Raw genomic sequence first — 144,179 nt, 5'->3', positions numbered from 1 at the left:
ACAGACAAAAGGCAGGCTGAGGACATGGGGCAGCAAGGACCATAGGGTCCTGCTCCATTTCACTAATACATGTGTTATCTTACTCTTTAGAAGCCCCTCTTGACCTCAAGGTTCCCTTCCCTTTCCCCTTTAGAACATGTATCAGGGGACTTTGCACAGTTATACACCACCTTAGGTCAGCCCCAAGCTGCTGAGACCTTAAATCTGATAAGGGATTACACAATGGCAGTAACTTATTCTGCAGCACATCTTCTTATCCCTGACAAGTAAAGTATTGGAAAAATCCTTAGGGAGTCAGCAGTCTTTGAGTGTCATATCAACTATGCCACCTATGAGCAGTTTGACTTTGGGGAAATTACTATACTTGATACAACTTCAGTTTTTTGGGGGGGTTTTTTTGGCTGCTTTGGGTCTTTGTTGCTGCATGTGAGCTTTCTCTAGTTGCAGTGAGTGGGGGCTACTCTTTGTTGTGGTGCGTGGGCTTCTCATTGTGGTGGTTTCTCTTGTTGTGGAGCAGAGGCTCTAGGCATATGGGCTTCAGTAGTTGTGGCACGCGGGCTCAGTAGTTGTGGCTCACGGGCTCTAGAGCGCAGGCTCAGTAGTTGAGGTGCATGGGCTTAGTTGCTCCGCAGCATGTGGGATCTTCCCGGACCAGGGCTCGAACCTGTGTCCCCTGCATTGGCAGGTGGATTCTTAACCACTGCGCCACCAGGGAAGTTTCAACTTCAGCTTTTTGAGTGTTTAATGAGAATAATACTTTGCTCATTTGCTCATTCAGGAAGTATTGGGGTCTACTAAGGCCAGACATGATCTTCAAAGCTGGAGACACTTCTTGAAACCAGACCCCGCCTCTCACCTTGAGAAGTTTATGATTTAAAAGAGGATGCAGAGGACTTCCCTGGTGGTGCAGTGGTTAAGAATCTGCCTGCCAATACAGAGGACACAGGTTCGATCCCTGGTCTGGGAAGATCCCACATGCCGTGGAGCAACTAAGCCCATGCGCCACAACTACTGAGACTGCACTCTAGAGCCCACAAGCAACAACTACTGAGCCTGCATGCCACAACTACTCAGCCCACGTGCCACAACTACTGAAGCCTGCACACCCTAGAGCCTGCTCACCGCAACTACTGAGCCCACGAACCACAACTACTGAAGCCCGCGTGCTCTAGGGCCCACATGCCACAACTACTGAGCCTGCGCTCTAGAGCCCATGTGCCATAGCTACTGAGCCTGCATGCCGCAACTACTGAAGCCCACACGCCTAGAGCCCCTGCTCCGCAATGAGAAGCCACCGCAATAAGAAGCCTGTGCACCGCAAAAAAGATTAGCCCCCGCTTGACATAACCAAAGAAAGCCCGCACACAGCAACAAAAACCCAACGCAGCCAAAAGTAAGATAAAATAAAATAAAAATAAAAATAAATATAACATTTTAAATAATTTATAATAAATATTACTAGTAGAAATAATCAATATAAATATTCTATTCACGGTAAAATGTTTTATAGATTAAAAACTGACTAAAGCGTATCTTATTGATAGAATATATAGCTACAAAAGCAGAGCAAGTAACAACTGTACTTTATACAAATAAACAATAAAAAATTAAAGTTAACAGTAGTTAAGCCTCAATATCTTTTCACTTAAAAATACTTGTACAGCTTCTATAGTTCCAGGCACTACTCTGAGAGCTTTAAAAAAACAGTTTACAGGCACACCTCAGAGATATCACAAGTTCAGTTCCAGACCACTGTGATAAAGTGAATATTGCAATAAAGTGAGTCACACAAATTTTTTGGTTTCCCAGTACATATTATAAAAACTATGTTTACACTATACTATAATCTATTAAGTATGCAACAGCATTATATCTAAAAAATGTACATACCTTAATTTAAAAATACTTTAATGCTAAAAAATGCCAAGACAATTATAATAGTAAGATAGAAGATCACTGATGACAGATCACCATAACAAATATAATAATGAAAACATTTGAAATATTGCAAGAATTAGAAAATGTGACACAGAGACATGAAGTGAGCAAATGCTGTTGGAAAAATGGTTCTGGTAAACTTGATCAACACAGAGTTGCCACAAATCTTCTATTTGTAAAAAATGTATTATCTGTGAAGCGCAATAAAGCAAATGCAATAAAATGAGGTATGCATGTGTTAACTCTCATCATAGGATTAATCACAGACTTATCATGGGACATTATAAAAACATCCTATGAATTAGATGCTAATATTATCCCCATTTTTTAATAGATGAGAGGAGTAAAACAGAGAAAGTTAAGAAACTTATCCCAAGTAACACAGCTGGCAGTGGCAGAGGCAGTTTTGGAATCCATCAATCTAGTCCCCGAGTTTGTTCTATGTACTGCTCCCTTTCTAATAAAATTTTATTATTGATTAGAACATTAAAGAAGACTCACATCTTCGTATCAGAATTTATATCTGCAAATTTTGACACAAGCAAATTGAGCTTGTTAGAAATAATAGCCACAGAAGTCACAATGCAAAAGCTAAAATCAGTGTGACATGTTATGAACAAAACAACTATGAATTAATAATTTCTGGGAATTTACACAAAAAACAGTTGATTGTAAAAATAATTTTTGAAGAAAATAAAATGAACTTTTTAAATGACATAAGTATGCTATACGAAATAGTTATCTACGAGTGAAACAGGTTTTAGCAGTTAGCTTGTCTATATGAGTTGGGATGGGCCAAGTAAAGCTATGGTAACAGATGACAAACACATTCCAATTACTTCAGTGGTTTGAGGCTGAAAAGTGTATTTTTCATTCGTGCTATACGTCTATCACATTTTGGCAGGGGTTTCTGTACCCATTGTTCTCTCTTGGGACTTTCTGGAGTGTCACTGATTGAGGTGACAAGTATCATCTCTCTTATTTCTTTGGCCACGGCAAGTCATCTGGCCATGGTTACCTTCAAGCAGGTGGGGAAATACCATCAGAAACAGAGGGGAACTACTTATTAGTGAGAAGTTTTCAATCAAGATTTATCAGCACACAGCTCCCAGATAAATACACAAAATCAATGCTCAGATTAAAAGGAAGATAGAGAAGCAGGATGTGTCTATAGGTAGGCAGCCAACATTTTCTGCCATCATCAATGCTAGAAATAATCATAAACATGATAACAATAGCCAACATTCATTGAGAACTCACAAAATGCCAGTCACTGTGTTCTGTATGCATTTGTCATTTAATCCCAAAACCCCACCAAGAAAGTGTTTGTCTATTTTCTAGAAAACAAAATTGAAGAACAGAGAAGTAAAATACCTTTCTGGACCTTAGAGCTGGTAACTTGTTGGAGCTAGGACAATAAACTAGACAATCTGATAAATACCCCCTTAGAACTGCTCCCCTAGACTACTTCCCCTATAGTGTTTCTCTTCTGAATTGCATAAGATTCAGAGTTTAGAGCATTTTATTTCTGGATACTGCAGGCTTTGCAACTATATTCATCAGTGGATCTTGACTGCAAAGTAGAAACTGACCCTGGTGGTTTAGCTATAACTGGAAAAGACAACTTCCACAAAATTTTCTCATAAAGCCTGTTGCCAAGATCGTTGAGAACAGCATGTGCTTTTCCAGATTACAGTGCTAAGAAGGTCGACGTTGCTGAGGGTTGCAAGTCCTAACGAAGCAGCACGTCTCCAGGAGAGGGATATTTCCGCTGGCCTCCACAAAAGCCTGTGCAATGGTTTCTTGGGGGAGCAGCTGGCTAAGACTGTTGGGAAAACACACTGAAGAGATTCATGCTGTTGGAAGGGCCATCAACAGGAAATGGTCACTAGATTGCCTTAAATCCACTGAGCTCGCAGAGGGCTGCTGCTGCAACAGGCTGGACATTACCATGCTGTCCATTCACTTGAAGACTAAAGGACCCCTTCTGTTCTAAAGGGGGAGTAATTGAAGAAAAAATGAGCTTCTGCCTAAATAAATTGTATTCAAATTACTCACTTACCCACACCTGGGAATTTACACCAATCATACCAAGGAAAAATCAACTATTACAGTGTCTGGTATCTGCTGAGCTGTAAATCTCTTCAATAGGTGCTTCTCATGGGTTGGCAGGTGCTGATGTTAAATGGCCTCTAGCAAACACATGCAAACACACACACACACACACACACACACACACACATACTCTCTCTCTCTCTCTCTCTCTCTCTCTCTCTCCGTCTCTCTCTCCACATGTCTTCCTTTTATGCCCCAAGTTCTTTCAATTACATTGGATCTCTTTCTGCACCTCCACTGGATCCTTTCTCTCACCCTTGGGGTACACAAAGCTCTGAGGAGATCCTCAGAGCTATTAGATCAGGCGCTTCATCAGGCCATGGCTGGTCTGCTACTCCAGCCCCAAGATAACCAAGGGGCTTCTAACAGTATTCCAGTCTCCCCTGACTACACCTTGGAACCCTGGAACATCATGAACCAATTCCCTTCTGCTTGGGAGGTGGGAGTGAGGGAATACAGGGCAGGATTTGGGTCTCTCTCATTAACTCTTACATCATCATACATTCTTTGATTTTAGCATAATCTCCATGCCTTATTACCTCAGGACTTTGGATTCTGATATCCAAAGCCAAGCACTTGAACTTTAAAGCACCTTATCCATCTCAAACACTTGGCTTCCAAAAATCTCATCTCTGCTCTACGTTTCAAAATACATTCATCAATCCAATTGATGTTCCCTTTCAAAGCTACACATGTCCTCCCTCTGTGGGTGGTGTACAAAGAAAATTATATTATGGAAAAAAGGTAATGGGTTCCAAGCTGCCCTACAGAGGAATAGGAAAGCGGGGTCAAGAACTCTGACAAATGTATCTCAAAATATCATTTGTTGGATATGTGTTCTGGAATGCTGGTGTTTCTCCTATTTTGAGGTTACTCTAATAACTGTAATAGCTACATTTATGTAGCATTTACTATGCGTCAGCACCTTAGATGACTTTACCCTCTAATCCTCACAAAATATTATGAGTTGGAACTTTTATCTCCTTTCACAGATAAGGAAAGGGAGTCTTGGATATGCTTATTAATTTGGCTAAGTTCACACAGGTAGTAGATGGTGGAGCCAGGCACTATGTGCGTCCCTGAGTGTACAAAGATTAATGATATAAAGATGAATAATACAAAGATGAATGCACCAATAAGGTGTAGACATCAGACACTTAAATGGACCCTGATAGCCCATGTGGCTAGGACTGTTACTGAGGTTTACACACATAGGCAGGGCATTTGACTAGGATTATGGCTGACTTCCTAAAGACATTAAGACCTGAGGTGATTCAAGAAGGCTAAGCAGGAAGTTTAGGCAAGTGAAAGAAATGAGAGAGGAAGAAAATAAAGGGTATTTCAGGCCCAAGAAATAGAATCAACAAAAGCATAGAGGCAAACTTAAATGGAATGATTTGCTCCCTATGTAGGCCTATTTCTCCAGTTACCTTCTGCTGTGTAACAAGTCACGTGAAAACTTAGTGTCTTATAACAGCAGTTATTTTGCTTACGAACCTGCAATTTGGACAGGGCTTTGTGGGAACCCCTTATCTCTGCGCTGCCTGGCTTCATCTGGGAGAGCTTAAAGGCTAGAGCTAGAATCAGTGAAGTCTGTCTCATATGTGAGTTGATAACGGCAACAGGCTGAGACCATAGCTGAGTCTGTGGCCTGATCAACCTAGCCCTGGCCTGTCCCTGTGGCTTAAGCTTCTTCACAACATGGTGGCTGGGTTACAAGGGTGAGCATCCTGAGAGAGAGTAAACCAGGTAGAAGCCATATCATGTTTTTTGACTTAGCCTTGTAGTCACGCAGTGTCACTTCTACCACCTTCTCTTTGTCAAGATAGCCACAAAACACCATCCAGTTTCAAACAGAGGAGCAAAGACCTCAACCCTTGAGGGTGTATGGCAAGGTTCTGGAGGACCATGTGGAACTAGAAATATGGTTGTGATCATTTTTTCAATATACAATCTGACATAGCTATAAACATGAAAGAACAATATACAATGCATATAGCCCTCTCCCATAACAATTTTGTCATTCCTGATCTAATCACACTATTAGCTGGATGAGATCACTGATTGACTCATATCTTTCTTGGAGGAGGTTAACAGCATTAAGCCAAGAAAAGAATTTAAGTCATTCACTATCCACACAATAAGTTGGGCACAGGGAGATCCTGTCATCTCTGCACAAAATCCAAAGAACTGTCTGCAACAAGGACTCAGCTAAAAATTGTGTCCAAAGGCTTGAATGTGACTCTTCAGTTAAACCACCATTTGAACCTGTTTGTCCCAGACTGCCATGGGTGCCTCTATTTCTCTAGGCAGTAATCTGTACGTCTTGATCAAGAATCCCTAATGATTCTGCAGTCATTTCAGGAAGGGTTTTATTGTTTGTGGAAATGTCTTCAGAACGGTTTGAACACTTTCAGCTTCATCTCACTTATGGAGTACAACAATCACGGCCCCATGCCATTTAGTCCTAAAGTTGTAAGACGCTGAGGTTTCTATGCCCTACAGGGCTCAGAGTACAAGTGGCTCGGTATTTCATGCCCTGTTAATAAAATGTAAAGTGGCTTTTCTCAGGCAACTTGGAATGAAGCTAAAAAGATAAGAGCCCTCTTATCTAGAAGAATTTCACTCTGAATTTTCAGTTTCTTAACCATGTCCCCTCCCACTCCCATGGAATCATAAGAGACCCAGAGTGGAGCACCAACGTTTTCACCAGGGTCTCCCACAGTGATGAGATTACAAATAATGGTGAGCAAATGCAGACAGGAACCCTGTTACCAAGGAATTTACATTCTAATGGGAGGGACAGAGGTTTACCAAAGTCACACAAATATGGGACGTAATTGAGAAGATAAATGCTAGGAAGGAAAAGCACCTAATGCTATGAAGAAAGCCTACGTGGGGAAGGCTTCCCTGAGGGAAGTGAAGCTGCAGAATGAGTATGAGTTAACCTGGAGTCTGCGGTGAGAAGCGGAAAAAAGGGACGCAAGGGCGTTCCAGACCCAACAAAATGAGCAGGGGCCTCGCAGGCCAGAGCCTGGTGAACCCCAGGGCAGAAGGCACAGCACCCAGGACGCCTGGAACTGTGGGACTAGGGGAGCCTGGAGGGCCTCTGTCCTGAGGACAGTGAGAAGCCACTCACATGCTTTAAGCCGCTAGGTTTGTAAACTCACTGTGTTCGGCATCACGTAATTCTCAACTAGAGAAAGACAAGCGGGAACGGCGCGGGAGCTGGCGTTGAGCGTACACGTCTTCTGCCACAGCCCGCCACTTGGACACCACCGCTGCCGTCCCGCTTTGTTTAACGGCACATGGCCTTCTTACCGTGAACTCCTCTGCCAGGGTCTTCAGTGGTCCACACCGCTGAGTAGGAACCCAGCCACCTCAGGACTGCGACGGCCGCTTCCGGCCGTTCGCTGTGGCGGGAAAGCGGACGCCGGCGGCGGACCCGGATGTTGAGGACTCGCCCTCTGTGAGAGGAGCCCGGGCTCCCGGGGTGACCGCGGCGAGCGTTTGTGGCCCTCTGGGACGTGCTGCTCGTCTTCCCCTGGGGCTTATCCATCATCTTGGTCCTTGGCGACACGTTTCGTGGCTTCTCTGCCTGAGGACAGGATGCCGGAGTGGGCGCCCGCGAAACTGAGGCTTGTGAAAGTCCGAGAGACCAATGGCTCCGCGTCTGCTTCGACCCCAGCAAGGTCCGCCTGCCGGCCGGAAGGAGGTGAGGACCGACCGGTTGCCGCATGGGGCTCAAGAAGCTCCGCCTTCTCCACTCGCTGGCCGCCCTCTGCACTCTCCTCAGAGCACCTAAGTAAAGGAGCTGAAAGTCTGAAAGTTGTTTTGGTTTGGTTTGTTTTTTTCCTTTTTTCCCTCATTTCTCAGATCTTTATTCGGTGACGTTTGGGCAAAAAAGAAAATCCCTGAAACTGTCGCCCACTTGGTTCAGGACAAGTGGAAAAGAGGCGCCTCTGCTTGCAGACGTTTCTCTCACTGAGGTGAAAGCCTAGCTTTGATTTTTTTTTTTTTTTTCCTAAAGGGGAGATGACTGGCTGAATACATCAGAGCACAAATTCAGATTATGTCAGAAATGGTCAAGCAGAGGAAGGCAAGTCTCTGGGGACGAGACAAGCAGAAGCCCCTGCTCTAGAGGAAGACAGACAGGTGACAGTTTTATGTTGGGCGCGGGGAAGGGGGGGAGGGGTTATCTCTGCTCTTTCCAGATCGAGATTTGGCGGGAAGGGAACATGAAAAATGGCGAAAGGACCGGGATAAAGTAATTACACGGGGAAGAAAACTCAAATCACGCAGCTCGAGCAGTCGTGATCCTTCGTTGGTACCTGACCCCGGTACCCAAACAGTTCATCTTCCTACAGTGAAATGTTCGTCACATCATTCTTCTGCTCAGAAACTTTTAGAGGCACATTCAGGAAGGAGAATAAATTCCTCCTCTTTGTTATTTGTTATTTCTGTTTCTATACAATCTGTCTCCTCCACAACCAACTCCCACTCTTCCCCAAAGGAATCTTCCCCTTCACCAGAAGTCAATATTTGTTTCCACCTCCTTGCTTGTGCTCATGTCACTCCTCGTAGGAATCAGCTTGCTCTCTTCCTACCTTGGCCAGCTCTTACTCATCATTAGAACATCATCTTAGTCACACATCTGTGGAAACTTCCACAGCGACTCCAGTTTACATTTATTTCTCTCTCTCAGATCTTACAGCTCCTGTTACCTCTACCCTTCCTATTTGCAATCAGTCACGAATGAATGCACACTCCTTTGCTACTCTGTAACTATTCACATAGGTGTGTCTTGTCTCTTCCAAGAAAAACGCAAGATCCTTGTCAGGAGCCACATGTGTTTCATCTCTTGATGAACAGTAGAGTTCACCTGAGTGGGCAATTCCATTTCGTAAGCAACAGTGACATCTAGTGGTTGAAAGTTTGCATGGATTCTTCTGACTTTTTAATAGTTGCATTTATAAGGAGAACGATATAGATTAAGTAATGAACCCAAATGATTCCTATCAATTACGCTTGCTCGTGAAGGGAGGACTTCAAATGCAAATTTATGATCTCTGCCTTCCCAGTGCTTTCCCCACTCTCCTGTGGTCCAGTGGCCCACAAACTGCTGGTAAGGGGTCCCTGCATGTGCTCCTTGCAAACCACAACTTCCCTTTCCCGTAGGAAGATCACTTGAAGCTTTCATGGTGATTATGCGATTTTTAATTCTGTGCTTCCTGTTGAGATAGAGGTTTATGTGCATAAATATTTATTTTGGAAGTAAAATATGTAATTGAGGAAGAAACTTGAGATGATAAATATGATAGCCAGAGTAGAAACTCATTTCAAAGCCAAATGGGAGAGGCACTGTGGTGTAGAGGAAAGCTTGTGGACTTTGGCTTCTGAGGGACTTGGGATCAAATGCCAGGTCTTTCCGTTAAAGTCATGGGGTAGTTATGACAACTAACATCTCTGGGACTCATCCCAAACAATGAAGATGACATATACCTTGCCAAGCTGCTTTGGAGAGAATTAAATAGAATCATGTACCAAAAAAATCTGGTCCAGAGTAGGTAGTCAATAAATGATAGCTACTATTATTATTATTTACATTTTGCTAAGAATTATTTCCATCATGTTTCCAATTTGATATCTTTTAAAAACAAAATCCTGGTTTTTAAATTTAGGAACATTGGTAACTAATTTTGATTCTGATTAAAATTACCTCATCTCTCTTGGTTTCAGAGGCTTCAGCTACAGAAAAATGAGTCTGGGAAAACTACTTTAAATCTCTGAAAATGAAATAGAAACTCTAATCTACCATAGACATCAAAATTTGAATAGTAATGAAGGGTTTAGACGAACTGAAGCAGATTGAAATTATCTTTATATAAAGAACTTGAAAAACAACCTCTTTAGCTCAAGTTATAAATTGTGAGACAACCTGGATTTCTGGAGGGAGAAAAAAGCACTAGGAATAAATATGTAAACAGGTTTATCACAAGAAGACATTAAGTACTTATATGGAATCTTAAAAAAAAAAAATGGTTCTAGTGAACCTAGGCGCAGGACAGGAATAAAGACTCAGACGTAGAGAATGGACTTGAGGACACGGGGAGGGGGAAGGGTAAGCTGGGATGAAGTGAGAGAGTGGCATGGACATATATACACTACCAAATGTAAAACAGATAGCTAGTGGGAAGCAGCCGCATAGCACAGGGAGATCAGCTGGGTGCTTTGTGACCACCTAGAGGGGTGGGATGGGGGGTGGGAGGGAGGAAGACGCAAGAGGGAAGAGATATGGGAACATATGTATAGCTGATTCACTTTGTTATACAGCAGAAACTAACACAACATTGTAAAGCAATTATATGCCAATAAATATGTAAAAAATAATAATAATAAAATATTAGAAACATTGGAAAAAAAGAAAATATTAAGTACTGACTTGTGTGGCCCCCCTGTGGGCGAAATGTGAATAACAACCTTTTTAAATGTATGTATTTTTTTTTAGAAAATATCATTTGAGCTTTACCTGAACCCTAAGGTAAAGCAAGAACTTGTTTCAAAAGTTTACCCTTTTTGCCTATTATTTGGAACTTGGAAAACTTTTTTCCATATAAGGGATGTTATATATGGTGATTTATTTCCCTGTCAATCCCAGATTAATGCCACAGTTAAGCCTCAACTATACAGCCCCACAAATTATATTAGCCCAAGTAGCAACAATGGACAGTGATGTTTCTTCAGGAGTGTCAAAGAACAATAGAATTTCTGGGCTGGAAGAAATTTGAGATCTCTATTCTAAATTCCAGCTGAGCATACCAAAAACACACCTTCCCCCAGTTGCCGCCCTAGCAAAGGGAGCAAATAATCCCCTCTCCACCTAGATCAGACATAACTCTCTTCTGCTGAGAAGTATAACAGAAACAGCAAGTCATGGACAGAAGACCTGGGCTCAAATTCTCACTCTTTTTTCCGTTATAGGAGAAGGGAGTAGAGAGTGGGGATTATCATCCCAAAATCCTGTAAGGTTAAACAAAGGTCTCTTTTGTGCTCACATTAATGACCACCGCAGGTTGACTGCAACTGCATTCCAAGTCTTTTTCATTCTGTGATCTTGACTGAAATAGCAGCCACTGACAGGGACATGGTAGTCTGGTGGCAGAAGGAAAAAATAAATTGACCAATGAAATGCCTGAAGACTTCTGCTTGGAAGTGGCATGGGCCTCTTGCATTCACATTCCTCAGTCAAAGCAAGTTATAGGGCCAAGCCTGATGTCAATAGAACAGTAAGTATACTCCTCTCATGGGGTAGAGCTCCAGAGAAGGGCAAAGTAGGGAAGGTCAGCAAATATTTTGAACAAATACTGAAATATATTGTCTTTTGTGACTGTAAACAGATCACCTATGGTCTCTTAGTCCTAAGACTCAACCCCAAAATTGCAGGTAACAATCCTCTCCAGCCTAAGCTCAGGATTGTGGTAAAGATCAAGTAAGACTATGGATATATGTTTATGTGTGTGTCTGTTATTTTATCCTTTTCCAGAGATTCTGTACAGGAAGTCTCATGTGGAACCCTACTGTCTCTATTTTTTAAATGTTCCCCGTGCATCTCAGAACCCAGAGCGCTTTTAGAAAATGCATACTTCTGGGCCTTATGCCAAAGATTCTGATTCACCAGGACTGGGATGGAGTTCCAGATATTGTATTTTTAAAAGCTCCTCTAAGATTCTGACTTAAGACCAGGCAGGAAAACCTGAGCTATAGATCCTCTTCAACAACAAAATTCTGCAACCTGTAGTCAATAACTTCCCCTTTTTTTTCAGGGAGCAGAGAATTTTTATTCATTGCTTGTATAACTTTCTGTTAGAAACTTCATTTTTTGTATCTCAATCTAATACAGATTGAGTTGACTAATGTTAACCAGGGAAGAACAGGTATTGATTTGTTCATAAGGAAGTCGTAATGAAAGTTTACTCAGCTGGGGAAAGAGATGGGTGACAGAAAAGTAAAGAGGAAAAGTAAACGGGAGAGATACTTAAAGTGACTCTATAGCACTGAGTGCAGAAATAACAGTAATGACAGCACCCATTTATTCTGTGATCACAGGCTCTGGCTTAACATGAAGCCTCAAGATAGCCTTATGAAGTAGGAAATATTATACCTATATTAATCTGGGTGCCAGAAAAGTTGAGTCACACAGAAGCAGTAAAGCATGATTCACATTCAAGTCTGCCTAACTTCAAAGCACAGGATCTCAGCCACAGTAGTACCCAGATGTCAGTGTCACATACGTCGTCCAGGAAATTCCATCAAAGAGGCCACAAAAGGAGGGGGAGCAAAGAGTAACAAAATCATCAAGGAAGCAGTATTTGCCAGGTGGCAACATCTCAGTGATCTCCCCTCATTGCTGTGTCCCAGAGGCTACCGCTCCACTTCCAGACTTCCCTTTCTGCCACTGTCACTGTGAAGGCAACACTCAGACTGATAACCACAGGTGTTGCCACACTTTGTCATTTACTGTGTGCTTTCACAACTATCTCATTTTCTATCCTCAAAAACAGTATTCAACAAAATGCAGAAGCCAAGATTGAGGTGATTTATCTACATCAGTATATCCAAATGGAAGTATTATTGGTCTGGATCATTTCTGTTGCAGGGCTGTGTCCTATGCATTGCCTGATGTTTAGCAGCAACCATGGATTCTACTAGATGAACTACCACCCCCAATTATTGAAAACAAAATGTTTTCAGATATTGCCAGATGTTCTCTGAAGGAGGAAGGGGCGGGGGGCGGCACAAAATTATCCCCGGTTCAGAACCACTGGCCTAAAGTGATGTAACAAACAGGTAGAAATTACTGTCAAACCCACATCTTCTGTCTACAAACTAATGTATATTCCATTGCATCCCTGAAGCCTCCCTAGATACATAAAATTTTGGAGCCCAGAGTTTTTAGTAACATCCAGGAAACTCCTTTGTTTAGCTGCTGAGCAAGCTAAAGCATAGAGATATGAGGTGACTCTCACAATTTTATGGCTCAAAGTCATTTAAAAATAATTTTAAGCATTCCTAAGGTAGTTGTGAAAAGTCGTGTTACTGATGCCCATCATTTGATAAGGGCACATCTTGTCCTATGGCTACATCTGTTAGCCATCACATCCCTCACAAAAGAGTACATCTGTCATGCCAGTCTTTGGGTCATGACTCTCTTTCACCTTCCACTCCAAACTCCCCACAGGATCCAGCAGTGCTGATTGAGTTACCAAATTAGAATAGTGACTTAATGGCATTGATTCTTATGGGTGAGCTTTCTTAAACTAAGATTTTTTTTTAATCAGCCAATAAACAACATCTGATAGCAAACAAAAAACTAGCTAAGGTATCTTTCTTTACAAAATCCAGGGACCTTTATGAGACTTATAGACACAGGGTGTTTTAACGGTGGAGAAATTTAGGTCATTCCCAGAGAGAAAGTTTCATTGGAACAGCAAACTTGACCAAGAGATGTTATCCTGTTCCCCACTCAGAACATGCCTCCAGTTGGAGGTTATTTCCTCATAATCATTTTTGGCTCTTTGCTGAGATCAAGAAGAACATTTATTCTTATCATTTTAACATCTAATATAGTCTTTACTAGCCTTGGAGCAACTTGAAGACAAAGGCTCTCCTTCGTTTATTATATACTACACCCTCAATAAGCAACACAAACTAGGTGGCCAATAAATATTTATTAGGCAGCTTAGAAAGAAAAATTAGTGCTTCCTGATTGACTTTCATGATCCTAGTATCCATTTTTCTTCTCCAGATGAGATGGACCCAGAGATAGAAGAAGCTTATGAAAAGTTTTGTTTGGAATCAGAGCATAGGTGAAAACAGTAAAATTAAATTTCAGCACATCAATTTTATAAAGCAGTTTAGGTTATGGTGATTTAGCAGAACACAGGAAAGCAAGAAAATGTGTCACACATACCAAATTAAGGATGTTGAGTTATGTTACTAATGTATGCAACTTTAATTTTAACACTCTCTGCCAAAATAAACTTTATTCCCTATAACGTAAAAAAAAAAAAAAAACCTTTCAGAATTCTGCCTCTTTGTTCCCACCCAGGAAAACCTACAGGCAAGATCATCCTAATCCAGTGAGCACCTTGGGGTTTCTAACACAAGTGCTTTGGCCCACCAGACTCATATCTACTCGTAGGGTGAGACTTGGGGAAAATAAACTAGTCCCTAGTCCCAGGAAACCCAAAGACTTTGTTTTTTGCTTAAACTATTTGGCCCTGGATTTCTGTCACTTGTAACCTAGAGTCCTAACTAATATGCTCTAGTCAGGAATATTCAACTTTTAACACATAAAATTTGCAAAGTAAACCAGGTAGGTAACCCTGTTCAGACTACCAGTGCTAAAACAATCCATGCCATGCCATTGTTGCCTTTGATGTTGAGGCCTTTCGGTCACCTACAGAAGTTCCTATGGTACTAGAAGCCAGACTTCTAAGAAACATAAAATCTGTCGTAGGTGTTCCAGAAAGGTAAAAGGAAAACCACCTTTCTGACCAGACGAGGACGTTTGGAAAATGGAGGAATGCCGTGCTCAAAGAGCCTTTCTTCTAAGCTTCTCGGACTCTCCCCTCCTGTCCCTTTTGTCTACATTCTGATATACTCCACGCCTGAGCCCTTTACCCAGTTCCACTTTTCTCAGAGATTTTTTAGATAGCATTAGCTCTGTGTGAGAAAGTATCCCTTTCATCAAGAAACTAACCGAATCTTAGCTCCTCCCCTCACCTTCATGCCTATAGTGGCAGCTGTTGAGATGTAGCCGTTCCTTAGATTTACAAGTTTCTCAAGCAGGTCTTCTCCATCCTTAACTCATTATATTCAATTCTTTGCTGCTCCAATTATTACTTCTTTGGTCACACACAGAATTTCAGAACAGATGGACCTGGATGCCAAATGTTGCTGTAAAGTTTAACGTTTTTCTTGCTCTAAATTTAAAATGTCACTATAATACTCAGTCTATGAAGAATTTAAAGCTATTGTTTTTAAAAAGTGCCCTATAACTCCTGGAGAAGTAGTAGTACATTAACACATTACCTCAGAATAGAGTTAGTATATAGAAAACCACCCACCCACATATGCTACAAGTACATCTAATGTATGAATACAAGAATTTGTCTTGTTTTATAGCAATAGCACAAGAACTTCTGTGTTAGTTAGTCATGTTCTGTGTTAGTCATGTTTTTTTATTTTCTTTATTTTCTGATGCTTTGACATCTTGGGGCCTTATTGACCCTAGAGGGACTACCTCTCCTATGGTTAGCTAATTCCTAGAGATAGCAGACAATTCATCCTGGAGTACTCCTTTTATATGCAAGCCATATAAAATCCAGAGCCCATACCTTTAGCCATCTCTTTTATTAGGCTATCACATGCTGAGCAAGCCAGTATCCTACCCTAATCACCACAAGGAAGGTAAGGTGCCAAGACAACTAGAGACAGCCCCTACACCCCAGAGTCCACTGAAATTATTCACACTAGCCAATTCTAAGCCTGCTTATCCTGCTTTGCCTTGCCTTTTTCACAGAAACTACAGTAAAGGCTCTTGCACACGGTCTCCTCTGCTTCCTCTGCCTGCTTTCCAACCCTGCTGCTTTCTTGGGTGGCACTGATGGAGCAGTATGCTTCATGTTTCTAGGGATCTGTGGGTATGAACTTCTTCCTTCATGAAAGTCATTTCTGTGTCTATATGTCTTACCATATCTGATTAAAATAAATCCTGGGTACATTTAAAAATACGTCCTAGGGGCTTCCCTGGTGGCGCAGTGGTTGAGAATCTGCCTGCCAATGCAGGGGACACGGGTTCGAGCCCTGGTCTGGGAGGATCCCACATGCCGCGGAGCAGCTAAGCCCGCGAGCCACAACTACTGAGCCTGTGCGTCTGGAGCCTGTGCTCCGCAACGAGAGAGGTCGCAACAGTGAGAGGCCCACGCACCGCGATGAAGAGTGGCCCCCGCTTGCCACAACTAGAGAAAGCCCTCGCACAGAAACGAAGACCCAACACAGCCAAAAATAAATAAATAAATAAATTTAAAAAAAAAAAAAAAAAAAAAAAAAAAAATACGTCCTAATTCTATTAACTATTCAGCAAAATAGCTTCTAGTAGTAAATGTATTATTAATCTAATATTTTCTACAATATTCAGAGGTTTCCTTGTGAAACATTTTCTTTTTAAGTAAGACTTCAAGAGAGGAAAATTCAACCCTACTGAGACTATTTTGGAATGAATCACTTCCATATTCTTTAGGAAAAACTCAGTAATAATCCAAGTTTATTGAGTTGGATTAGTGGTCTAATAATCTCTATAATCCCTTTTTGATATGAATAAAATACTGTGCATCACCTAAGGAAAAATAATTTTCCCTTCTGTAGATTAGAAGTGATTTCAGAAATTTTTACAAAACTCAAGGGGAAAGGCATTGCTTCTAATAACTTCCCTAATTGTTCATTCAGAACTGGTGGTTTATCTTGTAATTTATTTAGGAAGGAGCTATTAAGAAGCAAGTGACCCTCACATGTGACTAGCTAGTGTTTCCTCCCCTGGAGGAAATTAATCTTGCAACAAATTATGCATTTTCTTTTAGTTGATGTTTAAATGAGAATGGAGTTCATGGCCTGGATGTGGACAAAATATATTTATAAATGCCTGGCTGCCTGGCTGGGAGATTTTACACACAAGAGCCACATTAATGTAACCTTTCATAATTCATATTATGAAATAAAAACATCATTGTCCCAGAGAAGTTATTTTTCCTCCATTTAGAAGAGGAACTTGAAAAAAATTCTGTGTATAAAAACAACCAGGGGTAGAGCCAGGTGCCCATTACTTTATGCAATGGACCTCAAACTCTAATTTGAATAAAATCATTTGTAGAGCTTGTTAAAAATGTGTATTCATGGGCCATACTCTCCAGAGATTCTAATTCAAAAGTCTGAAGAGAGGATCAAGAATCTGCATTTTTATCAAGAAGTCTGTATCCTGACACAGGTGTTCCAAGAATCACAATATAATAATCACAGGGAAACCACTAGCCTGCTTTGCCTGCTTTGGAAGACTCATTGTTGAGCCATGTATGCAGTCAGCTGCCAGCTTTTGGGTTCTAGTATCTCCTAGTAGCAGCTTCTCTCTAAACATCGGGTTGATAATATTAAGTTCATGTATATAGTATATATACATTTATAGCTAGGTAGATCTAGATACCTAGATATAGATATGTTACTGATACCACCTCATCTGATCCAGACATAAATGGGTAAAATTTCCAGCTCCGTCACTTACTGACTATCCAAGTCAGACCAAGTTAAACCTTTGAATCTGCTTCCTCATTTTTTTAAATGGAATTATAATGCCACTTCACAAAATTGTGATGAGGATTAAAGGAGCATTTGTATATAATGCATTTAACCCAGTACCCAGCAAAGAACAAGGATAGGAGTGGAGACAATACAACCAATTGATGTTTTATACATTTGTAAAGAAATTGTTGTATGGTTTCCAGAGCTCTTTCAAACACATCATTTAATTATATCCTCACAATGTGCATGTGAGGTAGAGGGTACAGATTATTGTTCCAGTTTTAAAATGAGGTTTAATCTTAGTCTACTGCCATGATCATTTGATCATAGGCTCAGTGGGAAAAAATGAGCCTCAAAGTGGTTGAGAGAGTAGGAGTTTCTTTTGCCTTTTGAAGCCAAGGAATTAGTGTGCCCCCGAATGCTTCTTAAAACTTCAGAGCTCAAGGTGAATTTCAAATCTGTAGAATGGCAGAGTAGTAGTGGTTAAGAGCATAGGTTTTGGAGTAGACAAATTTGGCTCTGCCACTTCAGTAGTTGTGTTAACTTGACAATGTTATTTAAGTCTTCTAAGCCTCAATAGCTTCTTATAAAAATGAGACTAATAAAGCAATGATTAAATAAGATAATTTTCATAATAGCAATAATAATATCTAATATTTATTGACACCTCCATAAAATATTTTGTACAGTGTATAACAAAGTAATGCTCAGAATAGAGCTAGTATATAAGAAACCACCCACCCACACATGCTACAGGTACTGCTAATGTATAGGAACTGTTATTACTGTTGCTAACAAAGAGTAAAGCAATAATTTTTTTATTAATGTGAAGAGATAGTTAATGGACGAATTTTTAGTCAGTATTATAACCACTTACTTTATTAGGAAACAGAGTAAACATGAGGAAACTATGTAACTAGGCCCAGATCACAAAATGACTCCATGGCAGGGTCAGATTTCTGCCCTGTCCAAGACCTTGTCTCTTCTCCAGGGATCACTGTGATCCTTTCATTTCACTCAAAAGAAAGACTTACACTTAGAGAATTCCCTCGTAGAGTTCCATGGCTTTATACCAAATGCTTTGGGATCTGGAAAATTACCTTATACTCTGATGTTTAATATTCTGAGTTTCTGTTAAACATGGAGTTTTTGCTGAATTAAAGGCCCACACAGTTCTTACAGGTTCCAGTTTGGAACCAACCCTAAATCTTTTGTGGCTTTGAGTTAGTCTTGGCAAAACACTTCCAGAGTGGGAGGATTTTTTAATGGGTTTCTTTAAAGAGTCACTTTAAAGCATTCATTTAGGCTCAAACCAAAGTAAACTGACCAATCTATTCCCATGGATTTTAGAGGAACAAGGGTTAGAATTCAGAGGAAATGTGGTAAGCAAAGCCTACTGAGAATTTGGTTGATACTGCAGGCCATTAAGTGACCATGGTGTCACTAAAAGGAAATTTCTCACAAAGGAATTTTCTCACAAAAGTTCCTACTGTGTTATGCTCCCATAATATTAGAAGTGTTTTGAATATATATCTGTATATATACACACATAATATTTATACTTTGTACCAATGCCAAAGGTTGTCATAAAGTTGATATTTTGCTGAATATCAAATATCAAACTTCCAGTATAAAAGAATAACTCTAAAAAACTTTTATTGACTATAGCAGTGAAAATATAAAAGTCTAACACGACAGTGAAGAACCATAATTTTCCAAACACTGTCAGCTGCTAACAGCTCCTACACTTATTACAGAGCACATCTGCCTTACTGAGTAGATATTTTTCTAAGTAAAAGACAAAGATATTTTCTCACAATACTTTTTTTTCCTCTTCTCCATAGTTTTTATATTCTTTGTTAGATCTGAAAGTTGTATATGACTTTGGAGCTTTTTCACCCTCAGGAATATTTGAGATGGGAAACTGATATTCTGCTCTTAATTCTTTCTCATAAGTTATGAAGAATTTTAAGTAGGGCTTTTTTTCCTGAAAGAACTCATGGCTCAAATATATTTTAAAAGTTAAAAAATATATCTTATATTGGTGACATTGTTTAGTATTAGGATGAATGTTATTATCCAGTAATTCTATAAAGATTAAAAGAATAATACCATTTTATTTCTATTGTACTCTATCTTTAAAATAATGTTATAATTGTTTTTAATAGTTTTCCTAAATCTATCTAGCTAAAGTACCTTCTCTTCTTTTAACATTCAGTCAAATTTCTTACTTAGTTAACTCTTATCTTTTTTTAATTGAGATATAATTGACATACAATATTGTGTAAGTTTAAGGTGTACAACATGTTGATTTGATACCTTTATATTGCAATATGATTACCACTGTAGCATTACCTAACACCTCTAGCACATCACATAATTATAATTTCATTTTGTGTGAGAACATTTAAGATCTAATCTCTTAGCAACTTTAAAGCATAGAATACATGATTGTTGACTATTGTCACACTACTCTGCATTAGATCTTCAGAACTTATTTATCTTCTAACCACAAATTTGTACCCTTTGGCTGTCATCTCCACCTCCCCATTTCTCCCACTTCCCAGCCCCTGGAAATAGCCATACTACTCTGTTTCTGTGAATTAGCTTTTTTAGATTTCACATACAGCATACCTCAGAGATATTGCAGGTTTGGTTCCAGACCACTGCAATAAAGCAAGTCACACAAATTTTTGGTTTCCCCAAAATTATGAAAGTTATGTTTATACGGTACTACAGTCTATTAAATGTGCTATGGTATTATGTCTTTAAAAACATGTACATACCTTAATTAAATAATACTTTATTACTAAAAATGCTAACCATCATCTGGGCCTTCAGCAAGTTGTAATGTTTTTGCAATACTATGATCAGATGTAACTGATCATAGGTCACCATAACTAAATACAGTAATAATGAAAAAGTTTGAAATATCACAAGAATTATCAAAAGTGAAACACAGATATGAAGAGAGCAAATGCTCTTGGAAAAAAATGTCACTGATAGACTTGCTCAACACAAGATTGCAACAAAACTTCAAGTTGTAAAAAACTCAATATCTGCAAAGTGCAATAAAGCTAAATGCAGTAAAACGAGGCATGCCTATATAAGTAAGATCATGCAGTATTTGTCTTTGTCTGACTTATCTCACTTGGCATAATGGGTCCATCCATGTTGTTAAAAATAGCAAGATTTCCTCCTTTTCCATGGAGGAAAATATTCCATTGTATACATATACCACATCTTGTTTATCCGTTCATCCATTCATGAATGCTTAAGTTGTTTCCATATTTTGGCTATTGTGAGTAATGCTGCAATAAACATGAGGTGCAGATATCTCTTCAACACGCTGTTTTTATTTCCTCTGTATATCTACCCAAAAGTGGGATTGCTGAATCATTATGGCAGTTCTACATTTAATATTTTGAGCAACCTCCATACTGGCTTTAGTATCAGGGTAATGCTGGTTTTGTAAAATGAGTTTGGGTGGGTTCCCTACTCTTCAAATTTTGGAAGAGTATGAGAAGGATTGGCATTAATTCTTCTCTAAGTGCTTGGTAAAATTTACAGGGAAACCATGTGTTCCTGGCCTTTTCTTTCTTGGGAGGTTTTTGATTACTGATTGAATATTCTTACTTATTATTGGTCTGTTCAGATCTTCTACTTCTTCATGATTCTTGATTGGTTGTCATGAATCTTGATAGATTGTATCTTTTTCTAGGAATTTATCCATTTGTTCTAGGTTATCTAGCTTGTTGGTATGTAATTTTTCATAGTAGACTCTTATGATCTTTTGTATTTTGTGTCATTGATTGTAATAACTCCTTTCATTTCTGATTTTATTTATCTGAGTATTTTCTCTCTTTTTCTTAGTCTACCTAATGGTTTGTCAGTTTCATTTATCTTTATTGTTTATTTATTTATTTTTTTGGCCACGCTGCACGGCATGCGGGATCTTAGTTTCCCTGACCGGGGATCAAACCCATGCCCCCTACAGTGGAACTGTGGAGTCTTAACCACTGGACCACCAGGGAAGTCCCAATTTTGTTTATCTTTTTAAAAAATCAGCCCTTAGTTTCTTTTTTTCTGTTGTTTTTCTAGTCTCAATGTCATTTATTTACATTCTGATCTTTCTTACTTCCTTCCTTCTACTAGCTTTAGGCTTAGTTTGTTCTTTTTCTAGTTCCTTGAAGTGTACAGTTAGGTTGTTTATTTGAGATTTTTCATTTTCTTAATGTAAGCATTTATCATTATAATCTTCTCTCTTAGAACTACTTTTGCTGCATCCTATAAATTTTGGTATGTTGTGTTTCCATTTTCATTTCTTTCAAGACTTTAAATTTCCCTTTTGATTTCTTCTTTGATTCAATGTTTGTTCAGGGGTATGTTGTCTTAATTTCCACATATTTGTGAATTTCCCAGTTTTCTTCTGTTATTGATTTCTAGTTTCACACTATTATGGTCCAAAAAGATACTTGGTATTTCAATCTTCTTAAATTTGCTAAGACTTGTTTTGTGAGCTAACATATGATATATCCTGGAGAATATTCCGTGCATGCTTGAGAATAATGTGTATTCTGCTGCTGTCGGATGGAATGTTCTGTATATGTCTGATAGGTTCATTTGGTCTAAAGTAAAATTCTAGTCCAATGTCTCCTTATTAATTTTCTGTCTGGATTATCTATCCACTGTTGAAAGTGAGATACTGAAGTTCCCTACTATTATTATATTGTTCTCTGTTTCTCCCTTTAGATCTGTTAGTATTTGCTTAATATGTTTAGGTGCTCCAATGTCAGGTGTATACATATTTATAATTGTTATATCCTCTTGATGAATTGACCTCTTTATCATTATATAATGATTACCTTCTTTGTCTCTTGTTACAATTTTTACTTAAAGTCCATTTTGTCTGATATAAATGTGGCTACCCCTGTTCTCTCTTGATTTCCATTTGCATGGAATATCTTTTTCCATCCCTTCACTTTGCACCTATGTGTGTCCTTAAAGGTGAAGTGAATCTCTTGTAGGCATATACTTGGGTCTTGGGTTTTTTTTTAATTCTGTCAGCCACTTTATGCCTTTTGATTGGAGAATTTAATCTGTTTACATTTTAGTAATTATTGATAGGTGAGGACTTACTAATGCCATCTTATTGTTTTCTGGCTATTTTGTAGTTCCATTGCTTCTCTCTTCCTCTCTTGCTAGCTTCCTTTGTGAATTCATGATTATCATAGTGGTATGCTTTAATTCCCTTCTCTTTATATATTGTGTATCTACTGTAGGTTTTTACTCTCTGGTTACCATGAGGGTTATTTAAAACATCTTTTGCCAGTTATTTTAAGCTGATAACAACCTAACTTTGATCACATCTAGAAACTCTTCCCTTTTACTCCTTCCCCCCCTTTTATGTTTTAATGTAATAATTTAACTATTTTTATTATATTGCATATCCATTAACTAATTATTGTAGCTATGGTTATTTTAATACTTTTGTCCTTTAACCTTTATACTTAGAGTTAAGTAGTGCCACCATATTACAGTGTTAGACTATTCTGAATTTGACTATATACTTAACTTTACCTGTGTTTTTTATATTTTTATATATTTACATGTTACTAATTAATGTCCTTTTATTTCAACTTTAAGAACTCCTGTCAGCATAGGCAGGTCTTGTGGTGATGAATTCCCTCAGCTTTTGTTTGTCTGGGAGAGTCTTTATCTCTCCTTCATTTATGAATGACAGCTTTGCCAAGGTATTCTTGGTTGGCAGTTTTCTTCTTTCAGTGCTTTGACTATATCATCCCACTTTCTCCTGGCCTACAAGGTTTCTGCTGAAAACTCTGCTGTTAGCCTTATGAGAGGGTTGCCTTATACGTGAGGAATTTCTTTTGTCTTGCTGCTTTAAAAATTCTCTCTTTGTCTTTGATTTTAGACAATTTTTTCATAATATGTCTTGGAGAAGATTATTTTGAGTTGAAATTGCTTGTAAACTTATGTGCCTCATCAACTAGAATGTCCAATCTCTCCCCAGATTCGGGAAGTTCACAGTCATTATTTCTTAAAATAAGCTTTCTACCCCTTTCTCCCTCCTCCTTCTATGACTCTAATAACACATAGATTATTTCTCTTGATAGTATCCTATAGTTCATGTAAGCCTTCTTCACCTTCTTCACTCTTTTTCATTCATTTATCATTTTATTTTCATTTTTTCTTTGTTATCCTCTGGCTGGTAATTTCAAATGACCTGTCTTCTACTTCATAGATTCTTCCTTCTTCTTCATTGATAGGCTGTTGACAGTTTCTATTTCATGTTTTCCATTCATTGCACTCTTCATCTCCAGAATTAGTTTGGTTCTCTTTTTATGATTTTTGTTTCTTTTATACTTCTCATTTGTTCAAGTATTGTATCCCTGATTTTGTTGAATTGTCTTTCTGTTTTCTAGTAGCTCACTGAGCTTCCTTAAAACAGTTATTTTGAATTCTTTATCAGGCAAATCTCAGATCTCCATTTCTTTGGGATCACTTACTGGAAAATTATTGTGTTCCTTTGGTAGTGTCCAGTTTCCTTGATTTTTTATATTTCTTGAAGTCTTACATTGCTGTCTTTGCATTTGAAGAAGCGGCCACCTCTTCTAGTCTTTACTGACTGACTTCAGGAGAGAAATATACTCCATCAGCCCTGTTAGGAATTCTGAGGTTTTCTTAGACCTTTTCTGTCGGTATGTCTACTCCACACTTCTTACTCCCTCTTGGAGGGAAATTCTTAAGACTGTATGCCTTCTCTTGATCCTGCAAAGCCAGACCAGGTTCTGACAGCTTCTCATTTTCTTTATTTTCCTAGGGCATTTCTCAGTTTTGTGTGCTTTTTCCCAGTCCTGTAAACTTGGGTCAGCTTTCTACACATGTGCATACATGCTCACTAGCTATTTGCAAAGCCTTGCTTCCACCATCCTCAGGGGTGTACACAGGGAGCCAGCCACAGGGTTGGGAGGTAGTTGAGTGTGGGTGAGGCATGCAGAATGTTGGGGGTACCCATGGGCCAATTGGGGAGATCTGTAGGCAAGGCATCTCAAGCAGCTTAAGAGCTGGCTTCTTGATGGAGCCTTCCATATGGCTAGTAGGATCTGCATCCCTTCGATATGTTCCATTCTGAGCTCTGACTGCTATTATCCCAGCCACTCCCTGTCCCTTAGTCATGCAGCACACCTCAGTGTTCTAGATGGGGCAAGAAAGGAATTGGTATCTTTAACGGCCTCCTGCATAGCTGAGAAAGTTAAACTATTCCTCTTACCCTCTTCAATCCATTCAATCTCAGATTTTTTCTCCAACAGTGTACTGGAGCTTTTCTGCTGGACTACCCCCAGACATCTCCAAAGGCACTATTGTCTGTGAGTGATTGTCTAAATCAGTGTTTTTTGGATGGAAGATGGTAGAAAGCTCCTACTTCACCATTTTGATATCTAATTCTGCCTTCATCTCTTTTTTTTTAAATCATGATGTTACACTGACATCTTGTGGTAATTGATATGTCTTGTTTGTCCTAAACTGACAAAATTAAGCAAGCAGTGACATAATTCAAAAAGGAAGAGAGGTATTATTGAGTTGTAGACATTGTGCTTACTGCTGTAGTAAGAATTAAATAGCTTGCCCAAAGTTATATGTGTGGGGAATCCAGAATTTGACTTTAGGTAGTTTGACTCTAGCAATGTGCTTTCAAATATGATAGTGACTAGCCATGTGTGGCTTTTTAAATTTAAATTAATTAAATTATATAAAACTAGAAATTCATTTCCCTTAACAGCCACATTACAAGTGCTCAATAGCTACACATGCCTAGTGAGTACCATCTTGCACAATGTAGAGAATATCTCCATTTTTGCAGAAACTTTTGTTGGACAACACTGCCCTAGAAGCAAAACTCTTGACATCTCTACTACACCACTTCACCTGTGCTTTTATATAACACTGTCAGAGTATTAAAGCAAGTTTATTCTCAAAATTTTAATTATTCCTTCTCTGCAGATGACTATTACAAGTATATATCTAGCTTGGCAATTTTCCTAATTATCAGTGCCACATTTCCATCTGTATGGCAGATTTGTTCACTTGGACACTCTAATATAAACCCAAACTTTCATTTTTAAACAGAATGTCACTTTTTCCCCCAAACCAGCTTCCTCTCCTCACTTCCCCATTTCCATCTTTCCTACTCTTTTATTCCCAGTTTCTGAAGTTTAGTCATTGAACTTTTATTTTTGATTCCTTCTTTCTTGTCCTCTGAATCTGCATCTTGTCAACCTTTCCTTAAAAATATCTCTCAAATATGACTTTCTTACTGCTATAAAACTACACTATAATGTGTCTACCTGAATCTTGTCTTTTCCCAAGTCCCTACAGTCAACCCTTGACATCAGATTAAATGTATGAAATATCAATAGCCCTGTCACTCTCATTCTCAGAAAATTATAATAGTTGCCTGAAAAATTGGGCAGTGCCTTCTACAATCTTATCTACCTTATCTCTTTCTTGATTTTGGCATGAACTGTTCATTCTAACCAAACCGGTCTCATGCCTCTATTGTGAAATAATTCACCTTTGCATTCCTGAAATTATGTTCTTGTTCCTCCTCCACAAATCTCCATTTATTGACATCTTAACCACCCTCCAAAGACTAACTTCAGGGCCCTTCTCATCTGTGTGGTAAAACCATTTAGGTCATAATGTTCTTTGTAGATGCTGGAATAGTCACTCTATGTACTATTCATCACATAACTTCCTGTCTTGTTGGGTGTGATAGTCAGGATTCTCCAGAAAAACCTATTTGTTTTGTCTATATCTACATCTATCTGTATCTGCCTATCTAGAGAGAGAGAGATTGGAAATGGGGAGCACTGATTTTTAAAAACTGGCTCACATGAATGTGGTGGCTGGCAAGCCCAAAATCCTCAGGGCAAGCTAGGAGGCTAGAAATTCTAGCAAGAAGTTGATATTTTGAGTCTGAAGACAGTCCTTGAAGTAGAATTATTTCCTTTTTAGAGGACCTCAGTCTTCTCTCTTAGGGCTTTAACAGATTAGATGATGCCCACCCACGTTATGAAGGGTAATCTGCTGTACTCAAAATCTACTAACTTAAATGACAATCACAACTAAAAAAATACCTTCACAACATCCTTTAGATTGGTGTTTAATAAAAAAACTGGGTGCCATTGCCTAGCCAAACTGACACATAAAATAAACCATCACATCAGATATATATAATTTTGGAGCTCTTATATATAATTCTCAACTCTGCAATCTAGGTAGACATGTGGAGGGAAGAAGATAACAGCATTTGAGGATATGCAGTAAGACAAAGTATAAATATTAGAGGATATGTAAACAATTGGAGCTTGTTTTTTTTTCATTTTTATTGGACTATAGTTGCTTTACAATGTTGTGTTAGTTTCTACTGCAGCAAAGTGAATCAGCTATATGTATACATGTATCCCCTCTTTTTTGGATTTCCTTCCCATTTAGGTCACTACAGAGCATCGAGTACAGTCCCCTGTGCTATACAGTAGGTTCTCATTAGTTACCTATTTTATACATAGTATCAGTAGTGTATATATGTCAATCCCAATCTCCCAATTCCTCGCACCCCGCCTTTCCCCCTTGATATCCATATATTTGTTCTCTCCGCCTGTATCTCTACTTCTGCTTTGCAAATAAGATCATCTATACCATTTTTCAAGATTCCACATATATGCATTAATACATGATATTTGCTTTTCTCTTTCTGACTTACTTCACTCTGTAATGACAGTCTCTAGGTCCATCCACGTCTCTACAAATGACCCAATTTCGTTGCTTTTTATGGCTGAGTAATATTCCACTGTATATATCTACCACATCTTCTTTATTCATTGCTCTGTTGATGGATGTTTAGGTTGCTTCCATGTCCTGGCTATTGTAAATAGTGCTTCAATGAACATTGAATGTATTGCATGTATTTTTTTGAATTATGGTTTTCTCTGGATACATGCCCAGGCAAGGGATTGCTGGATCATATGGTAGCTCTATTTTTAGTTTTTTTAAAAAACCACCATACTGTCCTCCATAGTGGCTGTACCAATTTATATTTCCACCAACAGTGAAGGAGGGTTTCTTTTTCTCCATAACCTCTCCAGCATTTTTTATTTGTAGACTTTTTAATGATGGCTATTCTGACTGGTGTGAGGCGATGCCTCATTATAGTGTTCATTTGCATTTCTCTAATAATTAGCAATATTGAGCATCTTTTTGTGTGCATATTGGCCATCTGTATGTCTTCTTTGGAGAAATGTCTATTTATGTCTCCTGCCCACTTTTTGATTGGGTTGTTTGTTTGTTTTTTTATGTTAAGCTGTATGAACTGTATGTTTGTATATTTTGGAAATTAATCCCTTGCCAGTAGCATTGTTTGCAAATATTTTCTCCCAGACCACAGGTTGTATGTTTTGTTTATGGTTTCCTTTGCTGTGCGAAAGCTTTTCCATTTAATTAGGTCCCATTTGTTTATTTTTGTTTTTATTTCCATTACTCTAGGAGAGGAATCCAAGAAAAATATTGCTGCAATTTATGTCAAAGAGTGTTCTGCCTATGTTTTCCTCTAGGAGTGTTAGAGTATCTGGTCTTAACATTTAGGTCTTCAATCCATTTTGAGTTTATTTTTGTATGTGGTGTTAGAGAATGTTCTAATTTCATTCCTTTACATGTAGCTGCCAGTTTTCCCAGCACCACTTATTGAACATACTGTCTTTTTTCCATTGTATGTTCTTGCCTCCTTTGTCATAGATTAATTGACCATAAGTGTGTGGGTTTATTTCTGGGCTTTCTATAAGCATGCCCATTATGGCCACTTTTATTCAACATAGGTTTGGAAGTCCTAGCCACAGCAATCAGAGAAGAAAAAGAAACAAAAGGAATCAAAAATTGGAAAAGAAGAAGTAAAACTGTCCCTGTTCGCAGATGATATGACACCATACATAGAAAATCCTAAAATACTACCAGAAAACTATTGATACTACAGTCATCAACGAATTTGGTAAAGTTTCAGGATACAAAATTAATACACAGAAATCTGTTGCATTTTTATACACAAACAACAAAAGATCAGAAAGAAAAATTAAGTATATCACATCTTATACACTGGAATATTACTCAGCCATAAAAAAGAATGAAATAATGCAATTTGCAGCGACATGGATGGACCTAGGGTTTACCATAGTAAGTGAAGTAAGTCAGACAGAGAAATATATAATTTATATGTGGAATCTTAAAAAATGACACAAATGAACTTATATACAAAACAGAAATAGACCCACAGACAGAAAACAAACTTATGGTTACCAAAGGGAAAGGGTGGGGGAGGGATAAATTAGGAGTTGGGGATTAACATATACACACTACTATATATAAAATAGTTAACCAACAAGGACCTACTGTATAGCAGAGGGAACTCTACTCAATGTTTTGTAATAACCTACAAGGGAAAAGAGTCTAATATATATGTATGTATAACTGTACACACTTTGCTGTACACCTGAAACTAACACAGCATTGTAAATCAACTATACTTCAATTTAAAAAAAGAAAGAAATTAAGAAAACAATCCAATTTGCCATCACATAAAAAAAAAATAAAATACCTAGGAATAAACCTACCTAAGGAAGCAAAAGACCTGAAAACTGTAGATGCTGATGAAAGAAATCAAAGATGACACAAACAGATGAAGGATATTCCGTATTCTTGGATTAGAAGAATCAACATTGTTAAAATGACCATACTGCCGAAAGCAATCTACAGATGCAATGCAACCCCTATCAAATTACTAATGGCATTTTTCACAGTATCAGAAAAAAAGTTTTTGAAATTTCTATGGAAACACAAAAGACCTTGAAGAGCCAAAATAATCTTGAAAAAGAAGAATGGAGCCGGAGAAATCATGCTCCCTGACTTCAGACTATACTACAAAGCTACAGTAATAAAAACATTATGGTACTGGCATAAAAACAGATATTTAAATCAATGGAACAGGATTTACCACAATTTTTTTAATTTAAATTATACAAGGTCCCAGGTGTTGCTGATTCTGCTGGTCTTGGGACCACACTGAGTAGTGAGGCTGTAGTACAGAGAAAAACTGTGTGTGAGTTCCTTAGGAGATGGGAAAATATCTTTTTATTTTTATAAACTAGCAGCCACATCATATAAGCTCAAATTTTGTTTCAATGAATTCATGAAGGAATAGGTAAATAAATATAATCTAATAGGGTAACTATGAATTGTAATACAAGTCAGAATGCTTCAATGAACATAATACAGCTTTGAGCAAAGTTCAGAAGGAAATCAGAGAAGGAGGTGATTATTTAAGGGTAACGACAGTGAGATAATTAAATGAATGCTTTTCATATAGGATTAGTCAATGAATATTTGTTGTGCAAATGTGCCATTGACATTGAAAAGGTTTATTTTACTTATTATAATTACTAACTCAGCTAACTAAAAAACATTATGGGACTAAACAATAGAAAACTGGGTATATAGACACTACACATCTTTAAAAAGAGTGTTTTTTTAGATTCCATATATGTGCATTAGCACATGGTATTTGTTTTTCTCTTTCTGACTTACTTCACTCTGTATGACAGACTCTAGGTCCATCCACCTCATTACAAATGACTCAATTTCATTCCTTTTTATGGCTGAGTAATATTCCATTGTATATATCTGCCACATCTTCTTTATCCATTCATCTCTTGATGGACACATAGGTTGCTTCCATGTCCTGGCAATTGTAAATAGTGCTGCAATGAACATAGTGGTACATGTATCTTTTTGAATTATGGTTTTCTCAGGGTATATGCCCAGTATTGGGATTGCTGGGTCATATGGTAGTTCTATTTTTAGTTTTTTAAGGAATCTCCAGGGCTTCCCTGGTGGCGCAGTGGTCGAGAGTCTGACTGCTAATGCAGGGGACACGGGTTCGTGCCCTGGTCTGGGAGGATCCCACATGCCACGGAGCGGCTGGGCCCGTGCGCCACAACTACTCAGCCTACACGTCTGGAGCCTGTGCTCCCCAACAAGAGAGGCCACAGTAGTGAGAGGCCCGCGCACCGCGATGAAGAGTGGCCCCCGCTTGCCACAACTAGAGAAAGCCCTCGCACGGAAACGAAGACCCAACACAGCAAAAATAAATAAATTTAAAAAATAAAATAAAAAATAAGGAACCTCCATACTGTTCTCCAAGGGTGGCTATATCAATTTACATTCCCACCAACAGTGCAGGAGGGTTCCCTTTTCTCCACACCTTCTCCAGCATTTATTGTTTGTAGATTTTTTAATGATGGCCATTCTGACCAGTGTGAGGGGATATCTCATTGTGGTTTTGATTTGCATTTCTCTAATGATTAGTGATGTTGAGCATCTTTTCATGTGTTTGTTGGCAATCTGTATGTCTTCTTTGGAGAAATGTCCATTTAGGTCTTCCACCCATTTTTGGATTGGGTTGTTTGTTTTTTTGATATTGAGCTGTGTGAGCTGCTTGTATATTTTGCAGATTAATCCTTTGTCAGTTGCTTCATTTGCAAATATTTTCTCCCATTCTGAGGGTTGTCTTTTGGTCTTATTTATGGTTTCCTTTGCTGTGCAAAAGCTTTTAAGTTTCATTAGGTCCCATTTGTTTATTTTTTATTTTATTTCCATTACTCTAGGAGGTAGGTCAAAAAAGATCTAAAAAAAAAACAGTACTGATGAACCTAGTGGCAGGGCAGGAATAAAGACGCAGACGTAGAGAACGGGCTTGAGGACAAGGGGAAGGAGAAGCTGGGACAACGTGAGAGAGTAGCATTGACATATATACACTACCAAATGTAAAATGGTTGGCTAGTGGAAAGCTGCTGCATAGCACAAAGAGATCAGCTAGATGCTTTGTGACGACCTAAAAGGGTGGGATAGGGAGGATGGGAGGGAGGCTCAAGAGGGAGGGGATATGGGGATATATGTATACTTATAGCTTATTCACTTTGTTGTACAACAGAAACTAACAACATTGTAAAGCAATTATACTCCAATAAAGATATAAAAAAATAATGATAAAATTTTTTTTAAAAAAGAAAAGCCATCTGAGAACTAAAAATAAATAAATAAATCTAAATTGTAGCGAACAAAAAAAATTTAAAAATTAAAAAAAAAGAGTGTTTATTTGGCTCAATGAGTTTTCTTTGCTCACTTTGTTTCCCAAGTACAGTATGATAAGAACACAGTGTGCTTTACCTGGAAATTCACCATTGTTGTAATCAGATATTAAGGTGTGATCAGAAAATAAGCTTAGAAAAACACAGTTCTGAAAGAGCAGTTAGTTATTTGTTGAGGGGGGAAATTACACATAATTTTGGTGTAAATGAAGAGATCATGCACTTACCAAGGTAGGCCTAAATTGTTTGGGGTTTTTAATGAATTTATGAGTTTTATTATATAACTTAATTTCTATAAAGTGTAATGATTGATAGAGTTTAATTACTTACTGGATTAAATTAAACTCCATTAAATAACTGGAGATGGTATAACATCAGTACAGCAATTATGAAGATTTCTTGTATGAAGTTATGCCCATTGGTTTCCAAAACAGGAAGCATATGCCAGTGTATTTGTATCATGTCTTCCTTCTCAAGTGCTAAAACCATTTCTGACTCATTGTGATCATTTCTTCATGGAGAAGCACACCTTTGAAAGTGTATTTTACAGGTTTTTACAGAGGCTTAGGAAGTATTTAATTAATTACTAATTTCACTCTAGAGTTTAAATTTGCATTTGTTATAATCATCCTAATATAGGTAATACGTTACATGGTCTAACAAATCAGATTGAGGCAAAAACAACTGAATATTTGCAATGAAATGATAGTTTATATTGATAATTGCAACCTAAGACAAACTAAGATCCTAAAGTATCACCTAAAGGAATAATACATTATACTTAATATAATTTTAATAATAAATGAGGTTTTTTACTATTCTAATTTTTAAGAGTGGTTAATTCATATATGGTAGAAGCTCTAACTTCCTTATATTTGGTGAACTAAAAACCTTAGTCCTTCAAGCTGTTGGCTAACAGAAACTACTGCATCAGTTTTTTTACAGAGAAAACTAAGCAATAGTTAATTTAAAGATTTTCATCAGTAACAATAAAATCAGGGTCAGAGTAGGAATAAAATCTAATGTTCTAGGAAAACATGCATTGTTCATGGAGTCTGGCTTTCCTCCTTTTATTCCATTTCTAGAATTTTATTAGCTCCAAATCTAAGCCCAGAGTTAAGCAAAGAAGTTATAAATTCATAAAAAAACTCTGAGCTGGTGAGTTAGGTAACCAGAAACTTCATTTGGAGTTGGGGGTAGTGGGGGCACGGTGAAACTCAGAAGCATGCTTCTTTAGAAGCTGTTAGGGATGTAAAGAATGCGTTATATCGACTAAGTGATAAAAATTCACATCATCATGATATACTTGTTAATATTTTATTTCAGAAGAGTTACATTGTAAATAAGATGGCAAATTCTGAGTTGAAGAAATGCAAGGAAATTATCAGAGAAATAGGTAAGCTTTGCCTAAATTCTACAAAAACTGTTCTGCAACTTCAAATATACCTTACCCTTTTCTCAGCTGTAGCAAAAATGTTTATAGTTTTTTTCCAAAAATAGCAGGGCTGTTTGCATTTTGCTGGACTTCAACATAATCAGTGTTATAAGTGGTTTAATAGTAAATTTAAGAAGTATAATAGCTACAGGATTTACTGATTTAGTATTTACTTCAGATATTTATTCTTCTGAATTTCTTATAGCTTACCAGCATATAGAGAGAAAATACTTGAATATTTATGTTTTAATTCTCCATGAATCCTTTATTCCATGTGGTACATAACAAAATATTGGATTCTGATTATTTTTTCAGTAAATAGGTGTCTATGTGTGTGTTCGTATGTGTGTTATAAAATGTCCTACACCTATAATTCATTAATTTAGAGATTTAAAATGGAAATGGTTTAAAATCTTTAATTTCCACTTTTACCATAATAATTGTGTTACATTTTGATGTATAAACTGTAAAATGGTAGTGAACCCCTCTAGATCACTAGTTATTTAATATTCCTGAAACAAAATTTTATCAAAACAAGATAACTTACTAGGTCTTAAGCTTTAAAATCCACATTTGGGTAGGGAGAAGGGGTTGTAGCCTTTATAATCTTGAAGGAATATTTTTTTTTGTCATCTATGAATCATCTCAGAGAAAGCTGGCCCAATACATAAGTAAATTATTAACTTCAGATGGAATAAAATTAAGTGACTTGTCATTTATGAAAGCAGCCAGAACAATATGTTATAAAGCTGAAGAAAAGACTTGGAAGTTCATCATTCTGTGATGTCTCTCTTGGAAAATTTAATCTGATCCCCTCCACCCTTCTTTTAAAGTTTCATAATCTTATATGTATGTGTGTGTGTGTGTGTGTGTGTGTGTGTGTGTGTGTGTGTGTATAATTGACAGATTACAGATTTCTCTGAAATCAATGGACAAAATTTACATTCTTCATCTGGAGCTCCTTGAAATGTGAGCTAAGAAATGAAATTTTCAATGGGGGACAAAATTCTCAGTATATTTGTTTAATGTGTATTTAATAGAACTTCTTTCATTTAAACCCCTCAGTTGCTCTTGAGTAATTTGTTACAAAGGGTTTGAAAATTCTAATCTACCACCTCATACCCATTAGGAAGGCTACTATTAAAAAAATAGTAATAATAAAATATAACAAAATATGAAGTGTTGCTGAGGATATAGAGAAATTGGAACACTTGTGCAGGGTTGGTGGGAATGTAAAATGATGCAACTACTATGGAAAACAGTATGATGATTCCTCAAGAAATTAAAAATGGAATTACCACATGATCCAGCTTTTCTACTCTTGGATACAGAAGAATTGAAAACAAGGACTTAGAGAGATATTTGTATACCCATATTCATAGCAGCGTTATTCACAATAGCCAAAAAGTAGAAGAAACCTAAGTGTTCATTGCTGGTGAATGAATGAACAAAGTGTGGGATATATATATATATATATATACACACACACAATGGAATAGTATTCAGCCTTAAAAAGGAGGAAAATTCTGACGTGCTACAACATGGATAAAACTTAAAGACATAATGCTAAGTGAGATAAGCCCTTCAGAAAAAAACAAAATACTGTATGATTCCACTAAAATGAAGTAGCTATAGTAGTCAGATTCCTAGAGACAGAAAGTACAATGGTGATTGCCAGTGGCTACGGGGGAGGAGTTATTTAATGGGTATAGAGTTTCAGTTTGGCAAGATGAGAGTTCTATGGGTGGGTGATGGTGATGGTAGCACAACGGTGTGATTGTACTTAATACCACTGAACTACACACTTAAAAATAGTTAAGATGGTAAGTTCTATGTTATGTGTCTTTTATCACAATAAAAAAAAAATTCTACTCCAGATGTATCTTCAGTTGTTACCTAGATAATGTAGAGACAACCAGTGATGACTTAAACTTTCCCAGTGATTATACTAAAAATCTTTGTACTGTCTATTATTAAGTTTGCTTTTAAAATGTCAGTGTTGATATAAACTGGTTACCAATGAGTGAAATTTGACACTTCAATAAAATTTTAATTAGAAAATTTTGCAAATTATAGTCACATGGTAATCTTTCCATTGTAAACATTTGTCTTCCAGAAAACTGCAAGAACTGCCCAAAGTAAGACAGCAAGTTGTTAGACCTATTGAGATAGTAAGTGAAATTAGTTAGAAAGTATGTCTATGTATCAGAAAATTTTAGAGAATTGTCAGGAGTGCATAGAATGATTGTTTTTGTTTGATAATTTACATCTATTTGGGGAAAAGGGGAATTTTAAGAAAAGAATTCATTAAACTATTATTTCCAATAGGAAAAATATCAATATATATAAAAAACCCATAAGTTCCACAATAAGAGATAAGAAAAATAACACAATATCCATACAATGATCCAATTTTGCCCAAAAAAGCATGTATATGTGTGTATGTGTGTGCAGGCAAGTGTGTATGTGTGTGTGTGTGCTGCATAAATGTTATCAGAGGTTATTTCTCAGTAGTGGGGAATTATGAGTGACTCTTGCTATTGTATGTTTACATTTCAATATTTTCCAATGATAATACATTGAAATGAGTTGCTTTTATTATTTTTAAAATATTATAAATCCTTTTTAAATAAAAAAATTACGTAAATATTTTATAAATCCTATGCATCAAAAAGTGTGGCAGCACAATTCTTTGGGACTATGTTCAAGGAACATTTTCAGACGTGTTCCTAAAACATCACCTCCACCGACCCTAATCTCTATGTCAGCCTGGTTGTCATTGTCATTAGAAATACATAGGCAGCAGTGCCTGTTTTTTCAAAAGTCAAAAATTTAAAAACTTGGAAAGTAGCAGAACATGACAAGCTTTATCAAGTAGATAACACACTATTCTAGGGGAAGGTGGAGGAGCAGATACCTTCTTATCATCTGTAGTACTGAGTACAATGCTATGACAGTTACTCCATAAATATTTATTAGCTATTGCATGAGTGAATGGAAAAACGTGAAATTTTCTCAATATCCATTCATAAAATATGTACTAAGTTCCTTTTGCTGCTATTCAAATCTAATTTTATTTCAATACCTTATACGTTTTATCTTGACCTCTCTCAGTAAGATAAGTAATCCACTTTTTCAAGTTTTGTTCATGTTTTGGTTTTGGAATAGTGCTGTAGGGACCCATTATAGCATAGAATACAAAGCATTCACTATTTGACTTTCAGGCATTCCTTTCTCATTCCAAACAGCCTTAAAATTATCATAGACCCTTACTTACAGGATAGATGTTGTCCTGGATACAAAAAATTTGAGGAATTTAAAATGAGAATGAAAAATATGATTCATTACATTTGGTGAACTAATTTTTACTAGGTAGTTACTGTTCTTTGCACTTAGTTGTGTCATTGCTGTTACGTTGATACACCTAGGGAACTGAAAATTTGAAGATCAACTTTCAGAAGGCAAGATATTTCATTAAGCCAAGATATTGTCATTACAGACTTTTCAAATATCATAATTTATTTCAGAATCAACCAAATGGAAGAAGTTTCTGATTTATATGCACATCTGACCTGACTTGTGTCAGAGATCTACAATTTGTACTGACTTTTCTACCTTATTTTTCAATAGTTTCTCCAAAGTACATTGTAAATCCTTAAGATCAGGGGCTTTTTTTACTTTATATATAAATACTTATCCATGATTTTATACATTTATTTGGCCTCTTAATTTGTAAAATAACATTTACTTGATGGCAAAAACTGTAGGTTGGTTTTTGGTGTTTGTTTTTAACAGCAGTCATGCTACCATGTTTTATTTGTTTTCCTCAGTTTTGCTTTGCTGATGGACTGGACATCATACTCATGATCCTAGGATTACTAGCATCACTAGTAAATGGGGCCTGTCTTCCTGTAATGTCACTGATTTTAGGAGAAATGAGTGACAGCCTTATCAGTGGATGTCTAGTCAAAACCAACACAAGTGAGTACAATATTTACTTTTCTATATTGCTAGGGACTCAAAAGCATTAAATAAAACAAACATTAAACTTATAATACAGATTATTTTCTTGTCAAACAATATCTATATAATATTTAAGTCATTTATTCTTCTGTATTGCCAGGGACCAAAGAACCAAAATCTGTATTTGTCAAAATTCTTCAAAGAAACAGAACCAATACAAAGTGTGTGTGTGTGTGTGTGTGTGTGTGTGTCTGTGTGTGTGTTTGCGTAGAGAGAGAGGGAGAGAGAGAGAGAGAGATTTATTTTAAGAAATTGGTTCACACAATTATGGAAGCTGGCAAGTCCAAAATCTGTAAGGTGAGTTGGCAGGCTGGAGACCATCTGTGCCCTATTTGACTTTAAATACTAATTCATACCCTCTTACTTTCCACCCAAAGCCTAATTTTTCAAATGCCCTAGTCTTGTTTAAGTGAATAAATCCATAGCTTCCATCTTCCATGTGAGGATATCCTGTCTACACAGTTATTAATTTTTTGATATTTTAATGATAGAAGGTAAAGATGCCACTTTGTTTGTTAAACAAATGGAACTGCCAATTCATTGAGCAGATATTTATTGATTGCCAAATATGTCTCTCTCTCTCTCTCTCTCTGAATGAGTGAGTGAAGAAAGGGAAGGGGGGGCGAGGGAAGGAGAGCAGGAGGGAGAAAGAATAAACCTAGCAACCTAAGGCAGTCTGTTTAGGAGTACTCCTTTGGTTAGGTCTGCTCTATAATTGATTGCTTTGTTAGCTTTAGATAGGATAGTCAATACATAACTGACTGATATTACTGAATTTTTTTTTTTTTTGGTACGCGGGCCTCTCACTGTTGTGGCCTCTCCCGTTGCGGAGCACAGGCTCCAGACGTGCAGGCTCAGCGGCCATGGCTCACGGGCCTAGCCGCTCCGCGGCATGTGGGATCTTCCCGGACTGGGGCACGAACCCGTGTCCCCTGCATCGGCAGGCGGACTCTCAACCACTGCGCCACCAGGGAAGCCCCTGAATTTTAATTTTGTTTTTGTTTAAGGCTTCTCCATGTTTCTCGAGTTTCATTGTGTGTTTTTTCAAATGTAATGAACACATAAAAAGGTTGATAAAGATTTAGATAAATGTATGGATATTATTGGTATAACATATTATTAAAGAGAAGTGGAGATATTAAGGCATGTTGTCAACCTTCTAACATTTGTTTTCTAAAGAATAATAGAGGAGGATTTTTTTGCTCCTACAATTGAAAATATGAATAATAACTATCATATTGATCAGAGGCCCATTTTTATGCCAGCACTGAACTTTTGCACATTCTACGTCTATTAATATAATCTCCAAAATGACATTATGCCATTTTTATGTGACTGTAGGAACCACTTTTAGAAACAATATGTATTCTCTTTATTAACTCAGTTAAATTTCATTAAAACTTTCTACGGAGTTTTAATACTTCTATGTCAATTCTGATATTTTTAATAAGCTGCTTTAAAAATGCTTCCTACCACAATTCCAAAAATGGAATAAAGGAAAAATGATTGTTTGCACGTAAATAAAGATCATAGACATCATCATATGTGATGATACTGTGGTTATGTAAGATATGAAGAGGATGTTGTCTGCAATTTATTACAAATGTTTATTATGGCCATTTAAGAAAGAAAATTATGATAGTTGATATCAACCACTGTTTTGTGCTTCTGGTAAAATTACAACCTTGGTATACTAATTAATGTATGATGTAGTTTTTGCTAGAATATATATAGAAAAGTTTACATGGCAAACTGGTAAACCAAGGATTATTTAAATACCATTTTATGATGTTGCTATCCTTGTTATACCCAACAAATTTCAATGAGCTTCTTTTAAATTTTTCCTGTGACTCCTACCTCTACAACTTTCATTTGTGTTCTTGCTTTTCTTGGACTTTCTAAATTACTCCCTGGAGTATCTCAAACTGAATTCTAAATGCATAACTTTGACAGGAAAGGAAAATTCTATTACTATTACTTATGTACCTGTTACCTGAAATCAGAGATGTCCTAAAGAATTCTTTCCACATATGAGCTACATGGTTAATGTTTCCTTATAATTTTTCATGTTGCATGTGTGCTTCTTGAGACCAGAGATAACAATTTCAAATTTTAGGTTAAAGAATAGAAAATAAGATGATCATTAACCAGTGTGTAGTCATTAAGTCCATTTTCTTGAGAAGGGACTATATTTGGTTTGGAGGGCTATGTATAAAAGACATCATGGCCAATTATAAATTTATTAATTTCCTTTATAATTTAAAAAAACTTTTTTACAGCAAATTATCGGAACTGTACTCAGTCTCAAAAGAAGGTGAATGAAGATATGATTGTGTAAGTCCAGATGAAATGTTAATATCATATTCATTGCATGCTGCTTTATTCAATATTTATACGGAAGAAAACTGAAATGTTTGATCATTAATATTGCATATAAATGAGTAATGCAAACATGTCCTCTTCTTTTATTTGGTATAGAAAATATAATTACACAATTATAATTGTGTAACTATAATTTTTTCTCCTACTTGAAAGGTATACAAGTTCATATGCTTTCAGTTTTGACAAAATTGTCATCAATAGAAATGTTGTTTTGGGATTTGCATTTTTATCTAAATTTTGTTTCCTAGAACTGAAGGTACATAACCTAGAGGTTAAATGACTACTTTTTCCTTTTTAAAATTTTTTTCTTACAAAACTTACAGAAAAATGCCACTTCTGCAAAATTTAAAAGCCAAGAAGATGTGTGCAACAAATAGTAAAATAAAAAAATAAATAAAAAGAGTAAAGTTTTATTCAGGCTAATTTCGGAGACTAATTATTCAGACTATTATAGTAAAGTTGTATTCAGATTAAAAATAGTAAAGTCTGAAATAGATAATGTATAGGGACATTTTGTTTTTGTAGGCTTGTGTATTAAGCAATATGCTTTCCTCTGTCACATGTGTTGAGTTTGTTAGAGAAATGCAAACTTACTGAGTATATTCGCTGGATTTCAGTAGTGTCTCACTGAAACTAACAGAGTCTTATCCGACCTAAGTGATCTCTTATTCTTTTCCCCAAAAAATGAAGCCTCCATCCTACACAACCCCAAGAGACATCCATCACATTGTAGTGACACCCTCTGGGCCATAATTCTTGACCTTCCACACTGTTAGCCACAGCCTCATGTGACTACTTAATCTTCAATTAATTAAAATTAGATAAAATTTAAAATTTAGTTTCTCATTCTCAGTCACTTGCCAAGTGCTCAAGTCACATATGGCTGGCTGCCATATTGTACAGCACAAATATGGAATATTTTCTTCATCACAGAACATTCTGTTGGACAGTGCTGCTCTGGACTACAGTGTGAATAATGCTGCCTCAAGTTGTGCTTTGCTGTAGTCTCAACTTTCTTTGAGGGAAAGTTTCTATTTTTTAGCACTTTTTACATAAAGTTTATTTATGTTGCATCTTTTAAAAATTCCTGATTAGAATCCAGGAACTGCCTTCTACTGAATTCTAGTCTTACAATATTAAAGCAGGGTTCTGATGTTACAATCATTAAGTATGAGTTTCTTACAAAAAAGTTTGGAACTTCTAAAAATAGGGGCATCTATCTTAAAAACAGGTAATAAAAGGGAGAATAAGATATGTCTATGTAATCTATGTATGGTTATTAAGAGATTACTAAACTTATAAGGAAACATTCTTAACATTTATAATGTTGTGTTTGTTATGTTATTGTTTCTCAAACCAGTGTACTGTTTTGGAAATATTTGAGGTATATGGTGAAGAAGGGTTCCGTAGTCAAAATGGTTCAGAAAACACTGTATATGACAGCCTCCTTGGATACACTTAGGACAGATAAGCATACTTAAGGCTCAATTTAATCAAAGTTTTCCAAACCTGTTTGACTATGGAAACTAAACATCCTGCTGAGCTAATGTTTTGATGAACACATTTCTGGGAAACCTTGTTTTATATAACTATTTTGGTGGGGATAAGATAATATCTCTTACATCTATAATAATCAAGAACTGAAAATTTTTATTTTACCTACTTTCCAAAGACAATGACTCATGGTTTTATGTAATTTTAATGTTTTAATATTGTCTGTGTCTTTGTCTTACTTATCAGACAATTATTCTGAAAATAAGATTCCTCCTTTACAATCAATCCCCATTTCCACCCCCAGCCCCAAGCAACTTCTTATCTGCTATCTTTAAAGATTTGCATTTTTAGACATTACATGTGCTTGGAAACATACATGTAGGGTTTTGCACCTAGCTTCTTTTATTAAGTGTAATGATTTCGAGGTTCATCCATGTTATGATGTGTATCAGTAGTTTATTCCTTTTTATTGCTTAATAGTAATCCATTGCAAGGATATATCATGTTTTGTTTATCTGTTCACCAAATAATGGACTTCTGGAGTGTTTCCATTTTTTTGCTATTTAAAAATAACGGGGCTTCCCTGGTGGCGCAGTGGTTGGGAGTCTGCCTGCCGATGTGGGGGACGCGGGTTCATGCCCCGGTCCGGGAGGATCCCGCGTGATGTGGAGCGGCTGGGCCCGTGAGCCATGGCCGCTGGGCCTGAGCGTCCGGAGCCTGTGCTCCGCAACGGGAGAGGCCACGGCAGTGAGAGGCCCATGTACCGCAAAAATAAAAATTAATAAATAACGAATCTATGAACACTGATATATAAATCTTTGTGTGGACGTATGTTTTTCTTTTTCTTGGGTAGATACCTAGGAGTAGAATTGCTGGGTCATATGGTAAGTTTATGTTTATCTTTTTAAGAAACTGCCAAACTGTTTTCCAAAGTGGATATATCATTTTACTTTCCCACCACAATGTGTAAGTGTTCCAGTTTCTCCACATCTTCACCAACACTTGTTACTGTCTTTTTTATTATAGCCATTGTGTAGGTATGACATGGTATCATATTGTGACTTTAATTTGCATTTCCCTAATAAGCATTTTTTATTAACTTTTTAAGCATTCATATATTTCTTTGGTGAAGCACATATTCAGATATTTTGCCTATTTTATTGTGTTGCTTGTCTTAATGTTGAATCCTGAAAGTTCTTTGTAAATTCTAGATACAAGTTCTTTGTCAGGTATATGATTGTCATATATTTTCTCCTAATGTGTGGCTAGTCTTTTCATTTTCCTAAAGATTTCTTTTGAAACAGAAAAGTTTTAAATTTTGATTAGGTACAGTTTACCAGGTTTTTCTTTTATGGATTTTCCTTTTGGATTTAAGAATTCTTTGCATAGGATCGTGAAGATTCTCTTCTACATTTTCTTCTAGAAATTTCAACATTTTAGCTCAGACACTTAGGTCTATGATCCATTTTGAGTTCATTTTTGTGACTGTTGTGAGGTAAGGGCCTCATTTCTTCTTTGCACTTCTTTTTCTCAATTGTCCCAAGACTGTTTCTTGAAAAAACTATTTTTTCTACATTGAATTGCCTTGGCACCTTTGCTAAAAATCAAATGCCCATAAATGTAAGGGCTAGCTTCTGTTCTCTCATTTTTGTTCCATTTATTGACAGTCTATCCTTATGCTGGTATCACACTGCCTTTAGTACTACAGTTTTAGAGTTTAAATAAATAAATAAATAAATTTTTAAAAATCAGGAAATGAAAGTCCCCCAACTTCAATCTTGTTTTTAGACATTTCATTTCCACATATATTTCTACACATATTTTGGGATTACTCTTCAAATTCTGCAAAATAGCCTGCTGGGATTTTGACAAGGATTAATGGAATCTATAGGTTAATTTGGGAAGATTGTCATCTTAACAACACTGAGTCTTCCAATTCATTTATTCAGATCTTCTTTCATTTCTGCCAACAATATTTTGTAGTTTTCGGTGTACAAGTCTTTATTTTCTCCTTTGCATTTGATCTTTTAACCCAGTTTTCTCTTACAATATTGCAAACATTTTCCCCACAACATTAAAAAAAAGTTCAATAAGATTTCTATTAAACCTATAGTGTTCTATGTTGCCCTTGAACATTCCCTCTTATTAGAAAACAGTCAATTATCGTTATTGTAATAATTATGTTCTATTAAAGTCATCATGAAAACTGAATGAGCAAATACTGAACCATTGGTTCCTGGTTTCTGTGAACCTCCAGTCACAACATTTTCGTCAATCGATTATCACTGAACTCACGGTCAACAGCACTATAACTCATGTCTGAATGACGCTTAACTAACACATGTATTTTCATGTGCCATAGGGCACATCACAGCTTCCTTGGACTTAGGAACACTAGACAGCACTTCAGCATGCTTCTTGAGAGTCATTTTAAACAGTGAAAACATCAACAAAAGGCACAAAAATTAGAAAAACTTGCCACTACCTAGATCACAAAAATGACACTAGTTTACAGTATGAGGGCACAAACAAAAAAGCAGAGTGTTGCCTTGTTCAGCCTGAGCTGGGAGTACCTGTGTTGGGTGACTCAAAATTTTTGCCACTCTACACATGTCCATAAATAACAATGAAAGCAACAAAAATTGATTTTTGGATTACAAATAAATTTCATTGAGCAGGCACATTTGCCAACACAGAATCTGGGAATAATGAGACTCAAGTGTATGGTCCTCTGTGCTTTTCTTGGTACTTTACTCTCCTGGATTTCCAACTACCTCATTGGCCACTTCTCAGCTTTCCTTACTGGCTCTTGGCCTTCATCTTAAACTCTACCATGTTTGGAGAGTCCCTGAGCTCAGTCCTTTGTCCTCTTTTTTATCTATACTTTATTCTGTGTCTCTGTGGATGATCTCAGCCAATACTTTGTTTTAATTGCCACCTATAAGCTGGTGACTTTCAAATTTCCATCTCCAGCCTATACCCCTCTCCAGCACTTCAGTCTCTCATTTTCAACTTCTTACTTGATATCCACTTTGATGTTTAATATGCATGTCAGACTTATGTCTAAATTAAAACACTTGATATCTCCTGCAAATCTGTCCCTGTCTCAGTCTCCCACATCTGTAAATGGCACCCCATTCACTTAGTTGCTGAAAACAAAATCTAAGGAGTTATCCTTACTTTCTTCCCTTCCTGCATTCCTCACATCCATTACATTGGCAATTCTTGTTTGTTGTTGTATTTCCAAAATATATCTAGAATCTGTCTACTTCTTTGCAATCAGCTTCTACCATCCACATCCAAGCCTCCATCCTTCTCACCCTGACCACTGCAATAACCTCTTAAGTAAACTGTCTGTTTTGTTTTGTTGTAACCTCCATCCATTCTCCGCAGAGGACCCAGACTAATATTTTTAAAAGTTGAATAGATAAGAAAATTCTACGCTTAAATGGTGTTCTGTTTCTCTTGGAAGAAAACCTGTACAACGCACCATAGCTAAGAGCCCTATGATATGCCAAATTCTCCAGCCTCATGATTTCATAACTCTTTGGACTTCTTTTCTTCTGGGAACATGCTAAGCTCTTTCCTGCCTCTGACCTTATTACTTGCTGTTATCTGTCCCTGGAATGCTCTTCTTCTTGCTTTTTTATGGCTGGCTCCATTTCTCCTTTTGGATCCCAGCCATATCATTTCCTCAAAGAAATTTTTCTTAATCATTCTTTTTATCTTCATTATCTCTCCCAACTCACCTTTACCCACCAGTTATTCCATGACCTATCACCCTGTTTACTTTCCTCATAGAACAACCTGAAATTCTTTTTCTTTGTGTGTTGTCTGTCTCTTCCCACAGGAATGTAAACTCTTCATGAATAGGGACTTCTTATCTTGCTCTTGACTGTATTTATTTCTAGAACTTCATACTAGTGGGCACCCAGTACAGGTTTATTAAATGATTACATTTCTTTTTCTTTTTAACTGAAGTAACATTGGTTTATAACATGTTTCATTATAATTATAATGAAACATTATAATTCAACTTCTGTATATACTACAGCATACTCACCACCAAAAGTTTAGTTTCCATTCATCACCACACAGTTGACCCCCTTCACCCATTTCACACTCTTCCCATTCCCTTCCCCTCTGGTAATCACTACTCTGTTCTCTGTATCTATGTGTTAGCTTTTTGTTTTGCTTTGTTTGTTCATTTATTTTGCTTTTTAAAAATATTCCACATATGAGTGAAATCATGCAGTATTTGTCTATCTCCATCTGACTTATTTCACTTAGCATAATATTCTCAAGGTCCATCCATGTTGCTGCAGATGGAAAGATTTTTTTTATGGCTGAGTAGTATTCCACTGTGTATGTGTGTGTGTGTGTGTGTGTGTGTGTGTGTGTGTACCACATCTTCTATAGCCATTCATCCATTGGTGGGCACTTAGATTGTTTTCATATCTTGGCTATTGTAAATAATGCTGTAATGAATGTAGAGGTGCATATGTCTTTTCAAATTAGTGGTTTTGACTTCTTCAGATAAATACCCAGATTGGAATACCTGGATCATATGATAGTTCTATTCTTAATTTTTTGAGGAATCTCCATACTGTTTTCCATAGTGGTTTCACCAATTTAAATTCCTACCAGCAGTGCACAAGGGTTCCCTTTTCTCCACATCCTCGCCAACACTTGTTATTTCTAGTCTTTGTATAATAGCCATTCTGATGGAAGTGAGGTGATATCTCATTGTGGTTTTGATTTACATTTCCCTGATGATTAGTGATGTTGAACATCTTTTCATGTGTCTCTTGGCCATCTCTGGCATTCTCTGGAAAAATGTCTACTCAGATCCTCTGCCTATTTTTTAGTTGGGTTGTTTGTTTTTTTGTTGTTGATTTTTATGAATTCTTTATATATTTTGGATGTTAACCCTTTATTGGATATATGACTTGCAGATTCTTCCTCCATTCAGTAGGACATCTTTTCATTTTGTTGATAATTTCCTTTGTTGTGCAAAACTTTTTAGTTTGGTATAGTCCCATTTGTCTATTTGAAAGGTTGTCTGATTCTAAGAATTTATCCATTTCTTCTAGGTTGTCCAATTTGTTGGCAAATAGCTGTTCGTTATATTCTCTTATAATCCTTTGTATTTCTGTGGTATCTTGTGATTTCTCCTCTTTTGTTTCTGATTTTGTTTATCTGAGCCTTCTCTTTTTTCTTAGTGAGTCTAGATAAAGGTCTGTCAATTTTGTTTATCTTTTCAAAGAACCAGCTCTTAGTTTCATTGATCTTTTGTCTTTTTAGTCTCTATTTCATTTATTTCTGCTCTGATTTTTATTATTTCCTTCCTTCTACTGACTTTGGGCTTCATTTGTTTTCTTTTTCCTTTAGGTGTTAAGCTAGATTGTTTATTTGAGATTTTTCTTGTTTATAGGCCTACTTCCCCTTAGTACCCCTTAGTATCGCATTTGCTGCATCCCATAGATTTTGGTATGAAATGACTACATTTCTTATCTGGTCTCCTACAGGTAGCTATTTAGAATGTTTTCAATTTTATGTATTATAATTAATGCTATAATGAACAATCATTTAGATTAATCTTTGTACATATTTCCTTAGGGTAAATTCCTTAAGTTGAATTTTGGATTTTAAGTATATGTATTTAAAGAGTTTGATAAAATGCTTTTGACTACTATCATTTCTTTACCCTCCTTTTCCACACACAGCTATCACAATTACATCAATGTAACATTTTCAAATGAAAGTATTAAAAATATGGACAGAAACTATAAGTAGCGAATATGTTTTGAAATGCTAATCTTTGCTAATAATATAAGAGAGACATACTCTAAATGTCCTACAAGGGTAACCTAGATTCCTACATCAGCATACTTCAGTCTTTCTCATGGTGGTTTATTTTTAGTTATCTTATAGGCTTTAGCCCAAATTCTCTTAATCAAATATTATGACAGATTTCATTCTTTTGGCAACAAGGGAAAAATGTTGTGCTTCAGTCTCACTAAAATTTACAATAATTTTTTTTCCAGGTTGATCCTGTATTATGTTGGAATAGGAGTTACTGCCTTGGTTTTTGGCTACATACAGATTTCCTTTGGGGTTATAACTACAGCTCGACAGACCAAGAGAATTCGAAAAGAGTTTTTTCATTCAATTTTGTCTCAGGACATCAGCTGGTTTGACAGTTGTGACATCGGTGAACTTAATACTCACATGACTGAGTAAGAGGATGGATGTGCATTTTATCAACTTTATTCTCATATATGATGTATAAATGACTTAACTGCATTTATTTTCTTGTTTCAGTGACATCAACAAAATCATTGATGATATTGGAGACAAGATTGCTCTGTTGTTTCAAAACATGTCTACATTCTCTGTTGGCCTGGCGATTGGTTTGGTGAAGGGCTGGAAACTCACCCTGGTGACTCTGTCCACATCACCTGTTATAATTGCTTCAACAGCCATGTTTTCTAGGGTAGGCAAGATGACTAATGTAGTGTTAACTGGAAGCAGGAATGTGAACTAGATATTTTACTGAGTTTGTATAAAAAAGAAGGCATTTCTATTTTTTTTTCTATGTCCCAAAATAGGAAGGAATATTAACTACCTTTCTATCTTCAAGTTATTTGGCTACAATGAGGTTTGGTTTTAATACCTTACTAACATTCTAAAACATTCCACTTCATTTAGAACCTAATGCAGTTTCAAATAATAGCACGGATAAAGCTTTATGCTGTTATACTTTATGGGGTTTATGCTTTATGCTGTTATACATTGAATGCTGGGAAAGCCTTGTGTTGTCTAAATTCCCAGAAAAATGTTTCAATTCATTTCACTAGAACAGAATGAGAAAATCCTAAAACAGTAAACACCTGAGCTATTAGGTGACTATTTTATGTCAGCCATTTCAAGTTTATATTTTTATAAGGCTCTGAATTAACATTTAAAATGTCTGCTAATGTATATTTTTATGTAGTATGTAAATCTGTTTCAATTTTTTAAAACAAACTTTGTATTTACATTTAAATTATATCTTTAGCCCTGTTATACTGTATTAATCTTAATCTCTTTACAAGATATTAATCTATTTACAGCCTGGTTTTGAAACCAATGCTCTTTGTGCAAGGCAAAATATATATATCTCTGCCAATATAGTTCTACCAATGTGTATACCCATTTTCTAGATTGGAGGCACAGTGCATTCTTAAGAGATGGAGTTTTGTTTTGTTTCAGGGTTTTTTTGGAGTTTAAAATTTTTCAAAGCCAGTTGTTCTTTATGGAAGTCAAAGCCATAAAATTCACTGAGTTTATTTGCTAGCAACATACAAATTCAACCAAACAAGAATTTTCAGCAATAAAAATATTCTGTTTGAATAATTCCTTCAAAATAGACTTGGGTGTATAGACAGCAGATCTTTATTTAGTGTGACTTCTAGTGTTGACCTTGTAACCCTTGTCAAAATCTTCATCCCCAGCTTATTTGAAATGCGGACCCCCTCAGTAGGAAGATTACCCACAGTATGTTACTAAAATCAGAGCCTTAACTGCCCAAGAGGTGAAGTGGACAATGAGTTTTAAAAGAACAGCAGTGGGGAAACTAAGGTCTGCTACTGTTGTTAACTAATTGCAAGTAGGAAGCAAGTAAAGTCAAAATTATCTAAATGACTAAAGAAGCCAGGCTGGATGGTTTCTAGCATCCTTCAATTCAATTTAATTGGGCAAATACATATTGAATACTGGCTATGTACAAGGTTTTTTGCTATGTGCAGCTTCCCCTCCAGTGATAGCTGTCTTTATTAAGTGAATTCAGTAAATAATGAGTATTACTCAGTTTATATTACCTTCTGCTTTAACAAACATCTGTGCATGTCTTACATAAAATTAGTTCCACTTATGTGGAATGTATTTTGAAAATGGATAGATTTGTTATATGAGCAAGCTGTAGTTATAGACTCACAACTCTGAAGACAATTTCCGTTCTTCCTTTCATTGAATTCTTATGCTAATTACTAAATTAAATCCTTTACCAATTAAAGGAATAGTAAGTGGGGTGTATAATAAAGAAAAGCACATTATGATCAAAATTTATGATAGGGGACTTCCGGGTAAGATGGCGGAAGAGTAAGACGCGGAGATCACCTTCCTCCCCACGGATACACCAAAAATACAGCTACACGTGGAACAACTCCTACAGAACACCTACTGAACGCTGGCAGAAGACCCCAGACCTCCCAAAAGGCAAGAAACTCCCCACATACCTGGGTAGGGCAAAGCGGAGAGATCCCCACACAGAGGATCGGTGCCGAGCGGCATTCACCAGCCTGAGAGGCTTGTCTGCTCGCCCGCCGGGGCGCGCAGCGCTGGAAGCTGAGGCTCGGGCTTCGGTCAGAGCGCAGGGAGAGGACTGGGGCTGGCGGCGAGAACTCAGCTAATGTGCCACAGCTAGCCGGGAGGGAGTCCGGGAAAACTCTGGAGCTGCCGAAGAGGCAAGAGACTTTTTCTTCCTTCTTGCTTTCCTGGTGCGCGAGGAGAGGGGACTAAGAGCGCTGCTTAAAGGGGCTCCAGAGACGGGTGCGAGTCGCAACTGAAAGCGCGGAGCCCAGTGACGGGCGTGGGACGCTGGGGCTGCTGCTGCCGCCGCCAAGAAGCCTGTGTGCGAGCGCAGGTCACTGTCCACACCGCCCTTCCGGGAGCCTGTGCAGCCCGCCACTGCCGGGGTCCCGGGATCCAGGGGCGGCTTCCCTGGGAGAACGCACGGCGCACCTCGGGCTGGTGCAACGTCACACCGACCTCTGCCGCTGCAGGCTCGCCCCGCACTCCGTGCCCCTCCCTCCCGCCCGGCCTGAGTGAGCCAGAGTCCCCGAAGAGGCTGCTCCTTTAACCCTGTCCTGTCTGAGCGAGAACAGACGCCCTCCAGCGACCTACACGCAGAGGCGGGGCCAAATCCAAAGCTGAGACCCAGGAGCTGTGAGAACAAAGAAGAGAAAGGGAAACCTCTCCCAGCAGCCTCAGAAGCAGCGGATTAAAGCTCCACAATCAACTTGATGTACCCTGCATCTGTGGAATACATGAACAGACAACACATCATCCCAAAGTGAGGAGCCCGGAGTCAGTGCTGTGCCTCTGAGGTGGGAGAGCCAACTTCAGGACACTGGTCCACAAGAGACCTCCCAGCTCCACATAATATCAAACGGCGAAAATCTTCCAGAGATCTCCATCTCAACACCAGCACCCAGCTTCACTCAACGACCAGCAAGCTACAGTGCTGGACACCCTATGCCAAACAACTAGCAAGACAGGAACACAACGCCACCCATTAGCAGAGAGGTGGCCTAAAATCATAAAAAGTCCGCAGACACCCCAAAACACACCACCAGATGTGGACCTGCCCACCAGAAAGACAAGATCCAGCCTCATCCACCAGAACACAGGCACTAGTCCCCTCCACCAGGAAGCCTACACAACCCACTAAACCAACCTTAGCCACTGGGGACAGACACCAAAAACAACGGGAACTACGAACCTGCAGCCTGCAAAAAGGAGACCCCAAACACAGTAACATAAGCAAAATGAGAAGACAGAAAAACACACAGCAGGAGAAGGAGCAAGATAAAAACCCACCAGATCTAACAAATGAAGACGTAATAGGCAGTCTACCTGAAAAAGAATTCAGAATAATGATGGTAAAGATGATCCAAGATTCTATTTCCAAGATCCAAAATCTTGGAAATAGACAAAATGCAAGAAACAGTTAACAAGGACCTAGAAGAACTAAAGATGAATCAAGCATCGATGAAAAACACAATACATGAAATAAAAAATACTCAAGATGGGATCAATAGCAGAATAACTGAGGCAGAAGAAGGGATAAGTGAGGTGGAAGATAAAATAGTGGAAATAACTGCTGCAGAGCAAAATAAAGAAAAAAGAATGAAAAGAACAGAGGACAGTCTCAGAGACCTCTGGGACAACATTAAACGCACCAATATTCGAATTATAGGGGTTCCAGAAGAAGAAGAGAAAAAGAAAGGGACTGAGAAAATATTTGAAGAGATTATAGTTGAAAACTTCCCTAATATGGGAAAGGAAATAGTTAATCAAGTCCAGGAGGCACAGAGAGTCCCATACAGAATAAATCCAAGGAGAAATATGCCAAGACACATATTAATCAAACTGTCAAAAACTAAACACAAAGAAATCATATTAAAAGCAGCAAGGCAAAAACAACAAATAACACACAAGGGAATCCCCATCAGGATAACAGCTGATCTCTCAGCAGAAACTCTACAAGCCAGAAGGGAGTGGCAGGACATAATTAAAGTGATGAAGGAGAAAAACCTGCAACCAAGATTACTCTACCCAGCAAGGATCTCATTCAGATTTGATGGAGAAATTAAAACGTTTACAGACAAGCAAAAGCTGAGAGAGTTCAGCACCACCAAACCAGCTTTACAACAAATGCTAAAGTAACTTCTCTAGGAAAGAAAAACAACAGAAGTAAAAGACCTACAATAACGAACCCAAAACAATTAAGAAAATGGGAATAGGAACATACATATTGATAATTACCTTAAATGTAAATGGACTAAATGCTCCCACCAAAAGACACAGATTGGCTGAATGGATACAAAAACAAGACCCATATATATGCTGTCTACAAGAGACCCACTTCAGACCTAGAGACACATACAGACTGAAAGTAAGGGGATGGAAAAAGATATTCCATGCAAATGGAAACCAAAAGAAAGCTGGAGTAGCAATTCTCATATCAGACAAAATAGACTTTAAAATAAAGACTACTAGAAGAGACAAAGAAGGACACTACATAATGATCAAGGGATCGATCCAAGAAGAAGATATAACAATTGTAAATATTTATGCACCCAACATAGGAGCACCTCAATACATAAGGCAAATACTAACAACCATAAAAGGAGAAATCGACAGTAACACACTCATAGTAGGGGACTTTAACACCCCACTTTCACCAATGGACAGATCATCCAAAATAAAAATAAATAAGGAAACACAAGCTTTAAATGATACATTAAACAAGATGGACTTAATTGATATTTATAGGACATTCCATCCCAAAACAACAGAATACACATTTTTCTCAAGTGCTCATGGAACATTCTCCAGGATAGATCATATCTTGGGTCACAAATCAAGCCTTGGTAAATTTAAGAAAATTGAAATTGTATCAAGTATCTTTTCCGACCACAATGCTATGAGACTAGATATCAATTACAGGAAAAGAGCTGTAAAAAATACAAACACATGGAGGCTAAACAATACACTACTTAATAACGAAGTGATCACTGAAGAAATCAAAGAGGAAATTAAAAAATACCTAGAAACAAATGACAATGGAGACACGACGACCCAAAACCTATGGGATGCAGCAAAAGCAGTTCTAAGAGGGAAGTTTATAGCAATACAATCCCACCTTAAGAAACAGGAAACATCTCGAATAAACAACCTAACCTTGCACCTAAAGCAATTAGAGAAAGAAGAACAAAAACATCCCGAAGTTAGCAGAAGGAAAGAAATCATAAAAATCAGATCAGAAATAAATGAAAAAGAAATGAAGGAAACGATAGCAAAGATCAATAAAACTAAAAGCTGGTTCTTTGAGAAGATAAACAAAATTGATAAACCATTAGCCAGACTCATCAAGAAAAAAAGGGAGAAGACTCAAATCAATAGAATTAGAAATGAAAAAGGAGAAGTAACAACTGACACTGCAGAAATACAAAAGATCATGAGAGATTACTATAAGCAACTCTATGCCAATAAAATGGACAACCTGGAAGAAATGGACAAATTCTTAGAAATGTACAACCTGCCAAGACTGAATCAGGAAGCAATAGAAAATATGAACAGACCAATCACAAGCACTGAAATTGCAACTGTGATAAAAAATCTTCCAACAACCAAAAGCCCAGGACCAGATGGCTTCACAGGTGAATTCTATCAAGCATTTAGAGAAGAGCTAACACCTATCCTTCTGAAACTCTTCCAAAATATAGCAGAGGGGGGCTTCCCTGGTGGCGCAGTGGTTGAGAGTCCGCCTGCCGATGCAGGGGACACGGGTTCGTGCCCCGGTCTGGGAAGATCCCACATGCCGCAGAGCGGCTAGGCCCGTGAGCCATGGCTGCTGAGCCTGCGCATCCGGAGCCTGTGCTCTGCAAGGGGAGAGGCCACAACAGTGAGAGGCCCGCCTACCGCAAAAAAAAAAATATAGCAGAGGGAGGAACACTCCCAAACTCATTCTACGAGGCCACCATCACCTTGATACCAAAACCAGACAAGGATGTCACTAAGAAAGAGAACTACAGGCCAATATCACTGATGAACATAGATGCAAAAATCCTCAACAAAATACTAGCAAACAGAATCCAACAGCACATTAAAAGGATCATACACCATGATCAAGTGGGGTTTATTCCAGGAATGCAAGGATTCTTCAATATACGCAAATCAATCAACGTGATATACCATATTAACAAATTGAAGGAGAAAAACCATATGATCATGTCAATAGATGCAGAGAAAGCTTTCGACAAAATTCAACACCCATTTATGATAAAAACCCTGCAGAAAGTAGGCATAGAGGGAACTTTCCTCAACATAATAAAGGCCATATATGACAAACCCACAGCCAGCATCGTCCTCAATGGTGAAAAACTGAAACCATTTCCACTAAGATCAGGAACAAGACAAGGTTGCCCACTCTCACCTCTCTTATTCAACCTAGTTTTGGAAGTTTTAGCCACAGCAATCAGAGAAGAAAAGGAAATAAAAGGAATCCAAATTGGAAAAGAAGAAGTAAAGCTGTCACTGTTTGCAGATGACATGATACTATACATAGAGAATCCTAAAGATGCTACCAGAAAACTACTAGAGCTAATCAATGAATTTGGTAAAGTAGCAGGATACAAAATTAATGCACAGAAATCTCTGGCATTCCTATATACTAATGATGAAAAATCTGAAAGTGAAATCAAGGAAACACTCCCATTTAACATTGCAACAAAAAGAATAAAATATCTAGAAATAAACCTACCTAAGGAGACAAAAGACCTGTATGCAGAAAATTATAAGACACTGATGAAAGAAATTAAAGATGATACAAATAGATGGAGAGAGGTACCATGTTCTTGGATTGGAAGAATCAACATTGTGAAAATGACTCTACTACCCAAAGCAATCTACAGATTCAATGCAATCCCTATCAAACTACCACTGGCATTTTTCACAGAACTAGAACAAAAAATTGCACAATTTGTATGGAAACACAAAAGACCCCGAATAGCCAAAGCAATCTTGAGAATGAGAATTGGAGCTGGAGGAATCAGGCTCCCTGACTTCAGACTATACTACAAAGCTACAGTAATCAAGACAGTATGGTACTGGCACAAAAACAGAAAGATAGATCAATGGAACAGGATAGAAAGCCCACAGATAAACCCACGGACATATGGTCACCTTATCTTTGATAAAGGAGGCAGGAATGTACAGTAGAGAAAGGACAGTCTCTTCAATAAGTGGTGCTGGGAAAACTGGATAGGGACATGTAAAAGTATGAGATTAGATCACTCCCTAACACCATACACAAAAATAAGCTCAAAATGGATTAAAGACCTAAATGTAAGGCCAGACACTATCAAACTCTTAGAGGAAAACATAGGCAGAACACTCTATGACATAAATCACAGCAAGATCCTTTGTGACCCACCTCCTAGAGAAATGGAAATAAAGACAAAAATAAACACATGGGACCTAATGAAACTTAAAAGCTTTTGCACAGCAAAGGAAACCATAAACAAGACCAAAAGACAACCCTCAGAATGGGAGAAAATATTTGCAAATGAAGCAACTGACAAAGGTTAATCTCCAAAATTTATAAGCAGCTCATGCAGCTCAATATCAAAAAAACAAACAACCTAATCCAAAAATGGGCAGAAGACCTAAATAGACATTTCTCCACAGAAGATATACAGACTGCCAACAAACACATGAAAGGATGCTCCACATCTTTACTCATTAGAGAAATGCAAATCAAAACTACAATGAGATATCATCTCACACCAGTCAGAATGGCCATCATCAAAAAATCTAGAAACAATAAATGCTGGAGAGGGTGTGGAAAAAAGGGAACACTCTTGCACTGCTGGTGGGAATGTGAATTGGTACAGTCACTATGGAGAACGGTATGGAGGTTCCTTAAAAAACTACAAATAGAACTACCATATGACCCAGCAATCCCACTACTGGGCATATACCCTGAGAAAACCATAATTCAAAAAGAGACATGTACCAAAATGTTCATAGCAGCCCTATTTACAATAGCCCGGAGATGGAAACAACCTAAGTGTCCATCATCAGATGAATGGATAAAGAAGATGTGGCACATATATACAATGGAATATTACTCAGCCATAAAAAGAAATGAAATTGAGCTATTTGTAATGAGGTGGATAGACCTAGAGTCTGTCATACAGAGTGAAGTAAGTCAGAAAGAGAAAGACAAATACTGTATGCTGACACATATATATGGAATTTAAGAAAAAAAAATGTCATGAAGAGCATAGGGGTAAGACAGGAATAAAGACACAGACCTACTAGAGAATGGACTTGAGGATATGGGGAGGGGGAAGGGTAAGCTGTGACAAAGTGAAAGAGCGGCATGGACATATATACACTACCAAAGGTAAGGTAGATAGCTAGTGGGAAGCAGCCGCATAGCACAGGGAGATCAGCTCGGTGCTTTGTGACCGCCTGGAGGGGTGGGATAGGGAGGGTGGGAGGGAGACGCAAAAGGGAGGGGATATGGAAACATATGTATATGTATAACTGATTAAATTTGTTATAAAGCAAAAAAAAAAAAGAATCCACTGTACGACACAGAAGCAGGCTAGAGAAGTTTAATGGCAATTAAGACTATGGAAAAATTGGGATTGGGTTTAGAATTAGAAACCAGTGTACCTCACATTCCATTCTACTTTGGAAAATACTGAACATGACTTTTTGTGTGTTTAAGTAAAATTTATGTGTTTAACCCCCAAAAAAAAAAAAAGAGTCAACTGTATATTATTATTATGTTATACATTATAACAACATTTTGCTGTTTTAAAATACTCTTGTACTGGGGTATATTATTATAGGCCAGTTAATAAAGGCACGTACAAACATTTGCTGGAAAAAAAAATTTATGATAAATCTGGTAAACCTGACTAATATCACCAAGAATGATAGTCTCCTCTCTCACTCTATCTCCCCACCCCCAAATCTCACATTTTACTATGTGGCGATACAGTGTTTACTAGGCAGGCTGCATTATGTAGTATTAGTTTCAGGAGTCATATTCCTCTTCCTGCCACAACTCTGTGACTCATACTCTCTGGAAGTCTTGTTTTTTACATAATAACAAATCAAATCAAGTCACATCAGGCACACTGATTTCCAGGGTGCACATAAGAAGAACTGTGTCCCTAATATCCTTCTCCAAATCAAATTTTTCCAAACTGTATTAATATAGATACTCATTTTCTAAGCTCTTAAAAGCACAGAGAAAAAACAGTGAAGCTCTATTAGAAGGAAAAATAGAGATTTAGACTCTAGGTTACATTAAGCTAAGCTTGTTCACTGCGGTGAGACTTTAAAAAGTCAATATCCGTGACCATTGGTTTCCTCATTTGCAAACTGATGGGGTTAGAATAAGTGATAAGTACCTTTTCAATAGTAAAATTTTGTTATTCTAGATTCTACCTGAATTGAATTCTCTGCACCTTGTTACTACCCCAGGTTATTATTTTTTTTTTCTGATAATCAATCACACTTTAATTTTTTACTGGGGTATAATTTACAATGTTGTGTTAGTTTCATGTGTAAAGCAATGTGAATCTGTTATACATATACATATATCCACTCTTTTTTAGCTTCTTTTCCCATATAGGCCAGTACAGAGTATTGAGTAGTATTCCCTGTGCTATACAGCAGATCCTCATTAGTTATCTATTTTACATATAGTAGTGTGTATGTGTCATTCCCAATCTTCCAATTTATCCCTCCCCTCCCCTTCCCCCTTGGTAACCATAAGTTTATTTTTTATCTGTAACTCTATTTCTGTTTTGTAGATAAGTTCATTTGTTGCCTTTTTTTAGATTCCACATATACGTGATATCATATGATATTTGTCCATCCCAGGTTATTCTTTGGTTAACTGTGGTCTTTGTTTATTACAGATAGTTATCTCATTGTCCAGTAAGGAATTAAATGCTTATTCCAAAGCTGGGGCTGTAGCAGAAGAAGTCTTGTCATCAATCCGAACAGTCATAGCCTTTGGGTCCCAGGAAAAAGAAATTCAAAGGTCTGTTCCTTTAATTATGATAATATCTGCTTGGTTTTATTTTCCCCCAAGGCTATTATATTGTGTTTTGTCTTTTTAACGTACACACAGAATCTAAAAGATGCAAAGAAAGTTGGCATGAAAAAAGCTATAGCTTCGAAACTCTCTCTTGGTGCTGTGTACTTCTTTATAAATGGAACCTATGGACTTGCTTTTTGGTATGGAACCTCCTTGATTCTTAGTGGAGAACCTGATTATACCATCGGAACTCTTCTTGCTGTAAGTCTTATTTGAGAACAAAGGTAACTGGCCTAGATAATCTTTTCTTACCTAGAATTTATTAAATATTTCTCTTTGAATGACTGAATGTTTGAAGATGAGTGTTTTTTTTTTTTTTTTTTTTTTTTTTGCGGTACGCGGGCCTCTCACTGTTGTGGCCTCTCCCGTTGCGGAGCACAGGCTCCGGACGCGCAGGCTCAGCGGCCATGGCTCACGGGCCCAGCCGCTCCGCGGCATGTGGGATCCTCCCGGACCGGGGCACGAACCCGTGTCCCCTGCATCGGCAGGCGCACTCCCAACCACTGCGCCGCCAGGGAAGCCCGAAGATGAGTGTTTTTAATAAACAAATATTTGTTTCCTTCAAACGATTTGTATACACCTTTAAATTATAGTTATATATTGGCAGGATTTACTCATCCTGCATGGTTAGTGTCTTCTAAAAGCATGATGTTTTTAAAAGAATCATAATTGAATTCTCCACTGGGAGATAGAGTTGTCTTAATCCAGAAGTCAAAAAGACCAGCCTCTAGTGAGACTGCTTCCTTTCCATCTTGCTGAGATAAGAGAGCGCTCTACATTCACCTTGCTAAATGTTTTCTTCTGGAAATATTCTGTAGACTGGAATCTCCTGCTCTTCCTCTGTCCTTTCAGCATACAATAATGTTAAAAACAGACTATACACAGCTCTGTCCAATATCACAATTTAGAGTTTTTTAAACTCTTAATGGTTATACATTAAATTGTAATTTTTTCAGTTATGCTCCCAAGTTTCAATAATAAACAGATCAGCTCAGGATTAAGAACCATTTGTCTTGCTGAACTAAATTGATATTGTCTGTATACTTTAGTTCTCATTTGGCCTTCCCATTGTATGTAGATTTCTTTTCTGTCAACTAAAGTCATCTTTTGAACTTGAGACTTTCATTTTTAAGTCTTTAAGCTATTCATTTATTTCTGATAAATGAAACTTGAGCATGAGGAATTTTTAGCACATCTTTTCTCCTCAATTTATGTGTGACTATAGGTGTATGACTTGCTAAGCTTTAGCTTCCTCATCTATAAGACAGGGAAAATAACACTTAGCTTGTGGGGTTCTTCGCTTATTTGACTTTTGGCAGAGATGTGTCTGTCTGAAAATGAACAGGTGTCCACTAATATAAGAATTCAGAAAAGTTTGGGAAAAAATAGTACAGCATCTCTAAGACAATGAAATCTATAATATCCTTTTCTTTAAAGTTAAGGAGTTAACCAGCATGCAGGGAAGTACAGCTCACCTCCTTACCCACCCAGGTTCATGTATGTTCAGCACTCCTCAGTAAGCAGATTTTTCTGCTCATCTTCCCAACAGGTAATAACGACAAGATTAGGGGACAATTAGAAGTCGTTCAACATTAGGAAAAGGCCAACTGCACTTGGATTAACTAATATTTCCTTTATATTCGGCAGCATCTTCCATTCTTTCCTACCTAATTTCTCTAATATACCTCTGAGTCTCAACCAAGTATACACTTCATTCTCTTGTCCCTCTTATATAACTGTAAAGGATAAATATTATTTTTTGTTCCTGTAGGTTTTTATTAGTGTAATCCATAGTAGTTATTGCATTGGAGCAGCAGCCCCTAGCTTTGAAACCTTCACTATATATAGCTAGAGGAGCCACCTTTAATATTTTCCACATTATTGGTAAGGTAAGACTCCTAACTGCCTTGAAAGATAACTATCATTACTGCAAGAAGGAAACCAAAAAACAGGCACTTTCATTTCACTTAAACAAAAAGATGGGCAAAATCCATGTTGCCCAATTGGCTATGGAAAGACAGATTTTTTTTTTTTTTTTGGTAGTACGCGGGCCTCTCACTGTTGTGGCCTCTCCCGTTGTGGAGCACAGGCTCCGGACGCGCAGGCTCAGCGGCCATGGCTCACGGGCCCAGCCACTCCGCGGCATGTGGGATCCTCCCAGACCGGGGCACGAACCCGTGTCCCCTGCATCGGCAGGCGGACTCTCAACCACTGTGCCACCAGGGAAGCCCAAGACAGATTATTTTAACTCTTCAACAAGGAGATTGTATTTTATTGAAACCTTCATATCTAACTCAATGTCCTTCTAAAGCAGAAAGGAGAACACTGTAAAAAAAAAAAACCCATCTTTAAACTACTTTTAGGACATAGAGAGTGTCAGCCTAGTCTCTCTAAGATTTATAATGTCCTCTTTGTTTTTCCAAGAAACCTGCTATAGATAAGTTTTCAACAACAGGCTATAAATTGGAATGCATAGAAGGAAATGTGGAATTTAAAAATGTTTCTTTCAGGGGCTTCCCTGGTGGTGCAGTGGTTGAGAGTGCGCCTGCCGATGCAGGGGACACGGGTTCGTGCCCCGGTCCAGGAAGATACCACATGCCAAGGAGCGGCTGGGCCCGTGAGCCATGGCCGCTGAGCCTGTGCGTCCGGAGCCTGTGCCCCGCAACGGGAGAGGCCACAACAGTGAGAGGCCCGAGTACAGCAAAAAAAAAATGTTTCTTTCAGTTATCCATCAAGACCATCTATAAAAGTAAGTAAAATTTAATTATGAAAATGTACAGTTTTCTAATATTACCTTCCACTGGCTAGGATCTCCTCATATGAGATTGTTTAGGATCACTTTGACCAAGATTTGGCTACTTTGTTTAAAGACTTGAGGGGAGAGAGAGAGAGACAGAGAGAGACAGAGAGAGACAGAGAGAGAGAGGGAGGAAGGAAGAGAGGAAGGAAAGAAGGAAGGATTAGTAATGGACAAATAACTCTAGAAGAGCTAGTTACATTTTGCAGCCTCTTCTCTATATTGAACTGACTAAAGCATTTTTGACTTCCTGGAATTCCTTCACTCTAGATTTGGGAGCACAGCAAAAATGTCTTGGATTGATGCTGCCACATACTGGTGGTCCCTGGATGTTTTCCCACTCAGCATAGATAACTCATTTGAACTTTCTAAAGTTTCTAACCTGGGGGAATTATGCACATATTGTGTCTTTCCATTATCCCTTTCCTAGGACTTTTACTACACTAGCATTTTTGCCTCAGTTTCTTTCTCTCTCACTTTTACACAGGCACACACACACTCAGCATAAAGTGCATCCTTCTCCCTCTATCATTCAGTCTTTGACAAATTCTTGTAAAAATGTGTCTGTCTCTTCTATTGTCTTCATCCTTTCATCTTATTAGTGTATTTATCTAAAAAGGTAGTTACTGTTAAAGATTGCAAAGAGTACTTCCTAATAAAACACCTGCTTTATAGAAAAAGGATGACATGATTTTAAGTGAAATTGGTAAAATTACTGATGCCATCAACCTTCAATGTCTTTTAAAGTGTCCAAATATCTCCTGCATAATTTGCATCAAAAAAATATGTACCTACTCCTATTTCCTTATTTTTCTCTAAGTCTTTGATTGTTCTTTTTTTCAAAGCTCTTTATTTTTAAAATTTTTGTTACTTAATTACCATTATTGGAATAGTGTTGTCTTCTATCATTTTTCTTAACATAAATAGAGCATTTTAATTCCATTTTGCAACTACATTTGGGTTGGCTTCGTGAAGACTTAAGCACCGATTTTGTCGTTTCATTGTATGGGTTTTAAACAAGTATTTTTTAAATGAACATTTGAAACATAGGCTTTTTTGTTAACTTGAAAAATAAATAATTACCCGCCCCAAAAGTCCACCCACTTTAAATAAACAAAACACAGATTCTTCCAAAGAAAGAACAGATGCGAATTCTAGAGTAAAAGTGCAGGTGGGAGAGGAGGTGCTCTCACTGGGGGTCCCTGATTTGTCACCTCCTTTAGAGGATTTTTCTTTGCTTGGCCCTTTGAAGGTTTTACATTTGGTTTGTTTACAGAGTCTCTTTCTTTACAAATGAGGAGATCAAAGTGAAAGAATCCAAGGGGATATTCCCATGTTTTGGGAAAATGTAAGCAAAGATTAGGTGAGAGTTTCTCAACAGGATTACTGTTGTCATTTTGGGAAGGTAATTTTTTGTGAGGTTTCTCTCATATTGCAGGTCCCTGGGACACTAAATGCTGGTAACAACCCCCAGTTATTGAGAAAATTGTAAAAGTACTCCCCCTAAGTTGAAATGTCCCTGTGAGATCCACCGCTAGAAAAAGAGGCTTTCTAGTGGTGAAATCCTATTCGTGGGAGTCGCTAAGAAGTCTGCCAATTGTTTTAGTTTGGAGTCTATTTTGCAACAATGTTACATATATTCTAAGAAAGAACTTCCTTAAATAGCCCACAGGGATATCTGGCAAGATTTCATTCAATTGTTGCAAGTTAGAAGATATAACTTTCACTAACTTGGTAGTCATGAAATTCACATAAATTATTTTGGTTGAAAATATGAAAAAACGGTTCCTATGGCTAGTTAATAATCTTTAAGTACTCAATTTAGATCTCCTCTTTATGTAGAGAGATGTTTAGCGTTTTTCTCCAAAATTTTGTAGGTTATAATACACATACATGAAACAAACGTAATAAGATCTAAATTTGTTTTTAAGTGCCAAAGAATTTTTTCCTGTTTATAATTATACATTATATTTCTGAAGATAGGTAAATCATATTCTTATCCTAGTTTTATGGAATTTTCCCCCCATACTTTCCAATAGATTCTGAAAGGTCTGAATCTCAGAATTAAGTCTGGAGAGACAGTAGCCTTGGTTGGCCCCAACGGCAGTGGGAAGAGTACAGCAGTCCAACTTCTGCAGAGGTTATATGATCCTGATGATGGCTTTGTAAGTGCAACTAGCAAGATCACACGCAGTCCACACGATGAGATTTGGAAATTCCACCTATTACAGAAAGCTTACAGCTGTGTCAACTTTTAATTTTTAACAGTGAAACTGGGAGAGAAACCATATTGTTTTCTTTCCTGCATATTCATTCATTCAACAAATATTTACTGAGAACCTACGAAGTGCCAGACATTCTTCTAGGTGCTGGGAATACATTGGTGAACAAAGCATAAAAACCTCTCTTCCCTCATCAAGTTTACATTCTAATAGTAGAGACAGACAATAAATAAAATAAGTAAGTTATATAATATGTTAGAAGATAATAAATGCTATAGAGAAAAATAAAATAGTAATTTGTATTATGCAGAACTTATCAAGAATTTCAGTTTCTCAAAACATCCCAAAAGAATCATATCTGTAGAAAATATACTGTCTCATTTTTTTCTATCATCCATATGTTGCACTTAACTTTCTCACCCTTGTAAACAGCATAGAGAACAAGACTATGATAGTCACAGAAGCATAATTCTTAATGCTCCTATTCAGTTTTTCAACTGTTATTTTTAAAAGAAAATCTACTCTTCTAAAACTTAAATTTGATTTCTCAAGTCTTCATTTGGAGTATACTAGACTCATGTATCCATGCTAATATTGAATAAATAAATTACTGGATTAGCATTCCTTACATAAAGCAGTTGCACAGAATATCCATGCCCAGACAGAATACCAGTTGGTGTGAAATACCAGAGTTATAATTATCAAACCTTGGCTTCTGTCATTGGAATATGTTGGGATAATAGGTAATGGTACTATCTATGGAGAAGACAATGTTCATTTAATATTATTTATAGCGGTGAATAGAATGCACTTTTACCTTTTGCAGAGGAGTGGGCTGTTGAAGGGAAGGAAGGGTGTTTCCTAGAAAAAAAATGCAAAGTTCACATTAGTCTTAAAATAACAAAACTGCAGTTTTTTACTTGTGTTTACATGATAATATTTGTGGCTCCTAGAGTATATATCCTCATAATACCTAATTTGTGGATCGTAGAGTAAAGATTCAGGTAGTTTGGCCAAATTTTAAGTCATTTTTTTAAGGTTTTATTAATTCCCAACTACCAGAAAAAGTCTATTGGCATTATACATGCTATAAATATTTTATCAAAATATAGTCAGTCATTGTTTCCTGAAATAACCTGCTTCTCAGCTTATGTTCTGCAGTAGTAAAAAGGACTCTAACCCAATGCAGTGAAAGGCATCACAACGTGATTCATTCCTTTGGATTCACAGATCACGGTGGATGGTAACGACATCAGAACTTTAAATGTGCAGCATTATCGAGAACATTTTAGAGTGGTCAGCCAAGAGCCTGTTTTGTTTGGGACCACCATTAATAACAATATTAGATATGGACGAGATGACGTGACTGATGAAGACACTGAGAAAGCAGCAAAGGAAGCAAATGCTTATGATTTTATAATGGAGTTCCCCATGGTAAGTACACTATGTAGCCTATATCCTTAGCTTAAGTGTAAAGCACTGAAATATTCCAAAATAAGTTAAATAACAATAACATCTACAGAGTAGGGAGAGTGTGATTAATTTTTGCATTGTCCTAGGTGACACATCTGAAAATGAGAGAACATGGTAACAACCAAAAGAAGAAATACATCCTTGAAAGGTCCAATTTTTAATCTGTTTAGTTCTTACTTGTTCTCACTGCAAATGGAAAAGGAAAAAATAACGGATATGTTAAAATATAACAAAGAAATATGAAACAAAATCATCAGTGCAAGCTGAGGGATAGCATGTATCTGCAAAAATGTTGGTTTGCAACGCCATCTTGTGGCTAAGTGTGGGAATGTCACACACAGTGTTCAGATCGGTTCTGTGATAAGGCAAAGGAAAAATACCATTGACTTTAGAAGTACATGGAGCTAATATTGGACAAGACATGTGAAATGATAGTTGGAAAGAGATACAGTAAACTATAATTTTGGGTATTAGGACATATAGGATCCTAATGGCTATTTAAAATTGATAGAGAGCTCTAAAAATATTTCTATTTCTCAAAGTATTTGTTCATCAGCATCCTCTGAAATTGTTGTGGGGAGCACCTCGTGAAATATGAAAGGATGAGATTTGAAATTAAAAACACAAATAAAATGCCAACATCCCAGAAGGCAACCATAACAAAAAAAGTTTGTTTCAATGGATATATTTTACAAACTACACTCCATAGGTCATAATAATTTTGTTCTCTTTTATTTATTTCATAAAAACTTATGTTTGCCATTCATTACCACGTATCCCCATTATTTAGGGTCATAATTAGGACAGAAAACATTAAAGGCTTGAGGTCATTCTTTGCTGTGTGGTTTGGGAAAACAAAGACTTCTTTTCTTTGACCTTTTGACACTTGCAGTGACTTCCTTTCCTCAAAACACTAACGATCTTCAGTTTCCCACCTGGAATTAGAAAGTTTTCTGGTGCCTTTTAAGTCATTCCCTATAAGTTATGACTTGCTTTTACTAAAAGTCCAATATTTACACAAAGATGTCCCTTGCTATAAATCTAATAGTAAATTCTAAACGTATAATCCAAAGAACAAATTAAAGATGCTGGGTTATTATGATAGAAACTAAATTCCACAGCCATGGTTAACCAGGGAAATAGAATAAGCATAATAATAAATAAAAGTTACATAAGTGGTTAATTCGTATAGGTGAAAATTTAGGGAAAGCTATACTCAGAAATAAATACCATTACTCCTTCTATGATATACACAAATTTTTGAATTAATATATTAGGATTAACTGATACTTGCTAGCCTTTTCCCATAAACAGCCATAAAACTGGCCAAAATATATGAGACATAGGACAATTGTTGCCAAGCACTGGATAAGAGGTATCACAAAACTGTGATTCCTGAGAGAAAGGAAACTCATTAAGAAAGTCCATGAATTTTCAGCATGCTTCCTGGGAACAAATTTCTGACCATATCTCTGTAAAATGGAATCCAGAGAGAACATGGCAGTCCCACTGAGCTAAAAGGCAGAGATAGAATTTCAGGGCAGCTTAAGCAACTGGAGAGGCAAAATGAGAGAGCTGTGGACATGAGGTAGGGGGCAGAAGTCCATGTAGGCATCCCTTGGGAATCCTTCTCTGAGGATAAGATGACCCGTGGCTTACCAGAGAGCAGCTGCTACAAAGCCAAGAGTAGAGCAGAGATAGTAGAAGTCAAGCAGTATAGTGGAGATGTTGAAAACACAACCCAGCCAGAGTGGAGAGGTCACATTAACACCATTTTTAATAACTCAGGCATATAGCTGAGACACCAAAAATAGTCACACCTTAGGGGTAAAGACTACACCTTAGAGTAAGGCTGACTCTAGACCTGCTCTAACAAATCTGAAAACCAAGCCATGACAAGATCCCTAAATGAGATAGAACTTGGATGTTGGGTCCTGCCAAGTTTTGAGACTTTCTATAGATTAACCCTAACAAAGCATAAAACCAAAATTACATAGTTCAAGATGATCAGTCAATATTTGAATTGCCTATGAGGATAAAAATCAACATTTTCTTCAGAAGAAAACAGAATTCAGAGTCTCTTCAACATTCATGCACAGAATTCAATATATATTCTACAATACCTAGATGTCCAAAGAAATAGGAAACTATGATCCACAGGCAAAAAAAAAAAAAAAAACTAAACTAAATGTTTACGCACTTAAGAAAAACTTCAAAATGAAAGAAAACTGGTACATCTGAAAGGAGAAAGAGACAAATCCACATTTTTAGCTGAAGGCTTTAGTACTTGATAGAACAAGCAGGCAAAAAAATCACTAAGGATATAGATGACCTGAACAATACTATCAACCAATTAGATCTAACTGATATTTATAGAACACTCCACCCAATAACAGCAGAAAACATTTCTCTCAAGTGCACATGGACTGTTCACTGAGCTAAGCAATATTCTTTTTTTTTTTAACATCTTTATTGGAGTATAATTGCTTTACAATGGTGTGTTAGTTTCTGCTTTATAACAAAGTGAATCAAGTGTACATATACATATATCCCCATATCTCCTCCCTCTTGCATCTCTCTCCCACCTGTCTAGGTGGACACAAAGCACGGAGCTGATCTCCCTGTGCTATGCGGCTGCTTCCCACTAGCTATCGATTTTACCATTGGAAGAAAAAACTTATAATTTCAAAGGAAACATGTAAAGTATGTTCTTGGGCCATAATAGAATTAAAATGTAGAAATTGTTAACAGAAATATATCTGGAAAATCCACAAATATTTGAAAATTAAAGAACCTACTTCTACATAACCTATGGCTCAAAGAGGAAGTTTCAAGTAAAATTAAAAACTATTTTGAAGTAAATAAAAATGAAAATGCAAGATATCAGTATTTGTGGAATACAGTTGATCCTTGAACAACATGAGTTTGAACTGTATGTGTTCACTTATACATGGATTCCTTTTCAATAAATACATACTGTAGTACTACACGACCCACAGCTGGTTGAATTCAAGAATGTGGACACAGAGGACCGACTGTAAAGTTATACTTGGTTTTTGACTGCACGGGAGTTGGTGCCCCTAACACCTACATTGTTCAAGCATCAACGTACAGTTAAAGCACTGCTTTAATAGAAACTTACAGCATTATGTGCTTACTTTAGAAAAGAAAAAGATCTAAAATCTGTAAACTAAGTTTCCACCTTGAAAAACTAGAGTAAGAAGAGCAAATCAAACCCAAAGCAAGTACAAGAGAAATAATAAAGACTAGAGCAGAAATCAGTGAAATCAAAACCAGAAAAACATTAGAAACAGTCATTGAAACCAAAAGCTGTTTCCTTAAAAGATCAATAAAATCAGTAAAACTGTAGGAAGCCTGATGAAGAAACAAAAAAAGAGAAGAGAAATTACCAATATCGGGGATCAAAGAAGGTACATCACTATTAATCCCAAAGACATTAAAAGGTTAATACAGGAATACTGTGAACAAAGATATGCCTATAAATTTGCTAACTTAGATGAAGTTCTATTCCTTGAAAGACACAAACTACCAAGACTCACTCAAAGAGAAGTAGATAGATAACGTTAGTAAGACCTATAACTATGAACAAAATAAACTAGATCTCTAAATAGTAGCAACAACTACAAATAAAATTAAAATTAAAAGTGGCATTCACAATAGCATCAAAAAATATAAAGTAGAATAATGAAAGATCTGTAAATCTTCTATGTAAAAAAAGGTAGAACATTGCTGAGAGAAATTAAAGGATACCTAAATAGAGAGGAGCTTCAAGATGGCGGAAGAGTAAGACGTGGAAAGCAACTTCCTCTCCACAAATACATCAGAAATACATCTACATGTGGAACAGCTCCTACAGAACACCTACTGAATGCTGGCAGAAGACCTCAGACCTCCCAAAAGGCAAGAAACTCCCCACGTACCTGGGTAGGGCAAAAGAAAAAAGAAAAAACAGAGACAAAAGAATAGGGACAGAACCTGCACGTGTGGGAGGGAGCTGTGAAGGAGGAAAGGTTTCCACACACTAGAAGCCACTTCATTGGCGGAGACTGTGGGTGGGTGGGGGGAAGCTTTGGAGCCACAGAGGAGAGTGCAGCAACAGGGGTGTGGAGGGCAAAGCGGAGAGATTCCCGCAGAGAGAATTGGCGCCGACCAGCACTCACCAACCTGAGAGGCTTGTCTGCTCACCCGCCGGGGCGGGCGGGGCTGGGAGCTGGGGCTCGGGCTTCGGTCAGAGCGCAGGGAGAGGACTGGCGGCGTGAACACAGCCTGAAGGGGTTAGTGCGCCACAGCAAGCGGGAGGGAGTCTGGGAAGGAGTCTGGAGCTGCCGCAGAGGCAAGAAACTTGTTCTTGCCTCTTTGTTTCCTGGTGCGCGAGGGGAGGGGATTCAGAGCGCCGTTTAAAGGAGCACCAGAGACAGGCGCAAGCCACGGCTATCAGTGCGGACCCCAGAGACGGGCATCAGATGCTAAGGCTGCTGCTGCCACCACCAAGAAGCCTGTGTGCGAGCACAGGTCACTATCCACACCTCCCCTCCCGGGAGCCTGTGCAGCCCGCCTCTGCCAGGGTCCCGGGATCCAGGGACAACTTCCCCGGGAGAACGCACGGCGCGCCTCAAGCTGGTGCAACGTCACGCCAGCCTCTGCCGCCGCAGGCTCGCCCCGCTTCCTTGCTCCTCCCTCCGCCGGCCTGAGTGAGCCAGAGCCCCTGAATCAGCTGCTCCTTTAACCCCGTCCTGTCTGAGCAGGAACAGACGCCCTCCGGTGACCTACACGCAGAGGCGGGGCCAAATCCAAAGCTGAACCCCGGGAGCTGTGCGAAAAAAGAAGAGAAAGGGAAATCTCTCCCAGTAGTCTCAGGAAGAGCGGATTAAATCTCCACAATCAACTTGATGTACCCTGCATCTGTGGAATACCTGAAGAGACGACGAATCATCCCAAATTGAGGAGGTGGACTTTGGGAGCAAAGATATATATTTTTTCCCCTTTTTCTCCTTTTTTAAGTGTGTATGTGTATGCTTCTGTGTGTGATTTTGTCAGTACAGCTTTGCTTTGACCATTGGTCCTAGGGTTCTGTCTGTCCGTTCTTTGGGGGTTTTTTTACTTAAAATTTTTTTTCTTAATAATTATTTTTTCTGCTTTAATTTATTTTATCTTCGTTCCTTCTTTCTTTCTATTTTTTCTCCCTTTTATTCTGAGCTGTGTGGATGAAAGGCTCTTGGTGCTCAAGCCAGGCATCAGGGCTCTGCCTCTGAGGTGGAAGAGCCAAGTTCAGGACACTGGTCCACAAGAGACCTCCCAGCTCCACGTAATATCAAATGGCAAAAATCTCCCAGAGATCTCCATCTCAATGCCAAGACCCAGCTTCACTCAATGACCAGCAAGCTACAGTGCAGGACACCCTATGCCAAACAACTAGCAAGACAGGAACACACCCCATCCATTAGTAGAGAGGCTGCCTAAAATCATAATAAGGCCACAGACACCTCAAAACACACCACCAGACGTGGACCTGCCTACCAGCAAGACAAGATCCAGCCTCATCCACCAGAACACAGGCACTAGTCCCCTCCACCAGGAAGCCTACACAACCCACTGAACCAACCTTAGCCACTGGGGACAGACACCAAAAACAACGGGAACTATGAACCTGCAGCCTGTGAAAAGGAGACCCGAAACACAGTAAGTTAAGCAAAATGAGTAGACAGAAAAACCCACCGCAGATGAAGGAGCAAGGCAAAAACCCACCAGACCTAACAAATGAAGAGGAAATAGGCAGTCTACCTGAAAAAAAATTCAGAATAATGATAGTAAAGATGATCCAAAATCTTGGAAAGAGAATAGAGAAAATACAAGAAACATTTAACAAGGACCTAGAAGAACTAAAGAGCAAACAAACAGTGATGAACAAGACAATAAATGAAATTAAAAATTCTCTAGAAGGGATCAATAGCAGAATGACTGAGGCAGAAGAACAGATAAGTGACCTGGAAGATAAAATAGTGGCAATAACTACTGCAGAGCAGAATAAAGAGAAAAGAATGAAAAGAACTGAGGACAGTCTCAGAGACCTCTGGGACAACATTAAATGCACCAACATTCAAATTATAGGGGACCCAGAAGAAGAAGAGAAAAAGAAAGGGACTGAGAAAATATTTGAAGAGATTATAGTTGAAAACTTCCCTAATATGGGAAAGGAAATAGTCAAGTCCAGGAAGCACAGAGAGTCCCATACAGGATAAGTCCAAGGGGAAACACGCCAAGACACATATTAATCAAACTATCAAAAAATAAATACAAAGAAAAAATATTAAAAGCTGCAAGGGAAGAGCAACAAATAACATACTAGAGAATCCCCATAAGGTTAACAGCTGTTCTTTCAGCAGAAACTCTGCAAGCCAGAAGGGACTGGCAAGACATATTTAAAGTGATGAAAGGGAAAACCTACAACCAAGATTACTCTAGCCAGCAGGGATCTCATTCAGATTCAACGGAGAAATTAAAACCTTTACAGACAAGCAAAAGCTAAGAGAATTCAGCACCACCAAACCAGCTTCACAACAAATGCTAAAGGAACTTCTCTAGGCAGGAAACACGAGAGAAGGAAAAGACGTACAGTAACAAACCCCAAACAATTAAGATAATGGTCATAGCAACATACATATCGATATTTACCTTAAATGTAAATGGATTAAATGGTCCCACCAAAAGACATAGACTGGCTAAATGGATACAAAAACAAGACCCGTATATATGCTGTCTACAGAGACCCACTTCAGACCTAGGGACACATACAGACTGAATATGAGGGGATGGAAAAAAGATATTCCATGCAAATGGAAATCAAAAGAAAGCTAGAGTAGCAATTCTCATACCAGACAAAATAGACTTTAAAATAGACTATTACAAGAGACAAAGAAGAACACTACATAATGATCAAGGGATCAATCCAAGAAGAAGACATAACAATTGTAAATATTTATGCACCCAACATAAGAGTACCTCAATATATAAGGCAAATGTTAACAGCCATAAAAGGGGAAATGGACAGTAACACAATCATAGTAGGGGACTTGAACAACTCCACTTTCACCAATGGACAGATCATCCAAAATGAAAATAAATAAGGAAACACAAGCTTTAAATGATACATTAAACAAGATGGACTTAATTGATATATAGGACATTCCATCCAAAAACAACAGGATACACTCTCTTCTTAAGTGCTCATGGAGCATTCTCCAGGATAGATCATAACTTGGGTCACAAATCAAGCCTTGGTAAAATTAAGAAAATTGAAAGCATATCAAGTATCTTTTCTGACCACAATGCTATGAGACTAGATATCAATTACAGGAAAAAATCTGTAAAAAATACAAACACACGGAGGCTAAACAATACACTACTTAATAAACAAGAGATCCCTGAAGAAATCAAAGAGGAAATCAAAAACTACCTAGAGGGCTTCCCTAGTGGCGCAGTGGTTGAGAGTCCGCCTGCCGATGTAGGGGACACGGGGTCGTGCCCCGGTCCGGGAAGATCCCACATGCCGCGGATCGGCTGGGCCCGTGAGCCATGGCCGCTGAGCCTGTACGTCCGGAGCCTGTGCTCCGCAATGGGAGAGGCCACAACAGTGAGAGGCCTGCGTACCGCAAAAATAAATAAATAAATACTTAAAAAAAAAAAAAAAAAAAACTACCTAGAAACAAATGACAATGAAGACACGATGACCCAAAACCCATGGGATGCAGCAGAGCAGTTCTAAGAGGGAAGTTTATAGCAATACAATCCTACCTCAAGAAACAAGAAACATCTCAAATAAACAAACTAACCTTACACCTAAAGCAATTAGAGAAAGAACAAAAAAACCCCAAAGTTAGGAGAAGGAAAGAAATCATAAAGATCGGATCAGAAATAAATGAAAAAGAAATGAAGGAAACAATATCAAAGATCAATAAAACTAAAAGCTGGTTCTTTGAGAAGATAAACAAAGTTGATAAACCATTAGCCAGACTCATCAAGAAAAAAAGGGAGAAGGAAGAAAAGGAAGAAAAATCTACACACATTAAATGCTGCAGACGGTGTGGAGAAAAGGGAACCCTCTTTCACTGTTGGTGGGAATGTAAATTGGTACAGACACTATGGAGAACAGTATGGAGGTTCCTTAAAAAACTAAAAATAGAACTACCATACGACCCAGCAATCCCACTACTGGGCATATACCCTGAGAAAACCATAATTCAAAAAGAGACATGTACCAAAATGTTCCTTGCAGCTCTATTTACAATAGCCAGGACGTGGAAGCAACCTAAGTGTCCATCGACAGATGAATGGATAAAGAAGATGTGGCACATAATATACAATGGAATATTACTCAGCCATAAAAATAAATGAAATTGAGTTATTTGTAGGGAGGTGGATGGACCTAGAGTCTGTCCTACAGAGTGAAGTAAGTCAGAAAGAGAAAAACAAATACCATACACCCGTATACTAACACATATATATGGAACCAAAAAAAAAAAATGCTCATGAAGAACCTAGGGGCAAGATGGGAATAAAGATGCAGACCTACTAGAGAATGGACTTGAGGATATGGGGAGGGGGAAAGGTAAGCTGTGACAAAGTGAGAGAGTGGCATAGACATATATACACTACCAAACGTAAAATAGATAGCTAGTGGGAAGCAGCCGCATAGCACAGGGAGATCAGCTGGGTGCTTTGTGACCACCTAGAGGGGTGGGATAAGGAGGGTGGGAGGGAGGGAGACGCATGAGGGAAGAGATATGGGAACATATGTATATGTATATCTGATTCACTTTGTTATAAAGCAGAAACTAACACACCATTGTAAAACAATTATACTCCAATAAAGATGTTAAGAAAATAAAAAATAAAGAATACCTAAATAAATAGGATGTACCTTATTCGTTGATTTAGAGATTGAATATTTTTAAAGGTATGGATTCTCCCCAAATCGATCTATAAATTTAATGCTATTTCAATCAAAATCCCAGCAGTCTTCTTGCATGTGCAGAAATCAACATGTTGATTACATTTATTTGAAAATTTAAAGGATCAAGAATAGTCAAAACAATTTTGATAAAAGAGCAACAAAGCTGGAAGACCTACAATAGCTAATTTTAAGAAATCAATTAAGACAGTGGTAAAAAAAAAAAAAGAAAAAGACAGTGGTAATGACATAACAATGGACTTGTAGGTCAGCAGAACACAATAGAGAGTCTAGAAATAGACTTACACATACCTAGTCAATTGATTTTTGACAAGGTCAATGTAAATCAGTGGGAGAAAGGAAAGTCTTTTCAACAAATGGTGTTGGAAAAATTGGATATCCATATGGGAAAAAGAAAAAAAAAAGAAATGTGGCCCTTACCTCATACTATATACACGTATAATTTGCCATGAATCTTAGACCAAATGTAAAAACTTAAGCCATAAAACTTCAGAAATAAAAACTTAGGAGAAAATCTTTGTGACCTTAAGCTAGGCAAAAATTTCTGGGAAAGCACTTACTATTTAAAAAAATGATAAACTGGGCTTTATTGAAATTAAAACCTTTTAAAAGACACCATTTAGAAAATAAAAAGGCAAGACACAGAGTGAAAGAAAATATCCAATACACAGACCTGACAAAGGATATGCACCCAGAATATATAAAGAACTTTGCAAAATGGTAATTAGACCAAAAGCTAAAATAAAATAAAAACTGGGAAAAAGCTTGAACAGACATTTCACCAAAAAATAATCAAATGAGAAAATATACATGAAAAATATTCAACATTATTAGTCACCAGGGAAATCCTAAGTAAAACCACAATGAGATAATTTCACATTCAATAGAATGGCCAGAATTAAAAGGAATAACAATGATAACTTCTGGTTAGGATATAAAGCAATTGGATCTCTCTTTCATTCTGAATAAAGTGAAATTGGTACAATCGTTTTAGAAAGAAATTTGACAGTTTACTATAATGTTAAACATAACACTTTTGACTCAGCATTCTATTCCTACATATTTTTCCAAAAGAAATGAAAATATGACTACAAGAATGTCATGTACATGAATGTTCATAACAGCTTTATTCATAATATTCAAAAAGTGGAAATAACCCAAATGTTCATCAGCAGCTGACTGTATAAACAAATTGCGATTTATATGTTGTTGCCAGATGAAATACAGAATTTTCAGTAAAATTTGAATCTCAGATAAACAATAATTTTTAGTATAAGTATATCCCAAGTATTATATGAAATATACTAAAAAAGTATTCCATTGTTTACCTGAAAATCAAAATTAACTGAGCTCCATGGTTCTTGGTGTGTTTTTGTTTTTGCTAAATCTGGCAACCCAAGATAGATGCACATTGTGGATAAATAGGAGTGAATTACTGATACACACAACATGGATGAATCTCAAAAATATTATGCTAGATAAAAGAAAACAGACCAAAAAAGTACACAATGAAATTATATCAAGGCTGCAGGATACAAGATCAATATACAAAAGTCACTTTTCTATATACCAACAATGAACAAGTAGAATTGGACATTAAAAACACAATACCATTTATATTAGGACTCCAAGAAATGAAATACTTAGGTATAAATCTAACAAGATACATACATGATTTATATAAAGAAAACTACAAAACTCTGACAAATAAAATCAAAGAATTAAATAAATGGAGAGATAGTCCATATTCATGGAAAGGAAGGCTCAATATTGTCAAAACGTCAGTTCTTCCAACTTGATCTATAGATTCTATGCAATCTCAATAGAAATCCCAGCAAGTTATTTTGTGGATATCAACAAACTGATTCTCAAGTTTATGTGGAAAGGCAAAAGACAAAGAATAGCCAACATGGTGTTGAAGAAGAACAAAGTTAAAAGACTACACAGGGCTTCCCTGGTGGCGCAGTGGTTGGGAGTCCGCCTGCCGGTGCGGGGGACGCGGGTTCGTGCCCCGGTCTGGGAGGATCTCACATGCCGCGGAGCGGCTGGGCCCGTGAGCCATGGCTGCTGGGCCTGCGCGTCCGGAGCCTGTGCTCTGCAAGGGGAGAGGCCACAACAGTGAGAGGCCCGCCTACCGCAAAAAAAAAAAAAAAAAAAAGACTACACTATCCAACTTTCCCAGACTTATTATAAAGCTACAGTAATCAAGGCAGTACAGTATTGGTGAAAGAAAAACAATTAGATCAATTCAACAGAGTCCAGATAGTGTTTATTTTAAAGATACCAGTGCATTCTAAAAATGTCTTTAAAACTTTGAAAATCGGTTCAGATTATTATTAATCTTCCTTAAAATCCTTGATTATCCTATGTTCTCATGTCTTTTAGTCCTAGCCAAATTTTTCTTAGGGCTTCTCGTCACTACACTCTTTTAAAATAGTGTTTGTTTTTACAAAGAACAAATCATAAGTCAATACCAGCCAGGCTGAAGTAGAGATTAAGCTGGCATTAAAACACAACTGTGATTGCCATTTCCTGTTCTAATCATCTAACCATGCTGCCTTCCGTTTCTGTTTTCTTTCCTATTTTTCATTAGAAATTTAATACCTTGGTAGGGGAAAAAGGAGCTCGAATGAGTGGAGGACAGAAACAGAGAATCGCAATGGCTCGAGCTTTAGTTCGAAACCCGAAGATTCTGATCTTAGATGAGGCTACTTCTGCCCTAGATACAGAAAGCATATCAGTGGTTCAAGCCGCACTGGAGAAGGTAAGTGAGAAGATTCATTTATTATTTTCATATTCCTGGTTCAGCATTATTTTTAAATACAAGAAAGTATGGCTCCGTAGCAGATTATTTATTAATTTCACAGCCCTCCTTAAGGTACGGATGCAGTGATTTGGAGGAAAGAACAAGATGCTATACTTAGTGTTAAAAATATATATGAGGCTCATATCCAAGCAAGCATCCCATATATACCTCCATTCCAACAGTTCTGCACTTTCCACGTCCCCAGTAATTCCACACCCCTACCACTATCACAACTATAATCGCATCCACCCTTTGTCTCTTCCATATACACCCGTGGGATTTTCTTCTCTGGCCATTTTTTCCTCTTTGGGCAACCCCAGAGTACTCATTTTAACTTAATTTCACTTCAAGTGGAGAAGCATACAGTGTGGTTTGCCTTGACCTTGAACCATCCTCCTTCAACAGCCCTGGGGCCTTCACACTGACTTCCTGCTCATTGCAAGCTGTTGCACATGCTTCATGGCCACAATGCAGAGTTGGCCCTTTACCATATTGCACTGCATCATGGAGGGTAGTTAGTGGTGGTGATATGAAAAGCCACAGAATACTTTTTTCAGTGGCCGAACACTCTTTCAAATCATAACCTTCAAAGTCTTCAGAAGGCTTAATGGAACTTTTTACTTTGTTCTTGTCTGAAAATGGGTTGTGTTTTTCTCTCTAAGAAAATTACAGGCTTTTATTTTTAAACACTGATTTTGTGTGACCAGAAATGGATACTGGCAGCCAGAGTGCCCACTGCTTATTGAAAAATCTATTAGTTACTATTACCAACTTGCAGATCAGATTTTATAAGTTTTTACTGTTGTTTCCATCTCAAATGATGAGAGTGCCACATGTTGCTCATGATATTTCTTATTTTCATAAAATAAGCAAGTGATATGAAAATCCATGTTCATTGTGGACACTTTGCCAATTTGGTTCATTTTGGTGAAGAAGAAACGATGATTCCCTCAAAAGCATGTCTCATACTTTATTCATTTTTTTATACTTAGTAACTAGGACAGGGCTCTATTTATAGAATACACTCAAACTGTGTTTATTAACGGTGATGTTTAGTTACTTAGGGCTTGAATGTACTGAAAAATGATTACACTTAACCATCTCAAATTACAGTTTTTCTAGTTTTATTGAGATATAATTGATATACATAAGATTTTTTTAAAATACTGTAATAGGCTGTGAAGTTGTTTAGAGGTTAAATGTTGTACCCATTGTCTTTTCATCCAATATGTTAATCACTTCAGGCAATCAAAACTTGTTCAGACTTTTAAAATAAACAGTTGCTTAGTGACATGATAAACTAAAAATATTTTTTTCCTACTGGTTGAAATGAAATCTATATCATAAGTGAAAAAAGAAGATTACAAAATGTTTGTAAACTATTATTCCAAGTATATATTTTTAAAATTCAATTATGTTATTGTTTTCCAGTTTTTAAAGGGGGTAATTAAATCAACATTGTAGAGATGTATGGGTGTGAAACTGCTTTAAATAGACTTTGCTGATCTTTTATGGAGTGAGGGTAAATGGTAGCAAATGAGGTGACAAGTAGTGTAGTAAACTCATGAAATACATATGCTTCAGTGTATAATTGACTTGTGGTGAAGAGGAGAGTTAAAATACAGGCAAGTAAATGAACACTCTAGTGCCATGAGAGTCCTGTACACCCACTACACAGATGGTGGCTGCAGAACCAAGTCTTTAAAGAGGTCCCCACCTAAGGAGGGTAGGGCATTCAACAGGTCTTGTTTCTGCTCATCTGTCTAAGAACTCTCAGACTCTGTGGCATGACATGGCCTAACCCACAGCAGTTAACAGATTTTTTTATAGCTCAAAATACCATGTAAACCACTAACCAACAAAGAGGGAACAATAAAATGTATTATTTCTTACTGGTGAATGCTGCATCCGCCTCCCTCCACAGCCAGCCTTCAGTTATCCTCCCAGCCCCTCCTCTCCAATACCTCATTGTCTTCCTTTTATATGAAACTCTAGAACCAGTGGAACTAATCTATAGTGATAAAAAAAAAATCAGATCAATAGTTTACTGGGGCAGGGGGTGGGTTTTGATTGAAAAGGGGCATGAGGGAAATATCACTCTTGTTCTCACTTGGATTATTGCAATAGCTGTCTCTCATGCCCACTTCAATCTGTTCTCAACACCGCAGCCAGACGACGTTATTAAAATGTAAATTTGATCATGTCGTGCTTCTGCTTCAAATCCTTCAATGGCTCTTTAACTCACTTCTTACTCTAAGTAAAAACCAAATTCCTTACAGTAGCTACAAGGCTCTATGGAGTTGAGCACCAAGATCCTCCTGGAACCTGACACCCTACCACTCTACCCCACATTGGCTGCCCCTTAAACATACCATAACACTTTTCATCAGCTAACATACTATATATGTATTTGTTTATTTTGTTATCTCCCTTCCTCCACTGGAATATCTACTCTTTGTTGTCAAAGGCATTAATTGGTTAACTGCAGCATACCCAGCGTTAGAACAATGCCTGGCCACTATTAGACAGCCAATAAATATTTGGTGAATAGTATCTGGATGAGTGTGATACAGAATAGTTCCAAGGCCTGAAGTGCTCTTTTCTGGACTTCTTAGTTTAGGCTTGCTGCAATCTAGTTTTGCTTCACTAATCTTGTTCAAGAGGAGGACTTAGGGGCTTCCCTGGTGGCGCAGTGGTTGAGAGTCCGCCTGCCGATGCAGGGAACGCGGATTCGTGCCCCGGTCCGGGAAGATCCCACATGCCGCGGAGCGGCTGGGCCTGTGAGCCATGGCCGCTGAGCCTGCGCGTCCGGAGCCTGTGCTCCGCAATGGGAGAGGCCACAACGGTGAGGGGCCCGCATACCGCAAAAAAAAAAAAAAAAAAAAAAAAAGGAGGACTTAGGATTAGTGGATAAAGATCTATACTGCAAGCTATGGAGTTCCACTCTGCTACTTGTTTAGACCCAGCATGCCAATGCAGCAGGCTTCCAGGTTATCCTACCATGAGGAGTCATGGCAGTGAACACCTGCAGGCCCCTGGGGAAGCAGAGGAAGCCCACACTGACATTAGGATAAAGCCTGTAAAAGCTCTTTGAAATGTTAAAAGTAGTATGCAAATCTAAGGAATAATTATTATTAAGGGAGCTTCAGCTACACCACATTAATGGAGTACCTTTAAAAAGACCCTTTGCGGGCTTCCCTGGTGGCGCAGTGGTTGAGAGTCCGCCTGCCGATGCAGGGGACACGGGTTCGTGCCTCAGTTGGGGAGGATCCCACATGCCGCGCGGAGCGGCTGGGCCCGTGAGCCATGGCCACTGAGCCTGCGCGTCCGGAGCCTGTGCTCCGCAACGGGAGAGGCCACAACAGTGAGAGGCCCGCGTACTACAAAAAAAAAAAAAAAAAAAAAGACCCTTTGCTAATTATGAAAATGGGTTTCCATCACAGCTTTATTCTTTGAAGAGACTGAGCTGCTTTGTTGCAGCCCTCATAGGCTTTTCTTTATCATCACTTCTCTTTCTCATGTGATGCATTGTTTGTCTTCCTCTGAGGCGCCTTACATTATGTTTATACTACTTGGAGAATTAATAAGTAAATTGGTACATTACATTAAGCTGTGGGTTACCTTATTATATTAAGCCCAAGAAGTGGTTATCCAAAACTGAAGTTAGGTTAATTATTACACATACACACACACACACTCACACATGTTTTGGTGTGTCTGTCAGATATCTTACTTTCTCTTTATATATAGAATTGGGAATTTTTTAGATTTTTTCTTTTTCTTTTCTTTTTTTTTTTAACCATTTGTAGCAATACTATAATAGCTGGGAACAGAAAGGGGATTGCTGCAAGGGGATTTCCTTGGCTGAAATTTAGCCAGGAGAACAAAGGCAACACAGAGAATACCTCATCCCAAAAGCATCATGGGACATTTTACAAGCTTGCTTAATCAAGCTCACATTTACAAGGCTTGGTGTTAAATTATAGGCCACTAACTTCTTTTAGGATAGTGCTTCTCCCCCTTTGATAGATCAGGGTCCCATTGAGAATCTGACTAAGAAAGGGAAAAATAAACCACTGTAACTCTTCTGAAAAATTTAAAAGTGCACTGGTACAGAAAGATTTATATATAATATTGAGGGGTTCACAGACCCCCTGAAGCCATTCATAAGTCATTATTTTAGGTGTAATAAAGGAACAAATGGACAATAATAACTAATCCTTACAAGAACCCAATGCGATTCGTACATTTATTCTCCTATTTTACAGATGTGCAAACTGAAGCACGGAGATTGAGTAGTAGCTAGGAAGCAATGAAGTCAGAACCTGGACCCAGACAGTCAGCCCTCTAGCTCATTCATATAACCACCATGGTATATTGCCTCAAGATTATACACCTGCTAGGGTTTGAAGCTAAATTTGAAACCAGATCGCTCTTAAACTAGCCTCTTATAGACTTACTTATATGATCCAGCAACTCCACTTCTGGACATGTAACCAAAAAAATTGAAAGGAGAGACTCAAACAGATATGTGTATACCAATGTTCACAGTAGCATCATTCACAATAGCTGAAAGGTAGAAACAAGGCAAATGTCCATTGACAGATGAATGGATGAACAAAATGTGGTATGTACATACAATGGAAAAGTACTGTCTTAAAACGGAAGGAAGTTCTGATGCATGCTACAACATGGATGACCCTAGAAGACAATGCTAACTGAAATAAGACAGACACAAAAAGACAAATATTGTATGATTTCACTTATATGAGATACCTAGAATAGTAAGATTCATAGACAGAAAGTAGAATAGAGGTTACCAGGGGCTAAGGGAAGGGAGAATCAGGAGTTATGGTTTAAAGGGTACAGAGTTTCAGTATAGGATGAAGAAAAAGTTCTGGAGATGGAGAGTGGTGATGGTTACACACCAATGTGAATATACTTGAAACCACTAAAGTACACTTAAAAATGTTAAAATTGCTTTAAAATTTTATGTTATGTTATTTTACCACACAAAAAAAGAATGATCTAAGCCTGAGCATAAAAGGATAGTGACACAGAAGGAATTGACCTCTCAGATCCAGGAGGACCCTACCCTTAAAAATTATTAGAATGGGGCTTCCCTGGTGGTGCAGTGGTTGAGAGTCCGCCTGCCGATGCAGGGGACACGGGTTCGTGCCCCAGTCCGGGAAGATCCCACGTGCCGCGGAGCGCCTGGGCCCGTGAGCCATGGCCGCTGAGCCTACGCATCCGGAGCCTGTGCTCCGCAGCGGGAGAGGCCACAACAGTGAGAGGCCTGCGTACCGCAAAAAAAAAAAAAAATGATTAGAATGACAGCACAGCAAATACAGCCAATATTTTGTAATAACCTTATATGGAGTATAATCTATAAAAATATTGAATCACTATGTTGTACTACTGAAACTAATATAATATTGTAAGTCACTTATGTCAATAAAAAATAGTTTTAATGGCTAGAATGGTAAATTTCATGTTATCTATACTTTACCAGCATTTAAAAAAAAAACCTATTTTCTATACAAAACCACACTGCCTTCTTAGAAAAGAAACTCTAACTGTACCCCAAATTGAAGCTGCTATGTAGGACTGTAATAGACTTGGTTTTGTCCCCTTAAGCTGCTTATTTTGACCCTATTGTATATATAGCTAGTAAATTTTTCTTCCACAAATGAATTTAAATCATTATTACTTAGCAGGACATTTCAAAGTCTTTAAAAAACATAGGAAAAAAACTAAAAAATATACAGCAAGGTATTTTCCCATGATATGGATACTTATCTTAGTGATTTCTGTGAATTTAAATTATTCCTAAGCTTTGTCCTCCCCCACAAATAAGGAAAACTCCTATATAAAATATTGATTTTCCTAACTCTTACCAAATAAGACATCTTTAATGTGTTGTTTATTGGTCAGCACTCTGAGCTAGGTAAGACAGTATTGCCTCCTAGAAGAAAGATGAGCTAATTATTGTGGTGTTTTTTTATTCACTGTTTACTTCATCATTTACTTTTTGTTGTAAACTTCTCCACAAATAGTAGCTTGTTAATAAAGAGAAGGAAAATGGTATTAAGTGACTATAAATAATTTTATTATCTTCAGTTGTTTGTTAAGTTATTTAGAAGTGAGAATGAAGAGATTCTAGGCTATAAAAAGAAAACATTGTACTATAGTGTACTATTCCAAGTTCCTAATTAGGTAGTACACATTGCTTCAACTCAGAAAAGAGTTTAGATTTTGCATGTTTTCTTTTCTAAAGGGTCTTAACCTAAGCATGCATACATATTCACATGCAAGTTGAAAGGAAGAGATTGGTGAGGAAGTGAGTCCCTTATTAAATATAGCTTCTAAGTGCCTGAAGTTTTTCTTTTTGTCACCACGTTTTACAAAAGAGAAAGCATTCTCAGACAGGCATAGTGATGTGACAGTAATTCCATATTGTTCAGCTTCGGTACCAATATTGACCCAGAAGAATGCCAAGCCAATTGGCTTTCAACATCATAATGATGTAGTTAAGACACCCAAAATCCTGTATTTCCCATATAGCTACCATAGAGACTTTCTTATAGCAGATGATCAGTTAAAATTTGGTAGCTAAAAGATGTGGAAATTTGTTAAAGAGTAGTGAGAGGTTTGTCAGACTGTATTTTTGGAGTATTGGGTACTAGGGTTTTCCAGGAGCCTCTTGAGGTATGAAAGAAGGTGAAGAGGTGAGGTAGATGAGCAGGTAGGGCTGCACCTCCCCCCACCCCCGCCATCGACAATTCATATAGAGGAGTTACTCATTAACCTGTATGGTTTATTTACATATATCAAGTTTCCACATGTGCTTTCATTTGATGAAAGGATTTTTCATCTTAAAAAAAAAGAGTTTGAAGACCATAGGACTGCATCATGGAGCAAATGTTATCAGTGGGCCCCAAGTCCACCTGAGACAAACTTCTAGGAGGCAGTCAGTGGGAACTTGTGGTCCCATAGGTTTCCCACCTCATACCTTCCGTGAGACACTAGAACTCTGTGTTTCCAGGCTTCTCCAGAGAGTATATTACCCCTGTTAACTGACCCAGCAGTCAAATGCAGGCCCTCTCAAATGCTCACAGCTTTGCATTGTTCTCCTTTCTTTTCCTGTTGCCCACACTTATTCAAGGCCCATGGCCACCAATGGTGAGAAGATAGCTGGTCTCCTCAGGCCCTTATCTCTGCCCTAGCAATTCTGGGAGGAATGTTTTAAAGCACCCTCTATTTCAAAATCCAAGCTAATTACCTGATGATTTATGGTTGTGCATGGAATTGTGAAGTAATCTGAAAATGCCAGCAGTGTCAAGTAGAGATCTTCCTGTTGACCTTTCTTTGGTCATATAACTAATTGCTTGGCTTTTAGCTTTGTATAAACTGTGAAGGAGGAGAGGAGATACTAGGAAATCCTTTCAAATTGGTACTTTCTAGAAGAAATAATAGCAACAAAGACATTGAAAATCTATCACACCTAGGCATCTGAGGAAAACAGTGGAATGGATTGCACTACCTTCCTTATCTTTACAGTAATTCTTGCTGAAAGACAAAGCATATGCTCTAATTTCTTTGATCAGTTTTCTAAGAGGCCTTGGCTTCCAAAATCTCTTCTCTGTTTTAAGTCTGAAATGATTAGTTTGGAAATTATTTTTTTCCCTATGGCTATTATATCAGTTTTAGGTCACACATATGATGTAGTGAAGTTGTATTCTTGTAGTGTACTTTATAGTACTTTAAGTGTGTATCATACTTGTAGGCTCATTTGATAGGCCTTTGGAGCAGTTTTTCCCTTTTAAAGTATTAGGTATTTCTGTAATTTATTTCATATACTCAGACACTAATTCATGATATAACAAATTAAATTGTAACATAATATAGACTTTATTCAAATGTTTGTAGTTTAGACCAGGAGCCTGGCAGCATAAAGATGATACAAATGGGTAAGCTCAGGCCGTTCCCATCTGGGGAACATCAATGCACACTAAGGCACAAATGTAGAAATGGTCATCACTTATTGTCAGTTTTCAGGTGTCAGACAACAGTATGAACTTTCGCAAAATAAGTAAACCTGCACCATGTGTAATGCCTAATAAGTGAAGAAATATGAGAATATATGTGTATAAAAATGCCTGTGAGCCCCTCTTTGAAGACGAGAAGGGCTAGAATAGTACAAACCTGCACCAGAAAACCTTGTGATTCTGATTCTGTCACAAGAGGCTGCACACCGTTCTCGACCTTTTCTAGTTGCAATCTCCTAATTGTTTGATTTTATAGCATTCTCTCTCCCCACATTCTCCTTTGAGTATGATGTGTTATATGTGCCCTTTTATATTTTTAAATTAAACTTCATATACCTTAATTTGTTTTAAGAAATGTTTGCTAGTACTGTGAAAACCATTGAGCTAATTGGTAACATAGCTTCATCAATAAGGTTTGAGCTCTGTTTGCTTTTAGGAAATAATATTTGTAACCTCAAGGAAATGTAATTGAATCAATGGGAGAGATATGGGCCAGGAGCCTGGGTGTCTGGGTGTTTTCACTTTTGCAGTGATAGTTCTTCTAATGCATTCCCACTCAACAACAGTGTTCTTAACATTCTCTTTTAAGGCACTGTAATTAAGTCCTAGGGTCTGCAAGACCCAAAATACAATTCAAACTTCAAGTTTGAATGAGAGAAGGGGAATCAGTATAGGCTGAATGTCTTACCCCTAAAAACTAGGCACATCAGACAAACCCAAACTGAGGGACCTTCTATCAAGTATGTGACAGATATTCCTCAAATCTGTCAAGTACCTCAAAAATAAGAACTATCTAAATAATTGTCCCAGCCAAGAGGAGCCTAAGGAGACATGATGACTAAATGCAATATGATATTCTGGAGAGGATCCTAGAACAGAAAAAGGATAATAGATAAAAATTAAGGATATCTGAATAAAGTTTGGAGTCTAGTTAATAATTAGTTTTATACTATTTTGTTAGTTGTGACAAAAGCACTATAGAAATCTCAGATGTTGACCCTGGAGTATACTATGTGCAGGGTACATGGATATTGTACTATCTTTGCAATTTTTTTATAAGTCTAAAATTATTCTAAAATAAAAATTTTATTTAAAAAAACTAAAATGAAAAAGCTAATTACATTTTTTACTAATTTTTCATAACATTCATAAGAATGTTTCTATATAAGCAAGGCTTAGAATTACCACATAAAAGTAAATAAGAGACTGAGGAAAGCAAAAAGCAAAGAATAAAAACTCATTCCGCAAGTATTATCCACTCATCAGTTCAATAAAATGTCTATGTATTTGGCAACATGAAAAATAAAGGAAGCACTAAGCATTGCAGTACTTAGACCTCTCTTCTATGGCAGAGTATGTTACACATAAATATCATCTATAGAAACTCACACATGTCCATTATCAGATCTTGCTGAAGTTAAGAAAAAGCAATCTTTGTACCTACAATGCAGTTAGTTGCTCCTCAATCCACATTTTCATTATATTTACATAACATTCATTAAAATGTCTCAGTCTCATTGGGGATTCTTGCAGAACTTCAAGAATGGCCAGCTGGGTTGCTGTATACCGATGTTTCTTTTGTTTGACTTTCTTTTTCTTAACAGTTTTTCTGAGGTTTCATTGACTTACAATAAACTGCACATACTAAAGTATACAATTGGAAACGTTTGGGCATATATGTATACCTGTGAAGCCATCACCACAGTCAAGCTTGTCAACCAATCACTCCCAAAAATTTTTACATGCTTTTTGTAATCACTGCATCCCAACCTTCCCAATGTCTCTTCCCTGACTCTTAACAGTCACTGATTTGTTTACTGCCACTATAGACTAGTGTGTATTTTCTAGAGCTTTATGTAAATGGAATCGGACGGTATGTATCCTGTTCTGTCTGGCTTCTTTCACTAAGCATAATTGTTTTGAGACTCGTGCATGTTGTGGAATGTATTAGTAGTTCCTTCCTTTTTTGTTGGTGAATGGTATTCCATTATATGGATATACCACAGTTTGAGCTATTGGTATTGATGCCCACTTGAGTTATTTGGTTTGTTTGCAGGTTTTAAATATTATACGTAAGGCTGCTCTGAACATTCACGTGTAAGTCTTTCTGTGGACATGAGCTTTTATTTCTCTTGGATAAATACCTAGGATTGGAATGGGTGAATCTTATGATAGGAGTATGTTTAACTTTTTAATTAAGTGCAAAACTATTTTCCTTTTACGTTCCTATAATATATGAGAATTCCAGCTACTCCACATACTTGTCAATACTTGATATATCCAGGAATTTTGATTTTAGAAATGTGTAGTGGTGTCTTATTTTTCTTTTAATCTGAGTTATCCCTATGACTAATGATGTTGAGCATTTTTATGTGCTTATTGACCATCCATATCTCTTCTCTGTTAAAGTGTCTGTTCACATGTTATGCTCATACCATTTTTTGATTGGTCATTTGTTTTCTTGTCTTTGAGTTTTGAGAGTTCTTTATATAATCTTTACATTCTGGATATAAGGATTTTATCAGATAACTGATTGGAAAATATTTCTTCTCATCTGGGACTTGTCTTTCCACCCTCTTACGAGGATCTTCCAAAGAACAGAAGTCTTTGATTTTGAAGAAGTTCAATTTATCATTTTTTCTTTTATAAATCAAGCTTTTATTGTTCTACTTGAGAAATCTTTGCCAAATCCAAGATCACAAATATTTTCCCCTATGTTTTCTTCTAGCAGTATTATAGTTTTAGTTTTACATTTAGGTTTATGATAAATTTTGAGTTAATTTCTGTTCATGGTGTTTTGTATGGTGAGAAGTTTGTTTCGTTGTTGTTTTATTTTGTTTGCACATTGCAGTTGTTCCAGAAATATTTGTTGAAAAGACTGTTTTTCTGCATGGAACTGCCTTTATACATTTGTAGAAAATCAGTTTGTCCACATATGTATGGGTCTATCTTTGGACTCTCTGTTATACTGATGTCTCTATGGCTTATTTTCCTTCTTTATATATAATTGATTTCTGCTTGGATCTTTATTATTTCCTTTCTTCTGCTTACTTTAAGTTTAACTTGCTCTTCCCTCTTTGTTTTCTTAGGTTGAATCTGAGGTCATTTACTTGAGAAGTGTTATTTGGTTTCCAAGCATTTGGGGATTTTCCAGAGATGTTTCTATATTGAATTCTAATTTAACGATTTTGTGGTCAGAGAACATACTTTGTATGACTTGAATTTTTAAAAATTTATTAAGACTTGCTTTATGACACAGAATATGGTCTATCTTGGTAAATATTCTATGTAGGCTTGGAAATAATGTGCATTTGCTGTTGTTGGGTGAAGTGTTCTACGAATATCAATTATGTGGAGTCGGTTAATAGTGTTATTCAAGTCTTCCTTATCCTTATAGATTCTCTGTGTACTTGTTCTATAAATTATTGAGAGAGGGATATTGAATTCTCCAACTATTATTGTAGATTGGATTTGTCCTTGCAGTTGTATCCATTTTGGTGTCATGTATTTTGGATCTCTGTTATGATGGGCATAAACATTCAGGATTGTCAGGTCCTCTTGATGAATTGATCCCTCTATCATTATGAAGTAAACTTCTCTACTCTGGTTATGTCCTTTGCTCCTCAGTCTTCTTTTTCTGATACTCATATAGCCCACCCCAGCTCTCTTTTACTTAGAGTTATCATGGTATGTCTTTTTCCATCCTTTTAATGTAGACCTATTTGTGTCTTTATTTTTATTTTTATTTTTTATTTTTATTTTTTTCTTTTTGCGGTATGCAGGCCTCTCACTGTTGTGGCCTCTCCCGTTGCGGAGCACAGGCTCCGGATGCGCAGGCCCAGCGGCCATGGCTCACAGGCCCAGCCGCTCCGCGGCATATGGGATCCTCCCAGACCGGGGCACGAACCCGTATCCCCTGCATCGGCAGGCGGACTCTCAACCACTGCGCCACCAGGGAGGCCCTGTGTCTTTATTTTTTAAATGTGTTTCTTGTAGGTGGCATACAGTTGGTTCTTGGCTTTGTATTCAGTCTGACAATCCTTGACTTAATTGGAGTATTTAGACCATTTACATTTAATGTGATTATTGATATGAATTAATTTAAATAGATCATCTTTGCTATTTTTCTGCTGTTGCTCCTGTTTTCCTCATGTTCTCCCTTCACTTGGATTAACTGAGTACTTTTTATGATTCCTTTTCATCTCTTTTGTAAGTTTTTGTTTTTGTTTTTGTTTTTTTTGCGTTATGCGGGCCTCTCACTGTTGTGGCCTCTCCCGTTGCGGAGCACAGGCTCCGGACGCGCAAGCTCAGCGGCCATGGCTCACGGGCCCAGCTGCTCCGCGGCATGTGGGATCCTCCCAGACCAGGGCACGAACCCGTGTCCCCTGCATCGGCAGGCGGACTCTCAACCACTGCACCACCAGGGAAGCCCTTCTTTTGTAAGTTTATTAGCTATAACTCTTTGTTATTTCAGTGATGGGTTTAGGGTTTATAGTATATACCTTTAACCTATCACCATCTACCTTCAAATGATATTACATCACCTCTCATACAGTAAAAAAAAACTTACATTAGTATACTTCCATTCCTCCATTGCTGGCCTTCAAGCTATTATTATTATAATTATCTAATAGTAATATACATGTGTTATAAACTTATACATGTATTATAAGCCCAATGCTACATTGTTTTCACTGTTGTTGTTTTCTTTTTTTTTTCCTTAAATCATCAATTATTTTTAAAGAGATTTAAATAAGGAAAAAATTATATAATTTCCCATGTATTTACCATTTCCAGTGCTATTTATTTCTTTAATGTCCTTGTCTGCTAAATTTTACATCTGTGTTAGTTCTGGAGCAGTCTCCATTAATTGATTTTTCTCCTTGTTATTAGCTGTATTTTCTAGCTTTTTTGCATGCCTGGCCGTTTTTTATTGGGTGTCAAAAATTGTGAATTGGGCTTCCTTGGTGGTGCAGTGTTTGAGAGTCCGCCTGCTGATGCAGGGGACACAGGTTCAGCCCCGGTCCGGGAAGATCCCACATGCCATGGAGTGGCTAGGCCCGTGAGCCATGGTTGCTGAGCCTGTGTGTCCGGAGCCTGTGCTCCACAACGGGAGAGGCCACAACAGTGAGAGGCCCGCATACCGCAAAAAAAAAAAAAAAAAAAATGAATAACGTAATGAAAAATGTGAAGCAGGATTTTAGAATAGTTAATGGGAGGTTATATTAGTCTGGGTTGAGTCAGGAGACAGAAACCACACAATGATTTGAACAGAGAAAGTTTAGTGTAATGAATCATTAGGGAATTGGAGTAATAGGAATTGGCTAGTGGAAATTAAGAGAACTCTAAAGAATGCAGAGGTCGCAATAAAAAGTACCAACCACCACCCCTGGGGTAAAAAGAGACCCAAGGAAGAGCACTCATTATTACCCGAAACTGAAGAGGAGATACAGGCCTTACTGCAAAGGGCACAGCTTTGGCTCACTGGATAGCAGAGAAGATGCCCAGGTACCTCACTGGTGGAGCTTGCTTGAAATCTGTCCTCCAGGGTGCCAAGGGAGACCTTCCACAGGGAGGTTCTGAGCTTCAGAACCCACTAGGTGCCAGGAGAAGCTACTGGGCACTGCTGAAACCAGGGGCTGGAGAGGTTGCCTTCTGCAGGAGTCAAGTGTAGTTCTGTGTATAAGAGGTGCAGACATCAGCGACCCGGCTGAAACATAAGCCTGTGCTGTCTGGGCCCCATAGTTACACTTCTAATGGGTAAGCCAAGAGCTGGAGAAAGCGCTTGATAGCCAAACACAGAAGAAAATTGCACTCTACAGGCACCCAACTCTGAAAAAACTGTGCAGGCAAAACAGCAGAGAAAAAAGTACATCCTGCAGGAGCTTTCCCAGTAAGCTACCAGTAAGAGCAGGAAGAATAATCCCCTCCTACAATGTCTTTCCAGCAGCCTCTACTGACGGAGCTTGACGTCTTACCAACTGGTAAAAGAGAAAAGTTTATCAGAAAAAACGATGAATTTGGACTTGAGAAGCAAAAAATCAGTAACCAGGACAGAGCTGGTATTATTTTGAACAGGGGAATCAGCAAACATAAGGGCCTGGAATTGGGAGCCACAGTGACTAAGGAGGAGAGAGCTGCGCAGAGAAGTGTATGAGATACTCAGGGACCAGATCATATAGCACCTTGTAGGACATAAAAACAATTTTGGATTCTATTCTTACTCTAACAGAAAGTCATTGGGGGTTTTTAACCAGTGGTTCATGACTCACAGGAATTAACCTGAATGGGCAAAAAAAATCACAACTAGTTTTTCTACCTATACTTGATAGAAATTTAATTTACTTTAATTATGAATATAAACAACAGAGTACATTAGTATTACCAGGGCCTGTGATGTCACCAATGAAAGTCACAGAAATATTTATATCACATTATAGTAATTACAGATATCTTAGAATATCTTTTTTTTTTGGCCATGCCATGCAGTATGTGGGATCTAAGTTCCCCAACCAAGGATCTAACCCATCCTCCCTGAAGTGGAAGCGCAGATCCCTAATCCACCAGAGAATTCCCCAGAATATCTTTATATTCATCACTATTAGATCTTGTTATTTAATGTGCCAAATAATGAAGCACATAACTATATCAGAGCTTCAAATTTTTTGTTAAACATTTTGAATATTATATCTCAATATAATTGGCTTTCTTTGAGATGTGTTATTTGGTACATTGTTATAAATTCTTCTACGAAGGATTCCATAGACTTCATCAGTTTTCTGAAGGGGTCCATGACACAAACAGATTAAGAACTGTAATGACCCATACGGGAAAAGAATCTAAAAAAGAGTAGATATATGTATATGTAGAACTGATTCACTTTGCTGTATACCTGAAACTAACACAACATTGTAAATCAACTATACTTAAATTAAAAAAATTTTTTTAATCTACTTTAAAAAAAAAACTGTTGCATGAGAGGGTCTTATTCAGAAGAGTGCATGAACTGATTTGCTTGATGTGGCTGCTGTGTGGGATCAGGGAGAGCAGAGCAGAGAAGAGATGATAGTGGTGAAAAAAAATGGACTGATATGCCTGACTAAAGAAGTCTAAGGAGAAATAAAGAATAGATGGAGGAGCAACTAGGACAGGAGATTGAGACCCGGGAAACTACAAAATTTAAATTCAGGTAGAAAAGCAGTAGCCAGAACAGGACACATAAAGAATGTCTGGAAAATAAAAGGAAAGCTAAGATTGTGTGGCATCATAGAAGCCAACTAAGAAAAGTACTACAAAAAGAGGAATAGATCATTTATGTCAATTGCTGTGGAAACCAGATGAAATTAGAGATTTCTACTTCCAGCCAAGATAGGTTAACAGGGACGAGATTTACCTTCCCGCTTGACACACCTAATAAACTAGAAAAAAGTATGTGAAACAGTTTTCTAACATTGGACATCAGGCATAACAAGACAGTGATCCCTGAGGAAAGGGAAACAAATGAAATGAATCTTATCATTGACCCAGGTTACTGTCAAGTTATAAGCCTCAGAGCTGGAATGGGAACCTAGGCAGAGCCCAAGAGACCAAAGTAGGCAGTCTTCAGAGCAAAGAAGTAGAGGGAAGAGAGCACCTCAGAGAGAGAGAGAGAGTTCCAGAAATATGCAGAGGTTCTCCCTTGTCTCTTCATCTGAGTACTAATTAGTGCATTTACTGAGAAAACTGACAAAGGCAAAGGAAAGTATAAGAAGGAACAATTCTGGGAGCTCACAAAGGGCCAGGAATAGTTCTTATTAAACCAACCAAAGTGAGGAATCTCTAAATTTATGGGGAATTGAGTTGAATCTTAAGAAAAGTATTAACTCAGAGTGGGAAAATTATTCCCAAACTAAACTCAGCTCTGAGCCCAGAAAACAAAGCCCAACAGCAAATTTCAAAGTATCAAACTGTTTCCAAGTAATTTAAATGTGTTCCAGAACAAGGTTCAATAATATATATAAGAATTCAAAAATAACCAATTAGTAAAATTTACAATGTCTGGCATCTAATCAAAAATCTCCAGGCAAGAAAAACAGCAGGAAAATAGTACCCAAAATGAAGAAAAAAACATCAATCAATAGAAATAGACCCAGAAATGACACACTTGATAGAAATAGTAGGAACATTAAACAACTATTATAACTATATTTTATATGTTCCCAAAGGAGAGAGGGAACCAAAAATCATTTGAACAAATAATGAAAAAATTTTTCCAAATTTGATGAAAACTGAAAACCCACAGATATAAGAAGCTCAATAGATTCCAAGCGCAAGAAACACAAGGAACACTATGCCAAGGCACACCATAGTCAAATTGCTTAAAAACAGTGATAAGGAGAAAAATTATAAAGCATCCAGAGAAAATCATCATAATTTGTATAATGGAAAAAACAAGAAATATCACAGAGTTCTCATTAGAAACAATGCAAACCATAAGACAATAGAGCAATATCTTTAAAGTAATGAAAGGAAAAACACTCAAATTAGAATGCTACCTGCAGAAAAATACCTTTCAAAAATGAAGGCAACATGCAGAATTTTTAGGTAAAAGAATGCTAAAACAATTCATCACCTGTAGATGTAGTGCAGACTACAAGAAATGTTAAAGGAAGTCCTTCAGGCAAAAGAAAATGGTACCAGGTGGAAATCTGAATCTATACAAAGGAATGAAGAGTATCAATAATGTTTTTTAAATAATCTACTTTAAAGAAAAAAAGCATTATAGTGTGGGGTTTATAGTAAAGGTAAAAATGTATAAAAACAATAGCCAAAAGACTGGAAATGGAAGTATTCTATTCAAGGTTCTTAAATGGTATATACTATTATATTACTTGAAGGTAGACTGTGCTGTTAGTGTCAGTCAAAGTATATTTCAGAGCAAAAAAGTTACCCAGGATAAAGAAGGTTATTTGAAAATTATAAAAGGATCAACCTATCAAGAACTGAAAAAAGAAACAGACAAATTCACAATTATATTCACAGATTCTAATACCCTCTCTTAAATATTGATAGAATAGGTAGATAAAAATTCAACTGGGGTATAGATGACCTTAATAGCACTGTCAACTAAATTGGCAACCAAGCTGACAACCAACTAACAGACATTTATGCAAGAAGCCACCTATCAACAGAAAAATACACATTCTTTTCAAATGTACCTGAAACATTTACCAAGATAGATCATAACACAAGCCTCAACAAACTTTAAAAAATTCAAGTAATGCAAAGTATATTACCTGACCAAAATAGAATTAAATCAGAAATCAAGAATAAAAGTGGCCTGGGAAATCTTGAAATATTTGGAAGCTAAATAACTCACTTCTAAATAATATACGATCAAAGAAGATATCAAAAGAGAAATTCAAAAGTATTTTGAACTGAATGAAAATAAAAACCAAACATAATCAAAACATGTGGTATGGGGGCTTCCCTGGTGGCACAGTGGTTGAGAGTCCGCCTGCCGATGCAGGGGATGCGGGTTTGTGCCCCAGTCCAGGAGGATCCCACATGCCGCGGAGCGGCTTGGCCCATGAGCCATGGCCGCTGAGCCTGCGCGTCCGGAGCCTGTGCTCCTCAATGGGAGAGGCCACAACAGTGAGAGGCCCCTGAACTGCAAAAAAACAAAACAAAACAAAAAAAACATGTGGTATGAAGCTTAAAGTGGTACTGAGAAAGAAATTTATACTACTAAACACCTATATTATATTAAAAAGAAAGATCTCAAATGAATAAACTTCCCCTTTAAGAAAGTAGAAGGAAGAAAATAATTATAAAGAAGAAACATCAATGAAATCCAAAGCTACTTCTTTGAGACATCAATAAACTGAAAAGCTCTGGACTGACTGAGCAAATGAAAAGAGAGAAGACACAAATTACCAATATTAAGAATGAGAGTGGTGATATCACTACAGATTCTACAACTATTAAAAGAATAATAAACTAATCTTATGGAAACTAATCCTACAACTCCAATGAAATGGACAAATTCTTTGAAGGACACAAACTACCAAAGCCTACTCAAGAATAAAATAATAGCTTGAATAATCTTATACCAATTAAAAAGAAATTGATTTTGAAGTTAAAACATTTTTCATAAAGAAAACTGAAGGCCCAGGTGGCTTTATTTGTGAATTCTATGAAGTAGAAAATTGAAGAGGAAGAAGATTCCATTCTGAGCACAACATTACTCTGATATCAAAATTAGAGCTATTACAAGAAAAGAAAATTATAGACAAATATCCTTTATGAACACAGATGGAAAAATTGTTAACAAAATTTTAGCAAATCTAACCAACAATATATGAAGAGAATAATACATCATCACCAAGTAGGGTTTATCCAAGGAGTGCAAGTTTGGTTTAAAGTTCAGAAATTAATGTAATTTCCCTTACTAAAAAAATAAAAGAAAAAACTATCTAATCATCTCAATCAAAGCAAAAAGCTCATTTGGCAAAATGCACCATCCATTCCTGATAACTCTCAGGAAACTAGGAATTTAAAGAAATTCCCTCAACCTGATAGAGGGAATCAACCAAAAATCTACAGCTGACAATATACTAAATGGTGAAAGATCAGGAATGAGGCAAGTATGTACACTTTCACCACTTCTACTCAACTGAAAGTTCCAGCCTGTGCAATAGGGCCAGAAAATAAAAGGCATCCAGATAGAAAAGAAAGATATAAAACTGTCTTTATTCACAAACAACATAATTACAACATGATTATCATTCTATGGAATCCACAAGAAAAGGTGCTATGGTATCACACCAAAAAAGGTACTACAACTGACAACTAAGTTTGGCTGACAACTGATCAGAATATGTGATCAATATATAAAAATCAACTCTAATTCTATAATCTAAAAACAAAAAGTAGGAAAATGAAATTCAAAACAGTGTCATGTACAGTAGTATCAAAAATATTAAATACTTAGGGATAAATTTGATAAAGATTATAAGACCCTCACACTGAAATATATAAAATATTACTAAGAAAAATGGAAGCAGACCTAAATAAATTGAGAGAAATACCATGTATATGAATAAAAAGATTCAATGTTATTAAGATGTCAGTTCTCCCCAAATTGGTCTATAGGTTCAAAGCAATCCCAGTAAACATCTTAGCAGGCTTTTTTGTAGAATTTGACAAACTGATTCTAGATGGAAATTCAAAAAGATAAAATGTGTAAAACAACTTTTAAAAAGAACAAAGTTGTAGGATTTATAATTCCTACTTCCAATTTTTAATACAAAGCTATAGTAATCAAAATAATGTGCTATCAGAACAAAAATAGACAAATAGATCAATAGAGCAGAATAAAGTGTCAAGAAATAGACCCACGCACATATGGTCAACTGTTTAGACAAAAGTGGCAAAGGCAGTTCAATAGAGAATGTATAGTCTTTTTAAGAAATGATGCTGAAAGAATTACATATCTATTCAAAAGACTCATCCTCAATCCATACCTCAAAGCACAGATGAAAATTAACTATAAATGGAATGCAGACCTTACTGAAAAACCTAAAGTTAGAAACTTTTCATAAGAAAATACAGTAGAAAATCTTTATTACTTTGAATTAAGTAAAGATTTCCTAGCTATAAACACCAAAAACACAATTCATAAAAGAAAAAAATTGATAAATTAGACTTCACCAAAATCCATAAAATTGCTATTTGTAAAACTTCCTTTTTTTGGCTGCACCACCTGGATCTTAGTTCCCTGACCAGGGATCGAACCTGGACTCCAGCTGTGAAAGCGCTGAGTCCTAACCACTGGACCGCCAGGGAATTCCCTGTAAAACTTTTTAAGAAATGAAAACATAGGCCATAAACTGGAAGAAAATATTTGTAAGTCACATATGTGATAAAGGACTGTGTTCAGAATATACAAAGAACTCCCAAAGCACAGTAATAAAAATACCAATAACCCAACTGAAAAATGGGCAGAAGATTTTAATAGACATTTTGCCAAAGAAGATGTGCATATGGGAAATGAGCACACAAAAAGATGCCTAAAATCATTAGGCATTAGAGAAATGCAAATTAAATCATAACCGAGATGTCATGATACACCTGTTAGAATGGTTAAATCTAAGAAGACTGTACCAAGTATTGGTGATGATGTGGAGCATCTAGAACTCCACATTTTGTTGGTGGGAATAAAAAATTAGTAATCCCACTTCAGAAAATCATTTAGCAGTTTCTTAAAAAGTTAAACATATACCTACTATGATCCAGCCACTCCTTTTCTATGTTTTTACCCAAGAGAAATGAAAGCATATGTCCACACAAAGTCTTGTATGTGGGTATTTATAGTAGCTTTATTTGTAATAGCCCAAAACTTGGAATGACCCAAACTTATGTCAACAGATAAATTGTGGTATATCCATACAATGGAATACTACTCAGCAATGAAAATGAATGAAATATTAATTCATGCAACAGAATGAATAAATCACAAAGTAATTATGTTGAGCAAAAGAATCCAGATGAAAAGAGCACATACTATGTGATTCCATTTATTAAAAGAAAACTCTAGAAATTGCAAAACAATCTATAGTGACAGAAAACACATTAGTAGTTTTAGTAGAAGAGCACTGGCAGCTGAGAGGTATGGAAGAAACAGAATACAAAAGCAGGAGAAAACTTACAGGGGTAATGGATATGTTCACTATGTTGACTGTGGTGAAGGTTTCATGGGTGTGTAGTTATGTCTAAACTTTTCAAATCGTACATTTTAAATATGTACAGCTTATTGCATGACAATTATAATGCAATAAAGCTCTAAAATATATCAGATTAAATTTTTAAATCTTTAAGAGATTTGTTTAGCTTTTTTAAACGTTTTCATATCTCTTTACAAAATGCCTCTAATTTCATATATTTTTATATCAAATTCTGTTAAAACATGCTATAACCTGTAACACAGGTAGCACAGAGTCCTTCATGATTTTACTAAAATTTTTCATTTTGTTTTGATCCTATTTCATTTTATTCTTTTCTATCTTATAACTTTAAGTAATACCCTTTTTTTCCATCTGTTTTATATTTTTAGAGGCAAAAAGGTAGATTATTCTGTAGGAGCAAGACAGCCCTCCTACATTTACTGGCTCTGTAATTTACTGGTGTTGTTCCTAGGACATGCTAAGCCTTAGTTTCCTTACAAAATGAGGTAATTTTATGAAGAATTTGACAAAAAAGAAAATCTGTATTTAGTGCTCCACAAAGAGTTGGAATGGAACTTTTAAAATTTCTGTATATTCTGTTGGACAGTGACCTAACTGAAAAGTAAGGCTCTTTATGAAGTTAATCTTCAGAAAACTTCAGAAAGAATGATAATAGGTAATCAAATTGTTAAGTAACCCCAGGTTTAGCCATCCTGAAAATAGACTTCAAAGGCTTTAGAATTTTAAAAGTTCTTTTGTTCAAACAATGGAGTTTCTATTATAGTTGCCAGACTAAAATTAAAGCAAGAATTATAAACTATTTTATAGTCTTTCCTGACGTCTTTCTCTGGTTATTAGGTTCATAAACGCCATTACTTCAAGAGTGAATGCCGTGAGGAAGTTTTAACATATGAAATGCCTAGTAGTTCGCTGTCTACTTTCCTATTCAAAATAATTACTCACTACAAAATTATTCATAAGATTTTTTAAGTTTCTAAAATAAATCCCCTACATATTCCAGACAAAAATAAGGGGAATTCACCATTGTGTTATTTATCATCTGATTATTGTGACCACTACCTCCCCATAGCACCCTCCATGGATCCCAGGAAAGACTAGCAGATACCAGAGCTACTTGCAGTGTTCTTTCTCTGTATAAGATCTCGGATTTTGCATAATATTATCCTTCCTTTCATAATAACATGAGCAACAGCTAACATTTGTTGGGTACTTACTGTTTGCAAATACTGAGTTAAACTTAATTCTAAAAACATTCCTCAGGCTTCCCTGGTGGCTCAGTGGTTAAGAATCCACCTGCCAATGCAGGGGACACGGGTTCAAACCCTGGTCCAGGAAGATCCCACATGCTGTGGAGCAACTAAGCCCATGCGCCACAACTACTGAGCCTGTGCCCTAGAGCCCACGAGCCACAATCAGTGAAGCCCACGCACCTAGAGCCGTTGCTCTGCAATGAGAGAAGCCACAGCAATGAGAAGCCCGCGCACCGCAATGAAGAGTAGCCCCCACTCACCACAACTAGAGAAAGCCCACGCACAGCAACGAAGACCCAATGCAGCCAAAAATAAATAAATAAATTTAATAAAATTAAATTAAAAAATAAAAACAATCCTCTACTCAGCCATAAAAAGGAATGAAATAATGCCATTTGCAGCAACATGGATGGACCTAGAGATTATTTTACTAAGTGAAGTAAATCAGACAGAGAAAGACAAATATCATATGATATCACTTATATGTGGAATCTAAAAGAATGATACAAATGAACTTATTTACAAAATAGAAACAGACTCACAAACTTAGAAAACAAACTTACAGTTACCAAAGGGGAAAGGTGGGCGGTGAGGGATAAATTAGGAGTTTGGGATCATATACTCATATATTCACTGCTATACATAAAATAAATAGATAATCAACAAGGACCTACTGTATAGCACAGGGAACTCTACTCAATATTCCATAATAACCTATATGGGAAAAGAATCTGAAAAAGAATGGGTATATGCATAACTGAATCACTTTGCTGTACACCTGAAACTAACACAACATTGTAAATCAACTATCCTCCAATATAAAATAATTTTTTTTTAAATCCTGTAAGATAGGAACAGATACCTTCTTCAAAAAGATAAGGAAACAGAGGCTTGGTGACTATAAATAATATGTTCAGATATTGCAGCACTTAACTTATAAATGGGAACCCCAAAACAAGTTTTAACCAAGATATTAGAAAAATGTTTCCATCAATAAGTCACAAAACTAGAAAATCTTCAAGCTTAAAATGCTAGAAAAACTTTTATCTTTTGTCTCTGCTTAGTTCCTATCTAGATTTTGTCCTATGCTAGAGCATGATATTCAATTCAGTTTAACAGGTGTAAAGGAAAATACGGCTGTCATTTCTTTTGTGAGTCTTAGCTCTCAGAACATGTGGGTTACTTTGTACTTTTTTAATGATAGTGACTGAGTGAAATGCCAAAAGGTGATAAGTTGCACAAATAGTCACTTTTGTGTAAAATTTATTTTATGTTTTGAGATCTTTATCAGTAATATGGGCAGTAAAATTTTTCTAAGAAAAATTCTACTTTCTACTCTGTTACCTATTATATTTGACATTTTACATTATAGATTTATTCAAGATTGGCTAACTTCTCTAGGTTCCATTATGCTCTCAAACTGGGGTTATAACCAAGGTATTTTATTTATAGACAAGTCTTCCTGAAGTTTCTCTATTAAAAATTTTTAAATTAAACAAGTCTGAATGGCCTTCTGTGGTTCTGGGGACATTGGCTTCTGTTCTAAATGGAACTGTTCATCCAGTATTTTCCATCATCTCTGCAAAAATTGTAACTGTAAGTAAAATTTATTTGCTAGTATTTTTAACAATTTTAAACAAAGTGTAACCTGAGAGAACAGACCTGGTATACTTTGACCCAGCAAGGGGAAAATTGGGACGTGTAGTAGGTCACCCCTAGTGTGGGATCCATGATAGAAAGGTTAACTAATGTTCTCAGGGGGTAAGCCAGCCTCTATTGTGAAGTGTTTGGCTGGACCTTGTTGACTGGGCAATCAGTAAAGAAATTGCTTTGTTTTCTAATTCTGACTCCAGTGCTGTATCAGCATTCCAAAGCACTGAAGTAATAAAAGAGACAAATACGACCACTCTTTCTTTCAACTGGTCTGAACAATGGCCATTTTTTACTACCAGCCAGCTCAGAGAAAGGAAATAATGAGAGTTTGGGATTGTGCTGGGGAACCCAGGAGAGCTGATGAATTCATGGATCTTATTAGAGCCACCTTAAGTCTTCAGTCTCTTGGACTGTTGCTACACTGTGTCAACATAGATGCCAGTATATGTATAACTACTAATTTTAGGAACAATTTCTAGAGAAATTTATAAAGGTCTCATATTGCAGGTAGTACTCTGAGTAGAGGAATATTAAGAAACCTGAGTTATGAGAAGTTATTAGAAGTAATAACTCAATCAGAAAACTAATTTCAATAGTTTCTTTGAAAATATGTGGTGATATTAATAGCAGATAGAGGACTCATTTGTCTGATCCTATATTTACATTGCTTAAGTGAGAGAATTAAGAGTGAATTTTTTTTTTATTGAAGTAGTGAATTTTTTTTTTGATGTAATGAAAGTAAAGGATAGAATAATGGTGCATTTTTTCCCCAGAAATGTGTGGAAATTACTATGTTGAAATTCATTTTTAAAATCCTGATGAATAGACATTTTAGTTTTTTCTCCTTCTTTTATAATATATTCTCCTTCAATCACCTGATTAAAAAAATCTATTCCTTTTCAGATGTTTGAAAATGATAAAACCACATTAAAGCATGATGCAGAAATTTATTCTATGATATTTGTAATTTTGGGTATTATTTGCTTTGTCAGTTATTTCATTCAGGTAAACTTTTAATGAATTAAACAAATATGTACATGATTACTGTTTTATGTCATCCTATTTGAGTTAAAAATAGTAACTAAATATAATAGCTAAATAAAATACAAATAAGTAAATATAGTAACTAAATGTTCCAAAGAAATAGATAAGACAGTTAAGAATAAATGTTGATTTTTGTTTGTTTGTTTCTCTTCCAGGGATTATTTTATGGCAGAGCAGGGGAAATTTTAACCATGAGATTAAGACACTTGGCATTTAAAGCCATGTTATATCAGGTCAGTGTTTAGTTGGGCTTTTTTCTTATTTTATTTTAAATGTGTTTTAAAATATTCTAGCTTTTAGTTTTTCTTTACATCAATTTCTTGACATAACCTTTCCTTTGATCATTTTAAAGCATCCTTTTTTGTGTACCAAGCAGCAACTGTATTAGAATTATTGTACTGTATTTTCTAACAGAAGCAAGTCCAAAATTGTTATGTTCAAAAATGCAGTTTATAGAAAACAAGATTTAGAGTCCACTCCCTGTTCCTTGCATTTATCTTGACAAATCTCTTTTAATGTATAATGTAGTTGTTCTAGAATCAGAATGGAGGCTAAATTAAAACTGAAAAGGAGTGTTAAGAACTACAATATCCTGGGGAACATGTTTAAAAAGGAGTTAATTTCCATACTTCTCATCCATATGCACAGTTTAAGTTTTTTCATTGCTGACTTCTTAAGGCAGCCATTCTCTGAATTCAGATAACATCAGTCTAGCTGGCAGGTTGGCTTGCCACAGATGATCATTCACACCTGTGAAATAACTAAAACTAGGTGTATCAAATAGTAATCTTGAAAAGTGAGTCTTGGGGGCAAATGGCAGAAATGTCTCAGACTGGCACCTCTAAAATTCTTTCAGAAGGCCAAGGTATATTGGGTTACCCTGAAAGCCAGTAATCATTTGAAGCCCTTTGCCACACTTTCTGTCACCAGAGCTCACCGTGTAGGGGCAAATAGCTTCCTGCCAGGGTCATTTCTTTTCAAAAGTAGAGTTACTGTCACTCCAGCAGAGTCGTCAAAACCAGTTTTTACATCTTGTGACTTTTAGCAGTAGTGCTCAAAGGACTGCTGAGTAACAAAACTCCTCTGCCTTTGTGCACTCTTAGAGGACAGCAAGATATAAAATGAAGCGAGTGGGAGGTTTCCCATAGCAACTTAATGCTCTGAAGCAATTGGTGCCTAACTTCTTCTCTCAAAAAGGTCCTGTCAGAGACAACTGCAGACACTCCTTAATCCAGAAAAACAAAAATCTACTTGAAGGGTCATAAAATGATTTAATGACTGCACATCTTGTCTCGCTCACATTAAGCTTGTACTTTTGGGGGTTTTTTTATGAACAATTTATGTGTTTACCTCAAATCTTTGATGAAATTAGGCAGGATTTTAATTAACTAATACTATGTTTCACACTTGACAATTTTTGCTCATTTTTGTTTTTCTTTGTGTATTTATGTTTTTACACATTCAAAGACATTTATTTTCAATTTTCAGGAACTTTTGAAAATGTTTCCTGAATGTCTGAATGTCTTAAATAAAAGAGTATAAACTTTAACTTTTCCAATCATTACTTTGAACTTTCTTTCTAGAGGATTACAGGATGCTTTTGGTGGAGGAGTCCCAAGGCCACAAGCCAGTTAAACCAGTGGATATTGTTAATCCAATATCCTGATGGTTGATACTGGACCTTACTCTTTTGCCCTAGCATTAGCCATGTGAGCAGGAGGACAGTAACATTCTTGGATTAAGTAGTTTCTGCCCATAAGTATACAGCGATCTGTAAGCCATAAACTCTTCTTCCTCAAAACACATAAAAAGCCAAACAGACAGAAACTCTGTGTTACTCAGCAGATGTTATTAAAATCTCCCATAAATTCACCTGAGCCCCTTTCAGCTTACCATTTGTTTTCCCTCTTCATTCTTTCAGGCTTTTTTTTTTTTTTTTTTTTTTTTTTTTTTTGCGGTACGCGGGCCTCTCACTGCTGTGGCCTCTCCTGTGCGCAGGCTCAGCAGCCATGGCTCACGGGCCCAGCCGCTCCTTGGCATGTGGGATCTTCCCGGACCGGGGCACGAACCCGTGTCCCCTGCAGTGGCAGGCGGACTCTCAACCAGTGCGCCACCAAGGAAGCCCCCTCTTCATTCTTTAGCACTCTTTTTGCTTATGTGCTTTCTTAAATTGAAAGAAAAGAGTAATGTGTTTGGGCTTTTCTCAATAAATGTCTTAACGAATTTCACTTTTGTTTGTAGTAAGGGAAGTTCCTAATGTACAGTTTTGCCCTAACTCCTATTACCTGGTTGTTTTTTTCTTTCCCTAAGATAAGCTATTTTAAGTCTTAGAAATCATGCTGAGACTTGCAGTGCTTTTTATAACCATTTTGAAACCTCAGTTGAAATAGAGGTATTTATGGAATCAGGTGTGGTCTTTTTGTAGGTATAAAATCTCTATTTTATTTGATGACTTGAGATCCCTCCAGTTGAAAAGAATGTTCTAATTGTTGCTGACTTCAGTGGTTATAAATAATCCATTGCTTATTGTGGTTAAAGCTAAATTTATATTTCTTAATAATAAATATTGACCTATAGATCTATTAGGTTTTTTAAAAGATATGAAGGGTTTTTTTGCCTATTTCTCTCTAAATTGGATTGGCTAGGGCTTCTGTGGAGGGTCACTAAATCATAAGATGATGGCATTAGTGGAGATCACTAAGGAATCTCAAAAAGCTACTTCCAAAAGGATTTGAGGTAACAAATCCTGAAGCAGGAAAACATGTCAGGAAACTCGGCTGTAACGTTTCAGTTAGATGAAGGGCAGAACAGGATAGTTGATTAAAAACTCTGGCATCTGGTTGCCTAGGTTTCAATCCTGGCCTCAGTTCTTTCCAGCTATGTGGCCTTGGGCAAGCTGCTTAATCACTCAGTACCTCTGTTTCCTCATATATAAAATATGGATAGTCATAGTATCTATCTCATAGAGTTGTGATGATTAAACGAGAAAAGACATACCACGCACTTATGATAGTGCTACTGTAATTTTTTATTTCTAATAGAATTATTGGCAGGAAAAAAATGGATTTACTAGTATCAGAAAACCTGCTAGCCTAGCTTATAATCATTTTACCATCAGGAAGAGAAGAAGCAAGCTAATTTTTACTCAATACCAGCTGTGTTCCAGAAACTCTGCTAAGTGTTTTACTATATAATGCCTATGCTGGAAAACAATCCCTAGAGTGCATAATTGCTGACTTGTTGAAAAGCAGTTTTGGATATCTTGCTGATTGAACATCAGAGAAAGATGAAGACTAGTCATATATGTATCCTTTGCCTTGCGTATTATAGCAATTACTATACTATAGAATCAGGAATGTAATAGTAAATGATAAATTCTTTTTCTTTTTCTATATTTTTACTTTATATTGTAGCTAGAAATTCTTTGTGTATTCCATGTTATGTTGAAATATAGAAAGAATTAGTATACAATAAAAAACAGGTAATGTCTTCTAGATCAAGAGTGCTGTAGTTACTATCATTGCTGATGTGTGTTCATGGTTATATGTTAGGCTCTTGACTCGGGTTGTATTCTCAAAGTGGCTACTGTGTAGTGAATATCATGATCTCTATAAGATGCCCTTTGGGTGTCTAGGACCCTAAACTCTTTGGGACACCTTCCCAATCCAGGGGTTTAAAGAGTAGTGATGTCATGCCAGGGTTGTAATCCCCCTGGATGCTGCCATATTCCTCCACGGGGGCTTTCTTCTCACCCAACAGCATGATTAATGCACAGCCTTCTATCTCTCTTGCTTTTGTTTCCTTAGTTGGCAAAAATGTGTAACCTGGGCATCAGGGCCCTGGCTGGGTCTTTTGCTCTTCACTCACTAAAAATCAGTCAATTTTTAGAGACAGTCTGCATGTAGTTTAATCCACAAGAGATATAACCGGTTTGAGTGCATGGGAGGAAACAGTCAATAACTAAAAAAAGGAAATCAGCATTCCTCAAGTTGAGAGGTGCTAAGAAGTGCTATCTCTATTTGCTGTTGAAAATGAAATTGGTTATAACATTAGGCTTTTATTGCTTGTATTTTTGACCTGTCTCCTTCAAATTGCATGCTTTTTGGCTGCAGTGTTTTTACAGCAGCTTTTCTGCCTCTTTAGCTTCCCACAAGGCCCAGTACTTATCAGATCTAAGGGGGAATATGAAGTGTCAGGGAAAATCTCACCTATCTGGGTCCTGAAGAGAAGGAGACAGACTTTTCTTTTATTTTTTATCATTTATATGTTTAGACAGAAAGGTTTGGAAATATTTCTAAATTGTGTTGTGCATTACTTTACTTTTTAAGTAAAATCTGCTCTCCACAAATTACTTGTGGAGTAAAATTACAAATTATTTTGTGGTTCGAAATGACCATTTTAAACATTGATTATTATACAATATTGCAGCATGGTAATGAGTCCAAGCTGTTGGGCTTAAGTTCTTCAGTTTGTATCTAAATATAGATCTTTGTGAAGTAAGAAACAAAAGTTATTTGATCCATAGTTTTTACAAGAATTAAGCGCCTGTGAGTAAGGAGGCAGGCAAATGGCTTCTAAGTTAATGTAGCAAAATTGCAACTCAGAAAAGGATCTTTTTGATGACCATATGTTAATTCCCTTTTTTCTCTAGGATATCTCCTGGTTTGATGATAAGGAAAACAGCACAGGAGCCTTGACAACAATATTAGCCATAGATACAGCACAAATTCAAGGAGTATGTATATTGCTTTTATTATTTATTTATTTATTTATTTTTGGCTGCGTTGGGTCTTCGTTGCTGTGCGCGGGCTTTCTCTAGTTGTGGCGAGCGGGTGCTACTCTTCATTGGGGTCCGTGGGCTTCTAATTTCGGTGCTTTCTCTTATTGCGGAGCATGGGCTTTAGGCTCGCAGGCTTTAGTAGCTGTGGGGCACGGGCTCCAGAGCTCAGGCTCAGTAGTCGTGGCTCAGGGGCTTAGTTGCTCCACAGCATGTGGGATCTTCCCGGATCAGGGTTCGAACCCTTGTCCCCTGAATTGGCCGGCAGATTCTTAACCACTGTGCCACCAGGGAAGTCCCTGCTTTTATTTTTAAATGGTGTATGTATATGGTATGCATGCATGTGTGTACACACATGTGTTTGTGCATATATGTGAGCTATGCTGAGATGACCCACATCATTAAGGAGACCAGGTAAGTCTCAGGGCTAACAGGGAGCTCTCAGTGAAAGATATAAAGAAGCCTTTCAGTTCTGGACATTTTTAACCAAAAATAAAGGAGATTTAGGACATGTAATAGGATAACCAGAGGACTAAAGAAGATACCAAGAATGAGTTAGAGAAAAGAGCTCAGAATTAAATAGTAAGATAAGAAAAAGTAACAAAATGAAAATACACACACGTAACTTAGAAGTTTTAATAAAAGAATGAAGTTTAGTTTTTCCTTCCCCCCAGAAAATAAAATCTTATTTAGCATAATATGTAACATGTTAAATTCATATGCATCTGGAAATGGTTCTGTGCTAGTTGTTATACAGATCAAGTTAAAGAGATATGTGTGATCATGACTGGTCACAATATGTATAAATAAAATTCATGTTTATGAACCATATTCAAAATCAATGACAGAATGACCAGCATAATGTACATCAAAGTGACACTTAAATATTTATGGGGAGTAAAGTAGTGTGGAAGAGATGAAGAGTAATTTATTAGTTTTCTTCCAATTATTTTAATAAAATTAACCTTTATATTACAAGCAGGATTTCAACTATAATTGAGAAAAGGAATGCAAAACAAGATTTCCCACTTTTAATTTAAGTGAAGTAAAGTTTTTGATCTCTGTTAAAATAAGAACTCTAGCAGAATTATAGACTTTCCTTTTTCCTTATCATTCATGTGGGAGAAAAGGAAAGTCAAAGATGCACCTCCGAATGACAGAAAAATCTTAAAAGTATTTTTTTTTGTTGTTTAGAAATACTGAAATGTTGATTACAGCATTGCTACCAGAGCAACAAATTGTCAACTAAAACAGCTCTTCAAAATTGTATTTTCTTTTGGAAGCTATTTCCACAGGACATGGCCACTATTCTAATTTTTGTAACTTTTGCAAGACTTCTTTGTTCAATATGTACATACAAGGATAGATTTATATTACTAGAGAATAAAACAAGTTGGTTACAATTATGAATATTCACATGCTTCTGTATTGGTTTGGAAAACTAATTTTATGATGTAGAAAGAGCTCAAGAGGAAAGGGGACATCATCTTCATCTCTTCCTGAAACTTTTTTTGATAATTTTGAAAACAAGACTCTAAATTTCACTAGATAGTATTTAAATTTTAAAGTAAAGCTGAGGAGCTGGACTTTACTTGTATAAGTGGGAAGAAAATGATGGATAAAATTTCACTTAATAGTTAACTAATGAGCATAGCATTAATCTTCCATAGCACAATAGAATCAGATAAATGACAACATCTGTGTTTAGAAATTCAATGGTTCACTACTTTTGGCAGAAGTATCAATCCCTATAATTCCCTTTGAATCCCCATTCTACAAAATTTGGGGTTTTTTCCTTTGCTGTGTGCATGTTTTTCTCTTACTACCTATCATCATTCAGATCTTTTAAGAATCCAGTGAAATAGGTATTCTTACTATAAGCTATACTTGATAGGTGAGACATCTCTTTTAGTATTTACTTCAATGAAAAGAACAAATTAGTACTAAAGGCCAACATTACTCTCTGAATACCCATTAGTTGTTTCTAATACATAATGTTGTCTCTCATCAAGAAAAATTAATGAGAATATTTGTCAGTGTGATTCCTTATAAACCTTTGACTAATACTATTTGAATCATTTGAAAATTTCCTGTTTCAGTTAGTAACTGTTGGTCTCATGATAACTTCTGGGCAAGTCAAATCATTTTCATTAAGTAAGAAGTAGCAGCTAAACACTAGATGGCTGGAATACTGATGGCACATTTAAAGTTGCAGAATTTGTAAAGCATAGCAACCAAAGAAGGATTCCAAGAATAAGACTGTGTCTACTGGCATACAATTCACATAAACCCTTGCTTTGCCATATATAGGTAGATTCATATCTAACTTGAATAGATTCTCTTTCTATTGAAGGAAGATTATTTACTAATCCTATTTGTCCACTATTTCTTTTATCACAAAGACACACCACACTAGAGATGAATCAGGAAACAATAATTTGGGGTCATATATCCTATCATATCAACTTAAGATATTTCCATCTCAGTTTCTTCATCATGTAATTTTGGTTACATGTTACTTTATCAAATGTATTAGGGTGAATGTTTATAAACTAACCCTTTAATAACAGTAAATTTTATTCTGAAACCCTTACTAGTCACCAAAAATATAAACTCCTCGCTATTTTTAGATGTTCTGATACTTTGAGAGTCATGAGAAAAACATGTTAGTGAAATAAGGTTATAGGACAAAATGATTCCTGAAATAGTTGATTGAATACAACCAATTTAACTGGTATTATTTCAGCCCAAGGTAATGGCTTACTGCCAGTACATCTGTCAACAGACTATTTTCTGTGTAGTAGGTAGTTTTATTAAAGGTATAAAGCCATTTTAAATTCTTTGGGAGACTGAGTTTCACAAAATTACAAAGTATTATTTCTGTATATTTAACAACCCCTTTTCATCAACCAGAAGTCTTACCTCACTTTTGTCCACATGAAAGTGTGTAATTGATGCCACAGTGTACACTTGATATACCGACAGACACAATGTTAGTTCCAAGAATTCTCATCAGAACTACAGTTACATTGCCCCAAGAAATAAAAATTTCCTTTATTAATTCCTAGAGCCCAGTGAATTGATTAGGTAGAGCTAGGGTATCATTACGTGGACAATGGTGACCTCACTTTTTGGTTTAACTTTTGGACATGGAAAGTGCATAAAACAGCTTAACATTACTTATAATTCAAATGATGTGAGTAGTCATTGAAATCACTTTACCACAGTATAAGGTTGGCATATAATTGCTGTTTTGCATTACCATTTTAGGTTGAATTAATTGAGACATTATCAAGTCTACAGCAAAAGCTAATATCCAAAACCATAGTGGTTAAAGGTGGTCCTTCCTATAAAAAAAAAAAATTTCAATCTCAGCCCTGAACTCAAAACTTTCCAGTGAAACTTTACCAATGCTAAGCCCTCAAACTGTTGTCTGGGAAGACAAGTCAAGAAATTCGGCTTCCACTTTTGACAAAAAAAGAAATAAACATAGTAAGGTCTACAGGAGCAAATGAACTTCGCCACTGGTCTAATAATGTGTGATAAGTTCATTTATTTTCCACAAAATACTTGCTAATGAATAATACAACGAATAACAATAGGCCTTAAACACCTTACATTTTCACAAACTTTGTAAATTTGCCAACTAAACCTTTTTTGTTTTTTCTGCTCTACAAATATTTTTGCCACCATCAGTTGTAATACATCTTAGCAGATTACACTTCAGGTTATACTCATCTAGTTTATCTCTCAACTTCTTTGAAAATATTGTTACCTTCAGTTGTTCCACACAGACTATTCATAGCAGCTAATTTTAAAGTCACTTCAAACTCAGTATCGACTCCTCAAAAAAACCAACAGTTGAGCAGTATCAGTAACATATGTCGACCCATCAAGAGCCAGGGAAAACGACTCAAAATGACCTACCTTGGTTTTCAGTTGACGATTGATATTGCTGTCGTTTTTCTCAACTTTTTGAGCAGTTGTTCTTATCAAAACACTAATCATCTGATATTAGTTTATGCTCTCTGAACACATTTCTTCCACTGTTGCAGTCAAACATGATTTAATTAACTCACTATCTGTGAGTGACTTTCTTTGCTTAGCTAATAAATGAGCCACTCAGAAACTTACTTTAGATTCAGCATTGTTTTCACTTTTTAGTTTTATGAAGAAATTCTGCTAAGATGTGTTATTTCCATTCCATTTGTTTCCCATTTCTAATTTTTATAAATGTTACTTTCCTGTGAATTAGGAATTTTGTGATGTGTACTTAGTCTGCTAATGTCGACCTGTTTTGTATATTTTTAAGACTATGTAGTCTCATGGCATAATAAACACAGCACTGTGACATCTAATTAGAACACAAAGTGATCCACAGTCCATTGTGCCTTCCTTAAAAGCAGGACATCCAAAGTCCACTTTTCTCTTCCTTTCTTGTCTTTAGATGATGGGCATACAAGGGTAATTTTTAAAACTAGGATGAAACATCACAGTACAGCAACACACAGGGCACTCAACATGCTGCCAAATTATATACAATATCATCACACTGAGCAGCAGTGCAAAGCAAGGAGAGCAGCACATATGGTTTCTCTAGCAACCCCTCAACGCCATCGTTATAGTCCTAAGACAGCCATAGACAATAGGTAAACAAAGAAGCATGGCTGTGTTACAATAAAACTTTTTTTATGGATACTGACATTTGAATTTGTAGAATTTTGATGTGGGTCGTTTTCATTTATTTTCATTATCTCAACTTTTTGAATGTATGTTATGCAATGATAATAACTTTTAATGTCATTGTCTGCTAAATCTAACATTTGTATCAGTTCTGGGTTAGTTTCAACTGATTGATTTTTATGCTCATTTGGGGTCCTTTTTTGCTGCTTCTTGTTATACCTGGTAATTTTTGAGTAGATGCCACACATTGTGAATTTAACATTTTGGGGTGCTGAATATTTTTGTATTTCTAGAAATATTCTTGTTTTGTTCTGGGATGCAGTTAAGTTACTTGGGAACAGTTTGATCTTGGGGGGGGTCTTGATTTTAAGATTTATTAAGCAGGACTAGAGCCAACTACTGAGGCAAGACCCTTCAATATACTCTACCCAATGACCAGTGAATCATGAGGTTATTCAGTCAGGCTGGTATGACCAAACATATGGTCTTGGTATGACTGGTATGACTAGCCCTCACACATGCATTGTTCAGTTGAATACTCAAGGAGGATCCTCTGCAGATATCCAGATTTCTCTTTTTGTATACCTCTCTCTTCTTCAGTGTTCTGTGCTGCAAACTCTAGCTTCCTTGGTTTCTCCAGACTCAGCTTTGTCTACTCCACTTACGGAGTCTGTTGGGCTCTATCTCAGTTTACCCTTCCTATTCTGAAGCCTGGAAGCTCTTTTAAGGGGTAAACTGTGGCAAGCACAGGGCTCACCTCGTTTGTTTCCCATTTCTACCCTTGGTTGCCTTAGGTCTAGTATCTTGAAAACTATTGGTTCATATATTTTGTCTATTTTTTATTAGTTTCAGATGGGAGGACAAATCCATTCCCTCTCTTCATGTTAGCCAGAAGCAGAAATCCTGCTATATAGAATTTTATTTCTACAATTGCTTACTGAGTATCTTTCCATTTATTTTCTTATGGCAGCCATTCCTCTGGAACTTTCTTATCAAAGTTGTATTACCCACATTTAACATAGTATTTGGACATAGTAGATACTCCGTAAATAATTGTTATCTGCAGAACTATTTAATTATGACTTTCTGCTCTTGATTTCCAAGGAAAAATTCTATCTTCATGCACGTTGATAAATAATCTAAAGAAGTTTAATTAAATTTCCTCTGATTCCAGTTCTAAATTCTTTCCAGAGCTACACTATTCCTCTAGGTCTTTAAGGCAATTTTAAATTTTCTTTTAGTTCTTGTAGTATTTTTCAACGCCAGATGTCTGTTGTTTTCTGTTAATTCTTCCTGGAACAGGAAAGATATATTCAGATCCTTCTTATCCTACTACCATCACCAAAAGGCAGGGTTTGTGGCCTGTCCATGGCTGCGTTGACTGAATATTTCAGTAAGTTTCTGGTAGCTTAAACTAAAATGCCATTTAGAAAGGTATATGATCTTACTTTCAAGAAGCAGATTAGTACAAGAGTGGATAACTCAAGCTTATTGAATAAGCAAGGTTATGCAAGTGCAAGTCACTTTATAGAAAGTTCTTATGTCCCAAACAAAAAGCTCAAATACAAGACCATTCCATTAAAAATTTGGCAAGTTTACACTTGGATGTTTTTAGACGTGAGGTTGGTGTGCATACTCCTTAGACTAATTTTAAGTGACTCTCAAATGTTCATCTGATGTGCCTCTGATAAGTACCTCTACCTCTTTTTCCAACACACCACATAATTTTATACTCAAAAACTACAATCCTCAGCATGATTTCTGTCTTTACTTTTCCTGTTTTTCACCTTTTTGCTTCATTTTCTTTTGATTTCCTGTAAAGAGCTGGAATCTTAAAGTAAATAGGATAAAAACAGAGGAAGGTGGTGAAAAAAGGAACTATATTATGGCCACCTAATAGGAAATACCCAAACAGAAAAGAATAATTGTTCACTGGATATGTTTTACACTTTTGTTAATACAGATATCATGCCAAAGACTGAGATCTGAAAAAGGAAAAGTCATTGACCTCAAAATAAGAAAGTACAAAGTGGAAATCAATGAATGTATAAAGGCCTAAAAACATAGCTATCAAGTAATTGATGGCAAGTAATTTCTTAGTAATATTTAGATAAATTTTACATTAAAAGAACAATGATTATCTTATTCTTAACAAAACTTGATTGTAATTTTTTTAAGAACTTCTAACTATTTTATAGCAAAAAATATATATGTTTATGTGGCTGTAGGAGCATTCCATAGTTAATCTGATGTGGGGTGGGACCTTCAACGGTACAAGTACTTAAGTTCCACAGCCTCTTCATCCAGCTATCTGATCTATATAACTTTGAAACTCATGGTGAGGGTGGGAGGAGAGGAGCAAGTACAGTATATTGGTTTGCAAGGGCTGCCATAATGAAGTACCACAGACTGAGTGGCTTAAGCAACAGGAATTTATTTCCTCATGGTTCTAGAGCTTAGAAGTCCAAGATCAAGGTGTTGGCATGGTTGGTTTCATAATGAGTCCTCTCACCTTGACTTATAGTTTTCTTCGTGTTGTGTACTCACATGGTCTTTCTTTATGCAAGCACGTCTGCAACCAAATTTCCTTTTCTTATAAGGACACCAGTCATATTGGAGTAGGGCTCACCCTCAAAACCTCATTTTAATCTAATTACCTCTTTAAAGACCTTATCTCCAAATACAGTCACATTCTGAGGAACTGGGAGTCAGGACCTCAACATATGAATTTGGGTGGAGGGTGTAGGACCATTCAGTCCATAATATACAGCATCATTTATCTCTGCATCATCCTTAAACTCTCAAGAGGCAGAGTGTAAACAAGCATTAGTACCAAATGACATTTTTATTTCAGCCTCATAGCTTAGAGTTAGTGTATAACGCCCTAAAGCATGTAAAATGGGTTACCTGTCTGAGTTTTCAGTATTTAGTGGTTTGTTTGGTGTTTGCTATTGTTATTTGTTTTTACTTTTTTTGAGTTTTCTTTGATAGTTCAGTGAAAAAATGGGAACATAGTGGATCATTATCAGATGCAGTCTTGAAACTAAAACCACAAAAGTGTTTTAGGAACAAGTCAAAGCCCTGTGGAGAAAGAGGGCTTTTTTTTTTTTTTTTTTTTCCGGTACATGGGCCTCTCACTGTTGTGGCCTCTCCCGTTGTGGAGCACAGGCTCCAGACGCTCAGGCTCAGCGGCCATGGCTCACGGGCCCAGCCGCTCCGTGGCATGTGGGATCTTCCCGAACCGGGGCACGAACCCGTCTCAACCACTGCGCCACCAGGGAAGCCCAAAGAGGGCTTTTTATTGTTATTTTAATGATGATACTAATTTGGGGGATGCTTCAGTGAATATTGATATCATCTTTTAGAGAAGCAATTTGACAATATCTATGAAGAATGTAAGAGTATATACCCTTTAACATATAACTCCAGGCTAAGAATTTAACATTAGGAAATAAAAGATGAGCACAAATATTTTGCACAAAGATGTTCATTACATCTTTGCTTTTAATAGTGAAAAATTGGAAGCAATCTACTAGATATTTTTTGAAGACTATTTAGTGACCCAGGAAAAAGCTTGCTGTATAATGTAAAAGGATAAAAGCAGGATACAAAGCTGAATACACACAATAATCCTAATCTGAATGTGTGTATGTATTTATGTCTGGAAGGATGTAATTTTTAACATTATTTAGACCTTTTCCAATGGCCATGTTTTCATGATCAGAGCAAAACATATCTTTGAAAATGTGAATTGATATCTTGGTTGATTATAGCTGTGTTTCTAGGTAAATAGGTGTTTCATTTTTTCATCACAGCATAAAGGAATTTAACATTTCTGTTTATTACTTAACATGTGTCCCACTGAAAGTTAATTCATAAGACATGCAGTTCTCGTAAAGCAGTTATGAAGATATTTCTACTTAATTTAAGATTTTTTTCCAAATTTCTTTTAAGTTACCTCATACCATGATGTTTCCAACTCCTTTTCTGTCTTGATATTGCCTCTTTAGACCTTTGCTGAGTGAAACCAAGTTATAAAGTGCAGAAAAGGGAATGCAAGATATCATATCCAAAGTATATACTTCAATGAATATCCTCAATCATTCCATTCAGCACTACTACAGTGTAGTGGCTAAAAAGTCCCGGCCCTTTTTCAGTGTAAGGGGAAGGGGCAGGGTTGGTTTTGGAGCCCACATATGGTAAGTTGGGCATCCATGTGAGGCAGCAGCCTCATGTGGGAAAGCCAAGCCAGAGAAGAGTGAGGAGGGTATGAATGCAGGGGAGAGACGGGTAATGATAGCAGATTGGTCACGATCTGCATGATAGCAGAGAGGTTGATCAAGGAACTCTGTTAAAGAAAATGGGAGCCAGGTTTCTCACTGTTGAAGAAGGGGATAACAAATATTAGAAGGGAGAAAGATGGAAATAACCTTGTGTTTTTGGATTGGAACTGGAGGTATTGGTATGAACTCATGGATTTCAAGAAATGTAAACAGAGAAATAAATATAGATTTCAATATGTGCATGCATCTACACACACACACACACACACACACACACACACACTCCCCAGTTCTATCTACTAACATTCCACTGATAATGAGCACAACTAGCATCATATATTGATTTTTTTAATTAAAAATTTTTTTTCTTCATATAGTAAGTCCTAAATAACATTCTCCACTAACAGGAACTGGGACTCCTTGGAGAAATGACAGATTTCAGGTGTAGGGCCTGGAAAATCTTTTTGTGTCAGAAAGTAAGAACATATTCAGAAATAATAGGAACATGTCAAAGGACAATATCAGACATAATATAGACAAATAAAACATAATGACTCCTTAGTAGTGGACTTTTTTTTTTTTTTTTTTTTGCAGTATGCGGGCCTCTTATTGCTGTGGCCTCTCCCGTTGCGGAGCACAGGCTCCGGACGCGCAGGCTCAGCGGCCATGGCTCACGGGCCCAGCCGCTCCCGGCACGTGGGATCTTCCCGGACCGGGGCACGAACCCGTGTCCCCTGCATCGGCAGGCAGACTCTCAACCACTGAGCCGCCAGGGAAGCCCAGTAATGGACATTTTAAAACTATAACTATTATTTAATCTCTAAGTATAAATTCAAAATAAAAATCTATATATAAAGCCTAAAAAAGAAAGCTTATCTTATTTTGCAAGAAACTATAATAGCAATTCTTGTAAATTTCAAATTAACTGACTTTTTTCCAAAATATGTCTGATTATAGGCAACAGGTTCAAGGGTTGGTGTCTTAACACAAAATGCAACTAACATGGGACTTTCAGTTATCATTTCCTTCATATATGGATGGGAGATGACACTCTTGATTCTGAGTATTGCTCTGGTACTTGCTCTGACAGGAATGATTGAAATGGCAGCAATGACCGGATTTGCCAACAAGGATAAGCAAGAACTTAAGCATGCTGGAAAGGTAAAATAAAGACTGTTGTTCCCATCATAACATTTTAAAAGAAAATCAATAAGAGCTCCTATCCTTACAATACATAACTTCCTTTCTTAGGAATCTGTAAAGTGATGTATATGTATTGAAATTCATACAGATCAGTTTAAGATGGGGTGTAGATAATGTCATAGCAATAGGGTGCATAATTTAGAGCATAGGCTCTGGAGTCAAATTGGCTGAATTTGAATCCAGATTCTACCACTAACAAATGTGTGATCTGAGCAAGTTACATCAACCTTTCTGGACTTCAGTTTCTTCCTCTGTAAAGTGGAACTAAAATAGTACCTCTTACAGATCTTTATGACTATTACAGAAAACACTTAGTCTTATTAGTATATGCAGTAGTATCTGGAAAACAGTAAGCACTCAGTAATGTCAGCCATTATTACTCTTGTCAAATTGTGGGGGAATTTGTTAACATTGTGATTCCACATTCTCTGATTATTGAATAATTGAATGTCTTGAACAATTCTGGGTATTTTATTTTTCAAAATAAAGAGGAAATATAATAGTTACTAAATTCAAGGCAAGGTACTGATATTGGTAGTGCCCAAAACAAAGCTTTAGAGACAAGGACCATTTTTAAAATGATCAAAATGAACAATGTATTTACTTGGAAAATTTTTTGACATATATAAGTTTCTCAGGATCAATCATATTCATAAAAATAATCATTGTAGTAGTGATTTAGAGAAACATTAGTAATGTAGTACCATAATATCTAAAAGTTGAAAGAGATGTCATTTGATCCAGCCACTCACCCAAAGTAGAAATCTCTTGTACAACATCCCTGTTGAGTGTCTATCCATCTTTTATCCACCCTTTTCTCCAGTGGCAGGCAGTGCATTACTTTCCCAGGCTGCTGCCTACCCCTTAGATGGTAGGGAGTTCTTTTTTTTTTTTTTTTTTTTTGGTGGCCTTCTATCCTTCTCTTCTTGTCTTTCATCTTGATAGAGGTCCAAAACCTGCTTCTTGTGACTCTATGAAGCTGCATCATGTAAATGCCAAGTCTTCTCTTGGTTACCCAGCCCCAACTCCCCTCATGATACCATTTCAAAGATCTATATCACATTGGTGAAAGGCCTGAATATAAAAATGATTTTAATATCATTATGGTCTGTATCACAGTGACTGTATCATATTATAAATAGCATTAATATTCATGAATAGGGATCCAGCCAAGCACAAGACTCATAGAAATCTGGTTTTCATGACCCTTGGACTTTGCCACCTTTCCTGCACTAGATAAAGACCCTTGGAATGTCTGCTTGAGCAGTACAGACTGAACTACACAGCATATATTTGCTTCAGAAACACAGAAAAGTTGTTCAGCCCTCTGTGTGAGCAAATTATCACAATTTCCAAGTTAATCTGGCCCTAATTAATTATATTTTATTCATCTTAATTTTTATGTCATGAGCTTTAGTTGTATATGTGCTGTTTGATTTTTTTCCTTTTTGTATTATTAAAGTAACCTCAGACTATACAATCAATAACTGCAATCAAATAGGCAATGTGGCCTGCATGTCCGGAGCCTGTGCTCCACAACGGGAGAGGCCACAACAGTGAGAGGCCCGCGTACAGCAAAAAAAAAAAAAAAAAAAAAAAAATAGGCAATGTGTCCTTTCCCACTAGCTTTTCAATCAGTCACTTTACCAAACACCAAAACTTAGAATATGGACCAATAAAACGTATTGGTCCTTCTTTGGTTGCATGTGTAGATTTGGAAAAATCATCAAATGTTTTATTTTTCAGATTTTAAATGACCATATTAGTAAAAAATAAATAAATAAAATGACAATATTAGTTTTTAAAAAAGGACTATTTTCTAAGGTTCTGTTTTCAGTCCTTTCTTTATTGTGAAAAATGATCACAAGACTTTTTTGTTCATTTCTTTTTGTTTTCCTCAAGATATCAGCATTCTCATCCATCTTCCTCATGCACTACAAAATGTTACAGATGGAGATTTCTTTGAGTTCATTTTGAAATTATGAGAATTTAGAGCAGAATTCTGGTGTCCCGACCATGGTCTACATATCCAGTTCTCTCCCGTAACCCAAGTTCTCCTTCAAACAACCTTGGGTGTCCGCCTAAGTCTTCATCTGTCCCACAGTCCACTCTGCCAGCCTGGAAAGAGAATGTGGAAGCAGAAAGTTTCTCTTTCAAGTCAACATGTGTTCTCATGTCCAAGAAGTTATTCTGAGCCAAAAGTCTCCTCCATTTTTGATCCCCCTTCTTTTTGAAAACTATATAACTATGAAGAAGCATTACATTTGAACTAAATATCTTTTTAAATTCACAGACATCAAAATGAAAAACGGCTATACAATATCTTATACAGAATTCAAAAGCCACACTCCATGTTACTTTACAGCAGTGTTCCTGAGAACTTTGGGTGCTATTTGCATTTCTGTGCTAGAATAAAATAATTATTTATTTGATTCTCTTTGCTGTCTTCTTCTTAAATCAGCTCATAATTCATAGGACAGCTCCTTTGCATAATTACATACGGACATAATGCTCACTAATGTTTGATCCCTCTGCTTATGGAACTAGTTTAAATAGAAACTCAATGAAGACTTAAAGAGGGCTAAATTTAGACCAGTGGACTAAATCTTTTCAAAAGGAATTTCCCTTGAGGTTGTTATCCTAATATATTATTTTCCTGCCTTATTTTGGGGAAGGAGAAAAAGGAAGCTAAGAAAACTCATCAGAAACACTTACTGACTTAATGTACTTAATATGTCCCCATTGTGACTGTAACTCACAACCAGAAGTTTAGCCACTACTAATTTTATTTCTCTATTTGATTATCTTGTTTTATAAGATAGCAACCGAAGCTGTGGAGAATATATGCACTACAGTGTCATTAACAAGAGAAAAAGCCTTCGGGCAAATATATGAGGAGACGCTTCAGACTCAGCACAGGTGATTGTAGATTCATACTGACTGTATTAACTATAGTTTGTTCCTATAAAGGCAGCACTCCTGGGTGACTCCAGTGGTTTGCCTGCCAACTCATTTGCTCTGGAATCTTTCCTAGTGATGGCATAGCATAATTCCTTATATGACTCCACCAAGAGGAAACTAGAAAGAGGAGTTGAGAGCAAGCACATTTAGAATATATGTTTTAGGTCCTCCCACATTGCCATGAACTATAACAAAGTGTGCATATCTTTCTTATTTCCATGAAACATGATTGAGGAAATAACATATTTAAGAAAGAAAATAATATTGCTTAGCCCTTTATATTGAATCTCTAATAAAAGAGTTCACATTTTAAAATGAATATATGGACAACAAATGTGATCAGTTCTTTTAATTTTAAACTAGTCCTCCTTACCACATTTACTTAATGATACTCTTTGTATTACTTTATCACAAAGATAGCTCTGTACTCTTTTACACTCATGCTTGTGGTTGGTACTGCCATTTAATTCCCACTATTTATTCTATTAGTGCAACATTAGGATAGAAAATATTTTTAAACCAAATCTCTTTAACTCTTTCAGTAATTATCCTTTCACAGACCTTGTCCATTCATTTGAAAATACATAGAGGCAGCTTTGTTACACTGAACTATAGAGCATATAGCTATAGAGAAAATCATTATATTTATTGTTTTCTCTATAATAATTCTCAGTAGTTAAAAAGTCATTTTCTCTTTAATAATTAGAAAAAGTGTATACCCTCTAAATGATAACATGTCTTACCTTCTGTATTCATTACTCTACATTTATTTAAAGGACCTTACTATACCTCATGCCCCATTATCTAGTAAATTTTGTGCGTTTCAGAAATACCTTGAAGAAAGCACAGATCATTGGAATCTGTTATGCATTCAGCCATGCCTTTGTATATTTTGCCTATGCAGCGTGTTTTCGATTTGGAACTTATTTAATTCAAGCAGGACGAATGACCCCAGAGGGCATGTTCATGTAAGTTGTACAAGTATATAAACCCTGTAAATGGGTTATGTACTTAAATTAACCAGAAAAATGTCTAGTTTAGAGTGTATTATCATTTAAATCATATATGTGCAAAAGACATGTTGGGGAAATTTAAAAATTTTTTGTTATTTAATATCTATTGATATAAGTGCAGTCAAGCTGGTAAAATACTGATATAACACAGGTACTCTGAGTTAAACTCCCAGATGAATTGCTTCCTACTTCAGTTTACTAGACGTGGGAATGTAGGGGTAAAATATGCCTTCTTGTTATCCATTATCTTCCAAGGTGGAGATGACTTTACCAAGTGTGACTGTAAATCAGTGAGGTAAGTTCCTTGCTAAGCAAATACTCCAGGAGAAACACATGTAAATGAGTATTTCTCTTCAGAAAAGTCACATTGAGAATTGATCATGGCATCCCAATGAGGCTGCCTCTTCCCAAAGCATTTGTTGGTGCTTCTATTTGGAACTCTGTTCACATAGTTATGAATCTCTTTACTTCATAGAAACACCTAAATTCAACTTCTGAAATTAGAAAAATTTACCTTGGGTATTAATTCTGAGCTTCTTAAGTCTCCCTAAAATGTCAGATTGTTACTAATCTATATCATAAATGTCACTGCTAAACGTTTAGAGCTAGAGAAATCCATACAATATTTGACTCCAAAAAGTAACGTTATTTTTTTTTTTTAAGAAGCCCACCAAAACATACACATCAAAGCAAGGATCAGCCTCTTCAAAATAATGACTTGGGAGATTACACCTGCTTCAAGGATACTGCCATTTGGCAAAAAATGTCGGGAACTCCTCTTTGGGATTTACCTCTCAACACTCAGACACATTCTTTTGAATATCCTTATTGGTGGCACATATTTGTACTTTGAGGATATATTCAATTTGAAGAAATGACCAGAAATCATTTGAAGCCAAATAATTTCAGAATAACTTGGAATAATTTTCAGTTCCTCTTCATGTGTTTATTTGTTTGTTTGTTTATCTATCAAACATTAACTGAGTTCCCAGGAAGTTTCTTTGCTAGGCACTCAGAAGGAAAACATCCACAGTTCACCAACCTAATATTTTTGAATCTATGAGGCCACTTAGAGGTTTCATGAAGCAGATTTTCTTATAAAATGGAGTATCTGGGGGCTTCCCTGGTGGCGCAGTGGTTGAGAGTTCGCCTGCCAATGCAGGGGACGCGGGTTCGTGCCCTGGTCCGGGAGGATGCCACATGCTGCGGAGCGGCTGGGCCCGTGAGCCGTGGCCGCTGGGCCTGCGCGTCCGGAGCCTGTGCTCCGTGGTGGGAGGGGCCACAGCGGTGGGAGGCCCGTGTACCACAAAAAAAAAAAAAAAAAGGAATATCTGTATGTAAAATGTCAACAGGAATTTTAGGCTCCCTGTTCTACCATGTTTTCCTACCCTCTAAAACAGTGTGCAGTATTGTCTGTGTGAACATATAAATCACAATTATGACATTTAGCCTTGGACTTCATTCTGATTACACAGACTAGTTTACAGAGATAAATTAACAAGAAACCAAATGTAGAATCACCTAAATTACTCATTCAGCTCACCAGCCTGCACTAAATTAGCAAGTTGTTTCTTTGGTTCTTATGAAATGCAGGCAATCACAAGCTTAAAAGTTGATTGTATTCCAAAAGTTTGCTTGCAAGCCAATTGTTTGAAACTCAGAACATGTCTTCCTTACGTTGCTCTAAACTTTCTGCAGCCATCTTTAAATCCCCAGTTTCCCATTCCTTCATATAACTGTTCCTTGGTATTAGTAGAGAGCAAGCCAATTAAATATATTTATACTAATGTAGGATGTCTGATGATTTTATCAATTCTCACAGAAGAATTTTCATTTATAAAAGCAATTATAATCCCAGTTACTTTCTAATGGATTTACTTGAAGATAGTGTAACAAAGCAATCAAGAGAGAATCACCTCATTTTCCCATCACCAAACTCACTAGGGTACCACTGATCCACCATGCCTGCCATCTCCATGCAAGAACTAAAGTCCTTGTCTGCAATAGGTTCCTGCAATCATCTCTTCACATCAGTTTCTGTCACTACTATTTCTTTGCTTTATAATCACCTGTCATAAGAAAAAGAAAGAAATCTCTCCCATGACCTTAAGTCCCCTTCTGCCTACTTTCAATGTCTCTGTTCTCCTTTGCAGCAAAACAAATTCTAGAGTAGCCTATTCTTGTTATCTACACCTTTTCATCTCCAACCTCTCCTAAACTCATTCCAGTCAAGCCTTGATTCCTACCATTCCACTAGAAAGACTCATTATCAAGGTCACCACTGACCTCCATCTTGCCCACCCATAGACCCATCCAGTGTCCGGTTTTCCCATCTCATTTAACTTGACCTCTTAGCAGCATTTTATACTCTGCTTCCTGAAACATTTTCTTCTCTAGGCTTTTTCTCCTTTGTTATTGGCCCCTCCTCTATTTTCTTTACGGGCTCCTGATTTTCTGCTGGGCCTCCTCGTGTTGGGGGGCTTTAGAGCCCTCAGTGCTTTTCATCCACACACTCTAATTGGTAATTTCATCCAATCTGATGTTTTTTAAAATATTATTAAATAAATAAATATTTATTTATTAAATATTTTAAATATTAAAAATAAAAAATTTAATTTTTTTTAAATAACTAAAAAAATGTTTTTTAAAGTCATCCTGATGACTCCCTTCTGTGTATTTCCAACTCTGACCCCACTCCTAAATACCACATGCTTATCCAACTACCTACTGGACATCTCCACTTAGGTGTCTAATCATATCTTAATGTGTCCAGAACAGAATTTGAAGTTTTTCCTTCCCAAAGTGTCTCTTCTCCAAGACTTCTCCATCTTAATAAACAGCACCACCATCTATGCAGTTGCTCGGCCCAAAAATCTAAGAGTCACCCTTATTGCTTCTTTTGCTTCCACCCACCACATACAGCACCAAGTCTTAACAGCTGTAACTCCAAAATACTTCTTACCATCTCTACCCATGTTACCTCCCATTTTATCTCTTTGCCTGTCTTGACTGGACCACTGCAACTACCTGCTCACTGATGTCCCTGTACTCACTCTGTTGCTTCCCTGTAATCCATTCTCCACACAGTAGCTAGGCTGATCTTTTAAAACACAAATCCAATTCCATCAATTTACTAAAATACTGTAATAGGGCTTCCCTGGTGGCGCAGTCGTTGAGAGTCCGCCTGTCGATGCAGGGGACACGGGTTCGTGCCCCGGTCTGGGAAGATCCCACATGCCGCGGAGCGACTGGGCCCCTGAGCCATGGCCGCTGAGCCTGCGCATCCAGAGCCTGTGCTCCGCAACGGGAGAGGCCACAACAGTGAGAGGCCCACATACAGCAAAAAAAAAAAAATTAAAAAAAAATAAATAAATAAAATACTGTAATAAATTCCCATTGAAATTTGAATAAAACCAAATTCCTTACTCTGACCTGAAAGCTCTACACATTTGGGCCTCTGCCTTCCTTTCTAACCTCATCTACCATTGTCTTTTTTTGTGATCTGCACCTCAGACCCCTGCTTGCATTTCTGTCCCTGGAACTCTCTTCTTAGTGTTTTTGCACTTGCTCTTTCCTCTGTCTGGAATAATCATTCAGTTCTTTACTGGGCTGCCTCTTTCTCACCATCCAAGCCTCTGCTCCTAAGTCCACTCCTCAGAGGGACTTTTTTTTTTTTTTTTTTTGTGGTACGCGGGCCTCTCACTGTTGTGGCCTCTCTCGTTGCGGAGCACAGGCTCTGGAAGTGCAGGCTCAGCAGCCATGGCTCACGGGCCCAGCTGCTCTGTGGCATGTGGGATCTTCCCTGACCGGGGCACGAACCCATGTCCCCTGCATCGGCAGGCGGACTCTCAACCACTGCGCCACCAGGGAAGCCCAGAGGGACTTTTGCTGATGGCTCAAAGTAGTCCTCTTAGCCCTTCTCCTCATCACTCTCTATCCCATTACCATGGTTTAGTTTGTGTATAGCACTTACCACTATGTGAAATTATCTTTTTTGTTTCCAGATTTATTGAGTGCGTAGACTGTAAGCTCAGTCAGAGCAGAGCTTAGCCTGTTTTGGTCACTGATGTTTCCCTAGAGCCAAAAATAAGAGCTTGGAACATCATAGGCACACAATAAATATTCACTGAATAAATGACTGAACCAAAAATAAAGGGAGAGATTTGGAGTGGTGCATAATTAAGCAGTCCAGTCATTCCTGGAAATGTGTTCCCAGATTCAACTTTTCCACATCACTCCTGTTTTTTACAGATTCTTCTCTTTTTCTTCCCTTCTACATCCAAGTGCTTTGGCATAAGGACTGGGTGTAAGTCAAAGACAACCATTTATAGAAAAGTAGAATGTTTGTAGCTGGGAATCTACTTCTCCATACTGAGATTTGTTTAGATTAAAACTAAGCAAAGAATTTTCTTAGTTAAAGAATGATACAACTTCAAAATCATGCAATCACTATCATGCCTGCAAATGACATCAGGCAGGACATTTCTTGAATGGGGCCTCTCAAGGCTGCCAACCATTCTGTTTCGTATGATAATCACTATAACAACAAACTTGATTGAGTCCTTACTTAGTATTAAGGATTTGTAATACATTTTCTGCTTAATCTTCTCCACTACCCTGTGAAATACTATGATTCCCATTGTACAGATGGGGAAAATTAACACTCAAGGAAGTTACCTAACTTGCCCAAAATCAGTTAATCAGCAAGTGGCAGAGCACAGATTCAAGTTCATGACTCAAGATGTTAGGGGCTTTGCTTAGGTGACATTTATTATTATTAATTATTATTATTATTATTATTACTAATTCTGTGACAAACTTTCATAGAACCTTTCTATAAAATTATTGGTTTTTAAAAAATTCTTGTGTAGTTTTCCAAACATTTAAATATCCAGAGCTGGGCTGATTCTTACCATAAATGGAACAAGTAACTTGCTTAGTGTTAGTTTATGACCCTAAAATATAGAAGAATCAAAAGGCCCCCATACAAAAATTCCTACTGGACTACCATACTACCTGAATTTTTTTTTCATTAAATTCATTGAAAAGGGTCATTTCTGGAGACGTAAGAATTTTAGCTGTCAGAACACATGTAGAACTATTAACATGAGAGCAACGATTAATGAACAGTAATCACACTGGTATTTCCTAGTGCCCTGAGGAAAGGAAGAAACAATGAGCTATCTGAGCTTGGACCACGAGTATCATTTTTGATTTGAGTTTCATTCAACCAGACTACAAACAAAGTAAGGATACCCATACTTTTATAGTATGGACAAAGAAGAGAGGCTCTGGGAAATATGGGTATGGGGCTGTGTAAAATGTGAACAGATGAGATTTGTCTTCAATAGCAAAATCTTCAGTTTTCTTAGAGACCCAAAGTGGTCCCCAGCTACCATAAACATGTCACAAGTGTCCTTTTAGACACACTAAAGTACACCTGGCCTAAAGGACTCTGTGCCTTCCAGAATTTAAGGACACAGACAGCTTTCTATCTAATCAGCTAATTGAATGGAAGATTTTACAAAGAAAACTCTCTCCTACTAGAACCCTCCTTACATAAAAAGAACTTTGTGCCATTCTCTAAATCAATGGTTTCCCAAGTCATCCATCGAGGAGCTGGTTAAAAATGCAGATACCTGGAGCTCACCCTACAGATCTAACCCAGAGATCTGTAGATCTGGTGTAGGGCCAGGAAACTACGTTTTACCAAACGTCCCAGACTGTTCTGAGGCACAGAATCTGAAGATCACTCTTTAAGAAATATGAGCATAGGGACTGAATTCCAGGCTGCTCTCCATAGCTACTTGAAACCTCAGGGTTTTCTTTTGGTCATTACCAGAAGATTTTCTAGAATTATATAAAAATTGGGGAAGTCATATTTTAGTTTATTGTATAAAATAAAGATGCTTTATTCACTCTATAAAATGTGAATGTATTTTCATGATTTATAGCTACCAGGATGGATAAGCTGTCTCTCTTTCAGAAATGACAGTGTGCCTTATAGAAGGAGATGCACAAAGGGAGTTTTAACAGCAGAATCCCTTGATGTGCTCATAATGTTACTTTATCAGCAAGGCTACTTAGCTAAAACCTTAGCTTTTTCTTCTAAAAAAATAGGCAACATACATTTCTTATGGTAGAAACTGTCTCCATCCATCTCTATTATTGTAGAAGTTTCTCTGAAATGAGCATTTTTTAAAAGGTGATAACATTTTCCCTCTGCTGTCTTGCAGCCAATGCATAGGCATTCAGAAAATCTCTTACTTACGTTCTCATACACATACGTGTAGTAAAAATCTCCCCTTCTGCTTCTGTTAGCCCTGGCAACACTATGGATTTACTTCAGTATAAATGTACAGACTTTGAGAAATACAACATAAGTTTATTTTCTCCCGTCTGAATTTTAGTGCCTTTAGGTTAGTTTCTAGCTAACTTGCCTTTTGCAGTATAGTCCAGAAACCATTAGTGCCTAGCAGAGGTTTCTGTTATTCTCCATACTCCCACGTCAGAACTTTCCTCTCTCTGTTTCTTCCTTCTTTGCTACGCATATTAGCAGGAAGCTAAGTAGAGCAGATGGGTAAGAAAGAATCAAGGCATGACAGCCTTCAGTACAGTAATTATAAAAGCCATAGCTTTGAAAACTGCCTGATAAGCAGAGAGCCAAGCAGCTTATGTGTTGTGGCCTAGTCCTCCAAAAATCCAAATGCAGTTCTTGACAGGAAATCATATTGAACTTTGAATATTTAATGTGGTTATTGGCCAAAAGAACAATAGGTGGGTTTTCAGTGAATATTAATAGTAGGTTAACAGCTTGGAGTAAAAAGGGATAGAAAGCAAGCTAGGTCTCCACCATCATCTTTGCTCTGGTAGGCCAGGCAGCCGTGGAACTGTGTTAACATAATTAGGAAAACAACCTTAGTTAGCCAAAACAAGGAAAACAGGAAAGTCTTCTTTCAGTGTTCATTGCCATGGCAGCCACCCAGCTTCTGCCAGGCTCCTCCCCAGAGATTATCCAGAGGTTAGGAAGAAAAGATAAGGAGACCAGATAGAGGGATCAACCATTGAAGGGATCTAAAGGAGACAAATCAAGGGGGATTTGCTATCTAGGGTCCTCTGAAGATTCTAAAATGGGAAACAAGTGGTAACAAACCCCAACATGCAGGGAGAGACAGTTCAGGTCAGCTTTCCACTAGAAGGAGCATTGTGTAAGGGAAAACAGTTAACAAGGAGGTTCAAGTTCCAGGCCTACAGTTTCATAGCTATGTGATTCTGGGCAAATTGCTTATTTCTCTGAGATAAAGAGTCTCCTTATTTATTGAAAAGTGATGTGTGTGCCTTACTCCTAGGTGATCAAATGGTATCATGTATACGAAAACATTCTATAAAACCCAAAGTACCAAATAAATATAAGTTGTATATTTTCTCTCTCCCTTCTGTTGAGAAAGGGATTTATGGTGAAAAGAAAAGGATCTTTGTACTGTTACATGGATGTTAGGGGAAAAGAGTATGAGTATGGGAATAATTGTAATGGCCACCCCTGTGAGGAAAGATACTCTATCTTCCAATCAAAAAGAAGAAACTTACTGAGTGGGGACTTCAGAAGTTGTGGTGTGACCTGCTATGCTAATCTACATCCATAGAAATGTGAGAACTTACTTTCCAACAGAAAATGTCCAATTAACTTTCAGTTCTATGAGAGGAATAACAATAACTTAAACACTTAATGAGCACTATACTAAACACTTTATATTATTAATGTATTTAATTCTCACAACAACCCCATAAGATGTAGATAGTCTTGTTATCTCCAATTGTCAGTAAGGAAGCAGAAGCACAAAGATCATGCACAGGGTCACAGAACTAGCAAATAAATGATGGAGTTTGGATGTAGTCCCAGTGATCTGGCTTCAGAGTCCAGTCTCTGAACTGCCCAGTATACTTCCTCTTAGAATAAGTCACCAAAGGTATACAAACTGGATATGGGAGCAGGGTTAAGGGGAGACAAATAGACCTGAACCAGTAACTATGCTGGGTATTTCTATTTGGATCAATTGTATTAAAATTAGGATTGTTCATTTCTATGCTTTTTTACATTGTTCCCAGCCAAACGATCCTTTAAAAGTGCTAATTCGGGCTTCTCTAGTGGCGCGGTGGTTAAGAATCTGCCTGCCAATGCAGGGGACACGTGTTCGAGCCCTGGTCCGGGAAGATCCCACATGCCACAGAGCAACTAAGCCCGTGCGCCACAACTACTGAGCCTGTGCTCTAGAGCCTGCGAGCTACGACTACTGAAGCCTGCACACCTAGAGCCCGTGCTCCGCAACAAGAGAAGCCACAGCAATGAGAAGACCGCGTACCACAATGAAGAGTAACCCCTGCTCGCTGCAACTAGAGAAAGCCCACGCGCAGCAGTGAAGACCCAATGCAGCCAAAAATAAATAAATAAAATAAATAAATTTATTTTAAAAAATTCTAATTCTATTTCAGCAGCAATGATGGGCAAGGGGATTTCCCCACTGCTTGAAAATGCGTGGAAGAATCATTGTAGCAACGGTGCAGTGACAACGGCCCCATGAACCCAGGAAGAATCCATAAAACTAGGAAAGAAGAAGCCTAGCATGTGAAAACCCTCTCCAGACCTCTTCCTGCTCAATATTCTCTTTCCTCAACCCCAGCCAACCTGGAGATTTTTTGCTATAAATTCAGTAAAGCAGTATAAACTCAGTGTAAATCCATATAAGGAAAAACTGTAGATAAGATTTCTTCTTCCATGGACAATTTAAACTAAGAAAGTTATAGAAGTTAAATTTTAGGTTTTTGAATTCCTGCTTTACATATTTATGGTTCAAGAATTATTTCAACATGAAAATAATTTCTGAACGGTGGAATGTTTCTTGTAATCTTATTTGGGCATGAAGGGGCTATATAAGCATTTATGATAGATTAATACTTTGACAAATATGTTATTAGTGACTTTAAAACATTCATCATTATAGCCAATCATTCCTCTTTGTATATCCCACATGGGTGAAACTCCCAAGACCAACATTGGCATGGGAAGTTGGCCTGAACATTTCTCTGGAGTAAGCTTTCGGTTCAGCTGCCTCCAGGAGGTTGGACCAATTTGAAGGATCTGGTTTAACTCTCTAATGAAGTTAGAGCACTGGTTATTGTGCAGTAAATACTTTCTAAGTGGAAGTGAAATGCAACTTAGTTCACTCTAGCTAATTGGGCCAGACTAGGTTAGGACAGATGCTATAGCAGACCAGCTTTGGCCTCTTTTTACAGAACCCACCTGGGGAAAAAGTATAAAGGAGATTAATGTCCGTGACTCAACCCCCAGATAGTCCCATCACCGCAAAGTTAGGTTCCTCAATGTAATCCTCATCAACGTCAACCCCCATCCCACTTAGCCTCCCCTCAACATATACACAATAAAGACAGCATCAGGGCTTTTAGCTGGTACTCTCCCTTCTCTACTAAAACTTTTCTTCTTGCTCTATTGTGCATCCTTTGGATCATTTACCTCTCACAGAAACAAGTTCTCCCTTCTACCCTTCTTAGTAAATTGCATTTTATGGGAGACCTAACAAAGACGTTAACCTTTGTACATTTATGCCAAATGATTAAACTGACTTTTGATGATGCAAATTTTAGGACAGATAGATATTTTGGCATATCTCATATCAGAGGAAAATGGTATTTTCTTAGTTGTTCTGAGAAGCCCCCATCCCTGTGGGACTAGAATCCAGGTCTCCTGACTCATAATCCAATTATCTTCCCATCTTACCTGCTGACTCTTGGATCAGACTGAGGCTGGAGTCTGATTCAGCCTGTTTTTTTTTCCTTGCATTAAAAAAAACAAAACAAAAACAACCCTCTGATGTGTAACCTAAATTCAATAACCACTTCTGATATTTATAGCTGAGTATTAAGTATTTTGAATGGCATTTTGAGCTTTAAATAATTTTAGTAAATATTAGTACTAAAAATGCCTTGACATCACAGAACTAGTGGCTACAAAATTTTAGCATCTCACATCCCAGTAAACTGGTTGTTTGTATATTTTATTACTGTGTTTGACCTTTGTAAAGACAACAAGATTCAAGATCTGAGGTCTGTGTCACTGAAGAGATTGCATCAAAATTCACCCCTTAGTAGGTCCCATCTCTGAAGAAATTCACAAGGAGACCAGTGTGTTTACCTTGCTGTGATCCAGCACAGAAAACAAACAACTGGGTTCTGTGTTGTCTTTTTACTGCCTAATGTTTAAATATTGCCAGTGAAACGGAATTACACCTTTAGCTCTGCCACTGAGATGCATTATTTTTCATTCTAGTAATATGTTTTCATGGCTAAAATGAAAAAGAAAATGAGAGGAAAATATTTAACCATGGCCACATGATATGCCACATTTCTGTGAACAATCTGTGGGCTTCCAAATATCATCTGCGTACTTACCATTTTATAATTTACATACTTTAAGACTGAGATCATAATCTATAGCAGACCAAAGATCAAAGCTCTTCTTCCAGCCTGGCTAAGGTATATTTTAGTCAGATTTTGTTTTGAGGACCTTAACAAAGTACAATCTCCATGCTTTGCTCTCTTTAAATCATGTAGCACTTCAGACAGATAACCGATCATCTGACATCAGTTATCTGTTCTAACTACATTATATGCAAAAAAAAGAAAAAAAACCATTCATATCTACTGTGTAAATTCAGATCTCACTACTGGTGACACATTCTTCCTATTGTTAGTTAAATTCTCTGTTAAATCTCCAAGCAAATGAGCCTTATATCAAGGAGGCTAAGAAGTTTTATATTCATTAGTTAGAGCCTTTGAGCTATCTTTCTAATTGGAAAAGAAATTTTTAAGATTACCTGAGCTCCAAAGGTTATTTTGGCCTACAAGACAAGGGATAATCACTATGTGGTAGAAAATTACAAAAGAGATATCATTGTTGGGCCTTCAGCATTGATAGTATTGTCTGGGCCAAAAGATTATATTCCAGTGCCTGATTTTTCCTTCACTTTTACAGCTCTTGTTTGAAAACAGACTTAACTGAGATTCACATGCTTTATATTTTGATAGAGTTTTTACTGCAATTGCATATGGAGCTATGGCCATTGGAGAAACACTTGTTTTGGCACCTGAATATTGGAGAGCCAAATCTGGGGCTGCACATCTGTTTGCTTTGTTGGAAAAGAAACCAACTGTAGACAGCTATAGTCAAGAATGGAAAAAACCCGTAAGCACAACTCTGATTTTAAATGTCCACTTATTATTAATTGTCTATATGCATGCTCTCTAAATAGAGACTTAAATGAAGACATTATCTGATAACTGCAAAAGAGAGTGCTATAAAGAATTAAAAGCTGGTATAAATAATTGTTACGGCTACAAAGGGAGAAAGGGGGTCTTGTCTTAATCAAATTTTCACCTCTGTTACTAAAATGTACAGACTTTATATTTTAAAATGTGTACTTCTAGTTTACTTATTTGCCTGATGCCATGAGAATATTCTGGAACAAATGATTGATTTATATATTTGATTTTACTTAGACTGCAAAAGTTTTAGTCTGGGATAAAGATTTGCATTAGGATTTATTCATTTTTTTCCTCTGATAACATATGCAAAGTAAATAGTGCCCTGCTATTTCAGATGCCATTTTTTCGTGGGAAATATATCTGCAAACAAAAGAGAGAAAAAGGGAACTATATTTTTTAAATTATTAAATATTAAAACACATGACATATTTAGTCACAAACTCTAAAAGACTGTGAATATTAAAAGAGAAGTAATAGGAAGATTGTATAATTTCAAAATAAACCTCTCAATAGTAGTCTTATACATTAAACATATATTCAATTTTTCTAGACATTTTAAATTTAAAAGAATAGCTATTAGGTATATACTTAAAAGAAAATTTTCATTTAAAAGTATTTCCCTCTAGAATTTTAACAGTAGATTTATATGTATGATAGCTTAAAATAGTACATTATCACTCGAACTTCATAATTATTAAAAGGAATGCTGGTTGTTAGAAACAAAAAGATCATGAAATTCTCAAAATAGAGTACTCTAAGATACATTATTGTCAAAGTAAGATTTTATACTTGTCTTTTGGAAAGTAAACTATGTTGGAAACATTTTTAATCTTAGGATTTAGATATTTAATAATATTACTACTCATTTCTTTCTAAACATTACAATAGAGGGATTGAGCATCTCATTGATAAATGTCCTCATAGAATTGTATACAAGACATAGAATGTGGAAATGTTCCTTATAAAGACTACAAAATTGTTATTTAATCTTTACTTTATTTAATATATGAATACTTCTAAATATCAGTCCCTATGCTTTAAAAAAGTTAAAGTTTGGTAAAACAAAATTGGCAAATATTGATAATTATTGAAGCTGGGAGATAGGCATATAGCAGTCCATTAATATTATTCTCTCTACTTTTATAGATGTTTGAAATATTCCATAACAAAATGTTTAAAATAGTAGGAATAAATTTTTAAACGTATTAAGTCTAGAAATCTAGAACATCTCTCTATGCCTTTCCAAAAGGCACCAGAGCATACACAGAAATAATTGCACTCTCATTATTCTGCAGTATCCTGAGGTTTTTTTAAAAACTTTTTTTTCACAAATAATATTCATGTGTTGTAGTGGGCAAAACAGAAAGCATTGAATAAGCTAAAAATAAGCTACTACTAAACTTAATATTTTGGCATATATCCTTCCAGGATATGTTTTTTCTAATTCTAGACCCTTAACCACATGTTAACATTTCTTTCCTTTGAGAACAGAATAATTTCATTGTCAAACAGTTTTTGGTACTCCTCCCCTCCACCTACCCCCGCCTCCTACCTATATACTGGGCTTGGAATATACTGAGCATGACTATTAAACCTGACTACTTAAAATGCAGTTGATTGAGGGCAAACATGAAGTTCAAAAGAACCTAAAATCTTATGAACCAAATATATAAATAGAAAGTTAATCATCATTTAGTGATCATTCTGGAAAGTCTTTTATAAACATCCCTGGTGTACATAAGTATTGGTTTACAAATTACCAACCACTAAAGAGAATGAAGCATAGAGAGAAAGATAAACTTTTAGGCAAGTGTCACTGCCAAAAAATGATCAATTAACAATGATAAATCTGAATTCAAAATATAATGTATATTAACTGTAAAACATGGTCCAACCTACAAAAATAACATTTATATGTACAGTTGATGAGGACCCCAGCTATGATGAATTAAGCAATAAATGTCTATAAAGCACAAACTAATTTTTTAAAAATGTATTTATTTAGAGCAGCGGGTCAAACAGGTAATTTACAGATCACACTGTGACTGGGTACTGAAGCCAAAGGAAACTAGTGATTTTAGGAACTTGGTGAAGTCCTGTAGTGAAGACAAGAACTACAGATATAAAAATCTCAACAGAAGTGACAGAAACAAATGTGCAGTCAGCAACTCTATAGAGAGGAATACGATGTTTAAAATTAAAATGGTTGGACTTCCCTGGTGGCGCAGTGGTTAAGAATCCGCCTGCCAATGAAAAAGACACGGGTTCGAGCCCTGGTCCGGGAAGATCCCAGATGCCGCAGAGCAGCTAAGCCCATGCGCAGCAACTACTGAGCCTGTGCTCTAGACCCCCGCGAGCCACAACTACTGAGTCCATGTGCCACAACTACTGAAGCCTGCTCACTCTAGGGCCCGCAACAAGAGAAGACACCGCAACGAAGAGCAGCCCCCCCTCGCCGCAACTAGAGAAAGCCCGTGCACAGCAACAAAGACCCAATGCAGCCAAAAATAAATAAATAAATAAATAAATTTTTAAAATAATAAAATTAAAATGGTTGTGGAAACATACACAATTTTCAGAAAGCACTCAGCCAATGTGCTATAATTTGTTACAGCCTTTCTAAGTCATCCGCTAAACACTGCCAACTTCCTTTCACAGGACATATGTGATGGGAATATAGAGTTCCGAGAAGTCTCTTTCTTCTATCCATGCTGCCCAGATGTTCTAATCCTTCACAGTTTATCCCTCAGCATTGAGAAAGGGAAGTAGCATTTGTTGGGAGCAGTGGCTGTGGGAAAAGCACTTCTGTCCAACTTCTGCAGAGATTTTATGACCCAGTGAAAGGACAAGTGGTAAGACTGAATTCAAATACAACTTATCTGGGGGTTAGTGGGGCTATTCTTAAACATTCCCTTGGGCTTAAGCATCCTCGCTGATTTGGGGAGGGCAAACAGTGCAGTAGTTAAAAAAAAAATCTCTATGCCTTAACTAAGAGGATAAGCAAACCAATAACAAAAATGATGGATAGGACTTTGAGGCTAAGATCAAAGCTCCAAAGATTCTTCAACCATTATAGAGCAGAAAATTTGATCTTATAAGCCATGGAATTCTCTTAGAATACAGGTGTTGGAAGATGGGTGTAATATCAACATCTGGGCTCTTTTGTCACTCTGTTCTGCCTCCCTGGTTCAGGCTTCCTGCTGTTCACTCTGGCCATCTCCACCTCCCAACTCTCAAAACCTTAGACATGATTAGAGCTTCTTTGAATCAGCTCCGTTAAGTTCTGCATCCTGATTTCAAAAAAATGCAACCTCTCCCTCCTTTGAACTCCAAGGACTTTTTCTCGCCTGACACTTTTCTTACTTTAACTTGTATTCAGATTTTCAATTATTCTCTCCCCACAACCACCACCAAATTACACACACACAAAGACAATTTCCTGTTCTGCCTTCTCCTACCCCCACAAAAAACCATAAGCCCATAAAAGTCAAAAACTGTCATGTTAGTCATCCTTCTGCTGCAATTTACATTCTTTTCCCCATCACAGAGTCTCAAAGACCCTTTGCAAAATGGAACAGTCCAAAATGGCTGCCTTGTTACAAGAGAAAACAATGAGTATGAAAATCAGGTGACATTCACCTATTTGCACATAGCATAGCACACTCCCTCCTTTAAACTTTCCAATGAGTTCCCACCACAGTTACAATAAACCAGAGTCCATACCATCAAATCAAGGTCGTTCATGATCTGGCCCCTGCCTCTCTCTCCAAACTCCTCTCCTATCCCTCCCACCTCGTTGTGCACTGTGTGTCCGTCTCACTGGCTTCTTTATGTCCTTTAAACACACTGTGGACCTTTGTTCTTGCTATTCCCCTGCTTCGAATGTTCTTACTCTAACTTCTTTGCCAATGTCTTCTCATCATTCATGTCTCAGTCTAAATGCTACTTCCTTAGATAGAATATAATGCATCCAGTCACCCCCTTCCCAAATCCTCACCACACCCTTAGTCACCCTCTATCCCATTATCTTGTCTTCATGACACTTTCTTTTTCTGATGTTATTGAGTTGTTTGTGTGCTTATTGCCTGCCTCTCTCCACCAGAATATAAGCTACAGGAGGGTAAGAGCTTTGTCTTGTTTATTACTGTTTCCCCAGTGTCTGAAGAGTCCCCATCACATAATAGTTATGCTCATCAAATGCCACTTGAATTTTGTTATACATCCATGTGAATAAACATGGCTTTGTACAAAATGACTTATTTCTGCATGTGGACTACTGTATCAATCTGCACCTACTCTCTCACCAGGCTTTAATAAAGTGGGGTCCTGTTGCAGTGGAGGTTGGTATTTTTTCATCTGACTTCAGTACAGAGCACCAGACGTTATTCTAGACTCTGAGCAGGTCTCTAGAATATATAGCCATTCCTAGAAATGTCAAGTAAGTTTAGGAGTCGGTACTTTAGTTAGTTACATGCTGTCTGCTTCTATATAACATATGATTTATGAACCTTCCTTGGGTAACATTATACTATGAAACAGCTTGAATTCCTAACCTTCTTGTTATGATTTGTATATGTTTGAATACAGTGAACCGTAACATAATACAGTTGTTGGATCTTCACATACCATTTTCCGTTCTGCTTTTGGCAGCTCTTTGATGGTGTGGATGTGAAGGAATTGAACGTACAGTGGCTCCGTTCCCAAATAGCAATCGTTTCTCAAGAGCCTGTGCTATTCAACTGTAGCATTGCTGAGAACATTGCCTATGGTGATAACAGCCGTGTCGTACCATTGAATGAGATAAAAGAAGTAGCAAATGCAGCTAATATCCACTCTTTTATTGAGAGTCTCCCTGAGGTAAGAAAATATCTGAAATCTTGAACTACAAAGCTGTCAAGTAAGCCCAAGTATTTTATTGGGCCTAAGTGGTTATTTTTATGTGCTCCATGGATTATACAATTTAGTTGTTGCTAGCTAGCATCTAATGTAAAGTTAGATATAAAAAGCAAAATTTGAGATTTTTGTGTGACTATTTTTTCCAAGACCAAACTGTATTAATATTCACTGAATTAATTTTCATATTTTGATTCTACACCTTCTATTCATTTATACTCTGCCATGTCTACACCACATCATCCCCCTCTGGACAACCTTAGTAGCCTCTTAATCTATTTTCCTGCTTCCAGTCTTGCCCCTTTATAATTCTTCCTCACAGCAACTGGAAGGATCTTTTAAATACATAAAGTAAGTCATACCCCTCCCTGCTTAAAACCTCCTAATGGCATCCCTTTGCACGAAGAATGAAGTCAAAACTCCTTATGTGGCTGGAAAGGCCTTCGATGATCCATCCCTGCTTGCCTCTCCAGCTCCTTGCTCATCATGTGCTCCCTCCGTTCCAGCAACACTGGCTTCTTTCTGTCTCATCAATTGGCCAAGTTCTTCCCTACCACAGGATATTTACATTTGCTATTTCTTCAGCTGGGGCCTCCCTTCCTCTGGCTCTTTGAAGAGACAGCTCCTTAACTTTCAAGATCTTTCAGATGTCACTCTTGCAGAGGCCTTCCTTGGCCACCTTATTTGAAAGAGTCCCCACCAGCCCTTATAGCCTATCACATAGTCTTCAGGGCACTCGTCACAGTCGAAAATTACCCTGGTGCTTATTGACTTGTTTAGGGCCTCCTTTTCCCACTAAAGTGTTAAGTAAATGCCTGCCATTTTTGTGACCTCTCTGTATTGGCTGTGATGGCTGACAAAATCTCAGAAAAGTTTTTCTGAGATTTTCTTGGCTAACTGTAGAGAAGCCTTTAGCATAGCAAGCATTGATACAAATCCAGAAGTAGTGCATAGAGACACTGTAATTGCAGCTTAAAACTCTTGCAATATCTGTTTAAACCTACATATACACATAGATAAAATAAAAATATAGATACCTACTTTTGCTTGGAAACAATTTTTATAATGTGATTTTCTAGCTCACTTTAAAAGGAAATGCCAAAGTTTAGTAAGCATTATATCAAACAACTAATCTAGTGCCCTGTTCTTTGGGGGAGGATACTGGTCACCCTACTCTCTTTTATACTACTAGATCTTCCCTCACCATCTCCTGTCCACACTAATTGATGCCTCTAACTATAAATGGGCCTTTAATGCAATTTCCCTAACTCCAATAAGGTTCTTCATTACTACCTATAATAGAAGGAGTAACATATTTTTATCAATATTGTGACCCTATGTCTTTCCCTTTTTTTACTAAGGCATTCACTGCGTTATTGATTCAGGGTCAGATTATTATCCACATACGCCTGATAGGTTTTTTTTTTTTAATTTATACATGGTAAAATGCTATCCATTTTATATTTGTACCATTTGACTTTTGTCCTTAAATTGCTTATTATCTTTCATTCTTTTCATTGTACTATTTCTCAGATTTACCCAAAACTACATACTGCAGAGATTCAGTGTGCTTTTTACAATAAACTTTGAGAATCAAGATGACGTTATTTCCAAAAGAAAGAATAGCTTGTTTCTCAGTGTTTTTAAATTTAGTTTACCTTCATATCACTGTTACCCCTAAAATATATACAACCATAGAGAAATCTGGTGCCAAAATATCATTCTTGAATAGGACAGTGGAACTACTAGTCTAACAGCAATGAAAATGACCATTTAGAGTGAAGAGAAGATAGGGAATTTGGGAGATCACTTAGGAGCTATTTCCAGGGTTAAGTTATGAAGGTCTCAATTAATAATTATAAAGTGAAGTAAAACAAGGAAAAGGATGTAAAAGATATCATAAAAGTGGATATTCAGGACTTAGCTTAAGGTTGTCTGTAGAAAGTGAGCAAGAAAGTACATAATACATTGGGCAGCTTGCTGGAATAAAAACACACAGAGCATATGGTGTGAGTACAGAAGAAGGAACGACAAAGTCTCCTTTTTTTTTTTTTTTTAACCATACAACAAAACCTTTATTAACATTTTGAACAGGTTCATCGATTACTAAAACTGGTAACTTCTAATCTTAAATTGGGGCAAATGGCTAGAGTGCAGAGTGATGCCATCATTGGGCATTATGAATGCAAGACTGAATAATTAACAGCCACCCCTCAGACGGAGGACCAGGTGCAGGGTCGACTCTTTCTGGATGCTGTAATCAGAAAGAGTGCGGCCATCTTCCAGCTGTTTTCCTGCAAAGATGAGCCTCTGCTGATCAGGGGGGATGCCTTCTTTATCCTCGATCTTGGCCTTCACGTTCTCGATGGTGTCACTGGAGCTCAGAGAAAACCACACAGAGGATGTTGCTTTGAACTGGGTTTTTGTTTGTTTGTTTGTTTGTTTGTTTGTTTTTGTTTTCGCTGTACGCGGGCCTCTCACTGCTGTGGCCTCTCCCGTTGAGGAGCACAGGCTCTGGATGTGCAGGCTCAGAGGCCATGGCTCACAGGCCCAGCCGCTCCGCAACATGTGGGATCTTCCCGGACCGGGGCACGAACCCGCGTCCCCTGCATCGGCAGGCGGACTCTCAGCCACTGTGCCACCAGGGGAGCCCTGAACTGGGTTTTGAAGAATGAGTAGTTCACTAGGCGGAGAGGGGACAACACCATTCTTAGGAGGCAGAATAAGCTCATGAAGAAACACATATATGTGAAAGGGTTTTAGGTATTTGGGGGAAAATAAATTTAAAATTCAGAGCATAAAGCATAAACTGGGGAATTGAGAAGAAGAAGCCAAACAAAATATGCACATGGACTAAATGCGAAGGTTCTGATTTATCAGGCTAAGTTTGGAAATAGGAAACCGCTAGACATTTTTAGGCAGAGAAATGACATGATCAAATTTTTAAAGAAAATAATTGCATTTGAAGCTCAGCCTTTTGTTTGCTCATTCAAGAGGCTCTTTGGTCTCTGTGGCAATGTCATACACTGCATGAAAGGGGGAAGTCCTGGTACATTACAACAGTCTAGATGAGAGAAATTCAGATCCACATTTTCTTTCCCCCAGTTCCAATTTCCAAAAGTTCTTAAACTCCATGCCCTCCTCTCCCCTCCACGCACAAAGACCATGTGTTTGATGTCAACTTGTTGGGTGGCCAAAATGATGTGAGGCTTTATGAAATCTTTATTAGTTCTACTTAGAATGAATTGTCAAATATTTCTACAGAAATATTCATACATTTGATTACTGGTTGCTACCCAGCCCTTTCTGGGGGTGTTAAATAATATATATCACATATTAAATATAAATAATATATAGTATGTACAATTTACAGTATATTTTCTTCTAAAGTAAAAAAAAAAAAAATAGAATTCTTAAACAAATATAGCCCTGTGGGTTTCAGATAAAGGATTATGGACCTATCTGGCAGATCAAGGCAGGAGGGTGAATAGCAGAGTGTCAACTCAGAGCACGCTAAGGGTAACACATCTATGGTATGTGCCATGGAGATAAACTGCAGGCATTTGGAAATATCAGCCTGGAAGACGAGTTGACATAACACTGACTTGGTCTTGAGGATCCTCGGAGAAACACAACCGGTGTAGATGTCCCCTAGTGGCCACAATTTCACACGGTGGCAGCTCTCAGTCAAGCCACATGATGTCTCCCGCTGGAACCACTCTGAAACTTCTTTCCAGGGCCTGCAGGGAATCTCCAGAATGCAGTTGGTTTAGGATTAGACTCTTTCTGATGTTCCCTCCAGGATCCAACTGGTATTTAGACCCAGGTTCACACTGAACAGCCATTGCCCCTTGAGTGTCTCATAAAACAGGTGATTTCAGGGCACTCACTATCCCAGTGTTTGCCAGAAAATTTAGATTTTCAGTTTAAACAGGAAAGAATGAAATCCTATAGTTCTTCATTAAAAACAAACAAACAAACAAAAACCTTCTGTTTAAGTGTCTGAAAATGTTTTGGGGTTGCTATTGAGACAACGTGTATAGTCACATTTATAATCTGTTCTGCTTAATGATGGGCAAAAACATCTGAATTGTATTTTCAATGAATTCATTCTTGAGACTTACATCTCCCTGCAAGCCAGAGAAGGCCAAGAGATGCAAAGTGATTTCTAAGCTATTATTGTATCTTCTTCAGCTATAATAGAGGAATCCACATACAATTTAAGCTGGACTGGCAGAAAGAGCTACAAGCCCATTATCATTCCCACCCAATCCTCTCTCAATTTTTGGCTTAAGATTGAATTCTCTAATTAGATGGGAACTTTGCAGTGTGTGGAAATGAACTACAGTTTTACCTGATTATCTGTAGCCCTATGACTCCAATTTTAATAAAATGCATTTTAGGAGGAAGAGACCCAGCATGCTAGCAGTCCCAGATAAAATCACAGAGGAGCTAGCTAAAGTCTGTTTTCTTCATAGAGCATTCACTTCAGAAAAGATGCTTTTACTGGGTGTTAGTAATTCAGATACCCATTGTTTGATATAAAGTAAGCAACTGAGCATTTTAAGTTGAAAAATGAACTTTGACATGAAGCAGACACATTTGTTATAAAGTTATATCATAGGCTCTCTCGAAACCCACTCTGCTGGAAAGGCACCTCCTGAAGGTAGCCAGGTATGGAGGGAAAGCAATTGAATCAGGCTTCTCCAGGGCACTAAGATAAATAGCACATCAGTCATGTGCTGCATCTTCTCTATAATGCTGCTACAGGATCCACCTTTAGAAGGCTGTACAGTTGGACTCACTTTCCCAGTGGAGCTCATCCATCCACACATCCTTGTCTGGGTACCAGTGGCATGGATTTCTCAGACAACTGGCAAAGGCTACTAGAAAGCAGTGTGAAACCTTGGAGGGAAGCAGAGTTAACCGGACAATCTAGAAAGCAAGTGGGAGCCTGCTTGCTGATCCATTGTGATTTAGGATGGCTTCAGGATAAGTGAAAAACTTCCTTTACCCTTCCATGGAGGGTATACTGAAAAAGGGGTCATTAGTATGTAAGAGAGTGTAGAAATATTGTGAAGTGCTAAATGTCACTATCATGGCCTGAAAAGGTGAATGGACTGTCTCAAGATGTCAGCCTAACTTACTGCTAGGATGATACCTGCACCTCTGAGAAGGGCATTATGGCATCTGGAGAGATGTGCCCATAGAGGGTTGGTGAAAGTCAAAGTTAAGGAACCCAGTGATTTCCTTTAAAATGATACTTTAAATCATTTTGATCTGAAAACAGAAGACAATTTAACTTAATGGGGAAAGATTTGTGCTTACTGGGAAGTTTTTTTCCCTAATAATTTTTTTTCTTATGCTTTAATTTGAACAATTCCTTTGTAGAAGCACAATGGCAAAGGTCTACTGTTTGTGATCAGATTAGATATGTAAATGAGATGGTAGTGTTTACTGCTGGTTTAGCATTTATTAGCAACAAAGCCCAAGAATAGATTTTAGTACTTGTTGGGACACAAATTTTAGAGAGTAGCAAAATTTGAAATATTTAGATGGCTCTCACCCACAGTTGCCATGTTAATTTAAATAACCAAGCCTTGCTTTCTTAACTGCATGTTCCTGTAATAGAAATACAACACACAGGGGCTTCCCTGGTGGCACAGTGGTTGAGAGTCTGCCTGCCAATGCAGGGGGCGCGGGTTCGTGCCCCGGTCCGGGAAGATCCCACATGCCGCGGAGCGGCTGGGCCCGTGCGCCATGGCCGCTGAGCCTGCGCGTCGGGAGCCTGTGCTCCGCGGCAGGAGAGGCCACAACAGTGAGAGGCCCGTGTACCGCAAAAAAAAAAAAAAAAAAAATACAACACACAAGTTGGACTGAAAGGAACACAGCTTTCTGGCAGCCAGAAACAAAGACTAGCTATTGCAAGGGCTCTTCTCCGAAAACCAAAAATTTTATTGTTGGATGAGGCCACTTCAGCCCTGATAATGAGAGTGAAAAGGTAACATCCTCTTCTTTCATCTCAGAATGTAATATGAAATATGAAAGTGGAGTATTGTGGAAGAAATCAAGGTCAGTTTGGGGAAGAAAGGCCTGGAGAGAATTGTAGTCATAGGGTCACCAGTTGTAATTAAGGTTTTGGCCTTTATAAAAAGGTTAGAGGCTGGTGGGGAGGTGGGAGAGAGTTGGGACACAGGGCATCTCATGTTTTAGAAAGGTTTTCTCATTTGAATTGGTCTCATTATCAAAAGGGACCCAATTCTTGAAATGTTTCTCCACTCAAGGAAAAAGCCCAATGAAAATTACTTTCCTGTTTTATTATTATTTTAATGACACCAAACAAAATAATAAGGCAATCTACATATATAAAAGAGTGATCTACACTGCAATGTTTGAGCCTGCTACTCTACCTTCTATAGACTATTAGCTCTGTTTGAGAAGGAAACAAGGGGGCAAACAGACATGTAACAATAAACCTACACTGCAAGGTCCTTCAGATGTTTAATTTTACTATGTCCTTGTCCCCTAATAGTTCTTGCATATAGCATGTTCTTATTTGTTAAATGAACGTTGGTTGAATGAATTATAATCTTTCATATTTATCAAGTGCTTATTATATACTACTATCTCAATCCTCACAACAACTTGATGAATTAGCTTATTTTATGCTCATTTTACAGATCAGCACACTAAGGCTTAGAAAAGTTAAGAAACTTCCCTAAATTTTAATAGACGGTGTCTGACCTAAGATCCCATGTGATTAATCACAACACAATTGCTATTTGTAGATGATTATCATTCTTGATTTCTAAGGAGACAGTGTGATATGAAAGAAAAAAATGGGACTTTTGGAACCAGACATATTTGGGCTGTAATCCTGGATTCATCAGTTACTAGCAGTGTGACCTCGGTCAAGGGACCTGGACTTTTCAAATCTTGGTTTACTCATCAGGGAAATGAAAATAATCCTCGCAGAGTTACTGAAAGGATTTAAATGAAATATCCATCATTGGAATATTTTATATACTCAGCAAATATTGGTTTTCACCCTCCACTTTCATTTTGTTGTTGTTGTTGTTGTTGTTTTTTTGGCCGTGCTTCATGGCATGCAGGATCTTAGCTCCCCAACCAGGGACTGAACCCATGCCCCCTGCAGTGGAAGCGCAGAGTCCTAACCACTGGACCGCCAGGGAATTCCCTCATTTCTCTTATATAGCATTATAACCTCATTGTAGCTGAGATGCTGTTTTAGCCAGCACAGTTTTACAACTAAATATGAAAAAAAAGAAAAAAAAACCCAACACAAACAAATAAAAAATAAAACTGTGAGAAGAAATAAAGTAAGTAAATTAGACAGTTCCACTTGGGTATGGAAATACTACTTTCCGGCTTTGACTTTGGAACCACTTACTTACACACAAATAACCACCTACTTTTATTCATTGTCACAAAAGCTCTTCAAATTAAAAGTCTTACTTAATGTGTCTATAATTACTTTTTCTAGATTTCTATTGAGTAGGGTATTTCACAAAGTAGGGTAGTTTCCTTGGAGATAAGCAAATACACAATGAATGTTATTAGATTACCTTAATTAATTTGACTTGCACAAGTTTATTAGCATTTAACCCAAGGTTGCAATCACAGGTCCTTCTCTCTTCCAGGTGGTTCAGCATGCCCTTGATAAGGCCAGTAAGGGGAGGACGTGCCTCGTGGTGGCTCACAGACTCTCCATGATACAGAGCGCAGATTTGATAGTGGTTCTGCACAATGGAAAAATTAAGGAACAAGGAACTCATCAAGAGCTCCTGAGAAATCGAGACATATACTTTAAATTAGTAAGTGCACAGTCAGTGCAGTGATGCTGTTGGAGTTAACATGTATTTTGATCTTTGTGTAATGCAAAGAATAATTAGTAATTAGTAGGAATTAGGAATTATTTGGCATGCTTTGATCTCCTTTATTGCATCAATAGAATCATGCTATTCAAGTACAGACATGTTCTGTTTACACACCATCTTCCCTTCAGATTTTTAAAAGGAAACAAAAATTACTAAATTCATTTAAGTGAGATAATCCCTGTATGCCTCACTTTATAAAAAGCACGTTTGCTGATAAAGCAGTTTGCTGCAAAGTGAATATTTTCCTTTCAACCTCCACTATAAAATTGGGAATATATTCCCAGAGGGAAAAATTACCCAGTTAACTAAATTAAAAGATTTTAGCAAAGAGAGAGTAAGATGTAGTTGGGCCTGTGGCATTTCAGGGAGAATAATTTTAATTTGGAACTTCCCAAATTTTGTAGCAAATTAGAGTACTTTGAGGTAGTCCTTCACTCCAGACCATAGGACATTCTCTCATAATATCTCTCAATGCTTCTTTCAGTGAATATCCAGTTTCCCAAAATTCCATTATATTCCTTTGTCAGGGGGATAGGGAGAATTACAGTGTAAAATTTCTGGCAGAATTAGGTAGTTATCTTCCACTTCAGTAAGTGAAATGCCTTACATGATCCATTCTGAAGATTCCATTATTCCAAGTTTTCGGTTTGGCAGAATAAGTCACAAGCTTACCTGTATATGAACACTTATTTACTTAAAATAAGAGCTACTTTTATTA

At 37.2% G+C, this 144,179-nt stretch overlaps 1 protein-coding gene across 1 annotated transcript; it reads left to right on the top strand.

Annotated features, from left to right (window-relative positions):
- Positions 1 to 32,989: 32,989 nt before the first annotated feature.
- On the top strand, positions 32,990 to 143,422 carry ABCB5 (ATP binding cassette subfamily B member 5; the record flags this gene model as incomplete). Its single annotated transcript, XM_081243656.1, is given in 29 exon segments — positions 32,990 to 33,015; positions 35,171 to 35,225; positions 36,885 to 37,035; positions 39,357 to 39,411; positions 47,001 to 47,192; positions 47,278 to 47,449; positions 57,225 to 57,353; positions 57,401 to 57,607; positions 59,178 to 59,249; positions 59,251 to 59,295; positions 59,831 to 59,905; positions 60,120 to 60,155; positions 62,243 to 62,368; positions 63,656 to 63,859; positions 75,481 to 75,651; positions 99,169 to 99,312; positions 100,273 to 100,374; positions 100,569 to 100,646; positions 105,065 to 105,148; positions 115,114 to 115,317; positions 118,178 to 118,278; positions 119,148 to 119,288; positions 130,434 to 130,590; positions 133,329 to 133,434; positions 133,437 to 133,522; positions 135,321 to 135,527; positions 141,419 to 141,542; positions 141,545 to 141,564; positions 143,225 to 143,422. Coding segments are annotated over 29 exon segments (3,468 nt in total).
- Positions 143,423 to 144,179: the final 757 nt, after the last annotated feature.

The sequence above is a fragment of the Mesoplodon bidens genome (genome assembly GCF_964165515.1).
Source record: "Mesoplodon bidens genome assembly, chromosome: 9".
In the NCBI taxonomy this organism is placed as follows: Eukaryota; Metazoa; Chordata; class Mammalia; order Artiodactyla; family Ziphiidae; genus Mesoplodon; species Mesoplodon bidens.
Note: the sequence above shows the minus strand (reverse complement) of the source record. Positions and strands in the feature narration are given on the sequence as shown.